Source organism: Tamandua tetradactyla, chromosome 1 (genome assembly GCF_023851605.1).
Source record: "Tamandua tetradactyla isolate mTamTet1 chromosome 1, mTamTet1.pri, whole genome shotgun sequence".
NCBI classification, from domain to species: Eukaryota; Metazoa; Chordata; class Mammalia; order Pilosa; family Myrmecophagidae; genus Tamandua; species Tamandua tetradactyla.
Window position 1 is genome coordinate 162,678,871 of NC_135327.1, and position 114,559 is coordinate 162,793,429.

Genomic DNA, 114,559 nt, shown 5'->3' on the forward strand with positions numbered 1-114,559 from the left:
GGAGATGACAGGTTTTCTCACCTGTCGTAGATCTTACATATAGTACCTGCTTATTTCAAGGACAAAATTAGATTCATATATCAGCATACAAGGATAATACACAAAAGTCAAACACGTGCTAAATGTATTCATGTCTCTAAAGGGCAGAGTCATTTCCCAAAGGAGCAAAAAAAAAAAATTCTTATGTGTATTTTAATAATAACATGGAAATATGATTCACACATTTTTAAGTATAAAATTCAATGATTTTATTTTCAGAGCTGTGACACCATTACCACAGTCAACTCTAGAACATTTCATCACTCCAAAAAGAAACCCCATGTCCATTAGCAGTCACTCCTCATTTCCCCATAAAATTCCCAGCCTAAGCAACTACCAATCTAGATTGCTTATCTATAGATTTGCCCACTTGAGCATGTCATATAAATAAATTCATACAATATGTGGTCCTTTGTGACTGGCTTCTTTCACTTGGCATATTTAAATTTCATTCATGTTGAAACATGTATTAGGGCTTCTTTTCAAGGCCAAAAAATATATGTTTTGTTTATCTATTTTTTTCCCAACTGTTTGTTCATGATTAATAATGCTGCTATGAACATTTGGACATATATGCTTTTGCTGCTCTTAGGTATGTAGCTAGCAGTGGAATAGCCAGATCATATGATTACTCTACGTTTAACTCTTTGAGGAACTGCCAGACAGTTTCCCAAAACAGCTGCACCATATTACATTCTCATCAGCAGGGTATGAGCATTCAGATTTCTCCACGCTCTCATCAGAACACGATTATCTGTCTTTTTTAAGTATAACCATCCTAGGGGGTGTCACACCTCATGATCTGGATTTGCATTTCCCTCTTGACTAATGATGCCAAATATCTTTTCATGTGCTTCTTGGCCATTAGTATACCTTCTGTGGAGGGTATTCATATCATTTGTCCATTTTAAAAATTGAGTTATTTATATAGTTTACTGAGTTATAAGAATGCTTTATATATTAAGATACAAGTCACCTATCAGACATAATGTGCAAAAATTTTCTCCAACATTCTTTGGATTGTCTTTTCACTTTCTCGATGGTGTCATTTGAGGACAAAAATTTTTACGAAATCCAATTTATATTTTCTGTTATTGTTGCTTATGCTTTTAGTGCTATATCTAAGAAATCACTGCCTAATTCAAGGTCAGTAAAATTTATGCCTGTTTTCTTCTAAGAGTTTTATAGTTTTAGCTCTTACATTTAGGGCTTTAAACCATTTTCAGTTAATTTGTGTATATATTGCGAGGTAGGGGTCCAATTTCATTCTTTTGCATGTAGACATCAAGTTGTTCTAGCACCGTATATTGAAAAGACTAATTTTTCCCCATTGAACTGCTTTGGCACCACCCCCACTTTTTTTTTTAAATCAATTGGCCATGAATGTGAGGGTTATTTCTGGACTCTCAATTTTATTCCCATTTTATTCTTTTGATGCCACTGTAAATGGAGTTGTTTTATTTGTTTTCATTTTTAGTTCACTCATTGCTACTGTACAGAAACACAACTAATTCTTGATCTTGTATTTTGAGCTCATTGCTTTAGTGAACTCATTTATTAGTTCTAGTGTCTTTTTGGATTTTTTTTCATGTACAATGTATGGTGGGGGTCACATTTCATTCTTTTTCCATATGAGTATCCCATTACTGCAGCACCATTTGTTGAATTTTTTATTGGTTTGTTTATTTTGGGGGGAGTGCAAGTTCTAGTGTTTTTTAAATTGAGTTTCTTAGAATTTTCTATATAAAAGATCATGTCATCTGCAAAGATACATACCTTTACTTCTTTTTACCAATCTGGTTGTCTCATTTCAGTTTCTTGCCTAGTTGTCTGGCCAGAAGCTCCAGAACAAGTTGAATAGAAGTGGTAAGTATGGGCATGCTCATATTGTTCATGATCTTAGGAAAAGCATTCAGTCTTTCACTATTGAGTATGAAGCCAACTGTATATTTTTGGTAGATGCAGTTTCTCAGGCTGAGGAAATTCCCTTTTATTCCTAGTTTGTTCAGTGCTCTTATCATGCAAAGATGTTGAATCCTGTCCAATTGTTTTTTCTGCATGATTGAGATGATCATGTGATTTGTAATCTTATCTATTCATCTTTATCTATTCCCTTTTCCAAGCACTCAAGAGAAAACTACAAGGAATGAAATTTACTAAATAAGCTAATATAACTTTACAAAAAAATACCCATGAAGTAACATGACTGCAAAGTTTGTAGATAGGTTATCTAAGAGTAGCTAATGGATTCAATTTGAAAAATACAAAAATATAGCTGCATGAACAAATTTTTAGAATTAAAAAGGTAAAACATCATCTGCTGATTATAGGAAAATATATCCTTATGAGAAAAAAAGTGGCACAATAAAATAACAAATAGCACAATCGTTACCACTTTTATGTACAAGTGAAAAAAACGCGTTAGAATTCTTAAAGTTCTCAGGTAATTAGTAGCGTCTCTTGTTACAAGTGTTTTCATATCAAAATAGAACTCTGTATGTCAAAAATACCACTGCATTGACTTAATCAAAATATATCATGCTTTTAAACTTTAAAACAGCACATTAGCAGACAAGTCTATCACACAAAGTTCAGGGCTATGCTGCCTGGGGACATAAATAAAATGTGATTCCCAATTATGGTTTGATCGTGCTCTGTGTAGTATATATAATGCCTTCTGCTTTAATTTGCTCCAATATTGGTCTATAGATCTCCTTTGAAAAAGGCCCCATCAGGCCTTTGGCTTGAATTTCACCTGAAAGAAAATAAATTGCAATTACCATTTTAGAAGCAGTGTTAAAAGTTAATTTCCACTTGTTATAATTCATGAAAGAACATTTTTATAATTGTACTATTAACTGTAGTCCATAGTTTACAATAAGATTCACTGTGTTGTATCGTCCTATGTTTCATCTTTTAATTTTTATCCTAGTAACATATATAACAAATGTACCACATGAATGCAAGCTATTAATAATAAGAGGGTGGTATGTGGGGAAAAAAATACACCCCTAATGTAAATTATGCATTAAGTTAATAGTAAAATTATAATATTCTTCCATCAATTATAATAAAGGTACCACATTAATGCAAAGTGTTAATTATGGGCGGATGGGAACACTGCATTTTCTATATGATTTTTTCTGTGAGCCTAAAACTTCTCTAATTAAAAAAAAAATTTAGTAAAGACTGGGAAATAAAAAACAAGAGATAAACAAAACCAAAAGCTAGTTCTTAAAAAAAAAATGAAACAAACGTTTAAAAAAACTCAAAAAGGGCAGGCAGTGGTGCTGTAGGGAGAATGCTCCGGGTTCAATTTCCGGTGCCTGCCCATGCAAAAAAAAAAGTAAAAAAACTGAAAAGAAAAAGTTAATTTCCACAGCAAGCATCTCCCAATAGAGCAGTAATCTCAAAGTCAATGAGTTACAGAAGGCCTAGGCATTTTAAAAATAGGTACTTAACTGTCTCCTGCTAAATTATTATGTAACAACAGCTGTAAGGAAAAGAGGTTAACTTTAAATAGAAAGCACAGCTTGAAATAGGGACAGTGATAAAATGTGTACACTTAACTACATCAACTGCTGCCCAGAGAGAGACCAAGAAAGTGAAATAAAACTGGTCTGCTGTACTTGCTGATGTAATTTTGGGGGGGCATAACACCAACAGAAGGAATTGAAGTCATTCTGATTATCTAGGTGCAGGCACCATTAGAATGGCTGGAACAGTAAGTCTGGGTGCTTTCCTTAAAAGCCATGACAACCACTTTACTCGGTTTCTGCAATAACTGAATAACTGGTTTAATTTTACATATTTGGCTGACACGCTATTGTAGATTTTTTTTTCATTATTTCACATTTATATGTTTGAAGTTTTCTATTTCCTTCATCCTTTCATAAAGGCCAAATGGGGTATTATAGCCATAGGTAATGCTTACTGAATGTGTACGTGATCTTAAAGGGAGAAGGGCAAATTGAAATTGAAATTCCTTTATTTATTCCAAAAATTATTAATTAAAGTTTATTAATTAAAAATTATTAATTAAAAATTAAAATAATTAAAAATTACAAAATATTTATTGAGTACTGATAATATGCTGAGATTCTGAATATTAGTAAAACATGGTCGGTATTCCTGAGGATCTAGCAGTGAGTATGTTTTGCTATTTCAGTATTGTTAACAGGCCTACAATAGCAAACACCAATGAAAGAAAGAAAGGAAGTTAACATTCCCAGGAGTGCGGTATGTGGTGGGAGCCTCAGCTTCACAGCAATCCAATCAGTCAGGGATGACACATAAAGGTGAGGAAGTTCTGTATCAGAGACACTGAGTAACTTGTGCCCATCACTCAGCCAGCTGGCAACTGGGCTGGGACAAAAATCAGATCTAACTCCATAGGCCATGCTCTTTATTCACCTCAAGTTCCCCTCTCAGTCGGCTAGCACTTGGATATTCTGAGATGGCTCATCTCGTGTAGTGAATTCAGTATTATTCTCAAGAGCAATTATTTGATGTCCAGGCCCTGGATGCCTGGGAGGGGATACGGAGACAGATTTAGTCCTCAAATGAATGGAACTTACCATCAAGCAACATCTTGGCCGCCATGGCAGTGGGTAAACCCACAGTTTTAGCCATGGCTGAAAAGCCATTGACATCCCCATAAACCACGAGATCAACAGTTTTATTTTCCAAATGTCCAGAAGGATGTCTGATTCCAAAGCTGTCTCTCATCACAATCATATCCCGTTCTCCAGGTCCTTAAAGTAAGTAAAAAGATTTAAACTGCCACTATAGTTACAATTCAAACACTGTATTTCATCTCCTCCACTTGCCCGTCTGCTCCCACAATTTTCCCTTCTCATTAGAAATGGTCCTTTGACAATGTTCAATGCTGCTTCCTATCCCAAAGGTCAAATGAAACACTCAAGGATATTATAACACTGGTCACTTTCCTCTCTGTCCGGGACAGTATCATTACAGCCTGGCTACAGACCTGAGGACAGTTATAGAGGCCACACACTTTCCCTCACAGAACACTTCTTCAGCATTTCCTTAATGCATTAAAAATTAAAGTAAAACCAACCAATTTTTATTCCTCCCTCCCCATATTAACCAAAGTCATTCCTACTTCTCAGTTCATTTGTTCTTCCCTCTCAAAAAATAACCCAACTGCCCTTTCCCTTATATCATATGTCCCTATTCCTACCACTTGGCTCCAGCACTCCAAACTAATTATCTGGTTGCACTGGCTACATCTTATAATTCTTCAGAGACATTTAGCTAATACCCCATGGCCTACCATAGGAAAGCTTCATGGCCAAATGCTTGGAAAGTGCATCCACAAGGGACTCTGCCTGAGGGACCTGTTCATCCCCAAGTAATCCCAACCTGAGAAGCACAAAATAGAGCTGCATTAGTTCAATTCCTATATGTGTTCTCACTAGGGAAGCAGAAGGGAGCTCCTTAGTTTTTATCTTGAAAGGGAAGAATCACAAGATGTAGTCCAAGTTATAAATTTATTTTAAATGGCAAATTAACAATACTATTTTAACCTTTAGAATCACACTAGATCTTCCCCAGGCACGGCTGCCTGGAGCAGAGCTGAAGCATTGTAAGTCAAAGTCACTGCAAATTTTTGTGAGGTTAATTTATAGGTTAGTTGTCTCACATTGAAGATAGTGGCCACAGTGTTCCACAGCCTTGCTGTGCCACATGAATGAAAGTTTTAAAGCAGTTGGGGGAAGACATGACAAATGTCTTATAGGAAAGAAAAAATTTCCCATATTTCTTGAGAACTGAGTGGGAAAGTGTTTCAAAATAATTATTTCTCAAATTATAATTATCACTGAATTCCTTTCTTTACTTCTTTTTATCCCCAAGTAAACATAGTACATGGTAATCTCTCTAAAACAGGCCAACATACAAACAACAAATTCAAAAGTAAATATAAATGCATGGTTCTTGACCTTTTATCGAGTAGACAGGACTACATAATCATTGATCCAATATATTTTGCTCAAAGTTGAATGGAGGGTACCTACCACTCAGCAGCCTCCAGCTGGCTATTGTCACCTCCTAGTTTCTTACAGACAGCTTCCTTAAGCACATCATGTTCGGAGGAAGGTGAAATCCCAACTAGGTCACAAAGAAGTTCTTTCTGGTTAGAAAAAATAAAAATGAAAATTCTAAGTTCCTAAAAGTATAAAAAACTAATTGAAAAATTATCCTGTTAAGGCACTGGCCTTCAAATACATCTCAAATTTTTCAAATTATATATAGAAAATTATAACACATATATGTAACATGCATGCAGACATGTTCATGCACACACACACACACACACACACACCCCAATGAGAGGATGGTATTACAGAATAATGGAATAAAATAAAAATAGGTTATAACATCAGCTCAATACTAAACAGAATAATACCATATTTACCAACACATTTCCATATTTACCAGCACATTTCTCCCCTTGTATATCATCTCCACATTTTTCCCATACATTCTCCCCACCCTCCAGTAGCCAATTTTGGTCAGAATGAAGTGGAAGATGCTTACTGCTGTGGTTGCTAGTAGCAACCAGAGTTCTTTTGTAGGTTCAGGAGATGAGAATGACCTTGCAGATAATAAAATCTCAAAGGAAGAACACTAAAATAGCGGTCAGAGTTTTTCTACTTTCCCAACCAGACTTTTTTCCAGGCTCTAATGGAAAAAGTTAGGTTCTAGACCAAGGGTCCACAAATATGGTTCACAGAGCAAATCCAGCCCACCACCTGTTTTTACAAATAAACTTCTGTTGGGACACAGTCATGCTCATTTATTGATGCATTGTCTATGGCTTTTGTTTTACAATAGCAGAGCATAGTTGTGGTCAAGATATATTGTCCATAAAGCTTAAAATATTTACAATCTGGTCCTTTGCAAAACAAAATTTCCTGACTCTTGTTCTAGACTGTAGCTACAAAGATATATAATGGAACCATCCCCAAGAATGCCTGCCCCGTACTATCCAATCAAGCTACCTCAATCCCAGATTCACTTCTATCTAACAACTAAATTTATGAAAAGGAGCACTTAGATTGGAAAGGCATTCAAATATACAGAAAATTGAATATAAAAGCAATTGGCTAGCAAAAATACCAGTGTTTCTTTGGGGGATTTAATGGGTATCAGCAATATCATTCCTTTTCTCCTTGTGATCCATTTTTGGCATTTCTTTGGAATACAGGGGCATCAGTTTAATTTGAAAGACCAGCTAGTAACACATTAACTCCTAACCAGTTAGCAAAAGTCCTACTTTACATTCAGTTCCAGGCCTCCAATGTCCTTTCCAACTCTGAGGCACTAAGATATGGATATCACAAAGATGTGGACATAAACATATTTGGTATAACAGATAAGGGCATTAACTTATTACTTATAATGGAAAATTCAAATTTCTCATAGTTATAAATGGCCAAATGAGAGAACTGATTGGATTTAGGCATAGGGGGACCTGTGCAGTTTGAATTTTTTATGGACCCCAGAAAAGCCATGTCCTTTAATTCTCATTCAGTATTGTTGGGTGGGAGCTTTTTGATTATCCATGGAGATGTGACTCACCCAACTGTGGGCTGTAACTTTTGATTAGACCATTTCCATGGAGATGTGTCTCCAGCCTTTCAAGGTGGGGTTGCTTACTGCAGTCATTTATGAGGAAACCATTTTGGAAAAGGCTTGAGAGCCTAAGCATCCAGAGACCTTTGGAGATGAAGAAGGAAAATGCCCTGGAGGAGCTTTGTGAAGCAAGAGGCCTGGAGAGAAAGCTAGCAGACACTGCCATGTTTGCCTTGTGCCGTTCCAGCTGAGAGAAAAATGCTGAATGTCACCGGTCTTCTTGAACCAGGTATTTTTCCCTGGATGCCTTATATTGGACATTTCTATAGCCTTGCTTTAATTTGGACATTTTCATGGCCTTATAACATGTAAATTTGCAACTTAATAAATTCCCCTTTTTAAAAGCTGTTCCATTTCTGGTATCTTGCATTCTGGCAGCTTACAAACTAGAACAGGATCCATTTCTGTAATGCCTCTAGTATCTCTCCTGGGTTATCAGTTTCAGGAGGCCGAAGCTTAACTCCTATCACTGGTTCACCACTTGGACAACTGACAGAGCTCAGAGTTCAATGCAGAGAGCAAATACATCTACCCCCAGGACCTAAAAACCAATTAAATAGTAAAAGTTGCCACAGGGAACAGGCAACTTTTGTGAAGAGTTGCCTGCCACAGGCAGCATAGTGAAGAGAAAGGAGACTTTGGATCCTACAGATAAGCTACAGAATGTGTTCTTTTGCAAGTCCAAAGAAGAGTTCACATCTAAAAATTTCAGAAGGCATTTCTGAAAAGCAGCATACAACACACAATTCTGGAGTCACTCACCCAGGTGAGAGGGTTAGCTTCACGTCGAAGGGCTGGATATGCATCTCTGTTTATAAGACCCAATTTTACAAATCCATTTAAAGCTTTGGCATATCCCTAAAACAAAAATGAATAAGGGATATGTGAAAAATTTTCCCTTTCAAAGGAAAAAACAAAGCTAAAAAAAGAGGGATCTATCTTCAGAACTAATTTAGAAAGTCTGAACATAGTAATTTATATTGCTGGAATGAGTGCAACTATTTTCAAGTTCAAATCAAAATCAAAAGCATCATAACAATTCCACTGTTTGTATACGAGCCTTTGCAAAATTCAGTCTTTTCTTGTGTTTCTGCGTAACACACAAATGGGATTTCCCAAGCAGTGTAAAGGCAAACTTCACCACGTGTTATATGCTGCTAGTTCAGCAGATTATTCAGTAGCACAGCCAGTTGTCCTCTCTTTTATAATAAAAGAAGGCACCTATAAGAATATCCCCCAAGGTTGCCATATGTTCCTGAAACCCTGTTGTTCAGTATATACCTGGAAAAACTGAGTGTGCGAACATGAATGGACATTTACACACTGGTGATTATGGCAGCAGTATTCAGGATTCCCAATGGATGGAGGTGGCCTAAGGGTACAACAACTGAGGAATGGAAGGGGGAACTGTGGTGCATACATACAACAGACTACTGAGCAGCTGCAAGAAGGAATGAAGTTGTGAGGCATGCAACTAGGTGTATGGACCTTAAGGACTATATGTTGAATGAAATGTCAGGAACAAAAAAAAACAAATATTATCATGGCTCAATCATATGGACTAACTATAATATAAAAATTTGGTGAACTGAAGTTGAGAGCATGGGTTATCAGGTTGGGGTCTAGTGTAAAGGGTCCTAGATTGTAAGCTCTTACAGCAGTCACATATATTCAGGAGTTCTGTTATTTCTAAATTCTGAGATACTGAACTATTTGTATATAACCTGGTCATTCCTAGAAACTTCGGGTAGTTATGTGACAACTAAGACTCAGTTAGAACTCTGAAACTCTGGAAGTCAGCAGTACCCCATACAGGAACTGTTTAAAAAGTTGAAAAAGGGATCAGATTTCGAGTAGAGATGTGAATGAAGCTGATCTGGATAGGACTAAGGTAGAGCAGAATATAGGGTAAAGAATGATATCATCCATATTTTAAAACTTCAACTTCTGTGTTAGACCAAAGGAGGAGATGTTTATTTACTATAAAATTTATATTTTGGGTAGTGCATTACCTAATTTAACTTGTATGGTAAGTCCAGTTGAACACCATATGTACATGGAATCTTGAATAGGGTGTGAGACTTGTTGGTTTGTCCAGGTTAGTGTGATGCCTGATATATCCCATAGTAATTTAGGCAGTGAATAAGTATTTGCAAATACTTGGGGGACTTGGGAGAAAGGAGGAAATATTCAACTTCCTCATTTGGAAAATTTCTGATAGTCTCACAAGCAGTGAGGACAACCAAATCAACAGGCCAAGCCCTCAGTCTTGGGGTTTACCCCTATGAAACTTATTCTTGCAAAGGATAGGCTAAGCCTGCTTAAAATTAGGCCTAAGAGTCACCTGCAGATGCTCAGATGTGGTCTCTCTCTCTAAGCCAACACAGCAGGTGAATTCTCTGTCTCCCCCCCCCACCCCCCCGCTACGTGAAACATGACTCCCAGGTATGTAAATCTCCTGGGATGAGGCAGGAGTTGGCAACAAGGGATTGAGAAAGCCTTCTTGACCAAAAGGGGGAAGAAAGAAATGAAACAAAAAGTTTCAGTGGCTGACAGATCTCAAACAGAATTAAGAGGTTATCCTGGAGTTATTCTTTTGCATTATATAGATATCCCTTTTTAGTCTGTGGTGTACTGGAATGGTTAGAGAGAAGTATCTGAAATTGTTGAGCTGTGTTCCAATGGCCTTGATTCTTGAAGACAATTGTATAAAGGTATAACTTTTACAATGTGACTGTGTGATTGTGAAAGCCTTGTGTCTGATGCTCTTTTTATCCAGGGTATGGACAGGTGAGTAGAAAAACAAGGATGAAAAATAAATAATAGGGGGAATTCAGGGTAAAATAAATTGGAAATACTAGTTGTCAATGAGAGGGATGGGTATGAGGTATGGCATGTATGAGTTTTTTCTTTTTAATTTTTATTTCTTTTTCTGATGAATACACAGTTATGTGATGACATTGTGAGCCACTGATTGTACACCATGTATGGCATGTATGTGTGTGAAGATTTTTCAATAAAAATACTTTTTTTAAAAAAAAAAATAACTCCCCAAAGTAGATAATCCATTCACTGTTCACATAGTGAGTGGGAAAAGAGGTAGGGATCAGAGATTTTCTAAAGTACAGATGTGATCATGTCACTGCTCTGATGAAAATTCCTCAAGTGTCCTTCATTGTTTAGGAGAAGTTTGAGGTCCTTTGTATATTATAATTATATAAAACCCATCACAAATTGCCCCTTCAACTCAGTTCATCAATCATCACATCTACCACTTACCATTTCCCAGGTATGATACACTGTTTCAGAGACCTGCTGGAATGTGTTGGCCACCCTTCTTCAATTATGAAATGCTTACTCATCCTTTAAATCCTAATTCAATACACCTTCTGAGCCCCCTAGGTGAGCAGTGACTCCCTTACTCTCTGTATTCCCATAACATTGTATACATACTTCTATCATATTACTTAAATTGTAAGTATTTGTCTATTCAGCTGCTGGGCTGTAGGTATAGAAAGCAGAGATAGATACATAGTTAGATAGATAGATAGATAGATAGATAGATAGATAGATAGATAGATAGATAGATATAGATATATCTATAGTTATATATATGTATCTATATATATATATTTTGAATCTCCTTTAATCCCATACCACCCTTACCCCCTTACTCAATATTTCAGTCTGCTGAAAGAGATCAAATGACTGGAGAATAGATTGTGAAGGAAGGATGAAGTGAAGGAAGACCAGAATGGTACGCTCCTCTGAGCAAATAAAGGGGTCATTGGGGATTGGAAGACCTAAAATAAGGAGCTCTGTAGCTGTTACAATTACTGCCCAAACAAGACCAAAAGTGAAAAGAAAAAAATGTAAGAAATAATTTTAGTAAAGGAACAAAGCTATTACCATATGAAATACGTTCCCGTAGCTGTCAGATATTTCACCATTGCGTGTGTGGTCAACTAGCAATTTTCACATTTCTGAAAGGTTGCATTGTTCAAATTGCTCAAAGGTTTCTAATTAAAGAGGTTGCATTTATTTGCTCTAACCCAATGGGAATATACTTCAAAACAGAGGAGAAACAAAAATTGATATGCTCAGCTTGCCTGTAGATTTGATAGGTTCCAAGGATCTCTTCAGCCAACACCTAAATCTGCAGACCTTACTGAACTATTTCTTAATCTCAGAAATGCATTTTTATGGTGATCTCTGGATGAACTGATTTTATGTAGCTGTTTAATAAGCATTTAGCAAGCTCTTGCCATGAGTCAGACACATCCAGAGGCTGAGACCACAAAGATGAAAAACGCAGTCCTCACCCATAAAGAAGCAGCAGTCTAACAGAATGGTCAGTTGAGTCAAACAAATAATGCTTGGCACATCATAGGCAAAAAAAAAAAAAGAAAGAAAGAAAGAAAAATGCATGATTGCAGATGACCTTATCATAAGGTGTTGTGACAGAGATTAACACAGAGGTATGGGAGCACAAAGAAGGGAAAATTCCCATAGATCGCTAGGCCCCCAAGGGGAAGGAGTTAGAGAAGATCCTGTAGGAAGATGATAAAGAGCTAGGTCTGGAAGGACAAGCAGGTGCCAGACAGGCAGAGAAAGAGAGCAGCCCAGGCCTCACTGTCAAAACTGGATGAAAATGTCTCATCTCTATTGCACATGTGGGTTGCTGGCATTCCCAGGATGGTCGTCTTGAGTGGACTCGCAACCATACAAACTCTTGAGAGCTTTATTCAATTCTTGAACCTATTAAAACCTTCTACTCCTTCAAGACTAAGGAACTATCACAGATCAAGGAAACAGGGGAGACATGATAACTAACTGCAGTGTTGGATCCTGGACTGCATCCTGGAATTGCAAAAGGACATTAGCAGGGAATGGATCTTGGTGATGGCAGCACAATATTAGGAATGTAATGAATAGCAGTGAATTGTACCTTTGAAAGTGGTTAAAATGGGAAAACTCGAGCTATAAATATGTTACTACAATAGAAAGATTTTAAAGTGAAGAAACAAAGGACATTAGTGTGAAATCTGAATACATTTTGTAGTTTTAATTAACAGTTTTGTAGCAAGGTTAACGTCTTAGATTTGATCACTGTTCTCTTGTTATGTAAGATTTTAACATGTAGGAGGAAGTTGAGTGATGACAGTAACTAGGGAACTCTAAATTTATGCAACTCTTTGGAGTGTAAAAATACCTCAAAATTAAAAGTTTTTTTAAAAAGTTAAAAACAATCCCCTACTCCTGGGATTACATGTTTAACAAGATACAAAACTGATCTGAAATTTTGTGATATGCTATTACAAAACTCTAACTCCTGAATCACAAAAAAAGAGAAAGAAAAAGACACTACTCAATTGGTTCTTAAAGCCAATTGAACAGAATAAAGAAATATGCTAGAGCTGGGGGTGGTACAGCATCAACTCAGACTAGGGTTTTCACTGTGCCCTCAGGCCATAGTTCCTGGGACATTATTACTGATTTGATTCCTGAACAGTGAGGAATAGGTACCTGTTCCTAAACAAGAAAAGTATACCTAAAAAGCTAACTGGAAAAAAAAAATCTAACTGAAAATGCTAAGAAGTAAATGCTAAGTGCCAATAAATACAATAGAAGTTCTCAAGAGTAAGAAATTCTTGAAGAATAAAAGGGGGTTAAAATGGAAAAATGAGGCAAACCAGAGGCCACTCTTCACGTGCTGACATTGTGAACATGAACTCTGCTCACGCTTTCCCCATGTGACTAACACCACCAGTGTCTGCTGATTCCAGATGCCGATGCCTTGTAGGGAAAGGGGATTAGGAAGCATCAGAGTTGAGGAAGTGGTGATTTTAAATAACAAGGTATGAAGGGCCTCACCAAAGACAGAACAAAGAAGTATGGTTGAAGAAGGTGAAGTAGAGAGGTGTAGGTGTTGGGGGAATGAAAATTTCAAGGAGAGGGAACAGCCAATAAAAAGAGCAAGGGGAAAGCACACAGAAGACTAAAGAGTTATCACATACAGGTTCATGTGCCTGACATCTCCCAGAAAAAAAAATTAGTGGATATTGTTTAACACACACACAACAAATCCTCTCTCTGGCCCTAGCCCAGGAAATCTCACAAGGCAGGGGGACCTAAAAGCACCACAATATGCATTTTAAATGTGCTGGCCTTGATCTAGCCATACTTGCAACTGTTCTTCTATGACTAATAAATGTGTAGTGGATGTGTATATTTATACCCCTAGACTCTACTCTTTGTTTTGTGATAATAAGCTGTCAAGTTTGCTTTGGGGGAGACCCCCCCCCCAGCCTCCATCCCACTTCCCCTACATGCTGACACCATCTTCAGCTCTAGGGAACTTAACATAGACCAAAGCTAATCAGCATATTTTATCCCTCTCACTTCAAGGATTGGTCCCAACTAATGAAACAAAAAGTCATATTTTTACCTATTTGGAAGATGTGCTTTTTCATTCCTACCGGATTTGAACCTCGGATGCTGTGAGGGGCCTGAGAGGTTGCCCCTGTCCTCTCACTATGCGGCGCCTGAGACTGAAGCAATACTGGAAAGCAGAGCTGAGAGGGGAAGAGAAACCAAGTCCCAGGGAGAGCATTTGACCCCCAAATCTCACTAGGTCTGAAGATGGTCCTCCATCAGTTCCCTACTCCTTATGAGTCAATAAGTGAATGTCTGCTTAAGGCATCTGGAGTTGAGTCTCCTAAAACATTCACTCAAGAGTCCTGATAAAATGGGCTCCAACTTGATCTGCCAACTTATTTTTTATTACTAAGAAAAATGAAGTGTGCACATCACTTGAATCAAAACAGGCAATATATTTAATCTGAAGTCCAACGGCTTACCTTAAACCTCAGAGTCCCCCGCAACACAGTGTGAGCATATGGGATGCCGTAAATCTCAGCGTATTTTGTACTGTCTCTGTTAGGGTAGCCTTCCAGGTTTAATCCTGGGAAATAATTCATGGAAGAAACAGCATCAAGAAAGGAGACTCCCCCTGCAACATTCACAACCTGAGAAACATTGAAAAAGCATAAATGGGGTTACAATAATCTGTTACACTTTGGGGTGTTACTTGGGCAATAAAGAAATAATTTTTCAAAAAAAGCAGTAGCAGATTTTAAAAAATAAATAATGAAACCACAAAAATCAAAACTCCATATTCAAATATGTTTCTCTAATATTATCGTCCATCCGTATCATATCATGACTCTGACATAAAGAATTTCATTCTTGACTGAGGTCTTGGTACCAATGTTTTTTAGTCCCTGGATAAAATGGCACTCACTAAAGTATGTCCCATTAGAGTTTGTTTATGCTTTTAATATTCTCTTTTTTCTTTATTCCCTTATGAATGCCACATCTGGTACTCATCTTTCATTCACACATTTCATTCACGTAGCTAGCTAGTATCTATTGAGCACACTATGTGTTCAGGGATCACACTAATTTGTGGAAGTAGGAAGGAGATTGATGAAAAAGATAGAAGTCCTGTCTCCATTCACTCATCCATTGACGAAAGCAATTACTGTATGTCTACCAAGGCCCAGACACTGTGCAACTGCAAGGAGCTCAGAACCTAGACTAGTACACTTACGGGCATATGTTAGGACAGGGGTCCTCCCCCAAGAGTGCCATGAATATACAGCAAAATACAGATAAATAAATCTTACCCCTTGAACCTACTGCTCGTGAGAAGTTAAACCACTGATTCCCAAGCTCTTCTGATTTATCTTATGCACATCTCTTTACCCAGCACAGACACTCCCAAAATGCAGTGATTTTTTTTTCTTTAGTCTTAGTTTAAAAATTAATTTATTTTTTTATTTTTTATTTTTGAGGTTCTGGAATAGTCCTTGAGATAATGAAAAGCATGCTGGAGTCATAAAATCAAGGCCGAGAGTCCTGGTTGGGGATGCTGGTGGAACTGGATTTTTCCCTGGTTGCACCATTGGAAACAATTTCCAACCACGCCTCTAAAGCTGCCCAAAGCAACACTGCACAGGCGGCTGTCAGTGTCCTTACAATAGATGCAGGGGAATTTGCTCAAGAGTTTTTGGCTAAAATAACGAGGTCCAGAGAGAGTGGATGGCTTCCTGCATATGCCTTGGTATGAGAGAGGAAAATGAAATTTATTTATAAATGGCTGAAGCCCCAAAAGGAAAAAGGCTACAATGTCTTTAGCGTCAGGCCCAACAGGGTCTCTTTGGTTCAAAGACTCGCTTTGCAGAGCACCAAGCACTATCTAAAATGCAGTGAGAATATGAAAGAGGAAAAGAATGCTTTCCAATCAATTTTCTTGTGAAACTCTTCCAGACTGCACGGCAAACATCTCCAGAGGGATGAGTTCTGTACTCTTTCTTTAAAGTAAATTGCTTCAATCAGGATTCTAAATTTAAAAAAAAATGTAATAAGAAGGCAAATGTTGACTGTGGTAGTTTCCCCATCAACCTCTTCTGTACCCAGTGGAAATTCTAAAGTTTTATTTGCTTACTTGAAATAAATACCATGAAATTCTGGCTTTTTACCAACCAGAAATAAATCAATTGGTTCAGAAGGGTATCATGAGATCCTTGTAAAGAAAATATGGAAATGTGAGCTGAATGATGATGATTCATTTAGGGAGATTTTCGGCTGGCTAAGCAACCTGAAAAATTACTAGGTAATCATCATTTGATATCAACAGAGTAGTACTATTATTGGGTAATCATTATCATTTGCTGTCAACACAGAGATGTATTGGTATTGATTATCATTATAATTCTCAATCAACACAGTTTACTGGCATTGGGAAATAATTACCATTTGATATCAACTCAGAGTTGTATTTCTAGTGGTATACCACAGGATTCAATAATAGGCCCTGTCTTGTTAAACATTTTCTAATGACTTGGATAAAGACAGAAAGGCATATTTATCTATTTTGCAGAGAATATGCTTTTTTTTCCCCCCCAACAAATACTCACAACCAAGACTCACTTCCAACAGAAACTGTGGCTCATTATTCACTGCTATTGCAGGTCAAACTGTTTTTCTCCCCACTCCCCACATCCCCAGCACTGCAAATGCACACACACTCACACTCACACACACACACACACACCCATGTCTTCCAACAGCTGAAAGTTGCTGTCACATGTTTTAGAACCAAGATCTATAATCTTAACAATCTTGAAAGCAAAATTAACAGGAAGGAATTTAACATGAGAAACAGACAATCAAAAATCAAGAACCACTGTGTGTGCCAGGTGCCTTACATACATTATCTTTAATCCATGCAGCAACTCATTTTACAGAGATGGCTACTGAGACTCAAAAGTTCCTCGAAGGGAGAGATGAACCCAGGTCTGACTCCAACACTCATGTTGTCTCTCCTATACAACAATGTCTCTGTAATTGTGCTTATTTATGGATCAATATTTTGAGAGGGCTATTGACAAAGCATTGTATAACCAGACTAAGTCACTGAAGCAGTGATGCTTCTGAAATTGCATTAAGAATAGTTGCAAGAACTGAGGGAGCAGCAGCAGCTTCTAATTTTCTAAAAATGGTGGGGTGGATGCTGCAGTCAATTATGGAGAGCTAATACGTGTCTTGGGGCTGCCTTTGCAGAACATGCTCAGTTCCTATTTAGATGATGTGTTTAGCTTAGGGAAGAGGCTGAAAGACATAACAGAGAAGGGGTGGCCAAGCCATTCCCAAATGCCACCAATGTTGGAAATAAACCATGACCTACAGAGAGGTGAGAGAACTAAGAGAAGGCAACATCACTGTCTCCAAATTTATAGAAGAGAAATTAATTTGTTAGAAATTAAATTCAAAGTTAGAAGTTAGAAATAGTATCAGTGGCCAGAAATTGATATAAAAATATAGAGCAATGAGATGTCCTAACTCAGAGGCCACTACTGGAAAAGTTTAAGACTTCAACTTGGAGCGGAGGACAGAGAGGGCACCTGGCTCCCCCTCATGATTCTGCGAATTATGTAAGAGTCTATTCTGTGGTGGAGAGTGATGGTGGCAGACAGGATGCAGGGACAAGAATACAAGAGAGGTTTAAGAAGTTTAACAACCTGGTTTTGAGACAGACAGGTACACTCGAACTACTGAGTAAATAATGCAGTCCCCGGAAAATTCTCAGACTCAGACAAAATGTCAAGTTCAGAGAAAAGAATCTTGTACCAGGGCTGCAGGGGTCAGGAAAAACTTCATTCACAAGAGGAAGTTTGAGCAGGACCTTGAGAAGTATCATTTCAGCAAAGCAAAGCAAAGCATCACGCTTTCAGTGTTCTCCATAGTGTCAGGGAGATGCCAAAAGCACTCGTTTTTAACAAAAGGAATTCAGGATGAAAGGAAAAAACTTCAGATTCAACGAATACAGTTTGTGCTGTCTGAAAATAACCTCTTGCTTTTCCGGAACTTTCAACACCATTAACTAATGTAGCTAATATTTGCCGGTAGCTGACTGTGTGGCCCACTTGCTGTCAGGGAGGTTAAAATATATATGACCTCATTCAACTTTGCTGCTAGCACTCTGCAAGGCTGGTCTTATTGTCCACATCTTCAGACAAGGAATTCAAAATTCAGACAGTCTAAATAACTATTCTAGTGCCACAGCCAATGACGGCAGATCTAGAACACAAAGCCAGTCCCTCTGACATCAAATCCCTTGCTCTTTCTTATACTAGCTGCACTCTGCTGACCCTTTCATTGTTGTCATTGTTAATACTTTTATGGCCACCTGAAAAGGAGAGTTTTGTCCAAATTGAAGCAAGAATGTTTCCTGTATTGACAAGTTAGTTTATACCAAACATAAGCCTGTCTCTTTGCAAGACTGCAGAAGGTGGGGGAAGCTGTTGAAATGTAGCAGGAGCCAGGCTGCGGGATGTAAAAAGAAGTATGTTTGGCAGAATAGCAGACTGAGTTTCTGGTCTAAATCTTCATGACGCATAGAACTGGAGAAATGGATCGGATGTAAGTGCTCACATCACACATGGAGGCTGAAGCCCTGTGGGCCTTGTCGACTGCCTACCTTCAGGTGACACTGTGAGGAAAGCCAGAGCTTGGACCAGAACTCAAGGGTCCTGTTTCATATCCTGAAACGTGTGACTGTATGTTTTCAGCAAGAGCCAAAAGTGCTCTGCTTATTTAGAAGCATTTTAAGTGCAATTCGGGTCCCCTCATATTCTCAGACTTGGCTGCACATTAGAATCACTTGGGGAGTTTTTAAAAATTCTAAAGCCCAGGTGATACTGCCAGGCCAATCAAATCAGAACCTCAGGGGGTGGTATGACTATTGACTATTTTTCAAACTCCCCCTAACTCCCCTGGTGATTCTACTGAGGAGCCAAAGATATTACTCTGCATCTTAAGCACTAAAGATATTGCCCGATAATAACATTGACTTAGTTTCTTAAGAAATTATTTTGCTTTACTCCTTTGTGTGTACATGAAATACATTTAGATTATCAGATACACTGAGAATTTATAATGCTGCTACCGGAAAAGTCTTTTTAAGACTCAGATACAATCACCGGGCCAGGACTAGGATGAAGCAATGAGGTGCGCAGGGCACAAAATCTAAAAGGGCAGCCTGAGAGTGAATGCCTCTTGAAATTTTGCACTCTAAAATGCCTCACTGGCCTTACCTAGGCCCAGCCTTCTCTCCCTCACAGCTCCCATTACCTACCAAATAAGTATCGAAATTCACAGCAAGTCCTGGCCACAGCTTTCCTTCCCAGCCGATCGCCATCCTCCCCTCCATTTCATCCCTCTCAAGTATTACCGATGCTCAGTCTGGCCATGCTGTTTCCCAAATGAATCTTCCTCTATGTGGTGGTTTGGAGCTGTCTGTACCCCAGAAAAATATGTTATTAAATTCAATCCATTCCTGTGGGTGTGGCTGCATTCCAACTCTATCAGGATGGGTCTTAATCCTATTCCTGGAGTCCTTAACAAGCTGAATGAAATTCAGACAATAAGGAGAAAGCCACAGGAAGCAAGAAGCTGAATGATAATGGAACACAGAAGTATGCTAGTTTGAATCTGCTGTGTACCCCAGAAAAGCCAAGTTCCTTAATCCTCATTCAGTATCACTGGGGCTGGAATCTTTTCTATTGTTTCCATGGAGATGTGACCCACCCAGTTGTGGGTGGTAACTTTTGATTAGATGGTTTCCAAGGAGATGTATCTCCACTCATTCAAGGTGGGTTTGCTTACTAGAGCCATTTAAGAGGGAACTATTTTAGAAAAAGCTTCAGAGCCACGAGAGCCACAGAACCAACAGAGCCCACACAGCCACAGGCCAATGGAGATGAAGAAAGAAAACATGGCGGGGGAAGCCATTGGAAAAGCCTAGAGTGAAAGCTAGTAGATGTTGCCATGTTTGCCATGTGCCTTTCCAGTTGAGAGAGAAATCCTGAACATCATCAGCCTTCTTGAACCAAGGTAGCTTTCCCTGGATGCCTTAATTTGGACATTCTTTTAGCCTTGCTTAATTCGGACATTTTCACAGCCTTATAACTATAAACTTGCAATGTAACAACTTCTCCTTTTTAAAAGCCATTCTGTTTCTGGTATATTACATTCTGGCAGCTTGCAAACCACAACAAGAGGAGAACATAGGAAAGGCTGCCATGTGCACTGCTATGTGGCAGGGGAACCAAGGACCAAGAATCATAGGCAACCAGCCCCAGGATGGCACAGTCTTCAGGGAGAAATCATCACCTTGATACTTTGATTTGGATGTTTCCTATCCTCAAAACCATGAGCCAATAAATTGTCATTATTTAAGCCAACCCATTGCATGGTATTTGCTTTTGCAATGAGGAAACTAAAACACCTTATGATTAAGAGCAAAAGCTATGAAGTCAGACAGATATGATTTGGATATTGGTTCTATCATTTGTCATCTTTTTAACTGAGGGTGAGTATCATAGCTTCCAAAGTCTGTCAACTCCTTTATAAACCTCACAGGGTTGCTATAAGAATCAAATGAAATCACTGCCTGCCACAGTCCTCAGTGGAGTGCCCAGATTGTGAGGGACAGCATCCCTGCCTGCCCACACTTTCCCATCCTTCAAGGACCAGCACATCTCTTCTCTGATGACTCTCCTTGCTCCCACTCCCTCACCAAAGCCAAATCAATGGCCCTCTCATCTGCATGTCTGTGGCACTTTAGCATAGTTTAGAACTTATGAGATTTTATTATATGTATTAATTCTAGTCTCTATCTTTCCTGCCATGAAGCAATCTGGCAAGAAAAGAAAAAAAAATTTGGAGTTAGTTTGACCTGGGCTTAAATCCCAGCAGAAAAGTCTCGATCATTCTCCCTTAACCATAATTTCCTTATTGTAAAGTTTATGAAAATAATAATAAATTCAGAGAATCTTATGTTCTGTGACACAATAGCTAGGGAAGAAAGTTTTGTTTCTTTCTCTGCCCCACCAAAACCCCCATTTAGAGAGCCATCTGCCAACCAGCTGTGAGTTCCCTAAGTCAGAAACTTCACTCAGTACTGCAGCCTATACGCTTGCTTAAAGTCCAGCACACAGTAGGTACTCAGTCAAGCTGAAATAAATCAAAAGATGGCCAGTATTTACATATGTAGAGAACCTGACAAGTGAATTTCAAGTTGCAGAAACAACCTGTAAAAAAACAAAACAGTAAGAATGAGCACAGGCTTTGCTCGGAATGGTGAAGAAGACTATACTCTAAATGAAGAGAAAATACACACTGGGAAATACCAGAGAAGGAGACAATATGGGACAGGCAATGAAACCATATTAAAGGGCCTCTGTATCAGGGAGAAAGATGTCAGCTTTTCTTCGGCAGTTATTGCAGGTTGTATTTTTTGATATTTGATGATAATCCTTTACCTTTCCATTGAGTAAGTAGGTAGCGGGCTGCATTATGTTCATCAGAACTCCCACTGGACTCCAGCTAAACTTGTATCTCAAAGGATTGTTTGAATGTTCAGGGGCTGGCAGTCCACCACAATAGGAAATATAAGATTCAATCTGTAAATTAAAGAATCAATAAATTAGGGAGAATGATCAATAAGTTAGAGAAAATAATTCACATAGTAATTATAAGTATGAAAACATGCGATAAGCTTTTCCTTTCTCAGTTACAAGGCTTTCAGAAATATTTCCTTGAGGCCAAATACCATTTGATTGTCGCAGTTATATTTTATATGTGTTGGAAAAGGAAAACTGCCAACCTCTTTTGTTGCTCACATGTGGTTTCTCTCTCTCTAAGCCCAACTCTGCAAATAAAATCATTGTTCTTCCCCTACGTGCGATGTGACATCCAGGGGTGAAGTCCCCCTGGCGGCATGGGAGATGACCCCAGGGACGAGCCTGGCCCTGGCACTGTGGGATCAACAATGTCATCCTCACCAAAAGGGGGAGAAGAAGTGTGACAAATAAGGCATCAGTGGTCAGGAGAGTCCGAGGAGAATCGACAGGCTACTCTGGAGGTCCCTCTTATGCAAGCTTCGGTTAGACATTGCTACCTGTCACAGCTTGCCAAACCCCAACCAAAACCACTCCTGCTAATCCTAAAGACCACCTAGGGCATTATATAAGATTCTACAAAGGTTCCATGTACTAGGGTAACTTTCCAGAAACCTATAACCTCCATATGGGTCCCCGGACCAGATAAGTCTTCAAATGCAGAGGGGCCAGCCTCTCCAGAATATCTAGTTCCATCTCCCTATCCCAAATTATCGACATCCCCTTCCAACATGAAAAAGTTAGAATGGAGGTAGCCCAAATACCCTTAAAGAGTGGGAGAAAGACCAAAGGAAATGGTGGAGTTACACCGAGATGGTAGGGTTTAACAAATGAATATGATTGCTGAATCATTATATCAATATTTCTTTTAGAATCCAGTGTCTCAGAACAGCTAGAAGCAAAAACCTAAAATTGTGGAATTGTAACCCATGCCAAACTCTGAAATTTGTCCTACAACTAATCGTTGTGATGTGCTTTGAAATTTATTGCTTTTTTGTATATATGTTATTTTTCACAAAAAAGAAAAAAGACACGTGATGAAAATATATATACATATTTTCCTTCTAGTTGCTCCAGAACACTGGAGCAACCAGAAGGAAAAAAATCTGAGATGACTGAATGGTAGCCCATGACAAACTCTGGAATCTGTTCTATAACTACTTGTTGAAGTGTGCTTTGAAAATTATTGCTGTTTTCTTTCTTTGCTTTGTATATATGTTGTATCACATAACTTTAAAAGTTAAAAAAAAAACCTCCAAGGATTATGACTAACATTTTGTTCAGTTTAGGTCAATTCTATTCTGTCAGTTTTTATTGACTTCTGAATTCAAATTATAAAATTTCATAGAACTTAAAATATTTAATCTGATCCATCACATTTACATTCCAATAGTCTCTTCTCATGTACAAAACATACTTCACACCCCAAAGAATGGTCCAAAGAATTTTCCCAATTTTCAATAGTCAAACCTTGCAGAATCTCCAAGGAAGCCTAAAATCTTTTCTTAAATCAAGTTATTGCTGTGACATTTATTTCTCTAAAAATTGCTTGTGACCTAAGATTTGGATAACATTTTACCATATAGTTATTTTTGAGTTATAGAATTTTACCTGAAATTTCTATTCAAAGAATGAGTTGAAGTTCAGCAACAAGTTTAATCAAAACTACAAAATTATTTTCTCACATACACAAGAACATGGACTATTTAATATGTTCCTAAATGGATGGCTTACTATGGCTCCCACTTCTTTGGCTTTGTCTATTGTTTCCATTGCCAACATGTGGTCAAGGCCAGGGTCCAATCCCAATTCACCAATGACTGTGATGCCGGCAGCTTCCACACTGTGACAGATGGAAAGAGAAGGAAGGAACTATTGAATAAAAAACAATGCTACGGACCATGTGCTTTGTTGAAAATAGCTGAAACTTACCTCTTTTCCAATTCTTTTAGTGCTGGTGTGATGTAGCTTGCAGTGACCATGTTAACTTTGCTTGTGATGCATGCTTTAGCCACAAGAGGATGCAATACATAAGGCAACAAGCTTAAAGACAGAGGGAGAAACTAATCAGAAACCTTATCTTCCCAGGTAAACTCTGAATTGTGCTAAAACTAGGTCCTAGGGCACTGCTCTGAGGAAATTATTTTCCCAGAAATAACCAATGACACTCTGTGGACTACCAAATAAATTCATCCTGTTACCACATGTAAAACCCTCCGCAATATGACCCTCACCTAACCTTTCCATTTTCCTCTACCCATCTCCTTCATAAATCATATATGTGGATTAAACCAGCTATTGTAATTCCCCACTCATAGCCTTTGCTTTTCCAGCCCTGTGCCTTTACTCTAGATATTCCATTTATTTGGAATGCTCATTACATTCACCCGATGCCATCTATGTCATGCCCTCCTTTAAGAAATGCCTGAAAAGTCATGTCCTCTAAAAAGCTTTCCTGGATTCTCACAAGGCCAGCTCTCCTTCCTCTGCATGCACCTAGCTATTTCCTTACAACATTTCATGGAAACTTTTATCCCTTTCTTTTCTTATGTTTCTATAGTTATCTGTCTTGAGTCTCCTCAAAGGCAATCAGGAGAGGCCAAACGAGGTCAACATGGCCCAGGTGTTACCTTAGAGTAGCATTTTGGAAGGACAAGGGTAAGGGAGAGGCTACAAGGGTATTGACTGGTGTAGAGGCTATCAAAATGGCTAAAAATTCATATGGTGAGCAAAAATAAATGAAGCTAACCTCAAGTAAAAATGAACTTTAATTGGGTTTATTTTGTTTAATTGTTTTTTGTTGTTGTTGTTATTTTCTTTTGCATGGGCAGGCACCAGGAATCGAACCCGGGTCTCCGGCATGGCAGGCAAAAACTCTACCTGCTGAGCCACCATGGCCAGCCATTGTTTAATTGGGTTTTATATAAATCTGTTTTCAGTATTTTAATTTGGTGCTGGGATTACACTTTCATAAATATTGACATTAATACATCCATATTCTATTCAAGGAATAATGAAACACCCTATCAAGTGTAGCGCAGTAGTTAAGTTCTATTAACTTATTGCCTGTTTGATAATCTACATAATACCATTGAAGATATAAATACAAGTAAACAATGTCACACTATGTCTCTATAGTTGTCAAATTCATCCTGCATAATTCATATTTTCTCTATTTCACCCAAACCAAGACCAAAAACTACCTCTTGTGCACTTATTTCTCCTCAGGTCAATAGAATATAATTTTTTCTGTTTAGAATTATTATCATGTAGAATAAAATTGTGTACTCATCTTGCCAGCACTGGAAACTCCTATAAAAGCTCTTGATGTGTTTTTTGGCTTTTTTAAACAAAAAAGTATTATTACCAAATCTGGCAGCACTTTGAAAACCACAGAGTAAAATACTTGTAAACCTCTTTGTTAGAATAGAATTTTTAATATAAAAATGCCATCATCATAAAGATTAAGTGGGAATTAATTTCACATCTCATTTCCCACTTTGAAAACTTGCCTGAACAAAAATTTGCCAACACCTAATATTTTAAAAGTTTGACATCATCTGTTCTAACATAATAATATGCTGAGAGCTATAATGACAGGGCTAGTGGTGCTTTTCTTAGATAAAGGGATTAGAGTTCATCATTCTTCATTGTGTTTTTGATATAGCAATGACCAACTGGACACAACTCTTGACTTTTGAGGTTTTACTCCAACTCAATTAATCAAGTGGTTGGAAATGCCACTTGTGAAAAATATGCACAAAATATAAATACAATTTTCGATCAGGGAGGGGCCAAGATGGCGGCTTAGCAATGTGTACATTTTAATTCGTCCTCCAGAACAACTACTAAATAACCAGAAACAGTACAGAACTGCTCCCAGAGCCACGTCAGTGACCGGACACACAGCGTACCCCAGTCAGGACCAGCTGGGCTGGCTGCAAGTGCCCCCAAAACCATGAGTTCCCCAAGCCGCGGCGGCCTGTGGCCAGCGCCCTTCCCCCACAGGCAGCTTCCCAGAGGGAAAGGAAAGAGACTCTAAACCTGGTCATGGAAGAGGTCGCTCATTGGGCTCACGGAAAAAGAGGAAAGGGGAGGAAACGGAGGCTTTAGTGGCTGTGTCTCTACGGAAACATGGCAGCCTCTGGATTCAGCAGCGGGACTTCTCAGGCTGCAACTGCCCCAGGGATAGGCAGAAACGGGCTGCTTTCAGGACTGTCTCCCACCTGTGTCTTCCCCAGGAGAGGGGTGAAGCCCAACTCAGGTGGAATCCCTCCCTCAAGGAATTCAGACCCCAGGACTTGGCAATTTGAAGCCATTAAAACCAGCCTACAACCTCTCCTCCATCTCCACCATGCCCCCAGCAGGGAGAGTCTTCCAAAGTTAAAAGTGCCACAACATCTTTTGCTGGTGCGACCCACAGGCAGACGCGCCACATACTGGGCAGGATAAGAAAAACAGAGCCCAGAGACTTCATAGGAAAGTCTTTTAACCTGCTGGGTCTCACCCTCAGGGAAAACTGAAGCAGGTGACTCCTTGCCCCTGATAGGAGTCCAGTTTAGTCCAGAAAACCCGGCTGGAGTCTATAATACCTACATAGACCCTCCTAAGGGTGGGGAGGGAAAAGGCACCATACAAGCAGGGAAAGAAACAAGAAAACAAGAACTGACAAATTATCCTCTGTTAAACAAAACCTAAGCTAGAGGTCCAGAAAAAGCTGAACTGAAGGTCAAAGAACAGATAGACAACAAATTCATCTAGCAAGAAAACCCTAGGTAAGAGAAGTGAGAGCAATCACCAGAATAAACTAATTAAGGTAATTAAATGTCTAGACGCCAGCAAAAAATAACAAATCACACCAGGAAAATTGAAGATATGGCCCAGTCAAAGGAACAAACCAATAGTTCAGATGAGATTGAAGAGCTGAAACAATTAATTCAGAATATATGAACAGACATGGAAAACCTCATCAAAAACCAAATCAATGAATTGAGGGAGGATATGAAGAAGGCAAAGAATGAACAAAAGAAGAAATGGAAAGTCTGAAAAAACAAATCACGGAACTTATGGGGATGAAAGATACAGTAGAAGAGATAAAAAAAACAACGGAAACCTACAATGGTAGATTTCAAGAGACAGAGGTTAGGATTAGTGAACTGGAGGATGGAGCATCTGAAATCTGACAAGATATAGAAACTATAGGGAAAAAAATGGAAAAATATGAGCAGGGACTCAGGGAATTGAATGACAATATGAAGCGCACAAATATACATGTTGTGGGGGTCCCGGAAGGAGAAGAGAAAGGAAAAGGAGGAGAAAAACTAATGGAAGATATTATCACTGAAAAATTCCCAACTCTTATGAAAGACCTAAAATGAAAGATCCAAGAAGTGCAGTGTACCCCAAAGAGAATAGATCCAAATAGAGGTTCTCCAAGACACTTACTAGTCAGAATCTCAGAGGTCAAAGAGAAAGAGAGGATCTTGAAAGCAGCAAGAGAAAAGCAATCCTTCACATACAAGGGAAACCCAATAAGACTATGTGTAGATTTCTCAGCAGAAACCATGGAGGTGAGAAGCCAGTGGAATGATATATTTAAATTACTAAAAAGAGAAAAACTGCCAACCAAGAATTCTATACCCAGCAAAACTGCCCTTCAAAAATGAAGGAGATCCTTAAAATGATAAAGGGAATATACGAAAAACCCACAGCTAATATCGTCCTCAATGGGGAAAAACTGAAAACTTGCCCCCTAAGATCAGGAACAAGACAAGGATGTCCACTATCACCACTGTTATTCAACATCATGTTGGAAGTTCTAGCCAGAGCAATTAGACAAGAAAAAGAAATACAAGGCATCAAAATTGGAAAGGAAGAAGTAAAACTATCACTGTTTGCAGATGATATGATACTATATGTCAAAAACCCTGAAAAATCCACAGCAAAACTACTAGAGCTAATAAATGAGTACAGCAAAGTGGCAGGTTACAAGATCAACATTCAAAAATCTGTAGTGCTTCTATACACTAGTAATGAACAAGCTGAGGGGGAAATCAAGAAATGAATTCCATTTACAATTGCAACTAAAAGAATAAAATACTTAGGAATAAATTTAACTAAAGAGACAAAAGACCTATGCAAAGAAAACTACAAGAAACTGTTCAAAGAAATCACAGAAGACCTAAATAGATGGAAGGGCATACCGTGTTCATGGATTAGAAGACTAAATATAGTTAAGATGTCAATGCTACCTAAACAGATTTACAGATTCAATGCAATACCAATCAAAATCCCAACAACTTACTTTTTAGAAATAGAAAAACCAATAAGCAAATTTATCTGGAAGGGCAGGGTGCCCCGAATTGCTAAAAGTATCTTGAGGAAAAAAAATGAAGCTGGAGGTCTCATGCTGCCTGACTTTAAGGCATATTATGGAGCCACAGTGGTCAATACAGCATGGTACTGGCATAAAGATAGATATATTGACCAATGGAATCGAATAGAGTGTTCAGATACAGACCCTCTCATCTATGGACATTTGATCTTTGATAAGGCAGTCAAGCCAACTCATTTGGGACAGAACAGTCTCTTCAATAAATGGTGCCTAGAGAACTGGATATCCATATGCAAAAGAATGAAAGAGGACCCGTATCTCACACCCTATATAAAAGTTAACTCAAAATGGATCAAAGATCTGAACATTAGGTCTAAGACCACAAAACAGTTAGAGGAAAATGTAGGGAGATATCTTATGGATCTTATAATTGGAGGCAGTTTTATGGACCTTACACCTAAAGCAAGAGCACTGAAGAAAGAAATAAATAAATGGGAGCTCCTCAAAATTAAACACTTTTGTGCATCAAAGAACTTCATCAAGAAAGTAAAAAGACAGCCTACACAATGGGAGACAATATTTGGAAACAACATTTCAGATAAAGGTCTAGTATCCAGAGTTTATAAAGAGATTGTTCAACTCAACAACAAAAAGACAGCCAATCCAATTGCAAAATGGGAAAAAGACTTGAACAGACACCTCTCAGAAGAGGAAATACAAATGGCCAAAAGGCACATGAAGAGATGCTCAATGTCCCTGGCCATTAGAGAAATGCAAATCAAAACCACAATGATATATCATCTCACACCCACCAGAATGGCCATGATCAACAAAACAGAAAATGACAAGTGCTGGAGAGGATGCAGTGAAAGAGGCACACTTATCCACTGTTGGTGGGAATGTCAAATGGTGTAACCACTGTGGAAGGCAGTTTGGCGGTTCCTCAAAAAGCTGAATATAGAATTGCCATATGACCCAGCAATACCATTGCTAGGTATCTACTCAGAGGACATAAGGGCAAAGACACAAATGGACATTTGCACACCAATGTTTACAGCAGCATTATTTACAATTGCAAGGAGATGGAAACAGCCAAAATGTCCATCAACAGACGAGTGGCTAAACAAACTATGGTATATACATACAATGGAATATTATGCAGCTCTAAGAAAGAATAAACTTATGAAGTATGTAACAACATGTGGACCTTGAGAACATTATGCTGAGTGAGACTAGCCAAAAACTAAAGGACAAATACTGTATGGTCTCATTGATATGAACTGACATTAGTGAATAAACTTGGAATATTTTGTTTGTAACAGAGACCATCAGGAGATAGAAATAGGGTAAGATATTGGGTAATTGGAGCTGAAGGGATACAGACTGTGCAACAGGACTGGATACAAAAACTCAGAAATGGACAGCACAATACTACCTAACTGTAATATAATTATGTTAAAACACTGAATGAAGCTGCATGTGAGAATGATAGAGGGAGGAGGGCTGGGGACATATTGAAATCAAAAAGAAAGATAGATGTTAAAGATTGAGATGGTATAATCTAGGAATTCCTAGAGTGTATAATAATAGTGAAATGTACAAGGTACAATTTTAAAAATGTTTTTGCATGAGGAAAAACAAAGGAATGTCATTATTGCAGGGTACTGAAAATAGATGGTAATTAATATTTTAAAATGTCACCTTCTGTGTGAGACTAAAGCAAAAAAATATTTATTTGGTAGAAAATTAATGTTTTGACTAGTGCATTTCCTAATATAACTTATGTAGATAGTTTGACTGAATGCCATAAGTACTTGGAATCTCAGGTAGGACATGAGATTTAGTTGGTTTGTCCAGAGTGATGCCCCAATGAATGCCAGAGTAATTCGATCAGTGAGTTGAAAGGCATCTGCAAAGCCCCCTTCCGGGAGTGGTGAGAATGGGGAGAAATTCAACTTCCCCCAGTCTTCGGGTTTGTTCATAGGAAACTTAACCCCAGAAAGGATACGTCAAGCCTTTGAGTAGGCCTAAGAGTCACCCCCAAGAGAGCCTCTTTTGTTGCTCAGATGTGGCCCCTCTCTCCAGACAACACGACGAACAGTCTCACCACCCTTCCCCTCTCTACATGGGACATTACCCCCAGGGGTGTGGACCTTCCTGGCAACGTGGGACCGAGATCTTGGAATGAGCGGAGACTCAGCATCAAGGGATTGAGAAAAACCCTAGAATGAGCTGAGACTTAGCATCAAGGGATTGAGAAAACCTTCTCGACCCAAAGAGGGAAGAGGGAAATGAGACAAAGTGTCAATGGCTGAGAGATTCCAAACAGAGTCGAGAGGTTATCCTGGAGGTTATTCTTATGCATCAAGTAGATATCATCTTGTTATTCAGGATGTAATGGAGAGGCTGGAGGGAACTGCCTGAAAATGTAGAGCTGTGTTCCAATAGCCATGTTTCTTGAGGATGATTGAATAATGATACAGTTGTAACAATGTGACTGTGTGATTGTGAAAACCTTGTGTCTGATGCTCCTTTTATCTACCTTGTCAACAGACGAGTAGAACATATGGAATAAAAATAAATAATAGGGGGAAGAAATGTTAAAATAAATTTAGTTTGAAATGCTAGTGATCAATGAAAGCAAGGGGTAAGGGATATGATAGGTATAATCTTTTTTTTTTCTTTTCTGTGTTCGTTTCATTTTTCTATTCTCTTTTTGTTTCTTTTACTGAATCAATGCAAATGTTCTAAGAAATGATGAATATGCAACTAGGTGATGATATTGTGAATTACTGATTATGTATGTTTTATTTTGTTTCTTATTTTTTTAATTAATAAATTTTAAAAATACATATATATAAATAGAATTTTCAAAGTAACTTATCAAAATCAATTACTATTTGTATTAAATCACTAAAAATTAAAATACGAAAATTAAAGCCATGAGGATTTGATATAATTTATAAAAATTTTGTGTGAAACCTATTTGTTACTCATATTATTTTGACAGTCCCTGTGCTGGTTTGAAAGGATGTATATACCCTAGGAAAGCCATGTTTTAATCCTAATCCCATTTTGTAAAGGCAGCCATTTCTTCTAATCCCTATCCAGTACTATAGATTGGAGGTTTGATTAGGTTATCTCCACAGAAATGTGGCTCACCCAATGGTACAAACTTTTGAATAGAGGGAGAAGTGACTCCACCCATTCCAGCTAGGTCTTGATTACTTTACCAGAATCCCTTAAAAGAGGAAGCATTTTGGAAACGGCTAGAGATCTGAGAGAGCCACCAGAGAATAATAAGGAGAACCATGAGTGCCCACACAGTCAGAGACCTTTGGAGATGAAGAAGGAAAACATTCCTGGGGGGAGCTTCATGAAACAAGCCTGGAGAGAAAGCTACCAGATGTTGCCATGTTCACCACGTGCCTTTCCAGTTGGAAGAGAAACCCTGAACTTCAATGGCCTTTCTTAAGTGAAGGTAACCTCTTATTGGTGCCTTAGTTTGGACATTTTCTCAGCCTTAGAACTATAAACTATAAACCTATTAAATTTCTCTTTTCAAAAAGCCATTCTGTTTCTGGTATATTGCATTCTGGCAGCTGGCAAGCTAGAAGGGTCCCTGTAACGGTGTTTACATGACAACATTCTTTCTTCAACTTACAAAATAAAAAATTGTTAGGGAATACTACAAATAACAATATGTAATGGCATTTCTACAATTCAGCATAGAAACTCAACCAATTAAAGAAATTAAATATAAAATGATTTTTCTAAATCTTATTGAAGGTCACCAGTTTGCTAAATTAAAAAATTGGCATATATGAATCGATTATTGTCTGTTTATCTTGTCATACTTTGCTTCAGATTTAGTTTAAATGTGCTTTATAATGTTATTTTCTTTTTGTTTTATCAAAAAGCAATCTTATATTTAGTTGCCTGCTAACTATGTGTGTGGCACACCTGTTTATGGCAAAATTAGTTCTTTTTGTATTATCCATGCAGGAAACTAGACTTTGATTCAGGACTTATTTTCAGTCATATGACTGCCAGTAAAGGTCTACTGTTAATTATTGAATTCTTACTGAACAAAAATAAACACACATCAAATTTTTATAAACTGAATGCTTTAAGTGCCAAAGATAAACCTAAATTTAAAGATACGAAGAGATAAAGTAAGGTCTCCAACTCTATCTGTGTACACCTTCATTGTACCTGTTTTTGAAGCCTGTTTTTTTTTAAGTAGGACATCACAAAACTTCCTCAAAAGATATAATTTAAAGTCAATATAAATATAAAAGTAATCACTATGCATGAGCAGATAATGTTTTTCCTCCCACCTTGGAAAAAGGGTATTCTAAGATTCTAAGATTCTAAGCAAAATTTAGTTACAGAATAAATCTCATGTCCCTTAGTATCTAGAAGTTGGATATGATTTTTACTAGATAATAAACTAACACTATTTTTAAAGAGCTGCTCCTATAATAAGACTTGAAATGGCCAAAAAGTTAGAGAAGCTTTGATCATTTTCAGTTATGCTTTCCAAGCCCAAAAGAATAAATTAGTTACCAAAGTGTATGAAACACCAGTACCACATGACCCAGCAATTCTACATCTAGGTCTATACCTAAAAGAAACATGTATATCAAATCCAAATACTAAAATGTTCACAGCAGCATTAGTACAAATCAGAGATAATCTAAACATACACCAACAGGTCAAATGAATAATAAATAATAAATTGTGTACTGAAATACTATCTAGTGTCCCTATAAATCCCAGAGTGATTTGAACAGTGAATAAAAAAGTATTTGCAAAGTCCCCTTGGGAGAATGGTGAGAAAGGGGGAAAATTCAGCTTCCCCAAGTGGAAAATTCTTGATATTCTCATAAGCAGTGGGGACAACCAAAGCAATAGGCTGAGCCCCCAATCTTGGGGTTTGTTCATATGAAACTTAACCTGCAAAGGATAAGCTAAGCCTACTTAAAATTAGACCAAAGAGTCACCCCCAAGAGAACCTCTTCTGTTGCTCAGATGTGGCCTCTCTCTCTCAGCCAACATGACAACCATTCTCACTGCCCATCCCCTCTCTATGTGGGAGATGACTCCCAGGGGTGTGGACCTTCCCGGCAACGTGGGACAGAAACCCTAGAATGAGCTGGCACTCAGCATCAAGGGATTGAGAAAATCTTCTCAACCAAAAGGGGGAAGAGTGAAATGAGACAAAATAATGTGTCAATGGCTGAGAGATTCCAAACTGAGTCAAGAGGTTATGCTGGAAGTTATTCTTACACATTAAATAGATACCACCTATTTAGTTAAGGTGTAATGGAGAGGCTGGAGGGAACTGCCTGAAAATGTAGAGCTGTGCTCCAGCAGCCATGTTTCTTGAAGATGATTGTGTAATGATATAGCTTTTGCAGTGTAACTGTGTGATTGTGAAAACCTTGTGTCTGATGCTCTTTTATCTACCTTATCGACAGATGAGTAAAACATGTGGCTTGAAAATAAATAAATAATAGGGGAACAAATGTTAAAATAAATTTAATAGGTTGAAATGCTGGTGCTCAATGAGAGGGAGGGGTATGGGGCATGGTGTGCATGAATTTTTTTCTGTTTTTTTTTTTATTTCTTTTTCTGAATTGATGCAAAAGTTCTAGGAAATGATCATGATGATGAATATACAACTATGTGATGATATTGTGAGTTATTGATTAGATAACAAGAATGGAATGACCATATGGTAAGAATGTTTATATTTGTATGTGGTTATGTGTCATAAATAAAAAAAATTTTTTTAAAAAAGGAAATACTATCTAGCAACAAGAATGAATAAACCAGAGTTACAGACAACAACACAGATGATTCTCACAATCGCAGTGCTGAATGAACGAAGACAGAGACAAACAGGGATATACTGAAGAAAAGAGAAGAGGAATTATAACAAACAGTATGGAATTCATTACTTGCCAGATACCAACCTGATGACAAGATCTTGTGTTGCCACCAAGGAGCCTAACTTCTCTTCTTGTTTCCCAATCTCCAGGTGAACAGTACTGATATCATATTTCTTGCCTAACTGTTCAATTTGATTCTTCATGTCAGAGCCTATTTCAAGAATGAAATGTACAACACATTGTAATATCTCCAAAACTGATTTTGCAAAGTTTAGAAACAAACTAGTCATTTAAAATTCATAGAGATAAATGTTCTATGAAATTAGGTTTTTTTTTCTTCTTCCCCCCCAAATCAGAGCTTATTTACCTATTGTTATTTCTATATTGCCATCTCTCAACAAGTATTCCAATACTGGCTCAGATACATAGCCAGTTCCAAGAACCAAGACCTTGTTCTTGGTGCCCATTGAAAGTGACTGAGCACGTTCCCTATAAAAAGGAGAAAATAATAAAAATTGTGTTTTTCTTAAATAACAGAATTTTGCTGTAGCAAAACTAAACTACAGCCTAGACTATAAAGTCACATTTCTTTTCACACTGCTGACTATAAGAACCTCAACAGGAGTTCCCTATGCCAACATCATTTTAGATTTTGTATGAAGATGAACAATAAACCATCAACATCTCTGAGATGTATGTTCACAGACTTTCATGAATCTCTGATATCACCAGTGGGGTGCAGAGGCTGAACAGATACTTGGCTCACTTACAGTTGAGTAATTTGGTCTCATACTTTATCCATCTAGGGCCTTGATTCACAGTCATACCAGGGGCTTTATGTCTCCTCATATCCACTCAGGAGATCATTAGTATCCATATTAGAAATTATCACATCATGCTTCTTTAAGGTTGCTAGAGAATATTTGAAACCATAACTTTGAAATCACAAATGCCATAGGTTAAATATAGAAACCTAAGAATATTATAAGGCAGGGTTTAAATTCTTGTCCAGCTATTCTATTAGAATTTATACCTGTCTTTCCCACAATGATGGGAGGCAGTGACTAAAGTCTTACCTATTTTTTTATAAACCCATCAATCCTCAGCACACTTTGTCTTGAACAAAGAAGTTACTCATTACATGCCCTTTGAACCAAATTCCCAGTTATCTTAACAATGTGTAACTATGGAATTGGTCTGGTGCCTGGGCCCTGTTGTTGGCATCTTTAGGCTAGGGTGTCCCACAGACTTTTTTTAACCCAAGACCTTTTTCATTAATTATAAATGAATGAACATAATACAAAATGGTCATGCCTCCCTTCCACCCCCAACACACACATATTACTAATGATGCTATGTCTCTTTTTACTACCACCCCATCCCATTTTACTTCCCAGAAACACAATTATTTGGTTATCGTATAGTCTTTGTAACAATGGCTTCTGTTTGTATCATTAAAACATATTATTTTGATCACCAAACATAAAATGAATGCACATTTTAAAAAATTAGATCCTGACTACCCCATCAGTACCCTCAAACCTCACAATCCAGTTTAATAATCACTGTGCAAAAAGATAAAGAGATCATGAAAATAAGGTAGGGTCCAAGATAAGGTAAATATCCTTTTCAACGTCAATCATTATCATCCTCTTGACATAAAATTTCACAATGGATGGAGAATGGGAAATCCAAGCAATTGGAGCCACATATCCCTTTTGCTGCAGGAAATATGGTGCATAAGAGTGATGATATCAAAATGACAGTTATTCTAAATATGTCATTAGTATAAAGGATATTCTTTCCTTGACAATAAGGATCAAGGAATAGGGAGAGCCATAAAAGCCCAAAGACATGAAGTTTCTCCTATAAAAAAAACTCTCTTATGGTGCTACAGTGCTAGATGCTTTAAAATAAATAAATATTCTTGCCGTCTTATGCCAGGATATTTTATAGAACCACAAAAAAGTAATTCTAAGGCAAATTAATACCATATGTTAGAGGTACAACTGTAGCCTAATTGATCTGGGAAGATACCTTCATTACTTCTTGTAGATAGAACTGGGAAAGAAGATAAGACAGTCGTTTTGTTTTTAATTTTCCAATCCTGGTTTCTCCTTAATATTCAGTGCATGTGTTATTTTGTTAAGTGTGAAAAGACCAGGGGAGGAAATAAAAACACAAAGTAAGTACAACCCAGCTGAAGGAGAACAGAACATTACAAAGAAATGTCAAGGTTTTCAAACTATGAACAGTAAAATTAGTTTAAGGTAACAAGGGCCTTCGCTAAGTACTTTTCTATGAAAACCATTCTCTTGGGTAGATTTGCCACATTACTTTTTAGCATCTTCCTCCTAACAAGTCCCCCCCAGGAAAAACTGGCCTCTCACCATTTTCTGTACTACCTTCCTTAATTTCTATCCAGGAGGCTGCTTTCTCAAACATTGCACTAAACAAAGGTGAGTGCCAGCTCTCACATAAAAATCAAATTGAAGTACAATGAGGAGGGTGAGTGCGCGTATTTTTCTTTATCAAAAACAATCATACAAAAGCAATATGCAAATGGTAGAGAAAGAACAAACAGCTGACCAAAAAACTTGCTTACACACAAATCCACAAAATAATATCAGAGAACCAAAGGACATTGCTATACTATTCAGGAAATAACAACACCCATTGGTTTCAGCCAGTCACTTAGTTTGGTTTTCCATATATTTACATTATCCCCAAATTATCAAAAATTTCATAAGGTATAAACCTAATATCAAGAATTGATGAGGCTGACTCCAACTAAATAAACCCTTTAAAACCAAGATAAAAACAAATATAGGGCGGGAAATGGTGGCTCAGTGGCAGAGTTCTCACCTGCCATGCCAGAGGCCTGAGTTCAATTCTTGGTGCCTGCCCATGTAAAAAAATATATGCATATATAAAGCAAAAGGATCTGAACAATACTTACCTGCTTTCCCGGAGTTTCTGAATATATTTATACTTATCAGGCAATACACCGTTGGATGTGATCACTGCCTAAATGTACATGACACAAGACATTTCCTTAGTATCCATATTTTAATTTAAAAAACATAATCATGAACTGATAGAGAAGACTGACAGAAAGAGATAGGGAGAGAAAACTGTGAAGGGAGTGGGGGAGTGAAGATATTAGTAGAAAACAATCATTCATGAAAGGAAACTATTTTCGTAACTTACGTCGCGCACCACAGGTGAAAAATTCTGACTTTCGAGGGGCTGTGTCGCATCTGATAATATCTGAAATAAAAATGGCATTGGTAAGAGGTAAATGGCATTATAAAGAAGGTTTTTCTGTATTTGTCTCCATATTAAAATACGAATCAAAGGAAAAAATGAATTCGAAGTGTTTTCTAATGATCACTGAATATGAATAATTTGTTAAGAGAAGTCTTCTAATAGCAATCAACTCTGTACCACAAAATATGCTATTTTAGCACAAGTTCCAATTTTAAAATTAAAATTTGATTACAATCATCTTTGCTTGTTGGTAACACAAAAAAGCTTATTCACAAATTAGATATGCCATATTGAGTGTGCTGGAAAATATTACCACAAGATTTATACACATGAACCTCCCTCTGAGGGGCTCTATCCTATATCAAATATTCAAGCTGTTCCATTAGAAAAGTAGATGTGTCATCCAAAAGGAGGGCCACTAATCCTATAGAAGGAGTTCTCCCGCAGGTCAATAATATCTCTATACATAGGCACATCAGCATTTCAAAGATGGTAGGGAAAGTGGCTAGATTAAGTAGACCTTGAAACATCATCCACACTTCCTTCTCATTATCTCATGAGTCATAAGACCAACAACCAAAGCCATATCTGTCACATTAACATCCCAGCATCCTTCTAGATCTTTTCTTTTCTTCCAGAGTACCCAACTCTCAAATAGACTACAATGGGGTAAAGCTCAGATAAATCAGTATTATTGTTTCTGATGGGCAGAGAAGAGCCAATGAGGCATTCCCTCCACCCTAATCACAGGATAAGGTCCAGAGCACTCATCCAACCAAGAAAGAGCAAAATGTGCCTAGCAGATGCTAGCAACAGAGTATTGTTCTATTAAAATAACTATAAAATGAACTGCATGTATCTAAAACACAAGACATTTCGATATCTATTCCTGAGATATTGATATAAAAAATAAGTATCTATAAATCACAGAATTCCTTGTGAAACTCATGGAATTAACACTTATGGTCCTTCCAGTGCTTTCTTCTCCCAGTCACCTTTGGAGTATTCCCTTTTCATGCAGACTCCTCTACCTCCCAAAACTGTCAACAGGGCAGAAGTAAGATAAATGCAACAAGCTCCACAAACACAACATAGTAATAATGTTGGAGTCAAAGCCCAGGAATGGCAAGACCAGCAAGGAGATCATTGCCTACTATGGACAAGTCTAATAAATGTGATTTGTGTTTCGTCTTAACCACCAGACCATTCCTTCTGTAGCTCAGGAGAGCAGCAACCACACCTGCTCTGCTCTTCAGTAGCCTATCATCTTTGTGCTTTTGCTGCAGTTCTTTGGGTTCTTCATTATCTTCCCCTTCCAAGTCTAGCTGGATTGCAGAGTTAAGTTTATGATTATGAAATAAAAATTTAAGCAAACAAAAATAATGATGATGATAATGATGATAAAGTCTCTAGCTCCTTATGTGTCCTACGGGGCCCTCTACAATCTAGCTCTACCTCTCCAACTTCAGCTCTCTTCTACCTCAGATTTTGGTTAAATCTTCAGTTCTAGCAATAGCTTGGAGTTCTCTACCTACACAATGCTTTCACATGCCTCTGTGGTACACCATGAGGATACTTCACATTCTTTCCCCTCTGCCTGGAACTGTCTCTCCCTTGTTGATCACCCAAATAATTCTTCCTTGTCCTTCAAGATACAATTGAAGACTTGCCTCCTCTGTGAAGCTTTAACCAAAGTCTTTCCCCAGGCAGGAATTGTGCTTAGCATCTTACCATATTCCTGCCCCCAGGCTAAGATGGTGAGTATTTCAAGAAATGAGTGAGTGGATACATGACATTAAATGGATTCTTCCCAAGAAAATGAAAGAATTGCCATGATTCCACCTAAAGACAGGCTAACATAAAAGACAACCAAGAGCTGCTCAAATGTAGATTCTTAACTGTCTCTTCCACTAGAATTAATAATTGCAAAATTTCCAACATAAGCGTCCTGAAGCATAACATATGCCTTTGATAGCTCATCACTATTTTACAAATTAACTTTAAACTCTTCATCCTAGCATTTATACCCTTTATATTATGAACCCAACATAATTATCACTACTCAATCAGACTTGACAACCTACAGAAATTCCATCTTAGGTTAGTTAACTCCCACCTTTGTCCTACCGTTGCCATCACATGGTATGTCTCTGACACTCATGAAAATGTACAAATCCTACTCATCTATCACAAGACAGATCAAATGTCCCCTCGTAAAGTCTTTCTAGATTTTACACAGGACACCACTTCTCCCTCCACAACTTCACTTGCATCTTTCTGGTAGCTGTCATATCCCATGTCATAGAGGAGTTGCATACTTGTCTCTATCCTTTCTTGTATATCATGTTTCTATGGGACAGGGGCTGTATCTTATTTTCCTCATCCCTAATTGTGCCTTGTTCCAAAAGACACTCAATAAGTAGCTTGAATTCATGTTAAACAAACCTGATATATTGGTTGCAAAGTGATAACCTATGCACTGGAATGTTACAAGGTCTGTATGGCTATTAAGTAAAAAAGCAGAAATCTGGAAAAAAAGAGGTTTATATACTCTAAAAACAGATTCCATCCAGTTATTAGAAAATACCACAGACCATATACTCAACTTTTTAGCAATAAGCAGATACCCGTGTATTAAAATTATGAAATAGAGACAGTCATCAATTTACACAGATGTCTAGTACTTAAAGATAACGTTACAACAGTGCTAAAGATACTGTTAAGATCAATCCCACCACTGCTACTTGTAATGTTTAAAAAAAAAGTATGAACAGTGTATGGAAGCTGGTTTAGCCAGCAGACACTCAAGCAATACCACATGCCTCAGTGCTAACCAAAAATTGCTCACTGTCTACCATGTAGAGCCTGTCATACTGCCTAAAATGGTAACAACTGCTGATTTACATTTTTAAAAAATACTACCTTTTAAATGCATATTTCTGACCCAGCAGTGGTGAATTAGCTGGTTTCAGACCAAGTGCCCAATGAGTAAAACTCGGAAAAACAAACAAACAAAAAGCCTCTATTTCTAGGCTAACAAAGCAGCAAGGACTGGCTGTACCATAATCCTAAAGAGAAGGAAGCCCAAAATGCTGAATTCAACATATGGCCCCACTTATCTCCACAAAGCTTTTGCCAATCTGAAAGCAGTAGCTGAGATGCTGAGAGGTTGAGAAGAAAGTGACAGAGAGGTTGAGAAGAGATCTTGGTTGTCTCAACAGAGGGAGAAAAAAAATTGGAATTTAAAGTCTATTGAACTGGACCCTAAAAAAGAGCCAGATTCTCATTTGGGAGATGGAAGGACTACACCCTAAAAGAGAGGGCAAACTTAACAAAGACCAGTTCTCCAAATGATTGAAGCGCAGTTTTCATTTCCAACTGAGTTGAAGTGATTTTCCACTAGCCTATCTCACCGCTGGAAGCAAAGGTAAATTTTCTCCAGAGGATCACAATACCCAGAGCCTTGAGATATCTCTAAAATTTTACCTACAAAATGTCCAATATTAAACAAAAGATATATTAAATGATAAGAATGGATTGAAATAAAGGAAAAACAAAACAGAAAAAGACATGAGGAGATTACTGGAAATATCCAAAATTTTGATAAATTAAAAAATTATTGAAATTAATTCAGTAGATGAAGGACCCAATTGAAAAGATTAATGAACTGAAAGGTAGATTAGAAGAAAATATTCAAGGAAGAAAACAAGATACAGATAACCAATAACAGTTTCAGAAAAATAGAAATAATTACAGAATCTACAGATATTAAAGGGATAACAGGATATGAGGAAAAATAGTCTCACAAAAATTTTACAACTTAGATGAAATGGACAAATTTTTAGAAAAACACTAAAATTTACACAAGAAAAAAATCTATAAACAATCACATCTATTCATAAATTTAACCTATAATTTAAAAATCTGCCCTTAAAACAAAACCAAACAAAATAAAAATCCTTCAAATCCATAGTTTCAACAGTTAATTCTATCAAGTAGAAATAACATTAATTTCATGTAAATTATTCCAGAGAACAACTTTGTCTTTAGAGTCAGCATAACCTTAATATTCAACCCTGACAAAGATATTTCAAGAAAGGAAAGATATAGGTTAAGTTCTGTCATGAACATAGATGTAAAAAGGCTAAACAGGATGAATATAGTTCTAAACTTAAAAAAGAATGTGTATGTAGTTATAACAAAAGAAATGTACAAAAAGTTAACAATAGAATTATTAGTAATAGCTTGAAACAGGCAACAACCCCAAATATCCATTAATGGTAGAAGAGATAAATGAATCTTCATATACTCATAAGCAACCTGAATGCAGTCATAAATTTAAAAATTAATACATCACAACCAAGCTGGGTTTATTCTAAGAACGTGAAGCTGATTTAATATTTGAAAACCAATCAACCTAATTTACCATATTAACAGAGCAAAAGAAGAAAAATCATATGATTTGGTATTTGATAAAATACCACCATTTATGATAAAATTTAAAATCTACTTAATGTGATAAAGAACCTTTGAATAACACACAGCAACAATCGTACTAGATGAGATATTGAAAACTTTCCTCTTAAGATCAAGATGAAACAATGATACTCTTTCTATATTTGCATTCTCGTGGAAGAAGGCAGGAAAAAAGAATAGAGTGAAATAAATAGAAAAGTCACAGAGAGTAAGAAGAAATTTGTAACATAAAACTATATAGAATTCAGACTAAATAAAGAACTCTTACAAATTGATAACAGAAAACAGTGAAGTAAATATAAAGATAGGTAAAAGAAAAAAAAATTGAATAGGTACTGTTCAAAAGAAAATATCCAAATGGCTAATAAACATATGAATAGTTGCCCAATTGTTAGTCTTCAAAGAAATGCAAATATAGAGATGCAAATGAGATACCTCTATACACATATAAATATACATAAATTAGAAGAATAACATCACAAAATATTGTTGAGAATACAGAAAAACTGGAACTTTCATACACAGTTGATGGGAGTAAACTGGCCTGAGCACTTTAAAACTCTTAGGCAGTAACAAATAAAATTAAACATGCCCCATAACCCAGCAATTCCACAGTAGATACTAACCCCAAAAAAGAAATGTGTACATATGCAGACCAAAAGACATGTGCAAAAATGTTGGTTGTAGAATTATTAATTATAATTCCAAACTGAAGACAACCCAAATATCCATCAACAGTAGAACAGATAAATCTTATTATAACCATACATTGGAATACTATACAGTAATGAAAATAAAGAAGTTGCTGATACCCTGAACAGCATGGATGAATCTCATAAAGATACTATTAAATGAAAGAATTTAGACACAATAGCACACATATTATATAACTTCATCTACATAATTTTCCCAACAGAAAGGCCAAAATAATCCACAGTTAGGATTCAGGACAGTGGTACCTTTGGGGAAGATGGTGAGGAAAGTGTGGTTTGAACCTTGTAGTGTTCAAATGACTGTCTTTACTTTGTGATATACTACAGGATATACGCCACTTACGGTTTTGTTCAATTTTCTGTGACTTTAATATTTTATGTTTATATTTTACATATAATGTATAAAATTTATATTATACTTTACTCCTTAATAAATAAATTATTTAAGAACTGCACTTATTCATAAAAGTTACATGGGGTAACCCTCAATCACACCTTTCTAAGAATTTCTATGAGTTCCTTACTTTTCTAACATTTATATGAGATCAGCTGGTCTGAGTGAATAGCAATTTTGACTAAGGACAAATGGGAATGAAACACTGTGTTCTATGGTCCAAAAGAAATAACCTGCCATTGAATTTCTGAGACATAATAAGCTTTGAGTTGCAAATGGCTTGATAAGTTATTTGAGTGGTAAGTGATATTGGAGCAACTAACAAACGGATTTCTGAGAAATTAAATAAAATCTATCCACAAGGCACATCAGCATTCAAAGTGTTCCAAAACCTAGTAAAGCCAAAATTGCACTGGAATACATATTTTTAGCATTCAAAAACATTAATTATAGACAAGAGCTCACGGATAGCTCTTCTAACTACTCCAAAACTCTGCTGGAATCAAGTTGCTCCAATTAATGCATCGTAACTATGGAGTTTCATTTCTGGTATGAGAGAGTAAGCTTCTAATAGACCATCTCTTCCTTAGATAACAACTATAAATTCTGGACAAAATATAAACAACTAACTCCATGAGGGCTTCAGAAAGTGAAGAAAAGCAGGTAGGTCTGGGAGAAGTATCAAAACTGGGAGGAAGCAACCAGCACAGTTGGTGAGAGAATCTATGGTAGAAATACACAAGAGCCACTATTCTCACTTTTTTTTTTTTTTTTTTTTTTTTTTTTTTTTTTAAAGGAAAGACAGAGAGAAGGAAGGAAGGATAGAAGGAAGGAAGGAAGGAAGAAAGGGAAACATTTTTAAACATTTTCTTGTTTTATTGTATTCTGTTTCTCCGTTTTTGTTACATGGGCTGGGGCCGGGAATCGAACCGAGGTCCTCCGGCATAGCAGGCAAGCACTTTGCCCGCTGAGCCACCGCGGCCCGCCCTATTCTCACTTTTTAAATCAGGGCCAGAGGTGATCACTGGCAGTAAAACTAACTTAGAATGAACATGAACTCTTAGGGTAAATACCAAAATAAGATTTTCATTCACAAAGCAAACAGCACTTAGATACAGCAGTAATTCAGTAGTTAACCACTGACCACAGAAGGAATATACAGGATCACAACAAAAACCATTACTTCAAGTATTAGTGACTAAAATCCAATATGATTTTCCATATTTATGATTTTCAAATCTGACAGCAGGAATGTACCAATATGAATTTACTTAGACAGCAGGGAACATTGAAAATAAAACAAATCCCATCCTACACGTCATGATCATTCTGAATAAAATATGCATAATGAGACAAATGTAACTGCAATTAAATATGAAGGCACTGATATAATCATATTCCCCATGAGGCAATAAGCAGAATATGTACAATAATAGATTATCAGTAGGTACTTCAAGAAAGGCTAGTGTTTCATTTTACAACAGATTTCTTAGACACAGAAGACCAGAACAATTCTAAGACCACTCCACAATTCTATTTAAAGCCACAGAGGTGTTGCTAATGCCACCAATCTGCTTACCATTTCTTCAACATATGGGTAAAGCATATCTCCAAAGTATTCTGTAGCTTCAATTGGAAGCTGTGCCGGCAAATTGTCAATGGAACACATCAGAATCCCAGAGCCTTCAACACTAGGAAAAGCAACATGCCTTATTCAGATGTATAAAATGATATTTGTAAGCTCTAACTTTTCCAGATGTCTACTCCATTATATTTGCTTCACTGTCTTTTGTGATTTTGTACAAAAGGACATAAGGAAACAAAGTAGACTTTTCAAAGAAAAACCCATTCTTCAGCAATCCCTCTCCCATTTACATATAGTTTATGCATTCATTTAAGTATTCAAATTTGCATTGGTTTTTCCATGAAATTTTTTAAAGAAACTTTTCTTTAAATTGAATTTTTATTAATTAAAAAATTTTCTTTAAATTTGCATAAGTTTCATAAAGATGTAGCATATTGGGTATTTTAGGTTAGCATTTCAAGGAGTGTAAATGATGTGTTACTATATATATAGCTCTTCCTATCTAACAGCTTTATCTGCTACTCACCTGTCATGAATAATATGCTGGTCTGCATCATACATGCAGAAGGGACGTTCTATAGTCGTACACTCAGTCATAAACTCTATAGATCCTCCTGTGTCAGCTGAAATGTCACATATTGCCACAAGTCTGAAAATAATATCAGTGCTTAGATGACAGCACGGAACCCTGAAGTCTTCAACAAGTAAAAATGAAAGGTGCTTGGAACAATTTTCAGCGTAGAAGGCAAATATTTCCCAGGCTCTTTTTCCTACAATTCACATTCCAAAACACTGTATTTTTCTGGAACACAGACAATCTTCCCTATATGAGTTTTTAGTTTCCACAAGTAAAAAAAAAGCCAAATTAAACAAGAGTGAAAACCCCTTTTTTAAGAGAAATCGCTGAAAACAGACTAATTATGGTTAGCCATCTCTAATTTAATGAAGGTTCAATTACATCACCCCCATCACGATAAACAGTACATAATTTTACATGTTATTCCACAGATGTTTCTAGAATTCTGAACACAATTCTCAGCCCAGCATTCTAAAACCTTCAGAAGTTGACCACAATTTTCCTGCCCAATCTTCAATTACCACTTGTCTATAAAAAACCTACAGCTAAACTGTCCCACTTACTAGGTCTTAAATTGTGCTTTTGTGGCTTCAATCTTTATCAAGAACCAATCCGAACACCAGAAATTCTCATTCTCCTCCTCAACGTCCATCTAATCCTATAATTCCTCCCTTTTGAAGCTTTGCTGAGCCCAATGCTTCCACTTTCTTCCACCATCCTGTGACACTGATTCCTCATAGGACCCCTTTGGCAATCATATGCTGCCTTATAGCATCGGTGTACATTTTATCTGAATATGTTTTGCTCTTCCAGCTATACTCTTGGGACACCAAAAGCCTATCTTTTACACTTCTGTCTTGCAGCTTAACATAGTGCCATGTAACCAAGTTTCCCAAAAGTATTTATTGATTAATTCAACATTTAATAAATATTTGAATGTCTATTATATGTCAGACAATTTACTGGGTACTTGTGACTAATAAAAATGTGGCCCCCATCCTTAAAGGAAGGTTCAGGTCTAGTTAGTTGGAAGACAGAAAAATGACCATGAATTTCAGAAAACAACAACAAAGTAATGGAGTAAAGAGATATGGGAATGAAGAAGCAAGGGAAGACATCTCTGAGGTTATATATGCACTACATGTGGATTTCAAATGTTAAGAGAAGAGAATGTCAGGGAGGAGGGTAGGTATGTCAAATGTTGCAGAGAGGTCGAATAAGATAAGGGCAGACAACCAGTTACTGACAATCAAGTCTTATGATACGTGAGAGCATTATATTCTTTGATTCCCTAGTAATGGCTGCTACTATTAGAAACGGCCATAGCTGCTAACATCCTTACTTGTGAGGCAATGCAGGGCAGCCTTCAACACCAGCAACTGAGGACTTGACTGGAGCCAGGAGACTCTGAGCATCTTGTCGGGTTAATAGGCGAGGGGCGTTTTGTTCCCAGTAAATTCCATTAATTAAGCAAGTTGTATAAGGTGCAATCTGGAAAGCAAGTTCCGAGTTCAATGAGAATGGAAATGACCTGTTTCAATGCAGTGTGCTGAAAGAGAGCTATCAGTAAAGACCATGGGGAATAGCTTAAGGTTACTCCTTATTGACTCTTATTTGCCAGGTCAGCAGCCATCTTTTAAAGCAAAGACAATAAATACCCACCCTGATTTCGGTATAGAGTTATCTAATGATAGAGAAATATATGAACCTAAATATGTTAATATTTTCATTTTGTAATGTATTGCAAAGCAAAGAAAGAGGAAAGGACAGAGTCAAGTTACCTAGCAATCTATTTCTAGCTCAATCACCAGTAAGTGGGATCTAAATCTTGCTACCTCAACTTCTCTGGGCTCTGTTTTCCTTACCTGACAGATGGGGATAATACGTACCCCATTCCTCAAAGGAATGCTGTGAAGATTAAATCAGATAACATCTGTAAGCTCCATGGAGAAATGTGTTACATACATTCATACATGATAACTATGTCATTAGTAAGTTTTAGGATGCATCCAATCACCAATATTTCTGTGATTGGGGAAAAGAGAAGGGATAGAAATTTACTAGAATCAAAATTTTCCAGTTTGAAACTAGTTTCAGAATTTCTATTCCTCAAGCATCTTAAACATTCTCAAACTACAGATAGAGTCCCTCTGTATAACATGCTTTATATGCTATAATAGCTAATTTCATACCAGAATTTTTAAAAATGCTGTTGTTTACACATATTTCAAATTAGCTACAGCATTCCTTTTCACAGTAAATTCATGCATCTTCATGTTCGTTTTATGTTTGCTGGTTTATTTGGGGGAGGACTGTTTTATGACCAGTGAGTAAAGAACACACAAATATATTGTATTTCTTATAAGACAGTGTCACTGCTAACCCCAGTGAAAGACTTGAATAGCTCTTCATACAGAGGGGATGGGGCTGTGCTTATATAGTTGCACCATTTCACAGAGCCCTCTATAATCAATGGCATGAACTTCAAGGTAGCTGGCTGCAGTTATGACTGCAATTTGTAGCCATAGATGAGAAAAACTTGTATTCAGATAAAACATCAAAGACACTGTACTTTGCAAACAGTACTAACTAGACCAGGATAAATAAAGAAAGCAGCAGTCCACAGGAACTGGTTAGAGGTATAGGGCACATGCAGACCTGAATTAGCAGCACAGAGAGTGGAGCAAAGGGCACACCCACAGCAACCAGCAAAGCCCACACGAAACACCAGAAGCAGCTGATAACTCCTAGGGCCAACTGGTGATACCAAAGGACTTGTAACAAGCCAATATGGGGGACTAAAAACAAATACACACATTCAGAACTTCTCTCCTTGAAAACAGCCTAGCTAGTGTATCAGGGGCAACGAACTCAAAAGCTGAGTGTGATACTCACGTCAGTATTAAAACGACTTATGTAGCGCTCAGGATATTTGTCATACTCCACAGGATCATATACACCATCTGTTTTCCTGACAAGATGATGATGGCGACTTAACACCGTCCCATACACTTTTCTGAGGTCTTGCGGAGGGGAAAGAAATTAGCAAAGTGGATGACAAATGATAAAGCTTTATGGTGATAAAATATTATAACGCAGGGACTGTTAAAACAGTAAAATATACATTCATTTCTCCCAGCGGCCCAACCTTACCTCCAGATTGGGAAACTTCTTTTAATTCATGTGGCTCCACATATTCACAAGGTAGTTCGTTGAAGATTTCTTGGGCTCCCTATACATAACACAGGAGTAGAAATTCTCAGAAGAGGCAACATTGGTTCCTGCAGAGATTCCAGTTCAATTTCCCCCCATTATAGAGTTCCACTTCCCTGCGCTGCACCCAGGACCGCAGTAAGGACACACAGATGAGCTCCTCGCATGCAGCCCGCAAGCCAGGTCTTACTCTAATCTGAACAGTGCGCATTGGAAAGGACTCTTTATTGTTCTTTAAGTTCCTCAAAGTAGTAACAAGATTAGAAATGAGGGTACAATAAAATATTTTTATTTACTTTTTTGCTCCATTGAAGAAATTACTTCTAGTGTGGAAACTATGTTTACTACAGAAGAAAAGAAACACACGCCAATGTAATACAAGTGATGATGTTCCATTTGTAAATATTTTATTTTCTTTGAAGAAAGATCTATTTGAGAAGGACCATCTAGGTGTCACTGGGATTTCAAAAATGCATTCTCAAAACCACTCCAGAAAGAAGAAAATTCTAGCTCCAATCTTTTGGACATCTCAGTAGTGGAGGTAGAACAAATAGATACCCAAAGAACAGACCTTCTACCCTCTTAAAAAAAAATCCCAATCCACTAAAATAAAAGAAAAAAGTTTGGACGATTACTGCTCTTCACTATCCAAAAAATGCATATGTAAGAAAAATACCAAAAAATACAATGGCCATTCACAGAAAAGCAGGAATGCCCATGTAATGCCCATATCCTTTGAGATAGTTTGGGTCTCAGGATATTTCAAGGAAATTAAGAAAGAAAACAAGTGCATTTACCTTGGATACATTCCCAGTCCCTGTGAACACAAATGTTAAGGGCCCAATCGACTTTGGCATCAAGCCCAGAGATATCTCATAGCCAGCATCACGGACAGCTTGCACAGCATGACCACTGTTCCTGTAGTTATGGGCCATACCGATGTGCTGAAAGCAAGCACACGGGATTCAGATTAGTCTACAAACTGAGATAGTTGTCTATTCTTAAAGTGTGACATATATATATATATATATATTTTTTAAATAAACAAAGTAAACATCTCACCATAAAAGGTGTGTGATGTCCCAGAGCAAGGAGCCTTAAACCCATTCCATGTAAAATGTTGATCATCCCTATTGCAGAATCAGACCAATAGAAAGATCATTAGCTGGGAGGAGTCGAAGCTGTTCTCTCTGCCTATTCTCCAACCTGCCCAGTGCCCTGAGGAATTAGACAACCAAATCAGATTTGGAAAGGGCCTCAGCAGTCATCAGATCCATCCCTTTGCTTTTTGCCATGAAATCACCAACCTAGCTGCATCTCTACTTATCATTTTTACTTTCATTCCTGCTAAAATGAGAGCAGCGCCTTTCCTCTTGTCTAAGGTTAGTCCCTCCACATTTACTCTAGTTTCCTTCCCTTTCTGTCTCCCAAGAAATTGACTCCTGAATTATTCCTTTCACCATCCCTTCTCTATTCATTCATTCTTATCAGCATTTAAACATGTTCCAGTCTCTCCCATACCTAAAACAACGAACAAACAAAAACAAACTCGCAATTGACCCTAGGACCTATTTAATAATCTAAATATTTAAACTCAGTGGGCATATTTCAGAAATTGACTTACTTTTCAGAAACACCTGGCAGTGTAGAATCCTCCCACTTTCTAAAAACACTCTCTTCTCCCAGCACCCCTGGCCTAAAATTTTCATCCTACATATCTAGAGGATCCCCTTCCTCTGCTCTTTCCTTCAATATTAGTGTTCTTTGCCCTTTCCTTATACATTAGTCACTTCAGGATTCTGTCCTAGGCCCTATTCTCTTCAACCCCTATATTTTTCCCTAGGAAATCTCATCTGGTCCTAAAGGTCAGGATGTGTGATGATGACCACAAATCTATATCTCCAACACAAATCTGTCTACTGAGTTCAAGAACTAGCCAACCACTTTAGACATGTCTCAAAACAGATGTCCTCTAGACTGCTAACACTCAGCATGCCTGTAGCAAAGACTTTAGCATCCATTCTCCCTTCTTCCTTTTAAGAATAGAGCCTGAACATCCCCATGTTGCTCCAAGCTTTCTTTTCTCTTAAATTAACTTTTAAAGGAATCGTCAATTTGCAATAAAATGCACCAATTTAAAGCTTGATAATTTTGGACAAATGTATATACCTGTGTTACCATCACCACAATCAAAATAAAGAATATTTCCATCACTCCAAAAGTTTCCCTGGCATGTTTTCCCAATCAATCAACCCCAACCTCTGGCTCCAGGCAACTATTTATCTCATCTGTCAGTATAGATTAGTTCCTTCTACAGTTTCACATAAATGGAATAGTACACTATACACTCTTTTTGTGGATGGCTTCTTCTACAAAGTGCAATGTTTTCAAGACATACTTATTTTGTGTAGTTTGTTCCATTTTGTTGCTGAGGGTTTCCATTTTATAGATGTATCACAATTTATTTACCCATTTCTTTGTTGGCGAGCATATGTAGTTTCCAAGTTATTATGAATGAAGCTGCCATAAGCATTTGCATACAAGTCTAAGTATGAAATACTTCATTTCTCTAGATAAATGCCTAAAAGTGGAATTTATTTTGTGCACTGAAATTTACATGGTTTTGGTCATTTGTATTTTTCAAGGATTTATCCATTTCATCTAGATTGTCAAATGTAATGGCCTACGGTTATCTATAATATCTCCTTATTCTTTTAATGTATGCAGGATCGATAGTGATGTCCCCTTTAATTTCTAATATTGGTAAGTATTTGCTTCTCTTTTTTCTTGATAATTCTACCAAAATATTTATCATTTTATTGATTTTTTCCCTAAAATCCAGCTTTTGGTCTAATTGAGTCTCTCTATTGATTGTCTGTTTTTATTTCATTGATTTTCTCCTCCTCTCTTTATGATTTCCCTCAATTTACTTACTTTGCATTTAATTTCCTCTTCATTTTCTATCTTCTTAAGATAGAAGCTCAGTTCATTACTTTGAGAACCTTCTTCTTTTCTAATAAAAACATTAAATGCTATAAATTTCTTTTTTGGGAAGGAAAGGGGGTGCATGGTCCAGGAATCAAACCAGGTCTCCCGCATGGAAGGCGAGCATTCTACCACTGAACCATCCATGCACCCCTTCAACTTCCTTTTTTTTGTGGGGGGGACATCCAAATTTATTCTCGAACAGACAGAAAGTATCTGCAGGAAAACTACAAGGATTTCTCTGTAGATAACAAATTCACAAGGCATGATTAGCTTGACAGTGAGAAAACCTCTGGTGTGTTCTCTGTAACAATTGTTCACTTACAATTCCAGAAGGAAAGGCACAAGTTGGCAAAAAAATATATACTTTTTCTTTGATCCTAAAATGTCAGGTGCAATAACTAAGAGGCAAACTTTTGGTAACAGTCTTCATGCACATTTCAATTTGCCGGCCTTCCACATAGAGGAGAAAGACTTCTCTGCCCCACAAGTTAGGCTATTTCTTTCTCCCTCCTCATTAAACCATCAGAGCAATGTTTCATTGTTTGCTTATTATTACATGTATAAAAGGTGTTTAAACAGAAATCACAGAAACACCTCAAACATCCAGCCACTCCCATCAATACATCAACTCTTAGGTTTAAGGACAGGGTCTATGCACAGTTCAGCAGTCATAAAATAGGAAAATAGAGACTATGGCTACAAAAATAAAAAATAAGATAGATAAATCAAAGCTTTCACAGCCAGGTCTTGCCTGTTCCAACTTCGTAGCCTTCATGCAATACTCAGGGAAAAAAAATCTTCATAATTACTTGGCACTAGTCACACCAAGGAAATTCTTTTAAATCAGTGATGTAAACCTGTAACAAGAAACATGCCCTTCTGTGAGAGTTTCTTCTCAAGAATGAAAATTCAGTTCTTCAACAGAGTAGGCACTGACAAACAAAATCAAGTCACCTGAGACCCCCTGCTCACCTGCCTACCTCCCCCCACTTCCGGTGTGCAGGAAGATGAAGGCATCTGGAAAGCCAGGGGGTACACTGGCACTCTTGGGGTATCCACATTGACTCCCTAAGGACTAAAACAAGTCCATTTAAGGGCATTCTACTTATTTATGGTTCTAAGGTTGCAAGAATTTTGTAATTTTACAACCTTAGTTTAAAAGAAAAATACATTCAAAAAAGAAAACAAAAATGGATGTGGGGTTGGGGGGAGCATATAAAACAGGTCCCGAAATACACAACAGACCTTGTCCATTCACCCGCATTAACAGTTGCCATGTAAAGATACAGTACACTCCCCTCCCCCGTTAGGTTAAGTAATTGTCTATTTCACTGTTGGTTCAATAAATTCCAATTGTTCCACCCTGAAAGAGGTGACAATCTTTGGAAATAGTTAATCTAGGTTGTAAAAAGTTTCTACGTTCAGTTTGTCGCAAGTAACAAAGCTACTTTGCAAGACCCACTTCTTTCCAAAATGAAAAAAAAAACAAACAAACTAGTCTGTATTTCTTTTGGTTATGTTTTTTCTCTTTTTTTCATTTTTTTGATGTTTTTTTGTTTTGTTTTTGCAAAGCAGCACAGCAACATCTTGATTGTAGGACTACCTGAGGTTGCGGTCATAGCCAAAAAACGTAACCATCATTTGCACATCAGTAAGAAAAAAAACCAAACACAGAAGACAGGAGGGTTCTTAAAAAAATAATGTACAGGTGCTAGAGATTTCACTTTGCCTGCACTTCATTGTGAGTTCTTCCTTTAGCTTAGCTGACTGCAATCTTGTTTTCTTCCAGAAAGTGAGGGAACTGGTATTTGGGAACAACATCAGCGGCACCCGGCTTTTCCACTTGGGCACTGACACCCGACTGGGAGCCATCTATCTTGGAGGTGGTGGAGTTACTAACCACGGAGCTGGCTCCCAGGGACACCAGGATGCCACCGCCCTGGGTCACCAAGATCTCGTTGGTTTTCATGGCCAGGCCGCCATTGAGCATGGCATTGTACCGGTTCCATGTCATGGGGTCCGTGCTGGCTGAAGGTGCCAGGATGTCTTTGGGAAACATTTCAGAGACCCTCTTTCCATCCATACCTAAGAGAGCCATGGTGTTCTCGATGGCCAGCTTCCTGCCACGGTGTGCCGAGTTATTGTTCTCCCCATGTGTCATATAGTGGACCTTCAAGTTGCCTTTGGTGGTAAAAGCTCACCCACATATGTTGCACACAAAAGGCTTCTCTCCAGTGTGGGTCTGCTCATGAATCTGCAGGGCACTTGCAGATTAGAAATTCTTCCCACAGTGCATGCCGCCATGATGCTTGACCTGCCGACGTGGCTGGGCTGCTAACAGAGGTGTCATGCCTGGGGACAGGGCTGAGGGGCCGACAAACGTGCCAGGAAATTCAACTTTGATATAGGTTGGTCGCGCTCGGATAAATGCTGGTGGGAGACTGCTCTGAACTTCCATCTCAGGGCGACTGTTCTCAGTGCTCTCTGCTTTGCCTCCAGCATCAGGGGACTTGGACTTGATTCTTTCTGCTTGGCTACTGGCTGGAGAGAGTGCCTGGAAGGACATGGTTTCCAGGATTTCTGGGCTTTTGCCCTGATACTCCTGGTCTCCCATCCCTGAGGACGAGTCGTTGGTCAAGCCATCACTCTCCACTGAACCATTTTCCAGGCTGCTCTGCAGCTGCAGGGCAGGAGGGGCATTCTCTGCTTTCCGGGGGACATCCAAGAAAGCCATCAAGGTGAACCCCAGGGTTGAGGACGCTGAGTGGATCTTGGGGAGAGGTGTGGGGGCCTTTGAGGAGCTACTAGGGGCTTCCTGGGAGCTGACGTCATCTATGTCAATGCTTTCAATGACATCTTCATGGCAAATAGCACTTCCACTGCTATTCTCACCAACCATCATGGGCTTTGAACCCGTAAAGTCACAGGGCCTCTCCCACAGAGGGGTGTTAGGACTCTGACTGCCCATGTGCATTCGAATATGTTGTTGCAACATAATAGCATTAGTGAACTTCTTCTGGTAGATAGGGCATGAATGCTGCATCTTTACTGATGTGTTAGTTTGGTGAACCCTGAGGTGTGTCTTTAGATTGCCTTTGGTGGAGAAGGCTCAGCCACAGATCTTGCACTGGAAGGGTCTCGCTCTAAGTGTGGGTGCGATAATGTATTTTGAGGGGGCTTTGGTAGCTTAGGACACGGTAGCAGATGAGACATTCATTGGGGTCAGTGGTGGCCTTGCCGATGTTCTCCACCAGGTGCTGCAATTTCAGAGTCTCTGAACCTGGCTTGGGGGTCCTGCTCCCTTGGAAGCCACCAACCCTTGGAGAATAATGATTTGGGCCCATCCCAAGTAGTGCAGTTCCACCCTCACTTTCTGGGGAGGACCCAGGTGGCAGGTCGTTGGGCAACAGGCTACTCATGAGGTACTTGGGGTTAGTCCCTGAAGAGAGATTTTGAGGTATCCCTACAGTGGGGGTCCCTGTTACCAGGACAGGTTTGTTGTCTAAGGAGAGGCTTGATTCATCTACAGGTACAGGTAGAGAGAGTGCAAAGGGGATGCCATTGCCTGCTGCCATTTTATCCTGGAACTTGGCAAACAACTGGAGTTTTGCCTTCACCTGGGGATGTCAATGAAAGTGCACCTTGAGGTTGCCCTTGGTGGTGAAACGGTGGCCACAGACAGAGCACACGAAGGGTCTCTCTCCAGTGTGGGAACAGAGGTGTATCTGTAAGGAGCTATCAGTCCCAAAAACCTTGTGACTGTACTTACACTTGTGCTTGTAGAGAATGGCCTCGTCTTCAGGTTTGACATCCACTGCGGAGATATTCGGGGGCTTCCCCTTCACTTTCTTGGATGGGTCTAATGCTGCGGAGGAGAAAGGGCTCTGGAATAGCACAGAGCCTGGAGTCTGAGGTAGCAAAGCCCCCGGGAGGCGTGACATGACATTGGGGAGCATCCTTGTCCCATCTGGCTTCAGGGTGAAGGGCGTCAGCCCCGAGGACACAGAGCTGGCAGTTGAAGGGATGTTAGTATGAGGTAGCTTGGCTTGTTTCAAGGAGTCCAGAGACAGACCCTGGCTCCTAGCTTTCTGGCTGAGTAAAGCCACCACAGCAGACACCTGTTGGGACACGTGGCTGCCTAATGTCTTCAGAGTGTCAGCTCCTGCCATACCTGAGTACAAGGCATGGGAGGCCCACATGTTCACCTGCAGGCCGATCTGCTCTGTGAGCCAGATCTGCTGTAGCTGCTGCTGCTGCAGACATAGGATTTGCTCGAGGACCCATGGGAGGCTGCTGGTACCGGGCAAGGGTGCTGGCAGTGCATCCGTGCTCTGCTGAGTCACTGCAACCTTGGTGCCCCGTAGTTCTTGTAAAGTCACATTAGTGTTGGCAACCTTGCTTTTGGGTATATAGCTTATGTCCTGGGGTGTGGGTGGCAGGGCGGTCTCTGTCTTTAGGAACACCACAGACTCAGCACCCAGCTTCTCTTTCATGTCCCCTGAGCTGCCCCCATTCTCTAGGTGCCCATCCTTACTGCTTGGACTATGTGGCTGATGGCTCAGCACAGCTCCAGAGAAGTCTTCGAAAGCACTGGTCCCTCGCTGTCATTCATGATGAGGACAGGTGGATTTTTAGTGCAATTTTTCTTATGTTCTAAGAACTCAGAGATGTTAAAAAAAAACTCCGTACAGCATTTCTGGCAGATGTGAATCTCCTCTCAACGAACCACTTGGCAGTCACTTCATCCCCATTGGCTTCATCACTGTTGTCTGGGTGGTTCATTGGAGCGCCCGGCTCCCCCGCTGCAGGCACCACTGGGGCTGCATCTGCAAACTCCGGAGTCGGCGGCTGCTCGCCCTGGTCCCCCTCAGAGTTGATGTGCTGGGGTTTCGCCTCCTTGAGCCTCAATATGGTGCAAGCATCGGGGCGCCGGGAGAGCCACGGTTATATGCCCTCTCCACCACAAATTCCTGAAGTTGGGAAATTTACCCCCTTCGGCCGGAACGTGCATGTCCCAGTAATTATTATTATCAATAACGCATTGTGATTTATCATTAGCCCTGACAGCTGACTGGCCTGGTTCCAAGACCTCAGAGATCATTTAAATAAGCCCTCATTGATCTCAACTTCCTTTTAAACACTGCTTTATTGTAGCCCATAATCATGATAAGCTATTTTATATTTTAATTCAATTCAAAATAAATGTATTAGGAGCCCAGAGTAAGAACGAGGAACTTTAATCCACTATAGCTTAATGTAATGCCTGGATATATACCAGAGTATGTTAAGCAGATAATCAAAAAGTAATGGCAAAGTCCCTTGAGGAATGGGGAAAAAATTAGGGAACCATTAAATTTTATCACCAGGGAAACCTGATAATGTGTCAAGCATTAGGTTCACCCAAATCAATAGATCAAGTTTTTGATCTTGAGGCTTGCTCTTGTGAGCTTATTTCTATACTGGAGAAGCATAGTCTACCTGTAGGAATGCCTAAGAGCTACTTCCAAAGGACCTCTTTTGTTGCTCAGATGTGGTCTCTCTCTCTCTAAGCCCAACTCTGCAGGTGAAATCATTACCTTCTCCCCTACAAAGGACATGACATCCAGGGGTGAAAGTCTCCCTGGCAACACAGGATATAACTCCCAGGGATGTGCTTGGCCTTGGCACCATGAGGTCAACAATGCCATCCTGACCAAAGGGGGAAACAAAGTGTAAAAAATAAGGAATTAGTGGCTGAGAGAGTTCAAATAGAGTTGAGAGGTTACTCTGTAGGCTACTATAATGCACGCCTCAGTTAGATATTGCTACCTGTCATAGTTTGCCAAAACCATTCCTGTCAACCCTAAAGAACACCTAGAGTGTTATATGAGATTCTACAAAGGCTCCATGCATTAGGGTAACTTTCCAGAAACCTACAACCTCCAAATGGGTTCCTAGACAGGTGAGTTGTAAAATACAGAGGGGCCAGCCTCTCCCAAACAGTTCCATCCCCCACCCCATATTATCAACAGCCCTTTCCAGCATGAGAAAGTTAGAATGAACATAGATCAAATACCCCTAAAGAGTAGGAGAATGATCAAAGGAAATGGTGGAGTTATACAGAGAAGGTAGGCTTTAACAAATGAGTACAATTGCTGAATCATTACATTGATATTTCTTTTAGTCTCCAGTGTCCTAGAACAGCTAGTAGTAAAAACCTAGAATTGTGGAATTGTGAACCATACCAAACTCTGAAATCTGTTCTACAACTAATTGTTGAGGTCTGCTTTGAAATGTACTGCTTTTGGGTATATATGTTATTTTTCACAAAAAAGAAAACAGTAAGTTGATTGTGATAAATGCACAGCTATATGATGATACTGTGAACCACTGATTGTATACTTTGGATGATTATGTGGTATGTGAACATATAGTACATACCAATAAAATTGCATTAAAATTTTTAAAAAATAAAAAAAATTAATGTATTGAGAATTGTTTTATGACACAACTTATAGACTATCTAGGTGAATGTTGGGTGGAGTCCTCAATAAATGTCAACTAGTCATGGCGGCTAATAGTGGTATCCATTGATTTCTGGTTAGTTATTCTGACAATTATGGAGAAAAGAGCATCTAAATTTCCAAATACACTGGTGGATTTGTTTATTTCTTTTTTTTCAAGTCTGTCAGTTTCTGGTACATAAAATTTGAAGTTTTGTCATTAGATGCATACACATTTAGGATTATTTCTTTCTGGAGATATCCCTTTTCTTTTGGAAATATCCTTCATTAACTCTGGTAATATTTGTTGTTCTGAAGTCTACAATGCCTGAAATTAATATAGCTACTCAAGTTTGCTTACTATTTGTATTGCATAGCACATCTCTTTATATCACTTTTTCTACATTTATCTGTCTTTAAAGTAAGTTCCTTATTGACAAAATATAGTTGTCTTACTTTTAACTATGCCTTTTAACTGATGTGTTTATGCCATTAATATAACTATCAATATGGTTTGATTTAAAGCTACCATCTTGCTATTTGCACTCTTTTTGTCTCATTTGTTCTCTGTTCTCTTTTTTTCACTTTTCCTACATTTTTTTGCATTAGCTGCACGTTTTATAGCATTATATTTATCTCCACCATTATTAGCTGCAGGTTCTTGTTTTGTTTTAGTGGTTGTTCTAGGTTGCAATATGCATCTTTAATTTATTATAGTTTAGAGGTCGATAATGTACCACTTTCCTGTATTATAAGAACCTTGTCAAAGTATGTTTCATTTCCCTTCTCCTCTCCTTCGTAGCATGCATTTTACTTCTACATATGTTATAAATGTAACAATATCTTGCTATAATTTTTTAAACAATCGATTATATTTTTTTTAATTTTTAATAAAAATGTTTTTTATTTTTATCCACATTTTACTATTTCTAGTGTTTTTTATTGCTATGATTAGATCCATGTTTCCATCTGATTTCATTTTCATTCTGCCTAGAGAGCTATAATTTAATACTTCTTTGGTGGCAATGAATTTTCTGTTTTTATTTGACCAAAAAAGTTTTTGTTTCATTTTCATTTTTAAAATATATTGTCACTGCATATAGAACTCTAGGTTGACATGCTATTCTTTCAGATTTTAATGATGTTCCGTGCACTTCTGGTTTGCACTTACCAGAAGTACACTTACCAGAAGCTTGTGATGATTCTTTTTTGTTATTCCTCTGTATATAAAGTTTACCCTCCTGGCTTTAATTTTTTTTCCTTTATCACTGATTTGTAACAATGTTGCAATATTCCCCATGTGGTTTTCTTTTGTATTTTTTCTTGCTAAGTGTTAATTGAACTTCACATATCTGTGAATTTATAACTTTTATCAAATGTGGGGAAGTTTGGGTCATTATTTCTTTAAACATTTTTCTTCCTTCCTCCCTCATAGTAATGGAAACTAAATAAATAAATAAATAAATAAAAAGCATAGAGAGAGACAAAAGACTCAGAAAAAAAAAGAACAGACTCTAAGTGACAGTGGAACAATATCAAGCGGTCTAACACACCTAACATAAAGTGTATCCGGAGTCCCAGAGGAACAAGAGGAGGAAAAGAAGGAAAACACAAAAGCATAGAAGCAAGTCATGAAAAGATCAACCTAATCCACAAGTAACTGGCTGTCAAAACAAAGAACAAAAAAAGTCCTTCAAAGAATACAACAAAACCTTTAAATTCAATACTGTAAAATGAACAGTATTGTCTGGCATCCAATACAAAAATCTAAGATTTTCAACAAAGGGTTAACCTGGAGAAAAATCAGTAAAAAGACAGACCCAAAACCCAGAAATGACAGAGTTTTGAACAAAATGAGGAGAGGAATTGAGGAAATGTATTTACTGTCTATCTACCATCTATCTATGTCAATATATACTGCAGAAGAAAAAAAGAGGAAAACGCATAACTTTATACAAATATAGACCTTTTACATGTGTGTATGTATTCTATATCCTCCCCTCATTTTGTTCATGTTTTCATTTAAAATTCCAGCATTATTGAACATTTATCTGTTTTAGCAACCTCATCTGCTAATTCTATCTCTCTTGAATTAGGGTGATCCTTTCAAGATTTGTTTTAAAATTTTCATAAGAATGAATTTATAACAGCCTTTATGTAGAGCTAGTTTAGTCCCACTATTCATTTCCCCTGAATATCCCATACACTCAACAAATATATTCAGCATTTCCCCCTAGATAATGGAATTCCAATGACTCCAGGCCCTGCATGAACTCTGGGAAGTGTCTGGTTTAGAGTTGCCTGGTAATTGTTCTCTCTTTCAAATTGTTCCCTGTCAGTTTTATGAAGTTTCATCTTATACATGTATAGTCTGGAATTCAGCAAAGACCCAAGAGAACCCTTATATATATATTTCTGACCTCTTTCTCTCCTTAGCTTCATTTTGGTGGCATGCCCTGCCAATTCTATCCACCCCAGACTCCCTGAATTCCAGCCTCTGTCTCCTCAACTCAGGCTTTATTGCAGTTTTCTATTCCTTCACTGTCTGGAAATTGTTTACATCACTGCTGTTTCATCTTGACAGCTCTGTCTTTTGCCTCCTTAGGATGAACTCTTATTAAATTACACTTCTAAAAAAATATGCTTGATAGTGTCATAATTTCGCACAAAATACAACTTAATAGAATCCTAATGTACTTAAAAAAAGAGCACTCTTTTTATTTTACCATTCACTCAAGTAAAAGAAAACAATCACTCACACAGGTTGGGAAAGGTTTAAAATAATGGTTACTGTTAGAAATGAATACTCTCAGAAAATCCTCAAAATTATATTGTACTCAGTCTATTTGCTTCTGAAATTATAAAGAAATCTAAGCTAGCTTTTGAAACTCACAGAATTCTTAAAACCAGCTTCTTTCTCATTTTTACCAATACCTCATACTTTCCCTCATCCAACACACAAATCCTAAAGTAGCCTAATCTAATAGAGAGCCATAGCATATAGTTCCAGTTCTCAACAAGAAGGATTCAAAGTAAAAAATAGGATCAAGTCAAACTCCAGCTCTTGTTCTTTCTAGTTTGTTCCTCTGTTCTGGCTCATGTTCCCTTTCACTCCATTCTTCTTTATTCCTTTCTCCTGCTCTCCAATATCTCGTCACCAAACTAATCTCCTCTTCTAAACTGGACTACCTAAAAACTCAGAGCCTGGCCTTGTTCATTTTCCTTTTAATTTTTGTAACAAATTATATTTTCAGTGATTTATCTTCTTATTCTATTCCTCTGATATTTATCACCCTTAATCATATTCCCTGTGCTTATTTTTAGTAGTGGGAATGTACACTCTCATTCCTCCACCCCCACCACAGGAAAGAGAACACAACACACAGCTATTCCCCAGGCAAATTTAGAAAGTAAGTGATGTAAAAGCCCTGGCACACCTACCTGCCACGCCTGCCCACTGTCCAAACGCCACTACCCGTACTCCTCTATGATCCACCATCTTCTCATAATCAATCAGTCGGATTTCCTAACAAAAGGATCAAAAGTTTTTCAACCAGACCCATAAAGCTTAATTTCAATGAGTAAAGCTGATATATGAGGAAGTAATTACTTCACATTTTTCCCTTTTATTAAATATATCTTGATTTACTAACATAAGTAAACATCAGGTGCTCTAGGAACTATGTAGAAAATGCCAGGTCACAAATCAATTATAAGACTCACTAAACCCATACAGATTAAAAGAACATCCTTTTGCAGGGTGCTAAATGCCCCTTGATGGGAGTCATGGAATAATCAATGGATGATTTCCTTGAACATTCTGCCACCTCCAGCTAAAGCAAATCTACATGCCTACTCATCCTTACATCCTTCCCTCCTGTCCAAATGAAATGGGCCCCTTGTCCTATCTGAGTTCCTTGTAAGCTAGATCCTAGCTCTCTTCAATGCCCTCCAAGACTACTTTCCCTCAGCTATTACGGCTTTACTCTATTGTCCCTCTTTACACTGGCTCCTTCTCCTCAGCCCAAAGACAACAAGGTCTTTTCCACCTTAGAAACAAAACCAACATCACTTCCTCTGAAGTCCATGTACAAAACACTCTCCACTTCTCTTTCCTCCCCTTTCTTCACCTTCCCTACCCTCCCCTCTCCCCGCTTCTCCTTTCCTTCTCCCTCTTCCTCTCCCTCTCCCTGCCCCCATCCCTCTCCCTTTCCCTTTCCCTCCCGTCCTTTTCCTCACTTTCACTAAACCTCATTCTTCCTCTTTCCTAAGAAACCTTCCCCCTCTCTCTGGAAAGCCTTATTATTAATTCATGCTCAAAGGATACTGAAACACTGTAATTATAGGGTGTTTTAAACAGTTATCTTATTTTCTCAAAGATCATACAATTTTTACCATGTGCATGAATTTAAGAATGTTGTTTACTATCATCCAACTCTGAGTAATTGGCAACAAGATACTGCCAAAAAGCAACCCTGCCAGGTCTATTTGTACTAATTTTCCTGTAATGAACAAAAGTTCACATAACAAAAAAATGATTCTAAGGTACTTTTTAAAGAGTTTATTTGCTTAAGGTGAAACGTTCTTCTTATAACATTATTTCCATTAATTATTTTTTGAATCTGTTCATCAGAAACACTGCAAATCAACAATATCCTGGTCTGGTATATTTAAATTTAACAGGAAGGTATTCTATATTCCTGTATAAAATATATTTTCCTCCATTGATTTTACTGTTTGTGAACGCCTCTATCAACTTATTCTCAGTTTCTAGTCTATTTTTAATACTCCAGGACTTGAATCTTGGTCTTTTTCTCTATCTATATTCATTCCCTATACTCATCCAGTCTCATGGCTTTAAATACAGTTAGTCTCTGATGACTGCAAAATGCATATCACTATCCCAGGCTGCCCTTCTGAGCTACAGACTCATACCCAGTGGCCCACTCAGCACCTCCACTTGAAAGTCTAATGGACATCTCAAACACCCCCTAAACTGAAGTCCTGATCTTCTTATCTAAGCGTCCTCCTCTTGCAGTCTTCTCATCTCAATCTGCAGCAACTTCTTCCTTCCGTTTGCTCAAGCCAAAACCTTGGAGACGTCCCTGATTCCTCTCTTTTTCTCATATGCCACATTCATTTCATCCATAAATCCCTCAGAATCAAATTTCTAAAATGCATACAGGATCTGTCCACTTATCACAACCTCCACTTCTACCAGCCTGGTGCAAACCATCATCATTTATGTAGAGTCTAGATTAGCCAAGACTTAACAGTCTCTTTACCAGCAGGCAAAATAAGCTTTTTAGAGCATGATCTACTTTAACTCTCCATTCAAAAGACCATCAGGACTGTGAACTACTATTCTCAGAACAATGTTCCCCAGGTGGATATAGCTTGATTCCTTGCCTCCTTCAACTCTTTGCTCAAATACCAGCTTCTCAGTGAGGCCCTCCCCAACCAGCCTTCTTAAACTGGTATCCTCACATCTGTTTAAACTGGTGACCCCACTTCCTTCAGTGCCCAGCACACCTTTCCTACTGCTGTATTGTATTTATTTCCATTACACTTATTGCCAGGTGACAAACAAGATGTCTTATCTATCATCTGTCTCCTCCCACTAGAATATAAGCTCTGTGAAGACAGGGATATTTTACCTTTTTTTCCTCTTTCATTGCAGTGAACAGGGTCAGAGATATTGTAGCTACTAAGTAAATACTTGTTGAATGAATACCTTATATTTTAAATACCTACTAGCTATTCCATAGTATTTACATCCCAAATAATGCTTTTTTTTCTTTGTGAAAGTTAAATATAAAAATAGTTTCTAGTCCAGTTCTGGCACCACCAAGCTGTGTAACCTTAGCCAAGTCACTTCACCTCTCTGTGCTCCATCTGAAAAATTAGGGTAATGGATTATATTATCCTAAGGTTCTTTTCAGCTCTAAAATTCTCATCAAGAGAATCAAATTGGTTTTTGAGTTGATGGTCATTTTGGGGAAAAAGCTTTTATCGTCCTTTCCATTTCAGAATATGAAATATCTTTAGTCCTTCTTACTACAAACTACAAACTTGCATATCAGAGGAGGCCTAAAGAGCAGGTGAAGTGTTCACAAGCACTAATTTGAAGACCCTGTTTCTCATTGATGTGAATATTGTGATATATTTCCTAGATGCTGAGAGTGAAAATTCCAGTTGAGAATTAACAGTAAAATGTACTATTTTCTATATTTAACATTTATGAATATTGGTCACCATTAGTTACCTGTTTTAGAATCTCATCCAACAAGCCCATATTGGCCTCCTGAGCTTTTATTGTGTGTGAGAAGAATGCGTAAGTCTTCCTGGGCATTAATTTTTCCTCGGGGGCTCTTTTAACTCCCAAAATTAAACAAGCTTCAGATATATCTTCCTGAAGAATGCCACCAGCTTTGACATATTCCTGGGAATGTAATTTTGATTAAGGATTATTCCCCTGATTTGTTACATTCATATATCCCATATATAAGAATGGCAAAAAAGGCAAAAATAAAATCTGTATGGATCAGTACAAATAATAGAGCAACTACACCTAATATTTTAACTTGCTGGCTAAAGATAAATCTATCATTTTTTATTTTAGAGCAAAAAAAAAAATAGAGAATTCAGCACACACTCATATTTATCAACAGTTTAATTTGGTCATAACCCTAGCACATGCAATTTAAATTTATTTTTGAAATAAATATTTTGTGCCAACAATGCACTGAAACACAAATGTTAAACAAAACAAATGTTAAATAGTGATTTGGTACCCAGTTATATTTTTAAATTATATTCAAAATATATTTTAAATTACTTGCAACATTTATTTTTCACTTATTTTGGCCCAATTAGTACTTATTACTGCCCTACTCTGTGCAATATGCTGCACTAAGGATGAGAAGATAATATACAAAGAAAGATAGGCAAGATCCCTCTTTTAAAGGAGCTAACAAAATACAGTAAAGAAGCAAGGAGCATAGTAAAACAAAACAGAATTTGAAAGGACATATGGTAGTTTAATGGATATTGCGGTAATTCCCAGGTGGGTCGATCAAGGAAATGTGGAGATTTAAATTAATCAAAAAGGTTGGATAGGATTTAGAAAGACAGAGATGGGAATACAAGCTGGTAAGATCCATGAGAGATACTGAAGGCATATATAGAAATAGGGAGTCAGGAAAGCAAAGAGATCTTTAGGGCATAATGAATTAATCAATTTGGAAAAGTAGACTGCATATCATCATGGAATTTAAAGCTAATATAAGCTTTATTGAATAATAAATGACAAGAATAATCATTATTGATATTTATTAATAATTACCATGCACTTTGCTAAAGTCTTCAAGTGAATTATATTATATATTTCTCATAAAACTCAAGAGCTAGGAACTGTTATTATCCCCATTTCATCAAAGGAAAACTACCCAAGAATCCATAACTAGTATTGGAGGCAATAGACAGACATTTCTAATTTTTAAATGAAGGGGTGGTACGACCCAGACAGAATTAAAATAGAATAATGGTAGTTGAATAAAATGAAAATAAATCTAGCTAGGAATATACTTCAAAGAAAAGTAAAGATGAGTAGGAGAGAAGTAAAAGAATGGACTTGTAGAAAGAACTTGCTTTCTCTGAAAACAGTCCATTCACCCATTTATGGTAGACTGGGTAAATAAATCGTGGTATATCCATACAATGGGGCACTTTCTATAGTCATTAAATAGAATGAAAGTGATCTCCATGAACTGAAATGGAGTGATTTCTACATTAGGTGTTGACTAAACAAAGCAAGGTGCATTAAGAGCACCCAGAGTATGTAATCTGTATAAGAAAACACACACACACTCGTTCTTATTTTTGTGGAAAGTAACACAAGAATAATAATCCAGAACTAATGAAAATAGTAGCCTAATGGGTAGGTGGGAATGAAATGGAGGTTATTAGGATGTAAGCAAGACTTCTCTGAGTCACACCTTTTTAAATTTTTTTAACCCGTGCTATTTACAGATGTTATAATGTTATGTGAAAAATAGAAATTAAATAAAAAAGGATTTAAAGCAAATGCCAAATTGAATTAAAATGAAACAAAATATAAATGAATCTAACTCAATATCACACTAATAATGTAATCACACAGAAAAAATAAATCTAAAGACTTGAACACAGCACTCTGGATATATTTTATGAGATTTATTCTTTTTCTTTAATGTGTCTCCCTTCATATATGTATTTCTCTATCTATACAAACACACACAAAGAGGCAGATATGCAATATGTATATCATAGGGAATTTTGTTCATTATGTGGTTTTTGTTTGGGGCTTGTCAGGATTTGAACCCAGGTCTCCCACATGACAGGTGAAAATTCTACCACTGAGCTACCTGCGCTCCCTGAGATATATTCTTAAGGCAAAACAAAACAAAAAAACCAACAAAACTTTAAAGAAATATTGAACTTCATCTAACAGATTTATGGTTAGTTGTAATATTAGTATTGTGATTCTGAGATTCTTTGGTAAATATTGTGGATACATACATTAATGTAATGGAGAATCATGATTTTCACTGTGGGAAAAAAGAGACGAAAATCTGAAATTCTAAAGGTAATTAGAATATGCAATGTTAAATTTTAATTGGAAATAACAGTATTAATCTGTGCTTAAAAAAATGCATGTTTCTATATGTGTGTATGTATATGCATTTCTTAGTTCTGTCCACTAAAAGAACCAATGAGCAACAATATTTCAGTAAAATAAGCACACCTAACATCAAATATCAGATCTTGTTGTCACTTTGGCAGCACATATACTAAAATTGTAACAAATCAGAGAAGATTAGCATGGCCCCTGTGCTAGGATGACACACAAATTTGTGAAGCGTTCCATATAAAAAAAAAAACAAACAAATCTTGGTTTCTAAATACTGAACGAAATCACAAATGCATGGCTAATTCCAGGTCTGGGATAGGAAATGCACGCGGTGAGTCTAATAATTTATTATTCCAGAAAACAAAAAAGCTCAAAGATAAATGATTCATGTCCAAAGGACATAGGAGGTCCACTGAAGGGCCTCCCACTGGACAAATTTCAGATATTAGGACATTAGAAAGAATAAAAATAGTAATGGATAATCACACATTAATAAAGAAATTCTTTGTGTCCATAATGACACTCAAAAGGGCAGGAGAGAAGGGAGAAACAAAGGAAAATCTCTTTTCTGCAGAAGAATGCTAGCAAATAAACTTTTACAGTGATAAAATCAGAAAATCATCACTTTGCAACCCTCAAGATAAAAATTGGCTCAGGCAAACTTCATCAATGGATATCATTAGTTGATAAGTTGTTGAGGAACAATTAATTCAAAAGTCTTAAAGTATCATCCCTCAGATGATTCAGTAATTACAAAAGGATAAAGGTACTTGCCAATTGAGAGATCTGGCTGTCACCACCTCAACAAAGTGACTGAGCACCCTAACCATGGCCTGCTATTTTGTGCTTCCTGAAAGTAATGCAATGGAAGGACAAACATCACTTTGGTAATATTCATGTGCATATGTTTAACCTAAATCTAATAATTAGAAAAATTAGGAATCAGAATTTTATATTTGTCAGCTGGCCTGGACTCTTCAAAAAAAAGGTCAATGTCATTAAAACAAACAAAACAGAAAACTGGGGTGTTGTTCTAAACGAAAAGAACTAAAGAAATAGAATGATGAAATGCAAAGAGACTTAAAACAGTTAAAATAAGAGATTATGAAATTCATTTTGTATGCAGAAAATTTGAATGTAGACTCTGTGAGATGATATTATGGAATTGGTATTAATTTCTTAGCTATGACAATGATACAGTGGTTATGGAGGAAAATGACAATTCTAGGAGATGCATGCAGAAGTAGATAGGAGTAAAGTATCTTGCTGTTTGCAACCGACTGCCAAATAGTTCAGGAAAAATAAGTATGTGTGAATAGGTATATGTATGTATCTCTAAAATGGGAATACGAGTTGAACCTATCTCATTAGACTACTTTGAAGTGTAAACGCATGCTGAACATAAAGGCCTTCACACTGTGGTTGGCAAGAAAACTCTAAGGAACAAATTCAACTAAACTAAATGTTCCCTGGGGGCAAGGACAGTGTCTTATTTACCTTTGTCTCCCCCAGTACCCAGAACCAGAGCTGTCACATGAAATGACTAGGATATCATCTCCTTCTAAAAGCAGTCCCTTATTCCTCAATTGGAAAAAGCATGGACTCGGGTGAAAACAATACTTTAAGGCTGAAGTCTGGACTACAGTAAGATATTAACTAGAAACTGTGTTAAAACCAAGGTAAAGGAATATTGCCATGGGGTATTATTAGTGACCCTAGCAAATAGATGTTCCCTAATTTTCATATATAGGTTCATTTTATTCCCGTGTGTGTGTGTGTTTTCACATGGGCAGGCACCAGGAATGGAACCCGGGTCTCCGGCATGGCAGGCGAGAACTCTGCCACTGAGTCACCATTGCTTGCCCATTCCCACGTATTTTTAAACATAGAGATATTTACCTTATCATGAATGGCCCTCCGATTTGAAGGTTGTATTAAGACCTTATATCCCAGATTGGTGATGCCTTTGATGTGCCTGGGAGCCAGGGGTGCCCGTCTCTCCCAGGCATTCACGTCCTCCCGCCGCAGGGCCATCACCGCTTTGTGGTGAAATCCTTTGGAGAGGCTGACAGCCAGCCTACCTGGTTTGGTCCTGTGTAGTCGCAGCATCTTGAAACCTGGTGACTGTAAACACAGTGTAGAAGAGCAGGACAACAAAAGGTAGGTGGGCTTACAAGTCAGTTCTGGTCTCCTTAGAAATCTGCTGTAAAATACAACCGATTCAAAGGATAATGGGTTCGAGATAGAGAAAAGGGGAGGGTAAACCTAGAAAAGCATTAGTTTAAACAAATCAAAGTTTCCAAAGCAGAGGTATTTAACTTCAAAACAGAGAAGTACAGAGCACCTTAAGGCAACACCAACCAACAACTGCTAAACTGAAGAGCATTTTATTTTATGTTCTTATCAAATACCTATTCACTACAGAAGTTTCAAACAAGTCAATCTATACTGCAAATCTAGGCAGATAACAGAAAGCAGTTTTTTCAAATGGGTTCCAATTTTGATGATGTAAAGTCTGAAATCCTTAGACTGGTGGAAAAGATTCTTCACCATCTAGCTCCAAAGCCCTTTCAGTTTCACCGGCGACATTCTCTAACCCAGTGCTATTGATTATGGTCAGTAACCCAGGGTCAGTCAGGGAAATGTTTTTTTGCCAGTCCACAACAAAATATCACAGAAATAGAAAGCATTTAGAAACCTTTATAAGCATATGATCATTTTTCTCGTAATTTCATTGTTATTGAATTTTACAAGTATTGGATCCCAACAGATGGGACATTTAAGCAAGCAAAACAGACAAATAAACCTACTCCTGCACCACCAGTGTTGAAGTTTGAGAAGCACTGCCCTAAACCACCTGTCTGCTCCTGAGACCCTGGAGCCTTCTACCCAGATTCACCATCACTGTTCCAATATGTTGTCCCCACCACTGGGTTTCCTCTCTCTGCCACATCCTCTAACATTATATTAGGTCCCAAACTGCCTCAACCGGTTTTGTTAACTGCTATTCCAGATTGCAGAATTCCATTTGGTCATTCAATCAAGAAATATTTATGAAGGGTTTACTGTGTGACCAGTGTATAGACAATTTTACGTAAATTTTAAAAGCACAAATACCTAAGTCTAACAGCATCCTATCCCTCTTCAAACAGTTACACACACTTCATAGCCAAGTACTGATAGCACATAGGACAACTTTTATGAAACACATTTCTATTACATCAAACTGCTAATCTCTAAATCAGACCCACCTCAGAGACTCTACATCAGGATCAAACAGTTAAGCACACGTGTACATTTCCTGGGGGTAAACAATTACTTAGCACCCCGAGAGTAAATTTATAAGATGTATCAAAAGACTCAGAGAACAGAGCAAACAGCAAGGAGTCCAGCTAGGAAGGCTTGAAGAAGAGGAACAGGAAGAGAAAAAGAGAACTTTTTGGGTATTAGGGGTCTAGGTTGACTTTACTTGGGCCAAAATAAAGATAATCAACACTTCAGCAAAAGACTGCTATATATTACATCTAATTTTTGGTTTATTTATAAATTTTGTTTTTAAAACAAAAGCCCAAGTCCCTACCACTCAGTCTCCCCCAGACAAAAGAAAACCTGCAATGTCCCATAGAACTTGAGTTCCTATGCTCCTAAATATTACCAATTCCAAAGGCAGCTATTCCTTCAAGCATACACATATGTCCGGATATGGTCCTGTTTACCAGCAGGGGCCGTAATGCATGTTCGCACAGATGACCACACAACCCTATATTCTCTGAGTCGCAACTCTTGGCTCTTAACACTAGGGAACATGCTCGGATAATGTAATCTCTCTTATTCCTGAGCAATTCCTCTCCTCAGCCCCAGCTTGATTAATGACACAGCCTCCGCTCACTAAGTGACAATCACTTCTCTTCTTCCCACCTCCTTTGTGGGGGAGGATGGGGACGTAGGAGACACGCATATACACACACATATACACACACGTGTGATGCACCCATAGGTTTGCAAAGACAGCCCTTCTATGAGGCCTGGAAAAGAGAGAAATAGCCAGAACTGAACTTCAGGAGGTTCATTTGGAAACTACACTACTTTCACTTTCATTTTTTGGTAGGGAATTCTTAAATCGTAACTCCAGTAACTTTTGTTTTTAAACAAATACAACAATAGCTACCACTGATTCAACAGTATATATATATATATATATGAAGCATTGTGCTGAGCACTTCATAAATATTTCATTTCCTCCTTGCAACAGTCTTATTAAAATGATGATTCCCATTTTACAGACAAAGAAACTGAACTGGAGTCTGTGACTGGGAGCAGCTGTTCTCAAGCAGAAGCAGGATTGCTAGGTTAATGCTTAACACTTGGATTATCTCTTCTTTGCCAAAGCCTACAGATTCACATCATGGAGATCCAACACATGTTGCTACTTCCACCAGCTCAAGCTTCAGAAAGAAATCATAAAATCACATCCATGGGGCATTGCCAGTAATAGTTATAGTAATAACCAGCTCTCCCTCAGCTAGGGCTGCCTCTCCCAACCCTCTCCTTGTGTTCTCACTGAAATCGCTTCTGAGCCCCTGCCAAGGTAAACTCTAAGATTTCTTAGTGCTCAGATTTGATTACAGGGGATACTACAGTTATTAATAACCGCTTGAACCTTGAAACTCGGTCTCAGTATAAAACTCTGCAGACCCACCAATCACTTGATTCTCATCAAGAAATACCTAACAGTGAGGATTTCTGAATTGCTCTTAGGTAGGGCACTACAGTTGTCTAGCCCAGCTTTCCCCATTCTGGATTTTGTGGTCTTTTCCAAAAATATCAGGAAGTAAACCCGATGTGTATTTCTGGCCATGCCTTCCGTGAAGCAGGGCAGGGAGACTCCTGGTTCACCCACCGGTCTCCTGAGGTTACTCGACAGTGCTGGGCGGCAATGACAGCCTATGACACAGCAAGGAGGGTGTGGAAAAGCAAGAGAAGGAAAGGCAAAGAAAAAGAAGGAACTAGGGAGAATAAGGAGGAAGAAGATTTAAAAAAAAAGAAAATCAAAAGAGAAGTGTCATGTTCCAGTAGCCATGTTTCTTGATGATGATTGAATAATGATATAGCTTTCACAATGTGACTGTGTGATTGTGAAAACCTTGTGTCTGATGCTCCTTTTATCTACCTTATCAACAGATGAGTAGAACATATGGAATAAAAATAAATAATAGGGGGAACAAATGTTAAAATAAATTTAGTTTGAAATGCTAGTGATAAATAAAAGTGAAGGGTAAGGGGTATGTTATGTATAATCTTTTTTTTTTTCTCTGTTATCTCTTTATTTCTTTTTATGTTGTCTTTTTATTTCTTTTTCTGAACTGATGCAAATGTTCTAAGAAATGATGAATATGCAACTATGTGATGATATTGAGAATTACTGATTATATATGTAGAACGGAATGATATGTTTAAAAAAAAATGTCGTGGAAAAGCTCTTCATTTTTCCCAAACTTAATCAACTATTCAAAAAAAAAAAAAAAACAGAAGTGTCAGGTAGGCAGGGGTAGGCCACAAGAGCTGCCCCCTACCAAATTCAAATCAGTTCTCCCTTCAGCACATGAAGGGCCAATGTTTCAAATATCATAAAAATGAAAATAAAAGTGTTTCTTTTCTATGTAAACAAGAATAGCACTAAAGTACATGGTATGATTCATTTCTAGTGTTGATGAGAAATTTGATATGTCTGTAAAATTACTGGGAACATCCTAGCGAGTTACACACAGATGTACTGAGAAAGGAAAACAACCAGTCAACGACTGTCCCCTCAGTAGCCATAGGAAAGAATCCTACATGATATCAGTTTACTTCTCTCATATCTCAAAGCAGGGAAGAATTTCTTTTACTTTGCTAATTACCTATTTTTACAGTGTACACATGAGAAACAGGTTTGAAAATGTTTAAATGTTATTGGTATTTTCTATCCTTTCTAAAAAAAAATAGACAAAAACAGACCTCGGCATTCCATACATATCCCACCATTTTCTTTTGGTGACCTAGAAATAGCCCACAGTCACGGAGCCCTCCATCATCCTAAATCACATGAAAAAACACAAAGCAGATTTTGAGAGATGTATTCATAACAGGTCATACCTGAGGACAAATAACTCTCAGGCCAGAGGATCTCACAGGTGGATTTGGAAGGTCCTTTCAGATGGCCTTTTGTCCAATTACAAATATTTATGTAATGGTAACTAGTCACTTGTTTCCAGCATGGATATTTTCTAATATTTAAATAAAAACATAATATATGCTTAAAAATATCATGATAGAGTTACCAAATCGGAATCTTTTACCTACCAATTATGGGAGCTTTTGCTCTTATAATAGCTTTTGCAATTCTTTTTGTAATTCAGAAAAACATTGGGGGGTGCACTTTAGGTATGCATAGCATGATGTTAGATATTTGGTAAAGATATAAAGAAGCAGCAATCCAGTCCCTGCCCATTTTTATGAGGTCAAACAGGACCAGGATGGGGTAGTTTTATCTAATTAAGCATCCCAATCAGAATCTAATGGCAAATTATCAATTATTGATTGTAAACTGAATAGTAGAGTCAGAATGGATCTGAGAGAATATAATCTAAAACCTAACACTACAATGAAGATTGGGAGGCCCAGAGAGATGAGAGATTTTCCATGGTTCATAAAAAACATTTTCTAAGTCCCTATAAATGAGCCACATAATGTAGTCAGCTGCTCTGATTGATAAAACTTTTCTTAAACCTTTCTCTGCCACTTTTTATGTACTACTATAATGCATTGAATTGTGTCCCTCAAAAAGATACACTCAAGTCCTAATACTAGGTCCTGTGAATGTGATCCTGTTTGGGAATAGAATCTTTGAAGATGAGACCAAATTGGATTAGGTGGGCCCTAATACAAGAGGACTGGTGTCCTTATTCGTAGAGGAAATTGACCACAGATAAAGAGAGAAAGAGATAGTCATGTGATGGAAGCAGATTTTGAATTATGCCACAAGCCAAGGAACATCTTGGAATGCTGGACACCTCCAGAACCCTTAACTTTGGAGGAAGCAAGGCCCTGCCACACCTGATTCAAATTTCTAGCTTCCAGGCACTGGAGCCAACTAGCCTGTGGTACCTCAGTACAGCAGCCCTGGGAAACTAAGACAAGTACTTATGCTATAAAATGATGTATCCGATTTGCATAGTTTTCATGATGGGGGTGGGAGGATGAAGAGAGCTGAAATCAGAGCTACTGCTTCCTCATCAAATAATAAAAATCCTCAAACTCTCTTTAAACTGTCCAGGGAATTGACTCAGCCAGATAGCCTTTTAAACTCAGAAACCACCTACCCCACCAGAGCAATGCACAAGCAAACAAGAGTTTAAGTGCCAAAAAGTTAGACATAGCCCTTCTCATTTCTGTTATTCTCACTGGAACATACATGAAGGATTACAAATTCATTATCAAAGGGATTAAGGTGAAATGTTTCATTTCTAGCCTCCATAGTCAAGAATGCGCTCCCTGTCCTTTTAGTTTAGATCTTTAAAATAATTCCACTACAACATAATTCAGTGACTCCAACCCCAAATTATCAAATCACACGGGAAGATTCCTTGACACCAAATTATTTGTGATACTCAGGCATACACCCTGATTAAATACTCAGGGTCTAAAACTAGGTTAGAGTAGCTTTGATTTGAATGAACAATAAAGGAAATAAGCTAATGGATGAGAAATGCAAATTATTTCTACCCACCCTTCTAGTTCATTTGAAAAATGCAAGCTTATTTAAAAAGCCATGGTTTCCCAGGAAGCCACAGTGCCTATAAATAAACATGGGTAGCCAATGGCTGTGTGTCTTGGCCCACACTCCATACTTGGTATCCAGGCTATAACATGCCAGGAGGAGTGCAAAGACTTCCAGAATCAACAAGGCACCTGGTGATAGCCTAGAACTTATCCAAATCCTTCTCAACCCCAAGGCTTGCTAGAACTAGGCTTGGGCATGCAGCAACACTGTCTCCACCCCGTCACTTCCTGTTGCTTCAGTGCATTTTTTAATGCTTCCACTTTAAGACCTTTATAAAATATTTACCAGAAAGAAAAAGGGAAAAAAGTAGATTTTGAGTGATCTATCACCATTAATTAATCTTATCTAAGAATATTCTTATTTTTCCAGCTCATGTCACCTACTCAAAGTTATCTAAAGACATAAGATCCATTTCATCCATGGTCTCTAACCCACCAATTTAGTCTCACCAAGATGGAATGCAAAGCTGGTGCTGAATTTGGAGTCTAATTCAAAATAGTTATCTGCTTACTTGTTGGTATCTTTGCTGAACTGTAAATTAATTTGAGGCTAGTAATGGTGTTTCATTCATCTTTGTATTCTCAGTGACTAGGCACACAGTAGAACCTCAGTTAAGTGTTTTTAAGAAACAATAAACAAGTGGGCAAATTTAAATAAACATCATAAAGACCTATGAGGTAGAGAAAACAACAGACACATAAAAAATGACGGGGACTCATGTCTTCTCAAAAGATCAATTCTCTGCCCACACCTCATAGACCACTGAATGGTATGAAGAGTAGCAACAAGTGGTAAGAAAACCCAGACCTAGATACTGATCCATATAACTAGTTGAGGAGTTCCTTCTTTGGACCTCAGTTTCTTCATCAAAACTGGACCATAAATAAGTCCCTTTCAGATCTAATCTGGCTCTATTAAGCACCGTAGTAACCTGAGCAATGTGTAAAGAAGCATTAGAATTTTAAGCATTAGTAGATTCCCATTCAGAATTTTGGAATAGGATCCTTGGTGTGTAAACAGTCACCATATAAAAAAAAGTTTTCTTTTTCAAAATATTCTTTTTATTAGTGTTTTCGTAGAAATGACATTCCAGACAGTTGTAAGTTTCCTAGGTTATCTCACAAAAAAACAGAAACAAAACACTAAAGACTTGCAACAGGAAGTGAATACCTCAAAAGTATACCAGTTCCTCTCCTCTACAAATGGTCTGGGTTCATACCTCAGCTCCCTCATTTGCTTACTATGTGAAGTGGGCCCATAATTTAACCTCTCTATGCTTACCTGCAAAATGAGAGTCAGATCCCTATCTATCTCTCTGGGCTGTTGTGAGAATGAATTGAGCTCATACATATAGAGTGCTGAGAATACTCTGGGCACACACAATAAGTATTCAGCAAATATTAAGAAAAGGAAAAGACTGTATGCCTGCCCACTTCTCAAAGTTGAGCACGTCCCCAAATACTAAAAGAAGACTCTACCATCAGTTCCTCTTTGCCATACTATGATATGGCCTCATATTAATTCTACCCTTAATATTTTCCTGAAAAAAATTGGAGCCTAGTAAACCCTGTCATCAACTTCACCCTTTAGGTATGGGTGTTCAAGATAAATAAATTATCATTTTACTACTGCATACTGCATTTCATCAAATTTAAGACTTTTTTTTTTCATATTTTAGCATCTCTGAAATAAGGATGTATCTTACAACCAGTTGGATCTTAGATTCGAGGAATATGGTAATAATGTTTTAAATTATTTCCCATTGCAAATATGCAGTGTTTCTGTGATTCCATGAATTGCATAGAATTTTTTTGTGAGATAACCTAGGAAACGTACAACTGTCTGGAATGTCATTTCTACGAAAACACTAATAAAAAGAATATTTTGAAAAAGAAAACTTTTTTTTATATGGTGACTGTTTACACACCAAGTATCCTATTCCAAAATTCTGAATGGGAATTTACTAATGCTTAAATAAGGGAGCAATCAGAAGAGAAATTTTTAACTACAAATAAACCAAAGGACATTTCTGGTCACACAGCAACCAATAATAAGTGAGACTGATAAGAAATAGGATTTTCTACACATGGGTATGTGCACACACAAAGTGCCATCAGTGAATTCTTTTAATAGACTATTCCAAAGCCACACTGCCTGAGTCAGAAAAAAAAGCTACATCAGCATAATCACAGTTGCACCTTTCCCACATTCCAATAACTGATGACCCACAACACCAGAAGTAGTGTTAAACCTTGTTCAGGTTACTGAACTAAAACTCTCTCTCTCTGTCTCAATCTCGCTCTCTCTCCTGAAATCAATGCCTGAAAAGCACATCTCTTCTCCTGGAAAATGTCAGCACATTCACCTCATTAAATCAAGCAAGGTACATAATATATTGCTCCTACTCCCTCCTTTTCCTTCCTTCCTTCCCCTGCACCTCCCACACCCCACCCCCATCGCAGGGCTCACTTGGCCTGCACAGCCCCTGGAGGGTCCCACCAGCAAACACTAGCTCAGGAGATGCTGCATCCAAGGCCCCAACTTTCTCATCTCTAGTTTCTCTGTCAGAGTCTGGACCAGGAGCAGCAACTTGCTTGGGGCCTCAGAGAGAATGGCCAGGCCGAGATGGCCAGGGTGAGAACTTTTGTTTTGTTTTTCATTAGAGAAATTGTAGGTTTACAGAAGGATCATGCAGAAAATTGAGTTCCCATTTAACCGTCCCCATTTTTACATTTCGTATTCGTGTGGTACTTTTGTTACAAGCAATGAGACAATATCATTACAACTGTACTAGCAACTGTAAAAGTTTCTGGTCAGAGTTAGGCTAAGCAGGCAGGAGTTTAAAACGTCATTTTAAGGGACAGGTAAACCGGTAACGACGCCTAGTGGGGTGGGTGTGTTAGTCCCCACATTCTCTATCAACCACTCTCCGCAGTCAGCCCACACAAGTAGGCAGAATGCAAGAATCAACAGGGTGATGGTCCTGCAGCTTCAACACCAATCCCCTGCTTCCGAGCAACTGCCCCCCTCCACCAAAAAGACATTCACACATCCGAATGGCATCCCTTTGCCCTAACTATTCAGAACTTCCGAAGCAGCGCCAACTGCCCTCCCTCCTCGCTCGCCTGGAAGCCGTCGGAGCCGAGGCCTGGCAGGGAGGCCCAAACGCCCGCCAGCCTCTCCCCCTCGCCCCGCCCAGCCTCAGCCGGAGTCAGCCGAGCCCCCGCGGCCGCCCCGCGGCGCTGGGAGAGGGAAGCCCGCGGCTCGCCCTCCCCGCGGGCAGCCCGACTCCGGCCGGCGATCTCCAAGCGCATCCCGCCTGCTGAGTCCATCCGCACATCTGCTCAGCCTCTCCCGGCGCCCCTCCTCACCTCTTCCGCTCTGGGGCGCCGACGGGACCCCTTCCTCCTCCAAGCTGCAGGGTCCGGAACGCGTCGGCTCCGATTTCCGAGCAGAAATTGGGATGCCGGGCAGGGAAGGAGGAGGTGTTTGCTCAACTTCTGAGGACGTCATGCCTCTTCCTTCCGCAGCGAATCGGCTGCCGCCCTGAGGGAACAACCTCCTCGGCAGCCAATCGGCGGCGCTGCCAGGTGCTAGGTCATGCCCTGCCCCTGCCCCTCCCCGAAAAGCCTTTCAGATATCCGACCTGCGTCCTTAACTAAGTGCATTACGTACTCCTACGACAGTTATTGAACAGGTTTGCCTGTGGCAAAGCTAAGGCGGGGCGGAGAAGGATGAAAATCGATCTGGACATTACATGCTAAATAGATGTGCATATCTGCTGGAAGAAAGTTGCTGGCGCGCGTGTCTCACTTCTCTTTAGCCTTATAGGCTTTTCATAGCTTTTTTGCGGTCTCATAACTAGCCTGATATAAGCCATGTGACAGTTCTTAGACATTTTAAAGCCCGGCAAACTGAAATTAAGTGTAGTATCCACATCCAGTGAATATTGAGAGTTCATGTGTACGTGACAAAGTCCAGTGCTCTAGGAAAGTACTGACTGCATAGCCCTGGTGGGATATGGATAAATACATTTCATAAAACTAGATTCAGCACCATAACAAAAAGATTTAGTACACGCACACTCACCAACACTCCATCCCCCATCCTGACCTTTCCTACTGAAGGGAAGCATTAAAGAAAAGTAGGTGCAGGATGGGCCATGGTGGCTCAGCAGGTAAGAGTGCTTGCCTGCCATGCTCGAGGACCCAGGTTCAATTTCCGGTGCCTGCCCATGTGAAAAAAAAAAAACGTAGGTGCAAACACACATGCGCTTATACATGTGTTTAAATTAAACAGTTAATGCTTAAAGAGAATATAATACACACATCAGATAAGCCCCAGGATAAGAGACTGCAGAATTCATGTTTTGAAACTGAAGATAATAGCAATGAAATTAATAGAATTAATACACCATGAGAAATGACTTGTCAATGTGTCCTGAAAGTAGGATACTTCCCAACTTTAACCAAGCATATCTGGCAGCATCCAGAAACAAGTAATTTTCTAGACCATATTAGAACCTGTATATGTCTCATAAAAATTATCAAGCGCAACTTGATGGGACTTGGAGTGAGCACAGAGAAATAAAAACATAACCAAAGACTGTTAAGTTTGGGGGAGACAGAAAAAAACTCCCGCTCTGCCTTACACCTCAACCACTATACTGCCATTACTGTCTTAAAAGCCACTAATGAATTTCCAATCACTAAATTCAACAGTTACTTCTCAGACCATAGCTCCCTGAACATGTCTGCCATAATCAACACTGCTGGCTGCCTCTTTTTCCTTCCTTCTTGAAACTCTGGCCTCCTTTGACTTTTGTGATGAACTTCTTTGTCGTCTGATCCCCATTCCTCCACTCACCCTTAAATGAGAGCGTCTTAACTTTTCCAAGGCCATGGTCAGCTTTAGAACTCTTAGTAAAGTTTATGAATTCTTTCCCTAAGAAACATCATAACCACACAATTTTGTCTACAATCTCACAGGATACTGGGGATCTCCTGAAGCCTGTGGTGGTTCCTTTAGGAAATCATGGGCCACAGAGTAACCTTCTCGGCTGTTTTTCAACTTTCCCCATCACTTACACCTTGCTCTTTCCTGCCACAGATAAGTTTAGTTTTTGAACTCTCATATCAACAATCTAGAGCTTAAAACATCCTTCTAAACTCCATTCCCATCTCCAGTTGCAGGAAGAAAAAATTAGAAATTTCTTTGGAAGTGGGAATTTTCCACTGTATCTCTAGTGTATATTTGAAATCAGATTATCTTTCCTCTCAAACTTCTCTTTTTTTTCTCTCTTCCCCAACTTCCAGTTACCACCCAGCCCAGCCTGAAATACCAAATTTACTTCAGTTCTTCTTAAGCACACTACATTGACCATTTTATTGGCCTGCAAAAAAAAAGCCCGACTGGCTATGCTCTACTCATAGAATATAGCCAAACCGTTCAGACAGTATGGGGGTTGCTTCAAGATCTGGTCAAAATCAAGCTTTTCAGCTTTATTTTTGCTCCTTATCTTCATGCGCATTACACTGTTCCAAACCAGGTCAAGACCAACACTGAAAAACAATCTATGCTTTGCCACCCCCTTAAGGATTATGTACCTGGTTAAACATCCTTACTTTTCCCCATCAACCTGTAAATTATGCGCAAGTTACTTAACTTTTAAAAAGCCTGATTCCTTATCAGCTAATAAGATAACAGTAACTGCACTATGAGTTCTTTATGATAAAATGAGATAATGTCAAAGTGCTTTGCCAAGTATCTTCCTTAATGCACTTCCTTAATGAAACCTTATTTAAAGTGAATAAAACTTTTTAAAAAATCATAATACCCTTAATAAAGCATGTATCCTTGGTTTTATGCCTTTGCTTATTTGTTTGTTTTGTGGCCTCCAGCATAATGCTATGCATATATTAAGTGGACAAATCAGAGTCTCAGCAGATGGCACAATCCAACTGAGTAAATTAGAAGACTTGAGGGGATCACAGGGCTGAAAGAAAGCAGAAAAATATGTGGTGACATATCTCAGCAATAGCAACAATGGAAACTGTCTCTGGGCCTAAAAGGTGCAAAGCGAAGAGATGGTTACCACAACTCAGGAAGAGTGTTCCAAATGAAATTTTTTTAATATGGTTTTTTGTTTGTTTGTATGCTGTATGGCAGAGTCACATTTCATTATTTTTCCACATGATCCCATTATTGTAGTACCACTTGTTCAATTTTTGTTTGTTTAGTTTTTGTTTTGCTTGTTTGTTTTTTAGGAAGTGCATGGACCTGCAACCGAACCTGGGTCTCCCGCATGGCAGGTGAGAATTCTACCATTGTATTATCCTCGCACCCCTCCTCCAATGAAATTTTATTTACAAAAACAGCCTGCAGGTCAAATAAGGCCTAAGAACCATAATTTGCAGATCCCTGGCCTAAGGAATGAATAACCATCTTTCACTCATCTACCCTCCTGTCCCCTGTTGCTGCTTTCCACTAATTGAATGGTGCAGTCCATAAAGTTCCACCTCCCAAGGACAGAGCAAGCAGAGAAGAGGACAGAGGTTCTGCAAAGTTCAAAGGAGAATATCCAGAACAAGAGGTGGTTAGTAAATGCTTACTGAAATGGATCAATCTTATGATCAATTCTTGAAGAGGACAAGGAGGACAGGAGGAGGAGGAAGGTATCAAGTGTGCTCCTAAATTTGTTCTATTTATTTCTTAAAATTTTGCTTCTTTCATAAACAGCAGTTTTTAAAAATATCACCTACAATCTGGCCTCCTAAAAATTATTCTGTTTACCATAAAGTTTCTCATAGGCAGAAAGCACAAAATCAAATATTATATGAAATGAGAAGAGGTTTAGGAAAGAGAAGTTTTAAATGTTACCTAACTCCCACATTATTTTGGGAATGAAACACACCTTCTTTACCCTCAAGTATTTAAAAAATCCAATCAGATAAAACAAGAGCAGGAACCACCCACAGATAATTCTAAACAGCAATTACTGAAGCTAAATTCTAGGTGGAAACAGTGATGTCCTAGAGGGTTATTTCTTCACCACCATTAGATGAAAGAAGCGGGGAAAACTAATACTTAGTTCACTTTTACCATTAACAGCACTTAGGGATCCTTCTGAAGGAAAATTCAAGAAAACCACACTCCTGGGCATTTCTGTGTCAATCATTGTTGGTTTATAAGATTCCCAAAGTCTCCAAAGTTTTATGACGTTGATAGAAACGTGTGGAAATGTAATTCACTTGGGATTTTGCTACTTATCACTTCCTGCCTGAAACTCTTATTAAGGTTCTACTACAACTTTGAAATTTTCAGTTACATAGCAAAGTACTTTATGGGTTGGGTGAGAAGTTTATGCTATACAAATATAAGCAAATTTGAGGAATGCAAATTTGGGGATATACCTCATTGAAAGATGATGAGTCTAATGTTTTCAAATCAAGAAAGAAAATGCAGTTCTCCTACAACCCAGTCTCTCCTGAATGAAAGTCTAAAGAGAAGATGCTTTGAAGGCCTGAAAAAGAGATTGAGGGAAGGGGAGGCAAGTAATTAAGGCAAAAATAAAACACAGGTGTCATTTGGGGGGTGGTTGAATTGGAGACAGTTAACAGGTTCGGTTTAGGAGATAACAAAAGGGTCAAAACACACATTGCCTTTCTAGTCCGAGTTTGGACCAGGTACTGAACCCAAACTGCCTTTTTTAGTAGTCATTTCACTATAGAGATATGAGAGGAAAAGAAATTAAAAGTTGTGTTTTTTGCAGTGGAAGAAGTAGCAGCTATGAAAAATAATCTCCCGATAGAACAAGCTTCAAGCAACACAGGATAATTCCAAAATGTTTTAAATTATTTTGTAAACATATTTGATAGAAACATTCCCCAGGCTGAAAAGCTAAGTGCTAAAAGTGGAGGATGTGCCAAAACAAATATCTACGTATGAAGTCCTAGAGGTTAGGGATTTATGCTCTCTGCGGTTCTACTGCCTGCTTTATATACACTGTGGTCTAAGGGATCAATGCAGCTATGTGAAATAAATAGATTTGTACTATGAAGGAAACAGGGAATGAATAAAAGAGCAAAATGAAGATTGGAGAAAACAAGGGTAAAGAACAAGGTGAGGTGAGAGTGGGGCTGAACAGAGAGCCAAAAGCAGAGGGATTAAGGGAAAGTTTAGACAGAGTGGTGAGGTCTTCAACCCTTTTCCCATTGCTCCCAGAATGTGGGCAGCCACACCTTTGCCTTCCAGGCCACACATTGTCCCAGCCAACCTTCAAACGTGGGGTTTGAAAGAAAGAGGAGTCATGAGTGACATCAAGGTTTTAGACCCTTAGGTTGCCTTTGACTAATTTAGGGCAGACCCTTGAGAAAAGACAAGGAGTTAAATTTTTGACATTTCAATTTTGAGATTCTTATTAGAAAGTATGGATGTTGACTACAGACTAGATATCCTAATCTAGAATTCAGGGGAGATCATCCCATTGAAGATTAACATTTGGGAGTCATCGGTATTATAGATGGTATTTAAGCCCTGAGACTGGATGAAAGCACCAAATAAATGAGGGAGGACAGAAAAGAGAAGCAGTCAGAGGACACACAAATATCTGGAGGTCAGGAATATGAAAAGGAACCAGAAAAATCCTCTTAGAAGAGGCTAGAGGGGTAACAGAAAAATATGGTTTTCTGGAAGCCAAATGAACAAAGTATTTCAAGGAGAAAAGTACAGTCAACTGCTGTTAGATAAAGAAATTGAGGACTGAGGACTAACCACTACAGGCCATTGAACTTGATAATAGTAGTTTCACTGGAGTGGTGAAGAATATAACCTACTTGGAGAAGTTTCAAGGAGAAATAGCAGCCTTCCACGCTAGCCTGCTCCGGGAGCCGTGGGACTTGGTGGCCACTGTGGTGTCCAGCCTGGATAAGGAGATGATTCTGGCAGATTTTCAGGCATGCACTGGCATTGAAAATGCTGATGAAGCTATTATATTGCTTGATCAAAATAATTGAGACTTAATGGCAGCTAACAATAGTGTAATACCCCAGGAAAACAGCCTTCCACAAAATGAATATGGATGTGAGACAGTAGCAGGACCTGCATTTGATTCAGCAATCCATCCAGCTCCAGACCCTTCTTTGACATTTTGACGTGTAATGCCATCGAGGCAAATTGTAGAAAGGCAACCTCAGATGGTGCACTTCAGGGTTGAGTACAGATACAGAAATGTTAATGTGGTGCTTGAAGACTGCTGTACTGTTGGGGACTTTGAACAGATTTTAGAAAATGAACTTCAGATACCTGTGTCTAAAATGCTGTTAGACTGGAAACGTGGAAGACAACACGGTCTTAAAATCACTATACTTGCCAAAAAACAAGTCTTTATGTCCTTACACCAGACTTGCCACCACCATCATCATTTAGTCATGCTGGTGCCCTGCAGGAGTCATTAAACCAAAACTCCATGCTGATCATCACACACTGAGAAGCCCTGTGGGAGTACAAACTGAACTTCTCAGGAACAATACCATTGAAGAGGTAAAGAGAAATGCATATGACCTTACAAGTATTCCTGTTCGCCATCAATATAGGAGGTCTGGCCAACTTCTGTCACAGATGACTCCATGTGTCTAACTGAATCAGGACTTTCTTATTACTGTCATCAACATATAATGGAGAAGATCTTCACCTGCACAGACCCGGGAGCAGTCGGAGGAGCACACCACTGATATCCATATGGTTAGTGATGGTGATGGAGATGACTTTGAAAATGCTGCAGAATTTAGGGTTGATGATGGAGAAATATTCAGCATGACATCATCTGCCCTGAAAAAATCTCCAGTGGTGCCAGGAAGCACAGAAAGTAAAGGAGATGCTTTATTACAATTTACAGCAATGTTTTCTTCAAGGTATGGTGACTGCCACTTTGTATTTTTATTGGTTCATTAGAAGCTGCTTTTCAAGAGGCCTTCTATGTGAAAACCCAAGATAGAAAGTTACTTGATATCTACCTCCACCATGATGGAAGTGTTTTAACCAATGTGTTTGGCTCTTAGATGCTTTGTGCTGAATCCTTTGTCTCTTATCTGAGTCAAAATTTTGTGACCTGGGCTTGGAATCTGACAAACGGCGCCAACAGAGCAAGATCTCTGACGAGGTGCAATAGACACTTTGGCAGTGTTGCTACACAAACTATTCAGACTTAAAAACCAGATCATTTTCTACTTTTCCTGATTATTATGGGAAAGCAATCATCTAATGAAGTGTTAAATGTGATACAAGGTAGCACAACAGTGGATGAATCAATGTTGAGACTCATGGCTGCAATGGGGATCAACACAGCCCAAGAACAGGAAGATATAAAGGATGAGGATGAATGTGAAGCCAGAGAGAATGTAAAGAGAGAGCAAGATGAGGCCTGTCGCCTTTTACCTGAGGCTGGCAGGGCAAAGAGGGAAGCCCATGAGAGGCAGATGGCACAACAGTTTCATTTGGAGCAGATTCATAAAGAGCAAAAAGAGGAACACGAGGCTATTTGGCTCACTTTTGGAGGTAAATCTGTTCCCTCAAGAAACTTTTTTCCTTGAAACAAAGGGGTAAACATCACCCAGTAGTGGGACCAGCCATTCTTTGACAAGTCAGAGGCCTGTATCAAGAGAAGAGCTCCTTGCCAACACATCCAACACATTCATCTCACTAAATACAGTGTCACAATTCTGCCTCTCACAATATTGCTGGGGAAAAAAAAGTAATAATAAGCATAGGTACTTAAAAAAATGAAGAAGAAATAAGAAGAGAGCAAATTAGAGATAGTAACTGGTAATAACTCTTCTAAGGAGTTTTATTGCAAAGGGAGGAAAAAGGAGAGAAACTGGAGGGCAAAATGGGAGCAACAAAGATTATTTCCAAAGATAATCAACACTGTGTTTATATACTGATAGTAATGATCAGATAGAGAGCAAAAAATTACTAGGATGCGACCTAATACGTAAGTGGAGGGCTCGGCCTAACTGGAAACATGGGCGGTGTATCCATTATACCAAAGAAGAAGGTAAGAAAAGCAAACCTAGATGTTGACAGATGTAGGGGTGGGAACTTGTAGAAGCACTCTTATAATTTTTTCAAATTTCACAGGTTCATCAGCAAGGTCATCAGCTAAGAGTGAAGTGAGGAAACAAGTATTAAGGATTTGAAGAAAGAAGCAAATATGAAATCATTATCTAGGACAGGGGTTGGAAAAGTTTTTCTGCAAAGGAGCAGAGAGTAAGTATACATTTTTTGCAGGTCACACAGTCTCAGTTGCAATTATGCAAGTTTGCAGTTGCAATGTAAAGGCAGCTATAAACAATAGGTAAATAAATGAGTGTGACTGTGTCCCCAAAAACAGAAAATGACTCAATGATATCTTGATATCCACATGCAAAAGAGTATTTAGACCCCTCCTTCATACCATATACAAGTATTAACTTAAAATGGATAAATGCCAAAAGGTAAGAACTAAAGCTACAAAGTTCTTAGGGGAAAACAAGCTTAATTCTTTGTGAAATTAGATGAGATAATGTAAAGAAGGATTTTATAAAGCTTAACAGTAGCTAATTTTTCTTGCTTAATTTAGCTATTTACATATATTTTAGCTTCTGAATGATAGAAATATCCAGCAAAAGCATTTGTGTCATTTTATATTCACTGCTATGCATTTGGTGTGAGTTAAGAATTGTAAAGAAAAGAGTTATGGGCCCCATCAGGCTAAGAAAAACAACCCGGGACTTCCCAGGGGCGGTTATCTGCTGCCTTTGTTATGCAAGGTTATCTGCTGCCTTGGTTATGCAAGGTTGTAACTGCCTGAGGAAGTTTATCTAAGAATGCAACTAAGAAGGTTGAGTAAAGGAGTTTTGCACAAGGAGACAGCTGCTTCTTGCATGAAGCAGCTCCCATGACTCATGCGCGAAGAATGTTTGTTATCTGCTTCTTGCAAAATGTTTGTTATCTGCTTCTTGCAAAATGTTTGTTACCCATGCTCGACCCTCACCCCACTCCTCCTACCCCATAAAAGCTTCCCCAAACCCAGGCTCGGGGCTCTCTGTTCCTGCGTGTTCAGTGAGCCCCACGCATGTGTGATAAATAAACTCCTTGCGTGTCGCATGAGAGAACGTCTCTTGGAGTCTTCCTTTGCGTGGCAAAACTCTCGAATTCTCGAATTCTTACATTAATGGTTCCTGAAATATGACACCACAAGCATAAGCAATAAAAGACAAAATAGATAATCTAGACTTCATCAAAAATAAAATCTTTTGAGCTTCAAAGACACTATTAAAAAGGTGTAAAGATAGCTCACACTATGCAAGAAAAAGTTTGCAAATAAAGTTTGCAAAAAATGTATCTGGTTAAGGGACTTGTATCTAGAATACATCAAGAACTCATACAACTCCATAACAAAAAAGACAAATAAATATATGAAAAGTGGACAGAGGCTTTAAATTGACAATTCTCCAAAGACATAAAGTTGGCCAGAAAACACTCAACATCATTAGACATTGGTGTTGCTAATCGGAATCATTACGAATAGGCTGGGTCCAAGACAGTGGCATGTCATGTTCCAGGGTGCCATTCCTCCACAGAATCTTTGAACAACTAGCAAAAACCAGCAAAGCTATTTTCCTCAAAACTCTGGAAAACAATTAAAGGATTATAGCAACTGAATAGGTATTGAATAAAAAAAAAGATGCAGCTTTTTAAAAAGTGGTGAACTTTCTGACCTCTCCCCTATCCCTATCCCCATACAGTGTGGAGCCACCCTGCTCTTGTAGAGTGGACATCTTCTGGAGTAAGCAGAGTAACCCCTAAGTATAGACTGGGGTGCCTGCATGGCAGTACCAATCTACTGCATGGCAGTTTGATAGACTGAGCCAGTACACTCAATTTGGGCTCACAATCCCAGAACTTGCCCTGCAGGCAGAAGCAGCTTGCAGACAGTTAAAGCAGTATAAGAAATAATTAAATCAAAGTGGCCCGGGGCAAAGGATTACCTGCTTTAAGCCGTTCATCAGATAGAGCATCTAGACAAGAGAGCAATAAGAAACTACAAGACTTGAATATCACTATAAACCAACTAAACCTAACAGCATTCTTCTCTATGCACATGGACCACTCTCCAGGATATTACATGTGTTAGGTCACAAAACAAGTATCAATAAATTTAAAAATATTGAATTATACAGTATATCATCTTCAACCACAGTGGAATGAAGCTAAAAATTAATTACTTAGGAAGAATTGGAAAAACTGCAAATATGTGGAAATTAAATGATGCACTCTTAAACAACCAATAGGGCAAAAAAGAAATCACAAGAGAAATTAGGAAATACCTAGAGGCAAATGAAAATGAAACACAACATGCTAAAACTTGTGGGTTGTAGCCAAGGCAGTGCTGAGAGGAAAATATAGTTCTAAATGCTTATATTAAAAAGGAGAAAAGATTGCAAATCAGAGACCTAATCTCAGAACTGGAAGAAAAAGAAAAAGAAGAAAAGACTGAAACCAGAGCATATGGAAAGAAGGGAATAACAAACATTAGAGCAGAGATAAATGAAATAGAGAATAAAAATCAATAAAATCAACAAAACCAAAGTGGGTTATTTGAATCGATCAATAAAGTGGACAAACCTTTAGCAAGACTCACAAAAGGAAAGAAGAGAGTTGACAGAAATACTAAAATCAGAAGTAAAAAAAAAAGAGTAAAAAGAAGTAAAGCCTCCCCACAACAGTAAAAAGGATTACAAATGGACACTGTGAACAATTTATACCAACAAATTAGATAACCCAGATGAAATGGACTAATTCCTAGAATCACAAATTACCTATATTGACTCAAGGAGAAATAGAAAGTCTCAGCAGATAAATAACAAGTAAAGAAAGTCTCAACAGATAAATAACAAGTAAAGAGATCCGATCAGTAATAAAAAACCTCTTAAAAGCAAACAACAACAACAAAACCCAAGACCAGATGGCTTCACTGGAGAATTTTACCAAACATTCCAAGATGAATTAACACCAATCCTGTTCAAACTGTTTCAATAAATTGAAGAGAAGGCATCACTCCCTAACTCATTCTATGAAGCCAGCATCATTCTAATACCAAAGACCAATAAAGATACCACAAAAAAGAAAATTATAGACCAATATCCCTTATCAATATAGAAGCAAAAATCTTCAACAAAGTATTAGCAAACTCAACCCAGCATACTAAAAGAATTATACACCACGACCTAGTGGGATGTATGTCAGGTATGCAAGGGTAGTTCAACATGAGAAAGTCAATTTATGTAATACATCACATTAACACAAGAAAAAAAAAGCACGTGATCATGTCAATTGATACAGAAAAGTTATTTGACAAAATCCAGCATCCCTCCATGATAAAAATATTTAGAAAGCTAGGAGTTGAAGGAAACTCTTTCAAAATGATAAAGGGCATATATGAAAACCTAAAGTTAACATCATACTCAATGGTTAAAGACTGAAAGCTTTCCCTCTGAGTTCAGGAACAAGATAAGGATGCCCTCTGTCACCACTGTTATTCAACATTGTAGCAGAAGTTCTAACCCAAGCAGTTAGGCAAGGAAAAAATAAAAGGCATTCAAATTGTAAAAGAAATAAGTTCCCCTAATTACAGGTAACCTGATTGTGTAATTGGCAAATGCTGAAAAATCCACAAAAAAGCTACTAGAGCTAAGATGAATTAAGCAAAGTGATAGGATACAAGATCAATGCACAAAAGTCAGTGTTTCTCCATAGTACTTGGAACCTTGCATAGGGCATGAGATTTTGTAGGTATGTCCAGAGTGATGCCCAGATAAATCCCAGGGCAATTTGAACAGTGAATAGTGAAGTATTTGCAGAGTCTCATAGGGGAAATGGTGAGAAAGGGGGAAAATTCAACTTCCCCAAGTGGAGACTTCTTGATATTTTCACAAGCAGTGGGGGCAGCCAAAGCAATAGGCCGAGCCTCCAATCTTGGGGTTTGTTCATCTGAAACTTAATCCCGCAAAGGATTGGCTAGGCCTACTTAAAATTAGGCCTAAGAGTCACCCCCAAGAGAACCTCTTCTCTTGCTCAGATGTGGCCTCTCTCTCTCGGCTGACACAGCAAGCAAACTAACTGTCCTCCCCCTCTCTACGTGGGACATGACTCCCAGGGGTGTGGACCTTCCTGGCAACATGGGACGGAAATCCTAGAATGAGCTGGAACTCAGCATCAAGGGATTGAGAAAATCTTCTCGACCAAAAGGGGGAAGAACGAAATGAGACAAAATAAAGTGTCAATGGCTGAGAGATTCCAAACAGAGTCGAGAGGTTATCCTGGAGGCTATTCTCACGCATTAAATAGATATCACCTGTTTAGTAAAGGTATAATGGAGAGGCTGAAGGGAACTGCCTGAAAATGTGGAGCTGTGCTCTGGTAACCATGTTTCTTGAAGATAATTGTATGATGATATGGCTGTCTCAGTGTGACTATATTGTTGTGAGAGCCTTGTGTCTGATGCTCCTTTTGTCTACCTTATTGGTGGACAAGTAAAACATATGGATTAAAATTAAATAATTTTATTTTTTATAAAATAGGGGGAACAGATGTTAAAATAAATTTAGTCAATTGAAGTGCTGGTGATCGGTGAAGGGAAGGGGTAAGGGGTATGGTATGTATAAATTTTTTTCTGTTTTCTTTTTATTGCTTTTTCTGAATTGATGCAGATGTTCTAAGAAATGATCATGATGAATATACAACTATGTGATGATAGCGTGAGTTATTGATTATATAACAAGAACGGAATGATCATACGATAAGAATGTTTGTGTTTGTATGTAGTTATGTATCACAAATAAAAAATAATTAAAAAAATAAAAAACAAATCAATGTTTCTGTACAATAATAATGAACAACTTAAAGATGAAATCAAGCAAAAAAATTCCATTTATAATAGCAACTAAAAGAATCAAATTTATAAAAATAACTTTAACAAAATATGTAAAGTACTTGAATATAGAAAACTACAAAACATTGCTAAAAGAAAAAAATTAATGGAGGGACATTCTGTGTTCATGGCTTGGAAGACAAAATATTGTTAATATGTCAATTTTACCCAAAGCAATTTTGGGTATGAAGTTGGAGGACTCACTCTTACTGATTTAAAAACTTATTACAAAGCTATAATAATCCAGACTGCATGGTACTGGCAAAAGGACAGACATATAGACCAATATAATTGAACTGAGAGTTCAGCAATAAACGTTCACATCTATGGTCAATTGGTTTTTGACAGGGATTCCAAGTCCAATCAATAGGGAAAGAATAGTCTCTTCAACAAATTGTGCTGGGGAAACTGGAAGTCCATGTATGAAAGAATGAAGGTGAATCCTTCCCTTTCATCATATACAAAATAAAGTCAAATGGATCAAAGACCTTAATATGAGAGTCAGAACTATAAAACTCCTGGAAGAAAACATAGGGAATCATCTTCAGAACTTGGTGTTAGGTAATGATTTCTTTAGAACTTAAGAACAAAATCACATGTAACAAAAGAAAAAATAGATAAATGGACCTCATCAAAATTCAAAAACTTTTTGTCCATCAAAGGACTTTATCTTTACTTAAAAAGTAAGATGACAAATTACAGAATCGGAGAAAATATTCATAAACCACATGTAGTAGTCTGGGTTCTCTAGGAAAACAGAACCAACAGGAGATATCTATAAATACTAGATTTTATAAAAGTGTTTCATCCAACTGTGGGGATGCATGAGTCCAAATTCCATAGGGCAGATCACAGACTGACAATTCTCATGAAGTTTTCAATGAGTTCCCCATGAAAGGCTGGCTGGCTGAAGTGGAGAAAGAGATTCGTTCTTCTGACTTCTCCTTTAAAACCTTCAACTGATTAGGTTAAATGTCACTCATTATAGAAGACACTCCTCTTAGCCTATTGCAAATGTAATCAGCCACAGACAATATCAATTTGCTGATTATTTACATACATGAAATGTCATCACAGCAATCAATAGGCCAGTGCTTGCTTGACCAGACAACTGGGCACCATCACTTAGCCAAATTGACACATGAACCTAACCATTACAGTCTACCCTTTGTCAACTTTGCTGCCTTACACATCACTTTAAGCCATGCTTAATCACTAAATTAAAAACAGTAATACACTATTCTGCCAATCTGTGTCTTTTAATTGGTAAGTTTAGTCTGTTAATATTCAAAGTTATTACTTTAAAGCTATTTCTTGCATCCATCATCTTATCCTTTGGATTTTATTTGCCAGATTATATGTTCTTTTCCCTCTTTCTCTTTTTATCTTTTAGGTTACCCTTATTGGTGCTCTTTAGTTCTCTGCCCTCCTCCAAACCTCCGTTTCCTGTCTTTTGTTTTTCAGCTGCCAGAACTCCCTTAGGATTCCTTGTAGAGCGGATCTGTTGTTGATGTATTCTCTCAGCCTTTGTTTGTCTGTGAAAATTTTAATCTCTCCCTCAGTTTTGAAGGACAGTTTGTCTGGGTATGGAACTCTTGGCTGGAAGTCTTTGTCTTTCAGGATCCTAAATATATCATACCCATGCCTTCTTGCCTCCATAGTGCCAGTTGAGTAGTCCAAAGTCAGTTTTATGTGGTTTCCCTTGTATATAGTAGATTGTTTTTCTCTTGCTGCTTTCAGGATTTTCTGCTTTTCTTTAACATTTGATAGACTGATTAGTATGTATCTTGGGCAGGCCTGTTTGAATTTATTCTGTTTGAAGTTTTTTGGACTTCTTTGATTTGTATGTTTATGTCTTTTGTGGAGATTGGGAAGTTTTCCCCCATTCTATCCTCCACTAATCTTCCTAGCCCTTTATTCTTCTCTTCTCCTTTTGGGACACTAATGATTCTTATATTTGTGTGCTTTGTTTTGTATATCATTTCCCTGAGATCCAATTCAAATGTTTTCATGTTTTTTTGTCATTTGCCATTTTGTATGTTCAAAATAACTTGTCCTGTCCTCTAGTTCGCTTAGTTTTTCTTCTGTCTCATCAAATCTGTGTGTCTGTAGTATATTTTTTATTAGGTCTGTAGCATCTTTAATCTGTGTGAGATCTATTTTTTTTTATTCTTTCAGATTCCTCTTTATGCTCTTCTCGTGTCTTCTTGATCTCCTTTATGTCATTAGCTGTCCCACTGATTTTATTTAGTAAAGTTATTTTGAGCATCTTTGATTATTTCCAGGTCTGTGTCTCCTTTGGTGTATCATTTAATTTGGTCATTAGACTGTGTTGTATCTGTCTGCATCTTCATATGGTTAGTGATCTTCTGTTGTCTTCACAGCATTGAACTATCTTGATAGGCTACTTTGAATGTTGATTTCCTTCAGTAATCTAAAGCTGTGTATTTGCGAGAAAGGTATGGAGCAGGATATGGAGTGTTGGGAGGGTCACAACAACATGGTGAACGGTTGTGGTGCACGTATATGCATGGATTGGAGGCTCTACACTGGTGCTTCCTTGTCCTCATATCCCTGCTCATGCACTCTTGACGGATTTGGGCCTCCATCTGGAAATGCACACACTAGGCTGTTTGTACTAGCTGGCCAGTCTCCAAATCTCTTCATCTCAGTTCTTCTGCTTTTTCAACCAGGACCCCCCTGTGTGGTGTAGAAGACTCTCCTAGGTTACTTTCACTCTGGAATCACTCTCCAAGTCTTTTTTTCTTTCCCTTCTGTAGCTGTTCTTTAAAGTAAGGGTGAACTCAACCTGCCCTATTCCGCCATCGTCCTGGAAGTTGGTGACCCCCCAGTAGTATTGGATGAGGTTAAAAGGACATGGCTTTTCTGGGGTGCACAGTAGATTCAAACTGGCAAATACAGTTAAACATCTTCTAAGATGCAAGGAGGGAGGATTCTGCCACCCACTGATAAAAATTATATACATTGAGCTTCTACTAGCAAAGGGGGATGTAAAAGGAGAAAGGAAAGAAGCATTGGTCATTGAGTTGACTCATTTTCCAGTTATTTAACTCTGCTTATTTTAAAAATGGATTTGATAGTAAAAACCTAAAATTGTGGAATTGTAACCCAAACCAAACTCTGAAATCTGTTCTACAAGTAATTGTTGTGTGCTTTGCAATTTATTGCTTTTTGTATTATTGTTATTTGCCACAAAAAAGAAAAAAAAGTTGATTGTGATAAATTCACAGCTATATGATGATACTGTGAACCATTGTTTGTACACTTTGGATGATTACATGGTATGTGAATATATAATATATATCAATAACATTGCATTAAAATAAAAATGGATTTGTACCTAACAGTAAAACACACACACAAAAAAAAACCAGTAATACATATTTTTCACCAAACAATATTCAATTGTCCTGCATAAAACTAGAAATGCACTAAATCTCTTGAGAATAGGATGCAAGTCCTTGCCTAATGTTCACTCTTAATGTTGAGATCATATAACGTAAATACTGACATGAACAATACAAATTATGTCCTATGATAAGGGGATAAGGTAAAGAAAAAAGATATATGCTTCATGTACAAATAAAAACAAGGAAGAAATATTTATACCATTGCATTCTTTGTTTCTGTAACTGGTCACATGATCACAGTTCTTATTTATCACTACCTTCTTCCACTATCCATTCCATGTTCCCTTTACCCTCAGCAAGCGCCTCAGCTGGCCATGGTTCTCTGCCTTGTGAGATGACCCAAACCTGTTGCAGTTTTCATTGAGTTTAATCGTAGGGCATGTAGTACTAAGAGGTACCCTACAGGATCTCCTGTATTCCAGGAGAACTCTTTACCTCATTGTGTAATTGCAGTCCTATTTCCCCTTGATATTCAGGATCAATTATCCTAGCCAGTACAGTAGTCTCCTTCTGTTCTTGTTTATTCAGAGGCATGAGAAGCCCAAAGTGGCCAGGTGGCAGTCTTAATTTCCAGTTCAATGGGGCACTTGTATTTCCTGTTGGAAGCACTCCTTCTGGAACTAAGACTGTAGACCAGTAAAAGTCAAGGTTGCAGGGACAGGAAGCAAAAATTTTCCTTGTGGATCACTAAGGCTAATAATGAGTGTTGCTACTTCCATTTCCACATCATTGATTCCTGGACCCATAAATCCTGGCAATGGGAGAAAGAACGCCGCCATAGAGTTTACACTGCTTCAGAGAGTACATAACTTCCTTGAGTGCATTGCCACAGCCCTGCAAGATATTGCCAGCTAGTTGACACCGTAACTGAGTCTTCAAAAGGCCATTCCACCATTCTATCAATCCAGCTACTTCAGGATGATTGGAAACATGGTAAGACCAGAAAATCCCATGAGCATGTGCCCATTCCTGCACTTGATTTGCTGTGAATTGGGTTCCTTGACAAGAAGCAATGCTGTGTGTTACCATGATGGTGGATAAAGCATTCTGTAAGACCACGGATGGTAGTTTTGGCAGAAGCATCCCATGCAGGGAAGGAAAATACATATCCAGAGTATGTATCTATTCCAAATAGAATAAATTGCTGCCTCTTCCATGATGGAAGTGGTCCAATGTAAGCAACCAGCTTCCACATAGCAAGCTGATCACCATTCTTGGTGCCATTTCAGAGGCTGAGTATGGGTCTCTGCTTCTGGCAGATTGGGTAGTTAGCAGTGGTGGTAGCCAGGTTGGCCTTGGTGAGTAGAAGACTATATTGCTGAACCGATACATAACTTGGTCCCTACCACCATGACCACTTTATTCATGACCCCATTGGGCAATGACAGGAATTGCTGGGAAAAGAGGATGACTAGTATCCACAGAGCAGGTCATCTTATCCACTGGACTATTAAGACTTTTCTTTGTTGAAATCATTCTCTGGTAAGCATTCAAATGGGACACATATAATATCTTCATGTTTTTTGCCCATTCAGAAATGTCTATCCACATGTCTCTTCCCAAGACCTCTTTGTTGCCAATTTCAGGTCCACTGCTTGAAGTTCCACCCAATAGGAGCATTTCCCCTCAAAACTATCTTCCAGGGATATCCCTGCAATGCTGCAGCTGCCCACTTTTGGGTGACACCTCAATATCATGCAAAACCATCTGTATATGGTTTTCTCTTCCTCTGTCAACTGACTGCAAGAAACTCCTCAAGAAGCCATAGCTCTGGGCTGGGAAAGAGAAGGTAATGTGGCAGGAGTGGGGGCCATGGGCGTTTGGTTCACTTCCTCATATAACTTATTTGTGCCTTTAGGACCTTCTCGGGCCCTATCACATATACACCATTTCCATTTTGTGATGGAGTGCTATTGTGCATGCCTAACTTCATGGCTTGGTCGGTCAGGAAACACCCAGCTCATGATAGGCAACTGAGGTCTAGTGGTAACTTGGTGGCCATGGTAAAGCATTCGGTCTCTACTAAGGCCCAGTAGCAGGCCAAAACCTGTTTTTCAAAAGGAGAGTAGTTATCTGCAGAGAACGGTAAGGCTTTACCCCAAAACCCTAAGGGCCTGCATTGTGATTCTTCTACAGGGGCCAACCAAAGGTTTTAGATGGCATCTCTGTTTGCCACTAACTCTTCCAGTATGATTGAATCTGCTGGATCATATGGCCCAAGTGGCAGAACAGCTTGTACAGCAGTCTGGACCAGTCACAAAGCCTCCTCTATCTCAACTTGCCCCACATCATGGGAAACCTAGAAATTTCACTGAAGTGGAAGGCCCTGGTATATTTGTTGGATTTATCTCTCATCCTCTGACACACAAATGCCTTACCAGTAAGTCTAGAGTAGTTGCTATTTCTTGTTCACTAGGTCCAATCAACATAGTATCATCAACATAACGGACCAGGGTGGTGCCTTGTGGGGAAAAAAAAACAATCAAGTTCTCTGTAGACAAGATTATGACATACAGCTAGGGAGTGGATATACCCCTGAGGTAGGACAGTATACTGCTGGCCTTGCCAGCTGAAAGCAAACTGTTTCTGGTGGTCCTTACTATGAGCTATTGAGAAAAAAGCATTTGCCAGATCAATAGCTGCATACCAGGTACCAGGGTATGTGTTGATTTACTCAATAAATAATACCAATCTTGAACAGTAGCTGCAATTGGAGTCACCACCTGGTTAAGTTAATGAAAATCCACTATCATCCTCCAAGACCCATCTGTTTTCTGCACAGGTGAAATAAGAGAGTTAAATGGGGATATGGTGGGAATCATCACCCCTGCAGCCTTCAAGTCCTTAACATTGGCACTAATTTCTGACCTTTCTTACCATAATAGACCTCACTCCATGAGTCAGGTAACCAATGTGGGGATTCTGCCACCTGCTCAGCATGTCTATTCCAGTTATGCATTCTGGAACCAGGGAAATAACTGCAGAATCAGTCTGGGGACCCACTGGACCCACTGTGAGATGAACCTGAGCTAAAACTCCATCAATCACCTGACCTCCATAAGATGTTTTGGCCCATCAAAACATCTCCCAAATATCTTACCATTTCCTTTTCCCCAATGCACAGCTACCCTGGATAAAGGTTGTACGTCTCCTTGGGGAAGGCTGGGAAAAAGATTAACAGTGTAAAATTTTGGCAGTATAACAGAGCCCTTCCCCAAGTGTACCTGGCCTTTCCCTCATTCAAGGAGCTCTGGGTCTGTAGTGTCTCAAGTCTGGGAATTAGTTAAGGGGCTTTGACTCTCTGTTTTTATAATTCAAGTTAGACTTCTGTTCACTGACCTAGAACTCTTCTGCTTATACACCTCAAACAAAAATTTAGTAGACTGCCCACCTATTATACTTCTAGGTACCCCATGATCTACTAGCCAATGCCATAAATCTCTGTGAGTCAGAATATTTTGACTGCTGTTTTGAGTCTGATGTCCATTATGGTAGCCACACCCACCTTGTCTGTTGGTGATTAAATAAATGCTGCCATATACCTTCTGCCAACTTGGGATCCTATTATTCTCATTGTGATTACGGATTCAGCTCAGTAACAGCAGTTCCCACAGTAATATCTGGCCTACAGAGAAGGGCAACTATAGAACTCTTCAGAGATATCAATTTAATGATTCAGCATTCATATTCATTTGTTAAGCCCTAACTTCTATGTATATTTCCACCATCATCTTTGATCTTTCCATACTTCTCTTTAGGGATATTTGGGCTATGGCAATTCTAAATTTTTGGTATTGAAGGATCTGTCACAAATATGAGATAGGGAGATGGAACTATCTGATGTTCTGGAAAAGCTATGTTTCAGGACTTATCTGGACCAGGGACAAATCTGTAGGTTGCAGGGTTCTGGAAAGTTACACTAGTGCATGGAACCCTTGTGGAATCTTATATATTGCCTTAGGTCTTCTTTTTTTTTAAACTTTTTAAAACATAACTTACAAACATGCACATTCTTACCATATGATCATTCCATTCTTGGTATATAATAAATAACTAACAATATCATCACATAGTTGTATATTCATCACCATGATCATTTATTAGAACATTTGCATCAATTCAGAAAAAGAAAAAAGATAAAAGCTCATACATACCATACCCCTTACCCCTCCCTCTCATTGATTGCTAATATTTCTATCTACCCAATGTATTTTAGCCTTTGTTTCCCCTATTTTCTTCTGTCACTCCCTCTCATTGATAACTAGCATTTCAATCCACCAAATTTATTTTAACATTTCCCCCTATTATTTATTTATTTTTAATCCATATGTTTTACTCATCTGTCCATAAGGTAGATAAAAGGAGCATCAGACACAAGATTTTCACAATCACACAGTGACAATGTGAAAGCTATATCATTATATAATCATCTTCAAGAAACATGGCTACTGGAACACAGCTCTACATTTTCAGACACTTTCTTCCAGCCTCTCCAATATAGCTTAACTAAAAAGGTGATATCTATATAATGCATAAGAATAACCTCCAAGATAACCTTTCAACTCTGTTTGAAATCACTCAGCAATTGACACTTTATTTTGTTCATTTCTCTCTTCTCTCTTTTGGTCTAGACGGTCTTCTCAATCCCTTAGTGCAAGTTACAGCTCATTCTAGGATTTCTGTCCCATGTTTCCAGGAAGGTTTACATCCTGGGAGTCGTGTCCCATGTAGAGAGGGAGAGGGCAGTGAGTTTGCTTGTCATGTTGGCTGAGAGAGAGAGAGGCCACATCTGAGCAACAAAAGAGGTTCTCTGGGGGTGACTCTTAGGCCTAATTTTAAGTAGGCTTAGCCTATCCTTTGCAGGGATAAGTTTCATATGAACAAACTCCAAGATTGAGGGCTTGGCCTATTGCTTTGGTTGTACCCACTGCTTGTGAGAATATCATGAATTCTCCACATTTGGAAGTTGAATTTCCCCCCTTTGTTCTCCTCATGCAAAATATTTTTTAATTTGTACATTTAGTCACTATAATTGTACACTCTAGGCATTCCTACATTACACCATCTCAGTCTTTATTGTCTATCTTTCTGATTTCATTTTTCTCCAGCCCTCCGTCCTCTATCATTCTCACATTCAGCTTCATTCAGTGCACTAACATTATTGTATTACAGTTAGATAGTATTGTGCTAGCCATTTCTGAATTTTTACAATCAGTCCCACTGTACAATCTGTATCCCTTCAGCTCCAATTACCCAATATCGACCCTATTTCTATCTCCTGATGGTCTCTGCCATCAAATGAAGTTTTCCAAGTTCATTCACTAATGTTAGTTCATTTCAGTGAGATCATACAGTATTTGTCCTTTTGTTTCTGGCTAATCTCACTCAGCATAATGTCCTCAAGTTCCATCCATGTTGTTACATACTTCATAACTTTATTCTGTCTTACAACTGCATAATAGTCTATTGTACGTATATACCACAGCTTGTTTAGCCACTCATCTGTTGATGGACATTTGGGCTGTTTCCTTCTCTTGGCAATTATAAGTAATGCTGCTATGAACATTGGTATGCAAATGTCCGTTTGTGTCCTTGTCGTCATGTCCTCTGAGTAGATACCTAGCAATGGTATCTCCGGGTCATATGGCAATTCTATACTTAGCTTCCTGAGGAACCGCCAAACTGCCTTCCACAGCAGTTGTACCATTTGACATACCCACCAACAGTGGATAAGTGTGCCTCTTTGTCCACATCCTTTCTAGCACTTGTCGTTTTCTGTTTTATTGATAATGGCCATTCTGGTGGGTATGAGATGATATCTCATTGTGGTTTTGATTTGCATTTCTCTAATAGTGAGGGAAGTTGAGCATCTTTTCAGGTGTCTTTTGGCCATTTGTATTTCCTCTTCTGAGAAGTGTCTGCTCATGTCTTTTGCCCATTTTGTAATTGGGTTATTTGTCTTTTTCTTGCTGAGTTGAACAATCTCTTTATATATTCTGGACACTAGACCTTTATCTGAGATATCGTTTCCAAATATTGTCTCCCATTATGTAGGCTGTCTTTTTACTTTCTTGAGAAAGTTCTTTGATGCACAAAAGTGTTTAATTTTGAGGAGTTCCCATTTTTTAATTTATTTCTTCAATGCTCGTGCTTTGGGTATAAGATCTAGGAAACAGCCTCCTTTTATAAGATTTAGAAGATATTTCCCTACATTTTCTTCTAAAAGTTTTATGGTCTTAGATGTAATGTTTAGGTCTTTGATCTATTTTGAGTTAATTTTTGTATAGGGTGTGAGACATGGGTCCTCTTTCATTCTTTTGCATATGGATATCCAGTTCTCTAGGCACCACTTATTGAAGAGACTGTTCTGTCCCAGTTGAGTTGACTTGACTGCCTTTCCAAGATCACTTGTCCATAGATAAGAGTGTCTTCATCTGAGCAATCTATTCGATTCCATTGGTCAGTATATCTATCTTAATACCAATACCATGCTGTTTTGGCCATTTAGCTTCATAAAACCCCTTAAAGTCAGGTAGTGTGATAACTCCTACTTAATTTTCTTTCTCAGGATATTTTTAGCTATTTGGGGCATGCTACCCTTCCAGATGAATTTGGTTATTGCTTTTCCTATTTCTGAAAAGTAAGGTTTTTTTTGGATTTTAATTGATATTGCATTAAATCTGTAAATCAATTTAGGGAGAATTGTCATCTCAATTATATTTAGTCTTCCAATGCATAAACACAGTATGCCCCTCCATTTATTTAGGTCTTCTGTGATTTCTTTTAGCAATTTCTTGTAGTTTTCTTTATATAGGTCTTTTGTATCCTTAGTCAACTTTATTCCTAAATATTTTATTCTTTTGGTTGCAATTGTAAATGGATTTTTTTCTTGATTTTCCCCTCAGATTGCTCATTACTAGTGTATAGAAATGCAACAGATTTTTGAGTGTTGATCCTGTAACCTGCCACTTTGCTGCACTCATTTATTAGCTCTAGTAGTTTTGCTGTGGATTTTTCAGGGTTTTCGACATATATTATCATATCATTGGCAAAAAGTGAGAGTTTTACTTCTTCCTTTCCAATTTTGATGCTTTGTATTTCTTTTTCTTGTCTAATTGCTCTGGCTAGAACTTCCAACACAATGTTGAATAACAATGGTGGTAGTTCCTGTCTTGTTCCTGATTTAGGGGGAAAGTTTTCAGTTTTTCCCCCTTGAGGATGATGCTATCTTTGTCTGGCTTTGGTATGAGGGTGATATTGGCTTCATAGAATGAATTAGGTAGCCTTCCCTCTTCACCAAATTTTTTGAAGTGTTTGAGCAGGATTGGTACTAATTCTTTCTTGAATGTTTGGTAAAATTCATTTGTGAAGCCATCTGGTCCTGGATTTTTCTTTAGGGGAGCTCTTAATGACTAATTAAATTTCCTTATTTGTGATTGGTTTGTTGAGATCTTCTATTTCTTCTCGAGTCAATATTGGCTGTTCGTGCCTTTCTAGGAAGTTGTCCATTTAATCTACATTGTCTAGTTTATTAGCATAAAGTTCTTCATAGTATCCTCTCATTACCTCCTTTATTTCTGCATGATCAGTGGTTATGTCTTCTTTTTCATTTCTCTTTTTGTCAACCTCACCAAGGGTCCATCATTCTTATTGATTTTCTCATAGAATCAACTTCTGGTTTTGTTGATTTACTTGATTGTTTTCATGTTCTCAAATTCATTTATTTCTACTTTAATCTTTGTTATTTCTTTCCTTTTGCTTGCTTTGGGGTTAATTTGCTGTTCTTTCTATTGTTCTATGAAGTGGACAGTTAATTCCTCCATTTTTGCTCTTTCTTCTTTTTTGATATAAGATTTAGGGCAATAAAGTTCCCTCTTAGCACTGTCTTTGCTGCATCCTATACATTCTGATATGTCGTGTTTTCATATTCATTTGCCTCAAGATATTTAATGATTTCTCTAGTGATTTCTTCCTTGACTCACTGGTTGTTTAAGAGTGTGTTGTTGAGCCTTTATATATTTGTGAATTTCCTGGCCCTCTGCCTATTATTGATTTCCACCTTCATTCCTCTATGATCTGAGAAAGTGTTTTGCATGATTTCAACCTTTTTAAATATATAAATTTATTGAGACTTGGCTTTGTGACCAAGCATATGTTCTATTCTCGAAAGTGATCCATGAGCACTTGAGAAAAATGTGTATCCTATTGTTGTGGGGTGTAATGTTCTATAAATGTCTATTAAGTCTAGTTCATTTATTGTATTATTCAAATTCTCTGTTTTTTTTTTTTCGGTCCTATGTCTAGATGTTCCATCCATTGATGAGAGTGGGAAATTGAAGTCTCCAACTATTATGGTAGATGTGTCTATTTCTCTTGTCAGTGTTTTCAGTGTTTGCATCATGTATTTTGGAACACTCTGGCTTGGTGCATAAATATTTATGATTGTTATGTCTTCTTGTTGAGTTGTTCCTTTTATTAATACATAGTGTCCTTCTTTGTCTCTTTTAATTGTTTTACATTTGAAGCCTAATTTGTTGGATATTAGTATAGCTACTCCTGCTCTTTTTTGATTGTTGTTTGCATGAAATATCTTTTCCCAACCTTTCACTTTCAACCTATGCTTATCCTTGGGTCTAAGATGCATCTGTTGTAGACAGATGGGTACTGTTTTTTAATCCATTCTGCCAATCTATGTCTTTTGATTGGGGAGTTTAATCCATTGACATTTAGTGTTATTACTGTAAGGGCAGTACTTTCTTCTACCATTTTGCCTTTTGGATTTTATATGTCATAACTAATTTTTCTTCTTTTTACCTTTACTAATAGTCTTCATTTCTATACTCTTCTCCACACCTCTCTTTCCTGTCTTTTCCTATATGTTTCTTTAGTATTTCTTGCAGAGTCGGTCTCTTGGTCACAAATTCTCTCAGTGATTTTTTTCCTGAAAATGTTTTCATTTCCTCCTCATTTTTGAAGGACAATTTTGCTCGATATATATATAGAATTCTTCATTGGCAGTTTTTCTCTTTTAGTATCTTAAATATATCATCCCACTGTCTTCTCATCTCCATGGTTTCTGCTAAGAAATCTACACATAGTCTTATCAGGCTTTCCTTGTATGTGATGGATTGTTTTTCTCTTGCTGCTTTCAAGATTCTCTCTTTCTCTTTGACATTTGACATTCTGATTAGTAAGTGTCTTGGAGTATATCTATTTGGATCTATTCTCTTTGGGGTACACTGCACTTCTGGGATCTGTAATTTTAAGTCTTTCATAAGAGTTGGGAAATTTTCAGTGATAATTTCTCCCATTAGTTTTTCTCCTCCTTTTCCCTTCTCTTCTTCTTCTGCAACACTCACATCACATATAGTTATGCGCTTCATGTTGTCATTCAGTTCTCTGAGTCTCTGCTTATATTTTTCCATTCTTTTCCCTATATTTTCTTTTGCTTGTCAGATTTCAGATGTCTTGTCCTTCAGTTCACTAATCCTATCTTCTGCCTCTTGAAATCTAACATTGTAGGTTTCCATTGTTTTTTTCTTCTCTTCTACTGTGCCTTTTATTCTCATAAATTCTGTGATTTGTTTTTTCAGATTTTTGATTTCTTCTTTTTGTTTGTTCCTTGCCTTTTTATATTTCCCCTCAATTCACTGATTTGATTTTTTTTTTTTTTTTTTATCCAGCGCAGAGGTGGGACTCTTTCCTGAGTCTTCTTTTTTAAATTTTTTTTATTAATCAAAAAAAAGAAAAGAAATTAACACAACATTTAGAAATCATTCCATTCTACAAATGCACTCAGTAATTCTTAGTATCATCACATAGATGTATGATCATCATTTCTTAGTACATTTGCATCGATTTAGGAAAAGAACTAGCAAAACAGCAGAAAAAGATATAGAATGTTAATATAGAGAAGAGAATTAAAATAATAATACTAATAATATATATATATATAAAAAGGAAAAAGAAAAAAAGCAAAAACAAAAGATACAAACACACAAACAAATAAACAAAAAACCATATTTCAGGTGCAGCTTCATTCAGTGTTCCAACCTAGTTACATTACACTTAGGTATTATTGTGCTGTCCATTTTTGAGTTTTGTATCTAGTCCTGTTGCACAGTCTGTATCCCTTCAGCTCCAATTACCCATTATCTTACCCTGTTTCTAACTCCTGCTGGTCTCTGTTACCAATGATATATTCCAAGCTGATTCTCGAATGTCGGTTCACATCAGTGGGACCTTACAATATTTGTCCTTTAGTTTTGGGCTAGACTCACTCAGCATAATGTTCTCTAGGTCCATCCATGTTATTACATGCTTCATAAGTTTAGTCTGTCTTAAAGCTGCATAATATTCCATCGTAGGTATACGCCACAGTTTGTTTAGCCACTCGTCTGTTGATGAACATTTTGGCTGTTTCCATCTCTTTGCAATTGTAGATAATGCTGCTATAAACACTGGTGTGCAAATGTCCGTCTGTGTCTTTGCCCTTAAGTCCTTTGAGTAGATACCTAGCAGTGGTATTGCTGGGTCGTAATCCATTCTGCCATTCTATGTCTTTTGATTGGGAAATTCAGTCCATTAACTTTTAGTATTATTACTGTTTGGATAATATTTTCCTCTCCATTTTGGCTTTTGTATTATATATATCATATCTGATTTTCCTTCTTTCTACACTTTACTCCATACCTCTCTCTTCTGTTTTTTCGTATCTGACTCTAGTGCTCCCTTTAGTATTTCTTGCAGAGCTGGTCTCTTGGTCACAAATTCTCTCAGTGACTTTTTGTCTATAAATGTTTTAATTTCTCCTTCATTTTTGAAGGACAATTTTGCTGGATATAGGAGTCTTGGTTGGCAGTTTTTCTCTTTTAGTAATTTAAATATATCATTCCACTGTCTTCTAGCTTCCATGGTTTCTGCTGAGAAATCTACACATAGTCTTATTGGGTTTCCCTTGTATGTGACAGATTGTTTTTCTCTTGCTGCTTTCAAGATCCTCTCTTTCTCTTTGACCTCTGACATTCTAACTAGTAAGTGTCTTGGAGAACGCCTATTTGGGTCTATTCTCTTTGGGGTGCGCTGCACTTCTTGGATCTGCAAATTTAGGTCTTTCATAAGAGTTGGGAAATTTTCAGTGATAATTTCTTCCATTAGTTTTTCTCCTCCTTTTCCCTTCTCTTCTCCTTCTGGGACACCCACAACACGTATATTTGTGCGCTTCATATTGTCATTCAGTTCCCTGATCCCCTGCTCAAGTTTTTCCATTCTTTTCCCTATAGTTTCTGTTTCTTGTTGGAATTCAGATGTTCCATCCTCCAGTTCACTAATTGTAGCTTCTGTCTCTTTAGATCTACCATTGTAGGTATCCATTGTTTTTTCCATTTTTTCTTCTTTGTCCTTCACTCCCATAAGTTCTGTGATTTGTTTTTTCAGATTTTCTATTTCTTCTTTTTGTTCAGCCCATGTCTTCTTCATGTCCTCCCTCAATTTATTGATTTGGTTTTTGAAGAGTTTTTCCATTTCTGTTCGTATATTCAGCATTAGTTGTCTCAGCTCCTGTATCTCATTTGAACTATTGGTTTGTTCCTTTGACTGGGCCATATCTTCAATTTTCCGAGCGTCATCCATTATTTTCTGCTGGTGTCTGGGCATTTGATCAGATTTCCCTGGGTGTGGGACCCAGGTGGTTGAAAGCTTTTTCTGTGAAATCTCTGGGCTCTGCTTTTCTTTTCCTGCCCAGTAGGTGGCGCTCGTGGCACTCGTCTGTCTGCACGGCAGTCGGCCCGGGAAACCGCGCGTGGAGGCGGGGGTTGCTGGCCGCCGCGGCTTGGGAGAGTGCCAGTCCTAATTGCCCAGCTGGCCCAAAACGCCAAGCGTGACGGGAGGGCCCCACTATCCAATGTTCCCAGTCAGACCAGGGAGCCACGTGCGTGGAGGGGACCCCAGTCGCCAGCCGCCCCGGCCGGGAAAATGCGCGCCCCTCGGGTATCTCACCGCAGCAGATTCTCCCTGCCCGTTCAGCTGTTCCAGAATGGGGTACGCTGTCTTTTTGGTCTCTGTCGTGACTCCGGGAGCTGTTTCGTGTTGTTTCTGTTTCTTTAGTTGCTTTTCTGGAGGAGGAACTAAGACCCGCGCATCTTACTAAGCCTCCATCTTCTCCGGAAGTCCTACTGATTTGATTTTTGATGAGGTTTTCCATGTCTGAATTAATTGTTTCAACTCCTGTATCTCATTTGAATTGTTGGCTTGGTCCTTTGACAGGGCCATATCTTCCTAGTATGATTTATTATTTTTTGCTGCCATCTAGACATTTAATTTCCTTAATTAGTTTATTTAATTTCCTTAATTAGTAGATTCGCCTCACTTTTTTTACTCAGGATTTTCTTGCTGGATGATTTTGTTGTCTATCTGTTCTTTGACATTCAGTTCAGCTTATTCTAGACCTCTAAACCTAGTTTAGGTTTTGTTTAACAGATCAGAATTTTTCAGTTCTTGTTTTCTTGTTTTTGCCCTGCCCATATGGTGCCTTTTTTTTTTCCCTTAGGAGGGTCTACTTAAGTATTATAGACCCCAGTCAGATTTTCCCAGACCAAACTGGCCTCCTCTCAGGAGGAAAGAGTCACCTGCATCAGTTTTCCCTGAGGGTGAGACCCAGCAGGTTAGAAGACTTTCTTATGAAGCTTCTGGACTCTGTGTTTTTCCTATCCTGCCTGGTATGTGGCAGTTGTCTGCCTGCAGGTCCCACCAGCATAAGGTGATGTGGTATCTTTAACTTCTGCAGACTGTCCCTGCTGGGGGTGTGGTCGAGACAGAGGAGAGGTTGTAGGCTGAATTTAATCGCTCCAATTTTCCAGATCCTGGGGTCTCATTTCCTTGAGGGAGGGAGTTCACCTGAGCTGGGCCCCACCCATCTCCTGGGGAAGGCACAGCCTCCAGACAAACTCTCAAACAAGCTTAATTCTGCCCATGCCTGGGGCAGATGGAGCCTGAGAAGCCCTGCAGCTGTATCCAAAGAGCAGTCAAGCTGTAGAAACACATCCACAAAAAAGAAAAGGAAAAATATCCTTTTCAGAGCAGGACCCCATTCCTTGGGTTTGCCAATCAAGAGCTTAAGTTGGTATGTTGCACTGTGTATCTCCAGGTCCTATGTGCCTTGTCCTTTCCTTCAGGGCCCAGACCCTTTAAAGTATTTTGTGCTGTCTGATCCAAAAACCTTTGGTTTTTTTTTTTTTTTCTTTTTCTGTCAGCCCTGCCCACTTTGCACTGGGGCAAAACCCAGCAAACTCTGCTTTTACTCAAGGTTCAGCTGAGCTGGGGGCCTATTCTTAGTTGTCAGAATTTGTCAGTTAATTCCACAATTGGAGCTTAATTGAGCTCAGCCCCTACAGGTAGTAAAGTCTCTTTCCTATCCCCTCTGGGAAGCAGCCTGTGGGGGAGGGTTGCTGGCTGCTGTGGCTTGGGGAACTCACAGTTCTGGGTGGGCTTGCAGCTGGACCAGTCCAGCTTGTCCAGACTGGGGTACACTGTGTGTTTGTATGACATGGCCCCGGTTATTGTTCTTTACTGTTCCTGGCTATTTACTAGCTGCTCTGGAGGATGAACTAAATTCCATTCCTCACTAAGCCACCATCTTGACTTCCCCCTAGGTGTTCTTTAGGATTGGCTGGAATGGTCCTGGTTGGGGTTTGGCAGGTTATGATAGGTAGCACTGTCTAATTGAAGCTTACGCAAGAGTGACCTCCAGAGTATCCTCTCAATTCTATTTGAATTCTCTCTGACACTGATACTTTATTAATTACACTTCTAGTTCCCCTTTTGCTGTGATGGAATTGTTGCTCCCACATGCCAAGGCCAGATTCATCCCTGGGAGCCATCTCCAACACAGCCAGGGAGACTTTTACCCCTGGATGTCATGTCCCACATAGGGGACAATGATTTCACTTGCAAGTTGGGCTTCCAGAGAATGAGGCTACATCCGAACAACAAAAGAGGCCCTCCAGAAGTAACTTTTAGGTATACCTATAAGTAGGCTCAGCATACATAAGCTTCACAAGAGTAAGCCTCAAGACCAAGGGCTTGGCCTATTGATTTGGGTGTCCCTAATGTTTGACAGTATCAGGGTTTCCCTGGTGGTAAAGTTTAATAATTCCATATTTTTCCTCCCATCCTTTAAGGGACTTTGCCAATACTTCTTTTTTGTTTGTTTGGTTTGTTTTTTTTTAATTTTATTTTTTTTATTAACGGAAAGAAAAAAAAAGAAATTAACACAACATTTAGAAATCATACCGTTCTACATATGCACTCAGTAATTCTTAACATCATCACATAGATGCATGATCATTGTTTCTTAGTACATTTGCATCGGTTTAGAGGAACTAGCAACACAACAGAAAAAGATATAAAATGTTAATATAAAGAAAAGAAATAAAAGTAGTAATAATAGTAAAAAACAATAACAACAAACAAACCAACAAGCAAACAAAAACAAAAAAAAACCCTATAGCTCATATGCAGCTTCATTCAGTGTTTTAACATGATTACTTTACAATTAGGTATTATTGTGCTGTCCATTTTTGAGTTTTTGTATCTAGTCCTGTTGCACAGTCTGTATCCCTTCAGCTTCAATTACCCATTGTCTTACCCTGTTTCTAACTCCTGCTGAACTCTGTTACCAATGACATATTTCAAGTTTATTCTCGAATGTCCGTTCACATCAGTGGGACCATACAGTATTTGTCCTTTAGTTTTTGGCTGGATTCACTCAGCATAATATTCTCTAGGTCCGTAGTTACCTTTGATTCCTATCTTTTGTAGTGTTTTAATCAGAAAAGGATGTTGAATTTTGTCAAATGCTTTTTCAGCATCAATCGAGATGATCATGTGATTTTTCCTTTTCAATTTCTTAATGTGCTGTACTACAATAATTGGTTTTCTTGTGTTGAAACATCCTCGCATTCCTGGTATAAACCCCACTTGGTCATGATATATAATTCTTTTAATGTGTTGTTGGATTCAATTTGCTAATATTTTGTTGAAAATTTTTGCACCTATGTTCTTTAGGGAGATTGGCCTGTAATTTCCTTTTCTTATGACGTCTTTATCCAATTTTGATATTAAAATCATATTAGCTTCATACAATGAGTTAGGTAGAGTTCCTTCTTCCTCAATGTTTCAGAAAAGTTTAAGCAGGATTGGTGTTAGTTCTTTTTGGAATGTTTGATAAAATTCCCCTGTGAAGCCATCTGGCCCTGGGTTTTTCTTTGTAGGAAGTTTTTTGATAACTGATTGAATCTTTTTACTTATGATTGGTTTGTTGAGATCTTCTATTCCTTCCTGAGTCAGTGTAGTTTGTTTGTGTGTTTCCAGGAATTTTTCCATTTCATCTAAATTGTCTAGTTTGTTGGCATATAGTTGTTCATAGTATCCCCTTATGATTTCTTTGATTTCTTCAGGGTCTGTAGTAATGCAACCCTTCTCATTTCTGATTTTGTTTATTTGCATCCTGTCTCTTTTTTTCTTTGTCAGTCTTGCTAGTGGCGCCTCAATTTTATTGGTTTTCTCAAAGCCTTCTTAAATTTTAAAAACAAAAAATGTCTAATCTCACACACCAGGATTATTTGGTACCTATGTCTGTAATACCCCAATATGCATAAAACCCCACTGTTCTTAGGGCAATTCATTCATATATTAATCACTGACCCCCTCACATATTTACTCACCAATTATTTATTTTGTGCCCTTTTTATGCTAACAGCTCTAAGCCCATAATATACTCTGGTAAAGGAAACAACTAATAACGCAATTGTAGCATTATAAACTGTTAAAATTCTATAGGAACACAGCCAGTAACAAAGAGAGAGCATCAAGTTTGGGTGCCTGTATGGGGAGGGGGGAGTGCTGGAAATCTTAGGCTAAAGATGTAACTTTAGGTGCAAATCTGAAACTTGAGAAAAGAGTTGGCAAAATTTTGAAATGCACTGTTTTCAGGTTAATCACTTGGCAATATAATTAACATATAAAATAATGTTACATGTATCTATCATGTAACAACATTTTATTCTACATTTTCTCTAGGAATCCTTCCATCATCCCCAGTGTCTAGATTATGTGTCCCTCTTGTTCCCTTAGCTTCTTGGTCCTCCTTAGCAGAGCATTCACTCTTCAGAAAATGCCCGTTTCCTGGTCTCCATGTTCCTATGCAGTATAAGCTCTGGGAGGATCAGCACTGTGCTTGTTTCATTTACCGATGCATGTCTAGCACTTAACACTGTGCCTGCCGAGCCCCACAAAGCATCCAACAGATAATTGCTGGAAGAATTTCCTATAGAAGAGCATCATAAAGAAATTATGGAACAAACTGGGTCAGAAAGCTAAAGAAAAGGATAAAAGCCCACCTCTTTATGAAAAGTATAATGATAAGGAACTTCACTTTCTTATCTACCCATTGTAAATATGCACTTCTTTAATTTACAGCAGTTTGAATTTGAAATACAGTCAGGGTATGGTATACAAGGTCAGCTACATAATCTAAAACTAATTCAAATCCTCTTTTACTAAACCCTGAATCATAAACTTTCAACATTGCTTTCATTCTCGCACATCTATTCTATTTGACAAGAATGCATTTGCTTTATATATATATATATATGTATTTTTTTTTATTATGAGCAACAAACGTCACACCAACATTCTTGACATACAACCATTCTTGACATAGAAACATTCTTGACATGGTTACAACCAGTGACTCAAAATAACATCACATAGTTGTGTATTCATCACCATGATCATTTTTTTGAACATTTGCATTTCTCCAGCAGAAGAAAGAAAAAAGAAAAAACTCATACATGCCATACCTCTTACCACTCCCTTTCATTGATCACTAGCATTTCAATCTATTCAATTTATTTTAGTATTTGGTCTCTATGCCAATATTTTAAAATTATCTGCTTAATATATTTTAGGACGTATCCAGGCATTACATTAAGCTATACAGGATTACAGGCCCTCATTCTTATTCTGGGCTCTCTGTGTCTTGGTTGTTTAAGTGAGCTATCCAGACAGGTTGAGTTAGATTATGTGCTACAGAAAATATAAGTTCTGGAAAAAATAAATCTTTCTTCCCTTGGTCTCAAAGAGTAGGTGAGGTTCTAAAATATAGACATCTCACTTTTTTTTAAATCATATTTCTATTGTGAAAAATAACATACATACAAAAAATCAATACATTTCAAACCACACTGCAACAGTTAGTTATAGAACAGATTTCAGAGTTTAGCAATGATTAAAGTTCCACAATTTTAGGTTTTTCCTTCTAAGAGTAGCACACTTTAAAAAAATATATGAAAAGAAAATAGTAAAAACAAACTTGCTTTTAATCACTTAATCCCTAATAAGTCCATAATTCATGGTACTTTCTTAGGAAGGCATAGCTGGGAACTGACTCATAGCATCTTAATAACAGTTATTATGATTTTATTACACATGGTAATTGTATTGCCTGTTATTATTACACAGGTATACTAGGAACAGCAACCCCCAGATTGTGATAAAAAGCCCAAAAAGTATAACACTCAAATGAAACAGATGAACAGCAACAAAATTGAAGGAAGAGCATCCAACTTTAGAAATATTTTTTTAAAGAGTTGCTGAAGAATACTTCGAAGAATACTTTCTTCCAAGAAAAAAAGAATTTCTTGGATTTTCAGCTAGAGATTCCATTGTCCTCTCAGTATTATTTTACAGACTGCAATCAGTAATGTAAAAAAATTATAACTTAAGTGTTGGTTTCTGTCTACAGCAATGATATAGTACAGAAGAGTAATGAAATGCATGGAGACTAATAAAAGGCAAACAGGGGACCTGTCTAGGAAAGAGGGCCCTTTGGCCAGGCCAGCAGGAGTGTCTAAATCCCTACACAGGGGCAGATCCAGACTTTCTGAATCCTGAAGTGCAATCTGGGAAATGCTTTTTTAATAAAAAATGCAAAATTGTGAATTAGATATTGTGGACAAAAGCAAATACTGATTTAGAGGAAGAAAAGAAATCTTGATGCATTAATGTAGGCTTGGAAATTCAGATGTCTTTTTTTTTTCCTGAGATCTCTTTATGCAATTTACAAAAAAAAATGCTTACATAGTAATGCTTTCTGGTAGCAATTCTGGCTTCCCTTCTCTATGTACAAAACTCTCCAGCTCCCAGCCACTACCAGCACTCATAGGACCCATGCAAGGGAAGGGCCAAAAGCTAAAGCTTTATCACTTCATGGTTCATCTGCCTCTGTGAAAAGGGTTGCATCAGGTTGTAACAGAAATTTCTTTGCACAGGAATGAATGTGGTGATAGTCATTTCTTATTGAAGACTAATGATAAATTCAGAGTGGCCACAGTGGCTCAGCAGGCCGAGTTCTGCCTGCCATCCGGAGACCCGGGTTTGATTCCTGATGCCTGCCCATATAAAATAATTAATTAATTAATTAATTAATTAAATTCACACTTTGGCTTGTCAACTCTTTTGAGTTCATTATGTATACCTCAGTTCCTAAGAACAAAACACGCTGCAAACAATGAAAGAACTTAAATATGGCAAATAACGCCATCCTGATAAGCCCTGGATGAGCAGTCAGCCATACTCTCTCTTTGACATCTTCAACAAGGATCACCTGGCTTCAAATCCATATGTGCACTTGGTAAGCAATAGTTGACTCTTCCCCTTCCTAGACACACAAACAAGACACGGTGCACTAGGCCTCTGAGGACCAGTTATGACATCCATTTAGAATGGATTTATATCTAATACAGTACTTCTCCACCTCAGCATGCATCAGAATCACAGTAAAAGTGCTCTAATAAAAATATACACAATATAGATGAAAGATAACCATGTCATGTCAAGGAACATATCAGTGCCTCAGCTAAAAAACAGCCACACCATTTTTCCCTGAGAGGTCAAAGCAGTGCTAAGCCATTCATAGAGAGGGAAAGCAGAGGAGATTATGAGTTTTTTTAGAAGATAATGAGTTCAGTTTCATGCATATTTAGTTTGAGGTACCTGAGGAATATATCCAGATAAAGGTGCCTAGTAATTATACAATGCAATTACTTGTATACCTGTCCACCTCCCAGTAGGTCATGAGCCCAGTGAAGTCAGAGAATGTATTCTTATTCATTTTTCCATCCTTTGTGCTCAGTCCAAGACGTATAATACAGAAGGAGCTCAATAAATATTTGATGAATGGGTGAACAAATAAACAAGGACACGACCATGGTTTGATATTCAAACCTGCACACTGTGTTATGTCTACCTAGCTGCATCTTCCTCACCACTTGTAGCTGCATCCCAATCCCCATGGCCATCCTCAACATGGCCCCTCCCAATTTGTTCTTCCTCCCATGCTGTATCAGTGAATGTTCTTGCAAAAACAAATGTCAAGTGCAAAAGGTGTAAATTAGAGTGTATAATGAAAGTATTATCTACAGAAGTATGGGTCTGATTAAGGGAACCAAGAGGGTTGGTGAAATACCCAGTAATGAGCAATAGTGGGAAATCACTGCCACCCCAGGACTGAAGGGGCAAGGATGGAAAGCAGTATTTCAAGATCCTAGGGAAGGTTTGAAGACATAGAACAGGAACTTCATAAGAGAAGCAGTAGCCATAAAATGCAGCCACTGCCAAAACTGCAGCCAAGCAAACATGGGAGAGCAGGAAATAAATAGCACAATGTCTCTCTTCCCACATTCAAAACTCTGTTGCCGCCTCTGTTTTGCCAGACCCATCTAGAAGCCAGAGGGCAAGAGAACCCTAGTAATAGAATCTATAGATGTCAGTGTCCTAGGGCACACAGGGTAGAGGGCAGTGTATGAATCAAGACATGGGGAAAAGGAGTGGAACAAACAAGAATAACCAGCACACTCCACCTCCTTTGCCACTTGCATCCACTCTTGGCCTTTGCCTGCATGAAGAACCTGTGACTCCAACACAAAATCCCATCAGTGACAGTATCATTGAGGAGTGATCTCAGTTCAGCCATATTTCTCACTGGAACTCATATTGTAATGCTAGGCACTATTAATACTCTTCATAAAAGATAAGAAGGAAAACAAAGACCTTAAAACTAGCTGTTACAGCCCATTTCCTACCAGGCCTGGCATCCCCTGCAAAATGATGACAGTAGGGCATGCTAGGATGGTGAGAAAGCCCTGAAGGAACCATTGCTATGCAGGTGGCCAAGGAGGGCATGCCCTCTGCCCTCACAGATGAGGAAATGGAGTCTTAGAGATGACCCAAGGGCCACCTGATAAACTGGTGGTAGTGTGGACAAGAAGAAACTGAAAGAAGTCTTCTAAGACTCATAGCTGACAGCCTGGAATAAAAAATCCAACAGTGGTGGTGTAATGTGGTCTGTTCCTGAATTACTGAAATCAGTGTGATGCTTTTTAAAGATCCTCATGCAGAAAAATTTGAAGACAAAGAGTGGATATTTGTCATAGAAAATGAATCCCTTTCTGGTTGAAGGAAAGCTCTTGCTACTAGCAGTATCAACATGAAATGCCATGCAAGCCCTATGCTGACTCAGACTAATGCCAAGTTAAAGTTCAAGCCATTGTTTAAAAAAGATGTATCATGCCACTCTCCAGTTTTCTTTCTCTTGCATTTTCCTTTGGGAAGGAAAAGTCACAGATGAAGACATGCAAAGTTTGGCTAGGTCTGAGTATGAAACAGGCTGACATTGACAATTTAGATGACTTTGAAGAAGATAATGAAGAAGATTATGAGAACTGTGTGAACCAAGAGGAAAAAGCAGCAAAATTTACAGATCAGATCCATTTTATGAACCTAAGCAAAGTCCTCCTCCAACTAATTTTTTTCTTTTAACTTTTTTTATTATGAAAAAGACCACATATACAAAAAAGCAATAAATTTCCAAGTACATTTTAACAAGTAGTTATACAACAGATTTTAAAGTTTGGTATAGGTTATAGTTCCGCGAGTTATTTATTTTTGGTCCT

The 114,559-nt window shown here is 38.2% G+C and overlaps 1 protein-coding gene, 1 non-coding gene and 2 pseudogenes across 6 annotated transcripts; 2 read left to right on the top strand and 2 right to left on the bottom strand.

Moving 5' to 3' along the window:
• Window positions 1-223: 223 nt before the first annotated feature.
• Window positions 224-77,624, bottom strand: AASS (aminoadipate-semialdehyde synthase). 5 transcript variants are annotated; one of them, XM_077119036.1, is made up of 24 exons: window positions 77,519-77,624; window positions 68,225-68,449; window positions 63,920-64,096; window positions 61,096-61,180; window positions 49,247-49,314; window positions 48,982-49,128; window positions 48,125-48,203; window positions 47,867-47,994; window positions 46,314-46,462; window positions 44,921-45,043; window positions 44,389-44,500; window positions 37,167-37,226; window positions 36,916-36,983; window positions 34,324-34,445; window positions 34,041-34,167; window positions 23,658-23,768; window positions 23,460-23,568; window positions 21,588-21,728; window positions 14,559-14,726; window positions 8,461-8,556; window positions 6,078-6,193; window positions 5,336-5,424; window positions 4,617-4,793; window positions 224-2,794 (listed from the first exon to the last, which is right to left on the bottom strand). In XM_077119036.1, exons 2-24 carry the CDS (start codon window positions 68,432-68,434, stop codon window positions 2,676-2,678), a joined length of 2,781 nt encoding a protein of 926 aa, XP_076975151.1. In that variant the 5' UTR covers window positions 68,435-68,449; window positions 77,519-77,624; the 3' UTR covers window positions 224-2,675. The 5 variants fall into 5 exon arrangements, with proteins under 5 accessions (XP_076975151.1, XP_076975233.1, XP_076975424.1 ...); XM_077119118.1 differs by having other exon boundaries at window positions 68,225-68,528; window positions 77,519-77,610; XM_077119196.1 differs by lacking the exons at window positions 224-2,794; window positions 5,336-5,424 and having other exon boundaries at window positions 4,618-4,793.
• Window positions 52,036-56,113, bottom strand: LOC143679402 (sal-like protein 4 pseudogene; annotated as a pseudogene).
• Window positions 66,462-66,568, top strand: LOC143653352 (U6 spliceosomal RNA). The gene has a single exon (XR_013161256.1). It is a non-coding gene; the product is annotated as a U6 spliceosomal RNA (small nuclear RNA).
• A 4,610-nt stretch (window positions 77,625-82,234) lies between the features above and the next one.
• Window positions 82,235-85,342, top strand: LOC143681572 (FAS-associated factor 1 pseudogene; annotated as a pseudogene).
• The last annotated feature ends 29,217 nt before the right edge of the window (window positions 85,343-114,559 follow it).

What these genes read in the sequence shown, in the direction of transcription:
- AASS (XM_077119036.1), bottom strand. Translation starts at nt 68,434, where the DNA reads ATGCTGCGACTACACAGGACCAAACCAGGTAGGCTGGCTGTCAGCCTC. An exon ending in TGGATGAGATTCTAAAACAG is followed by an intron (nt 61,181 to 63,919) that starts GTAACTAATGGT and finishes TCCTTTTGTTAG; the next exon opens with GAAATCCGACTGATTGATTA. An exon ending in CAATATAGAAATAACAATAG is followed by an intron (nt 34,168 to 34,323) that starts GTAAATAAGCTC and finishes TTCTTGAAATAG; the next exon opens with GCTCTGACATGAAGAATCAA.